This window comes from Molossus molossus, unplaced genomic scaffold (genome assembly GCF_014108415.1).
Source record: "Molossus molossus isolate mMolMol1 unplaced genomic scaffold, mMolMol1.p scaffold_m16_p_2, whole genome shotgun sequence".
Taxonomy (NCBI): Eukaryota; Metazoa; Chordata; class Mammalia; order Chiroptera; family Molossidae; genus Molossus; species Molossus molossus.
The window spans coordinates 108,651,443-108,795,621 of NW_023425355.1; the positions used below are offsets into that span (position 1 = coordinate 108,651,443).

Here is a 144,179-nt window from a genome sequence, read left to right on the forward strand (position 1 = left end):
GACAAGCCAAGCAGAGAGGGACAAATATCACATGATCTCACTTATTTGTGTAATATAATGACATAAACAACCTGATGAATAAAACTGACCCAGACAAATAGAGATGGTGTACAGACTGACAAGCCTCAGAGGAGGGGTTTTGGGGGAAAGAGATAAATCGCAGATCTTATATGTATGCATATATGACCAATGGACATAGACAACAAAGCTGGGGATGGTGCAGGGGCGATGGGGAATAGAGTGTCAATGGGGGGGAGAAGAAACATCTGTAACAAAAACAAATTAATTTAAAAAATTTTTAATTAAAAAAATGCAACACTACCCACTTAAAACTCAAAAAAATGGATCATAGACTTAAATGTAAAATATAAAACTCTGAAATGTTTACAGCATAAGGAACCATAGGAGAAAGTTTTTGGGACTTAGAGTTATGCAGAATTCTTACACTTGATACTAAAAGCATAATCCATAAAAGGAAAAATTGACAAATTGGACTTCATCAACATAAAAACTTTTACTCCGAGACACGGACATTAGGCTGGAGAAGGCAGAAGTAGGGTAAAGATGAGAAGGAGAGGTCAATGGGGAAAAAGGGGGAGACATCTATAATATTTTCAATAATAACAAATAAATAAATAAAATAAGAAAAGAAAAAACTTATACTCTGAGAAAGATCCTGTCAAGGAGATGAAAGACAAGTTACCACCTGGAAGAAAATATTTGCAAGCCAGATATACAACAAAGGACTAGTATCTAAAAATGTACAAAGAATTCTCACAATCCAACAATAAAAAACAAACACCACCAGACATTTGACTGAGGAAGATACACAATTGGCTAATAAGAACAAACTTAACCATCAGAGAACTACCGTTACCCTGCTCTTCCCACTAATCTTTAGTAAAACTCCCAAGTTCTCCTGAAGCCATCCTTGGCCCCTTCTTACCTCCCTTTTTCCTTCTCCCAGCCTAAACCTGCCTTCCCTGATTTGGTCCTCATAGGCTCTCTCAATTCATAAATTAGCATTCCTGTCTATTCCATGATGTGGACCTTATCTTGGTGTCAAGAGGAAGGCAATTTTGGGACAGTTAAATCTCACCAAATCAAGTCAGCCACTGAGAAGTGAGACATGGTGGTAAAGAGACTTTCAGGCATGTGGGGGAGTACAGGGCTGAAATATGGTCAAAGTGGAAGAGAAATGTGGTTAAGGAGCAGGCCAAATTATCCACTGCACAGTGGGGGAAAATTGGTGTGTGTGTGTGCGTGTGTGTGTGTGTGTGTGTGCGCGCGTGTGTGTGTGTGTGTGTGTGTGTGATCTACAGGAACACATAGACCTAGAATTAAAACAGTAGAGGGTGGAGGCCCTCAGGATCCTTTGAAACTCCCAGGTGGAACCCAGGTCGGATGCACATCCTGCATGGACCTTTTCTGCCCAGCCAGGATATCCTGTGTTTGTCAAAGGGACTGCAACAGGGAAGCCCTGACCATTGTCCTTCCCAAAATCTGTCAGTCAGCCCCTCCCAGCCTGTGGCAGCTACCACAGGGAGAGGAAGAGTAACTCTGGAAACGGTGTTATCAGCATCCTCCATGGACTTCCTCACCTCCTCCCCAGCCTCATTAGCCCCAAGCTCCTTAGCATCCTCAAACAGAAATCTGGGAGCTGGGATGGGGTCAACGTCCTGAAGCCAGCCCCCTTTCTTTTGCCAAGACCTGCTTCTGCACAGCCCTGAGTGGACAGCTGGAGGCTGCAGCTGGAGTCAGTGGCCCCGATGGAGCCCCAGCTAGGGCCTGAGGCTATTGCCCTCCGCCTGGGCTGGCCAGCCCTGTTTCTTTGGGTCTCAGCCCTGAGCTGTTCTGTCTCCTTGCCAGCTCCTCCTTCACCTTCTCTGGTGCCCCGAGTCAGAACCAGCTACAATTTTGGAAGAACTTTCCTCGGTCTTGATAAATGCAATGCCTGCATTGGAACATCTATTTGCAAGAAGTTTTTTAAAGAAGAAATAAGGTCAGAATCTTAATCAGATAATTCTGAGGGGCAAAATTATGTTCCCATGATGTAAAGATGTCCGGGTGTTTGTTAAAAATGAGCCAGGATGTAGTTTATGGGTGGGAGCTGAAGCAAAGCCATTTAATCATAGTAGTGATGGGTTGAAGTTGGGGTGGAGAGGGCGGGAGAAGGTGTGAAGACAAATTTTAGTCCTAAATGTTAAATCCAAAGTGTCCTTTTGAAGTGAGAGCTTAAAGTTTTCTTTTCTATGAGTGAAGTAGTCTTGGACTACCGTATTAATCAAGTTCATTTCTCATAGAAGGAGGAAAGTAAAATTTATAGAAAACCTACTAAGTGATAGACATTTTTAAGCTAGTTTTATTTATTCTTCACAACCATCCTGGGAGTTACTTTTTCACTCATTATTCAAATAGTAAATCTATACATACCAAGATTAAATGATTTGCCAAAAGTCACCACCTAATAAGTGGCAGATCTGGAATTCAAGCCAGGGTAGTTTGCTCCAAAGTTTCTGAGCCAGTTTTCTGTTGTGAGATGTTGCCTTGATCAGAGGAAAACCCAAGTTTAGTTAATTATAATGAACATGGCTCTCACAAAGAGTGGCATCACACTCTGGAATTCAAGCCTGTCAATGAGCCTTTACCACGGCCAAGACTCAGCAGTTGTTATAGTAACATGGCTATAACTCTGGTCATTGCCCTCCAGGAGTTTAGGAGGAGGGAGCCATGTTACAAATAACAATAAGAAGGCCTGGTCTGATGCAGGCCAGAAGTGAAGTATAAAGGACTTCTAGAAGCTCAAGGAAGGGGATATTATTTACAATCGAGACTGGGAAAAGGCTCCTCCAGGGAAAGGCATTCTGAGCAAGGCCTTAAAGGATGAGCTGAAATTTAGTGGGAAGGGAAGGTCTTAAGGTAGAAGTATCGGCTTAAGCAAAGACCCAGAGATGTGGGAAGAAGTGAAAAGAACTTAGTGACAGGAGCATGGGGTGTATGTGGAGGTGTGGCAGAAGGATGAGGTCTGGAAGGGTCAGATGGCCCAGGGAGCCTTGAATGCTGTGCCCAGGAATTGGGACCTTAACCTGTAGACCAGTGGTTCCCAGCCTTTCAATCCCAAAGACCCTTTGTAACAGGCCCTTTCTCCTCTGCCCAACCCTGAGGACCTACATCAGGTGTGAAAAATTTGGTAACTATACAAAAGGCATTAATTTATAATACTTTTATTTCCAATCAATATTAACCAAAAGAATATTTGATTATTCAACTAAATTACTAAACAAAAATAACAAATAGAAAATATCCATTAAAATTGAACTTCTTTTGCAAGATAGTAAATATTGTATGGAGCCAATGTGCACTTTCCCTATTAGGCCTTTATTTTATTTTTATTGTTAAAAGTATTTTTAGGAGTTACCCTTTTTTCATCATTGATCTCCTTCTTCTCACTACCACTTCACTCCTGCCTTCCCCAGACTAGTGTCCATGTCCATTGGTTGTGCATATATGCAAAAAAATTCTTTGGTTTATCTCTTCTCACACCCCACACCTCCCCCATCCCTCTGAGGTTTGTCAATCTGTTCCCTACTTCCATGATTCTGGATCTCTTTTGGTTGACAGCTTATTTTGTTCATTATGGTCCACAAATATGTGAGATCATGTGGTACTTGTCCTCCTCTGACTGGCTTATTTCGCTTAGCATAATAATCTCCAGGTTCCTCCATGTCATCTCAAAGGGTAAGAGATCTCTCTTTCTTACTGCTGCATAGAATTCCATTGTGTAAATGTACCACAGCTCTTCTAACCACTCATCTACTGATGGGCACATGGGCTGTTTCCAGATCTTAGCAATTGTATATAGTGCTGCTATGAACATAGAGGTGCATATATTCTTCCTGATTGGTGTTTCAGGCATCTTAAGATATATTCCAAGAAGTAGGATCCCTGGGTCTAATGGCAGTTCCATTTTAATTTTTTTAGGAAACACCAAATTGTTTTCCATAGTGGCTGCACCAGTCTGAATTACCACCATCAATGTCCTAGAGTCCCCTTTTCTCCACACCCTTGCCAGCACTTGTTGTTTGATGGTTTGTTGGTGGCAGCCATCCTGGCAGGTGTGAGGTGATACTTCATAGTCATTTTAATTTGCATCTCCCTTATGATTAGAGATCATGAGCAGTTTTTCATATATCTCTTGGCCATTTGTATGTCTTGTGTGGAGAAGTATCTATTCAGGTCCTCAGCCCATTTTTTTTAAAATTGCATTGTTTGTCTTCCTTTTGTTGAGTTGTATGAGTACTCTATATGTTTTGGATATTAACCCCTTATCTGATGTATTGTTGGCAAATATGTTCTCCAAGAGAATGGGTTCTCTTTTGATTTTGATGCTTGTTTCTTTTGCCCTGCAGAAGCTTTTAAGTTTGATGTAGTCCCATTTATTAATTTTTGCCTTTGTTCCTCTTGCCTTAGGCGATGTATCAGTGAAAATTCCACTATGTATGATGTCTGAGATTTTTCTGCCTACACTGTATTCCAGTATTTTTATGGTTTCACAAGTTACATTTAAGTCCTTTATCCATTTTGAGTTTATGCTTGTGTATGGTATAACTTGGTGGTCTAGTTTCATTATTATTATTATTTTTTTGTATATAGCTGTCCAATTTTCCAGCACTATTTATTGAAGAGACTTTCCTTTCTCCATTGTATGCTCTTGCCTGCTTTGTTGAATATTAATTGTGCATACTGTCTTGGGTCGATATCTGGGTTCGCTATTCTGTTCCATTGATCTATATGTCTGTTCTTCTGCTAGTACCAGGTTGTTTTTATTACAATGGCTTTGTAGTATAACCTGATATCTGGTATTGTGATCTCTCCCACTTTGTTCTTCTTTTTCAAAATTTCTGTGCCTATTCGGGGTCTTTTATAGTTCCATATAAACTTTTGGTGTATTTGTTCTAGATCTGTGAAATATGCCACTGGTACTTTAATAGGGATTACATTGATCTGTAGATTGCTAATGATAGTATGGAGATTTTAATTGATGGAATTATTATACACCAATAATGAACACTCAGAAAAGAAAAAAAAAAAAAAACAATCCCATTTACCATTGCAACAAAAATTAAAATAAGCCCTGGCCGGTTTGGCTCAGCGGTTAGAGCGTCGGCCTGCGGTCCGGAGAGACCCGGGTTCAGTTCCCGCTAAGGGCATGTACCTTGGTTGCAGTTTGTCCCCGGCCCTGGTTGGGTCGTGTGGGTGGCAACCACTCGATGTGTCACTTTCACGTTGATGTTTCTCTCTCTCTTTCTCCCTCTCCCTCTATCTGAACAAAATATCGAAAAATGTCCTTGGGTGAGGATAAAAAAAAAAAAAAAAATTAAAATAAAATACCTGGGAATAAACTTAACCAAGGAGGTAAATGACCTGTTCTCAGAAAACTACAGGACATTAAAAAAAGAAATAGAGGAAGATATAAAAAAAAAGTGGAAACATATACCATGTTCATGGATCAGAAAAATCAACATCATTTTTAAAAAAGACCTTTTTTAAAGGCATTTTGAAGGTTGAACCCACCCATCCAACCACACACACACACACACACACACACATTTAAGGAAGCTCTATTGCAGGCAGTGGTGATTGAGTTAAGTGGGGGTAGGGACAAGATGACACTGTGTTTTAAAAAGATCTTATGGAAGGAACAATGCTGGGTAGACCAGTGATGCTGGCAGGGGCTGGAAGGTCAGTTCTCTTAGTCCAGAAGAGAGGTCATGGTAACAAAGCAGGACAGAAAGTAAGATAATAGGTTCAGCTAGAGAGTCATTTTGTTGACAAACTGTATCAATGTGAGAGGTATCAATGTGGAGTTGCCAAAAGTGGTCAATATTTCCCACCTAAAAAATGGAATGGAGCCAGTCAAGATGGCGGCATAAGTAAATAAGGAATTGCCTCCTCCTACAACCACATCAAGATTACAACTAAACTACAGAACAAACACCCTTCAAAACAGCCTTAAATCAAGCTGAATGGAAGTCCTAGACTATGAAATTAAAGAAGCAGCCACATTGAGAGTGGTAGGAGGGACAGAGGTGTGGAAAGGCTTGTCCCACATAAGTGTAGTGGATAAAAATCAGGAAGTACACCTCAGCTGTGAAGGTCCTCCATGAGGAGTGAGGAGTCCCCATCCCACACCAGACATCCCAGCTCAGGTTTCCAGTGCTAGGAATAGAAGTCTTCATAACTTCTGGCCGTAAAAACCAGCAGGAATTGAGGCTGAGGGAGGCTGAGGCTTCTGGAGTCCCAGGCAGTTCCTCTTAAAGGGACCATGCACAGACTTACTCAGACCCCTTCCTCTATGTTCCAGCATGGAGTAGAAGCAGCTTGAAAAGCACCAGAGACATATGGGGAAGAACTGAGCTATTTGGCATCTGGGTGAGGGCTGGAGAGGCAGCTTTCTCCCGAACGGATGTGTTGACCAAGGCAATTGTTCCTTTGGTGAGCCCTTCTCCCATGAGGCCAGCAGACGGGCACTATACCTCCGACTCCAGCAACCTAGCTCATACTGTTTACCATAATGCTAACCCAGCAGATTCGCTTAAGCCCTGCCCCACCCAACTTTAGGCCAACCCAAGCTGTTACCAGTGGCTTTACCATAGGATTGGCCTGTTTTTGCTCCTGCCTCAGATTTCCCTAAATTTTATCAAACAAGACACATCTGGCCACAGTGAGCCTCATATATCTCACTAAGTGGCCCCAGGCCTGGCACTAGAAGCAGCCAGCATTGGTTCACAGCTTGGCTTTGCCTGGGCACCTCCAAGCCCAGCACAAGAAACAGCTATCTGCAAACCACTTTGTAGCTTTTTCCCAATTGCCCCAGGTAGAACACAAGCAGTGACTAACCTTGCCCCAGAGCCAGCAAACCCAGTGGACAACTTCAGACCATGTCTAAGAACTACCACCCAACCACCTCCACAAGCAACACACTCAGGGAAAGAATTCAGTGGATATCAGAGCCCTGCTGAAGTAAGTCTTGCTCTGGGTGGTGAGCCCCTGCATAGTTGACCATCCAAGGTAGTCAGAGGTTCGTGGTTAGTGGGCACAGCCAGTCCTTGCAGCTGATCAGCCTGAGTAAAACCCTCCCATTGACATGCCAACAGCAATCAAGATTCAATTACAACAGAAGGGTATAAAGTCCACATGAGGGTTGTACCTTGAAAGCCCAGCTGGGTGGCCAGGGAGGCTGTGCCGCTGGAACCTACAGGATACTTACAATAGGCCACCCTTCGAAGCCTAGGAGACATAGCAACTCTGCCTAGTACATAGAAACAAACACAGGAAGGCAGCCAAAATGAGAAGAAAAAGAAACATGTTCCAAATGAAAGAACAGAACAAAACTCCAGGAAAAGAACTTTATGAAATGGAGATAAGCAATCTAACAGATGCAGAGTTAAAAACACTGCTTATTAGGATGTTCAATAAACTTAGTGAGAATTTCAAGGAACTTCATGAGAACATCAAGGAACATAGTGAGGACCTCAAGAGCATAATAAAGGACTAATCAGAAATGAAGGATGCACTAATTCAGAAGAGGGGGTGGTGGGGGTGGGAAGAGATAAATCACAGAACTTATATGCATGTATGCATAACCAATGGACATGGACAACAAAGCCGGGGACGGGGCGGGGGGATGGAGAGGAGGATGCCAATGGGGTAAAAAAGGAGAAACATCTGTAACAAAAATTAAATTAAAAAAAAAAAAGGAATCATTTACAGAGAATCAGTAGTAGAGTAGGTGAAGCCAAGAATCAAACCATCGATTTGGACTATAAGGAAGCAAAAAACACCCAATCAGAACAGAAAAAAAAAAAAAAATGAGGATACTATAAGGAACCTGTGAGGCAACTTTAAATGTACCAACATTAAAATAATGGGAGTGCCAGAAAGAGAGAAGAGAGGGCAAGGAATTGAAAACCTATTTTAAAAAAATAATGACAGAAAATTTTTCTAACTTGGTGAAAAGAACAGACATACAATTCCAGGAAGCACAGCGAGTCCCAGACAAGATGAACCTAAAGAGGCCTACACCAAGACATACCATCATCGAAATGCAAAAGATTCAAGACAAAGAGTGAAATCTTAAAAGCAGCAAGAGAAAAGCAGTTATTTACCTACAACAGAGCTCGCATGAGGCTGTCAGATTATTTCTCAAAAGAAACTTTGCAAGTCCGAAGGGAGTAGCAGGAAATATTCAAAGTGATGGAAAGCAAGGACTTACAACCAAAATTACTCCATCCTGCAAAGGTATAATTTAGAATCAATGGCCATATAAAGAGTTCTGAAGAAAAAGAAGAAGAAGAAGAAGAAGAAGAAGAAGAAGAAGAAGAAGAAGAAGAAGAAGAAGAAGAAGAAGGAGAAGAAGGAGAAGAAGGAGAAGAAGGAGAAGGAGGAGGAGGGGGAGGGGGAGGGGGAGGGGAGGAGGAGGAGGAGGAGAAAGGGGGGGAGGAGGGAGGGGAGGGGAGGGGAGGGGAGGGGGAGGAAGAAAAGAAAAAGAGAGAGAGAGAAAGAAAGAAAGAAAGAAAGAAAGAGATGAAAGAAAGAAAGAAAGAAAGAAAGAAAGAAAGAAAGAAAGAAAGAAGAGAGAAAGAAAAGAGAAGAAGAAGAAAATATGAACAATAAAATGGCAATAAATACATATCTATCAACAATTGAATCTACAAACAAAATAATTCAGCAGAACAAAAACAGACTCATAGATACAGAGAACTTTTTGTTGGTTGCCAGAAAGGAAGGGGTTGGGGTGAAGGAATTAAGAAGTAAAGATTGGTTGTTAGACTGAGGAACCTCAAAGGGAAGGGGAGACTGGGGCGGGAAGAGAGAAACCAAAGAACTTATATGCATATATGCATAACCAATAGACAATAGTGTGGGAAAGTCAGGAGAGTCGTGGGTGTGGGGAGGAGGGGGGGGGGAAAGGAGGGACATCTGTAATACACTCAACAGTAAAGATAAGGTTGAAAAGAAAAAAATCTTTTTCTTGTACAAAAATAAATAAATAGATAAATAATATATGAAAAATTTAAAAATAAATTAAAAATAGAATGGAGAGGATCATGAACACAGGTAAAGTGGGACTGATTTCTTGGAGAAAGGAGGCATTGAAAATATGGATACATTTTTTTGTTTGTTTGTTTTATCCTCACTCAAGGACATTGTTCCATTTTTTGTTCAGATAGAGTGGGAGGGAGAGAGAGGAAGAGAGAGAGAGAGAAACATCAACATGAAAGGGACACATCGAGTGGCCGCCTCTCGCACGACCTAACCAGGACCAGGAACAAACTGCAACCAAGGTACGTGCCCCTAGTGGGAACTGAACCTGGGTCTTTCTAGACCACAGGCTGATGCTCTAACCGCTGAGCCAAACCAGCCAGGACTATGGACACATTTTAATTAGTAGGGAAGGAAATGAGGATTCAACTAAAGAAGAGCTCTAGGTTCACATCTTCCTCCAAATAAGTAAACAAAGAGTATATGAATCTTGTAGTTGACTCTTCACCAAGTGATAATAAAGCTTTTCTCACCAGGCACATATTGGCCAAATTCAGGAAACATTTCCCCAAATAGGTTTGTGGGCCATTCAAGTTCAAGATATTACTTAAGCTCCCTCAGAATTCATGTTCCATGTGTGCTAAAAGGGAGGTGTGCAGATGCAAGCAGGAAACCACCAGGTGGGGCAGGTTGGGGTTTAGAGCTCTGCCGGTTGAGAATGCACATTCCTCATTGCAGTAAAAACAGAGAGACAATTGTGGGTCTGGGAATGTGGATTGTTTATAGTCCTTTCCTCTACATTGTAAATGACTTTTTTCTTATTTTGAAAGTAATATCTGTTCTTTTACAAATTTTTAGGAAATGTTAATTAAAGAAAACACAAAATAAAAAATTGTATATAATTCCTCCACCAAGCCCAGCCAGTGTGGCTCAGTAGTTGAGCATTGACCCATGCATCAAGAGGTCACCGATTCGATTCCCAGTCAGGACACATGCCCAGGTTGTGAGCCAAATCCCCAGTGTGGGCATGCAGGAGGCGGTCAATTGATGTTCTCTCTCATCTGTTTCTATATCTCTCTCTCTCTCCCTTTCTCTCTCTCTAAAAATCAATACAGAAAATAAATTGTTTTTTAATTCCTCCACCAAAATATCACCCATTGGTTAACGTTTTTGTATATACCCTTGTCACCTTTTTTCTAAGTATGGATTAAATGATTTTCAACAACATGTGATCACATTATGCATATTCTTTTGTAAACTTTTATTTAACATTTAGAGACAACACCTTTCCTCATTATTAACTATTCTTCTCCACAATTTGATTTTTAATGAATTCATGGTATTCAGTTGTATCAATCAACCAAAATTTATTTAACAAATACACCACTGTGAAGCAAGTAGGTTTTTTTCACTTTTCAGTATTATAAACAGTGCTGTTTATTATCCCTGTGGCTAGACTTTTGTACATATTAGTGATTAATTTCTATGACAAACTCCTAAAAGTGGAATTTCTGGGTCAAAAAATACAAGTATTTTTGGCTTTATAAATATGTATAAAAATTATATATATGTGTGTGTGTGTGTATTGATGTTTCTATCTCTCTCCCTATAAAATCAATAAAAACATATATATAATTTTCATACACACACACACACATATATACACACACATATATATATACACATATATATGATACAGACCTCACATCTTGCACACTCAAAAATAATTAATATTACTACTATTTTACTCTGTATTTTTTATGAGTTGAGTTCTTTTTTTTTTTTCAGGCTTATTGGTCATTTATATTTCTTCTTTGCTAAATTGTCTACAAGTTTTCACCCTTTGCCTCTCCTTCCTTTCGTTTAAATTATCTTTATTGTTGAAGTTACTACAGATATATTCCCTTTTTTCCCCATTGACTTTTCCCCAACTCCCGTCCTCCACTGCCTCCACCACACTGTTGCCTGTGTCGATTGGTTATGCACATATGCATATAATTCTTTGGTTTATAGCTTTCCGTCCTCCCACACTCCTTCCTTCTGAGATTTGTCAGTCTGTTCCCTGCATTTGGATCTGTTTTGTTCGACAGCTTTTTTTTTTTTTTTTTCATTTATAAATTTACAGTATTTATTTTTTATTTTTGTTAATCCTCACCTGAGATATGTTTTGTTTGTTTTTAGGTTTTTTTCTTTGTTATTAATTAATTTTTGTTACAGATGTTTCTCCTTTTCCCCCCACTGATGCCCCCACCCTCTCCCTCTCCCTCCCTGCCCTGTCCCCAGTTTGTTATCCATGTCCACTGTTCATGCATACATGCATATAAGTTCTGTGGTTTATCTGTCCCCCACCACCACCTCTTCTGGGGATTGTCAATCTGTACCCCACTTCCACGTCTCTGGGACTACCCCGTTCCTCAGACTGTTATGTTCATTATATTCCACAAATAAGTCAGATCATATGATACATGACTTTCTCTGTTTGGCTTGTTTCACTTAGGATGATACTTTCCAGGTCCCTCCATGTAGTCTCAAAGGATAAGAGATCTTTCTTTCTTACAGCTGCATAGTACTCCATTGTGTATATGTACCACTGATTTTTTATCCATTCGTCTACTGATGGACACTTGGGCTGTTTCCAGACTTTAGCTATTGTAAATAGTGCTGCTACAAAGATGGGGGTACATATATTCTTTCTGATTGGTGTTTCAGGCTTCTTAGGGTATATTTCTAGAAGTGGGATCACTGGCTCAAATAGAACTTCAATTTTTAATTTTCTGAGTTAACACCATATTGTTTTCCATAGTGGCTGCACCAGTGTGCATTCCCACCAGCAGTGTGCTAGAGTCCCCTTCTCTCCACACCCTCCCAACACTTGTTGTTTGATGATTTGTTGATGGCGGCCATTCTGAGAGGTGTAAGGTGATACCTCATTCTTGTTTTAATTTGCATCTCTCTGATGATTAGTGATGTTGAGCATGTCTTCATATGTCTCTTAGCCATTTGTATGTCCTGTTTGGGGAGGTGTCTATTTAGTTCCTCTCCCATTTTTTAATTGGGTTCTTTGTCTTCATTTTGTGGAGTTGTATGAGCACTCTATATATATTGAAAATTAACCCCTTATCTGATATACCATTGGCAGTTATGCTCTCCCATAGAGTGGGTAGCCTTTCCGTTGTGATGATTGTATCTTTCGCTGTGCAGAAGCTTTTGAGTATGATGTAGTCCCATGTGTTCATTTTCTCCTTTGTTTCTATTTCCTTAGGTGATGTATCAGTGAAAATTCTGCTGCGGATGATGTCTGAAATTTTGTTGCTTACAGTTTCTGCTAGGATTTTTATGGATTCATGAGTCACATTTAAGTCTTTTATCCATTTTGAGTTTATTCTTGTGTAGGGTGAAAGTTGACAGTCTAGTTTTATTTTTCTGCATGTAGCTGTCCAATTTTCCCAGCACCATTTATTAAAGAGGCTATCCTTACTCCACTGTATGCTCTTGCCACCTTTGTCAAATATTAATTGAGGATATTGCCTGGGGTCCATTTCTGGTCGATATGCCTGTTCTTGTGCCAGTACCAGGCTGTTTTGATTACAGTGGCTTTGTAGTATAACCTAAATCTGGTAATGTGATCCCTCCAACTTTGTTTTTCATTTTCAAGATTGCGGTGGCTATTCGAGGTCTTTTTTGATTCCATATGAACTTTTGAAGTACTTGTTCTAATTCTGTGAAGTATGCCGTTGGTATTTTGATGGGGATTGCATTCAATTTATAGATTGCTTTGGGTAGTATGGACATTTTAATGATGTCAATTCCCCCAATCCATGAACAGGGTATGTGCTTGCACTTTTTTATATCTTCCTCTATTTCTTTTTTCAATGACCTCTAGTTTTTGGCGACTAGGTCCTTTATTTCTTTGGTTAAGTTTACTCCTAGGTATCTTAATTTTTTTGCCGCAATGGTAAATGGGATTGTTTTCTTAGTTTCTCTTTCTGGGAGTTCACCATTGGTGTATAAGAATGCCATCGATTTCTTGACGTTAATTTTGTATCCTGCTACCTTGCCAAATTCATTTATTAAGTCAAGTAAATTTTTGATGGAGTCTTTGGGGTTTTCTACATATAGTATCATGTCATCTGCGAGTAATGACAGTTTCACTTCCTCCTTTCCAATTTGGATCCCTTTTATTTTTTCTTCCTGTCTGATTGCTGTGGCTAAGACTTCCAGTACTATGTTAAATAAGAAGGGCGAAAGTGGGCATCCTTGCCTTGTTCCTGTTCTTAAAGGAAATATTAGTCTTTGCACATTGAGTATGATGTTGGCTGTAGGTCTTTCATATATGGCCTTTATTATGTCTAGATATAATCCCTCTATTCCCACATTGCTGAGCGTTTTTATCAGAAACGGATGCTGGATTTTCTTGAAGGCTTTTTGGCATCTGTTGATATGATCATGTGGTTTTTATTCTTCACTTTATTTATGTGGTGTATCATGTTTACTGATTTGTGAATATTGTACCAGCCTTGCATCCCTGGGATGAATCCCACTTGGTCATGATGGATAAATTTTTGGTGTATTTCTGGATCTGATTTGCTAGTATTTTGTTCAGGATTTTGGAATCTATGTTCATCCAGGATATTGGCCTGTAGTTTTCTTTCTTTGTAGTGTCCTTTTCTGGTTTTTGAATTAGAATTATGCTGGCTTCATAAAACAAGTTTGAAAGTCTTTCTTCTTCTTAAAGTTTTTGAAATAGTTTGAGGAGAATGGGTGTTGGTTCTTCTTTGAATGTTCAGTAAAACTCCCCCGTGAAGCCACCCGGGCCTGGGCTTTTGTTTGCTGGGAGAGTCTTGATTACATCTTCAATTTCTACTGTTGATATTGGTCTGATCAAGTTTTCTATCTCTTCCTGGTCCATTTTTGGGAGACTATGCGTTTCTAGAAATTTGTCCGTTATGCTTAGCTTGTCGAATTTGTTGCCATATAATTGTTCACAGTAGTTGTTAACGATCTTTTCTATTTCTGTGGTGTCAGTTGTTACTTCTCCTCTTTCATTTGTGATTTTGTGTATTTGGGTTCTCTCTCTTTGTTTCTTGGTGAGTCTAGCTAAGGGTCCATCAATCTTGTTTATCTTTTTGAAAAACCAGCTCTTTGTTTTATTGATCCTTTGAATGGCTTTTTTGGTCTCTATGTCATTTATTTCTGCTCTGATCTTTACTATTTCCTTCCTTCTACTTGCTCTGGGGTTTTCTTTTTGTTTGCTCTGTAGTTCTTTAAGTTGTGAGGTTTGATAGTCTATTAGAGATTTTTGTTGTTTTTGAGGGAGGCCTGTAGTGCTATAAACTTCCCTCTCAGAACTGCTTTTGCTGCATCCCATAGATTTTGTGTTGTTGTGTCTTCATTTTCACTGCTTTCCATGAAGTTTTTGATTTCTTCCTTGATCTTCTCGGTGACCCTATCATTGTTTAATAACATGTTATTTAGCTTCCATGTGTTCAAATGTCTTTGTATGTTCTTCTTGCAATTGATTTCTAGTTCCATGCCATTATGATCTGAGAAGTTGCTTGATATGATTTCAGTCTTCTTGAACGTGTAGAGACTGAGTTTGTGCCCTAACATGTGGTCTATCGTTGAGAATGTCCCATGTGCACTTGAGAAGAATGTGAACTCTCTAGTTTGTGGTTTAATTCTCTGTAGATATCTATTAAATCCATTTGGTCTAGTGCTTCATTTAGAGTCTCTGTTTCTTTGCTAATTTTTTGTCTAGAAGATCTATCCAGTGATGTCAGTGGGGTGTTGAAGTCCCCTGCTATGATTATATTGCTATCGATTTCTCCTTTGACGTCCTCCGGAAGATTTTTAACATATTTTGGTGCTTCTATATTGGGTACATATATTTTTATCAAGGTTATGTCTTCCTGTTGGATAGATCTTTTCAATATTATGTAATGGCCTTTTTGTTTCTAGTGATGGCCATAATTTTGAAGTCTATTTTATCACATATGAGTATTGCTACACCAGATTTTTTTTCTTTTTTGTTTGCTTAGAAGATTTTTTTCCATCCCTTCACTTTCAACCTATGTGAGTCTTTTGCTGTGAGGTGGGTCTCTTGTAAACAACATACAGATGAGTCATGCTTTCTTATCCAATCAGCTACTCTGTGTCTTTTTATGGGAGCATTCAATCCATTTACATATAAGGTGATTATTGATATGTACTTATTTATTGCCATTTTTGTTTAGTGTGGTTCTATTTTTCTTACCATTTCTGCTGCTAATTACAGCAGTCCTTTTAACATTTCTTGCAGTGCTGGTTTGGTGCTAACGTATTCCCTTAGCCTTTTTTTTTGTCTGGGAAGCTCTTTATTTGACCTTCCATTTTGAATGATAGCCTTGCTGGGTAGAGTAGTCTTGGACTCAGATCCTTGTTTTTCATGACCTTGATTATTTCATGCCGTTCCCTTCTGGCCTGTAGTGTTTCTTGTGAGAAGTCAGCTGAGAGCCTTATGGGATTTCCTTTGTAGGTAACCTTTTGCTTATCTCTTGCTGCTTTTAGGATTCTCTCTTTGTCTTTAATTTTTGGCAGTTTGATTACTATGTGTCTTGGTGTGGGCCTGTTTCGGTTCTTCTTACTTGGGGCTCTGTGCTTCTTGAACTTGAATGCCTTCTTCCTTAACCAAATTTTGAAAGTTTTCTGTCACTATTTCTTTGAATATATTCTCTAACACTTGCTCATTTTTTTCTTCTTCGGGGACTCCTATGATGGAAATATTATTCTGTTTCCAGTTGTCCCACATTTCTCTTAAGCTATCTTCCTGTTTTTAATAGTTTTTTCCTTTTGTTTTTGTGATTGGTTGATTTTTTTCTACCCTGTGTTCTAATTCACAGATCCGGTCCTCAGCTTCCTCTACTCTGCTTTTTAGACCTTCCAATGTGTTTTTCATTTCTGATATGTCGTTTTTAATTTCCAACTGGTTGATTTTCAACACTTCTATGTCTTTACTCATGGTGATCATGTCCTTACACATGCTGTTGAACTTCCTCAACATCATGGCTCTGAATTCTAGTTCTGTTAACTTGCTTAATCGCACCTCATTTATCTCATCTTTGGTAGAGGTCTCTTGTTCTTTCATTTGGCTTTTGTTTCTGTTTCTCACCATTTTGGCTATCACAGTGAGCTTTGGAGTCTGCCAAATTTTCCCTGTGGGTGTTGGTGTTCTGCTGTTTGTGGCTCCCTCTCCTGGGTTTGGATGAGGCAGGGAGGACCCACTTTAACCACCACTGTCAAGTGTTAAGTTTTCTCTAGCTTTATTTTGCCTGGTGGCTATTATTAGAGGTCACCTGAAGAACCGAGGTTTCTGAGTTGCCTGAAAAACTCCCTCAGGTGCTCAGTGTAAGAGAATTTCCCGAGGGTGGGGCAGATGCTGGTTGTTAATGGGCCTCAATTAGCATTTCAATGGCCGCCAGGTGGGGTTGAATCTACAAGGGAGGGGCAGCCGCCTCTCCCCAAGACCCTGGGAAGGAGTAACATGACCACAGTCCTGCGTGGCTGCACTCAGCAAAAGCTCTAAACACCCTCCAAATCCCAAGTGTCCCCACACAGTTCCAGTCCAGTCTGCCTTCCCTCTGCCGGAGCCCAAGTTGAGTGGCTGCTGCCAATTTAGCCTCTGTCCAGACTCTGCATCATGGAGCCACCTGGGACTTTTAACCCTCGGGCACTGCTCCCAGCTAAGGGTGTCCGAGTCTGTGGCACCAGCCGAGGGCCTAGCACTCAGCCAAGTTCACAGGACTCAGCCCAGGCTGCTGTAGACCGTGGGCTCCCGGCCCCCTCTCGTGTCCTCACAAGCCTACCAGGATTGAGTCAGTGTCCCTGGTTATGTGGTCCTCCAGGCTGCCTTTCGGTTGCCCCTTCCTGATGATTTTCTTTATTTTCATTTTAAATCCAGTTTGGTCCTGGGAGATGGTCTGTGTAGCTCCATTCACTCCGCTACCATTTTTTGTTCTTGTTTTTTGTTTTTTTAACTTATCTTTATTGTTGAATGTATTACAATGTTCCTCATTTTTTCCCCATTGACCCCCCTCCTCCCCACGCCCTCCTTACTCCCGCTCCCCTCCTGCCTTTTCACACACTGTTGTCTGTCCATTTGTTTTATATATACATACACACACACACACACACACACACACACACTATATATATATATATATATATATATATATATATATATATATATTCTTTGGTTTATTTCCCCACCCCCACCCCCCAACCACCTTCTGTTTGAGGTTTGTCAGTCTAACAACCAATTTGTACTTCTTTTTTTCCCCCTCACCCTAGGACATTTTTGGATATTTTGTTCAGATAGAGTGGGAGGGAGAGAGAGAGAGAGAAACATCAATGTGAAAGGGACACATTGAGTAGTTGCTACCTGCACAACCCAACCAGGGCCGGGGACAAACTGCAACTGATGTATGTGCTTTTAGCGGGAACCAAACCCGGGTCTCTCAGGACTGCAGGCTGAAGCTCTAACCGCTGAGCCAAACCCGCCAGGGCCCAATTTGTACTTCTTAATCCCTTCACCTTTTTCACCCATTCCCCCAACACCCCTCCCATCTGACAACCATCAAAATGTTCTCTGTATCTATGAGAATATTTCTGTTCTGCTTCTTCATTTTGTTTGTAGATTCAATTGTCGATAGATATGTATTTATTGCCATTTTGTTCGTTCATATATTTAATCTTTTTCTTCAAGAACACCCTTCAACATTTCATATAATAATGGTTTGGTGGTGATGAACTCCTTTAGCTTTTCCTTGTCTAAAAAACTCTATATGGCCAACGATTCTAAATGACAGCTTTGCAGAATAGAGTAATCTTGGTTGTAGGTTCTTGCTCTTCATCACTCTGAATATTTTTTGCCACTCCCTTCTGGCCTGCAATGTTTCTTTTGAGAAATCAGCTGACAATCTTATGGGAACTACCTTGTGGGTAAATAACTGCTTTTATTTTGCTGCTTTTAAGATTTTCTCTTTGTCTTGAACCTTTTGCATTTTGATGATAATGTGTGTTGGTGTGGGCTTCTTGGGGTTCATTTTGTTTGGGACTCTCTTTGCTTTCTGGACTTGTATGTCTGTTTCCTTCACCAAGTTAGGGAAGTTTTCTGCCATTACTGTTTCAAATAGGTTTTTAATTTCTTGTTCTCTCTCTTCTCCTTCTGGCACCCCCAAGATGTGAATGTTGGCATGCTTGAAGTTGTCCCAGAGGCTCCTTACACTATCCTGATTTTTTTTTCTTTTTCTTTTTTTCTGTTCTGATTGCGTGTTTTCTGTTTCCTTATATTCCAAATCGATGGTTTGCTTCTTGGCTTTACCTACTCTACTATTAAATCTGTGTAAATCATTTTTTATTTCAGTTAGTGCCTCCTTCATTTCTGACTGGGCCTTTTTTATGCTCTTGAGGCCCTCACTAAGTTCATTGAAGTTCTCACTAAGTTCATTGAGCATCCTTATGAGCAGTGTTTTGATCTCAGCATCTTTTAAGTTGCTTATCTCCATTTCACTTAGTTCTTTTCTTGGAGTTTTGTTCCATTTTCATTTGGGACCTGTTTCTTTGTCTCCTCATTTTGGCTGCCTCCCCCAAAGATTCCATCAAAAATTTGCTAGACTTAATAAATAAATTTTGCAAAGTAGCAGAATACAAAATTAACATCAAGAAATCGAAGTCATTCTCATACAATAATGATGAACTCACAGAAAGAGAGACTAAAAAAAAATCCCATTTACCATCACAGCAAAAAAAATAAGATATCTAGGAATGACTTTAATCAAATAAATAAAGGACCTATTCGCAGAAAACTACAGGTCATTGAAAAAAGAAATAGAGTAAGATATAAAAAAAGTGGAAGCACATACCTTGTTCATGGATTGGAAGAATTAACATCATTAAAATGTCCATACTATTGTAACCCAGGAGAGTCATCCTCACTCAGACATCAAGTAACTTTGAATATTAGGAGCTTTATTACCTGTGCAGGGACTGCAGCCAACCTACACAGAGGAGAACTGCAGCCCTGAGCTCAGGGAGAGAGTTGCTTATATAGGACAGGGGTTACTCAAGAGTTTAGCAGAGCAAGCAAGCTACATGTACAGAAGCAGATATCAGCAGTTAGTAGCTGTACAAGTTGTTTATTTTATATTTCTTAACATTTATTAGACCCCAGCCTTGAATGCCTCATTGTCCCATCTGGCATCTCCTGATTAGTTAAGCTCATGGTCATGGCTGATGCATACCTTCCTCTTCAAGAATTTTTGCAAAAACAACTCGGGTTCAAGGAACCCAGGAAATGTTCCTTCTTCTAGCAGATGGAGAATTACTGGATTATAACATTCCCCACTGGTTTTATGTACAGATCAAATCTTTGATCTAATGGCAACCTTTGGTAATGAGAGCCCAGGACTAATAATTTGACAGATTGGACCCTCTCTCTTATGAAAGCTATTAATTTGTTTATCATTATAGGTCCACAGAAATAGTCCTAGAAATAGGAGTATGAGGGGGCCTGCTAGAGCAGAGAGAAGAGTAGTGAGCTAGGGGGACCAGTTACAAAGGCCTTCGAACTAGCTACTAGTGGCCTCTTCGCTTCTGGCCTGTTCTGCGAGGCGCTTCCTAAGAACCTGAATACTCCCTCTGATGACTCCTATCTATTGGCATAAAAGCAGCAAGCTTCCCTTAGTGCTCTAAATGCTGTAAGGTGTCAGCGAGATAACTAGAGAAGCACAGCCGAATTGTAAAGGAGCACTTTATTACATGGGCGGGATGCAGGGGCATTCCTTAAATCCTCAGCAACCTGCCTTCTTTATTGCCTGCTTTTAAAGGCACAAACTACAGAAAAAAACTACATTCTCTTGGCACCGCTTTTGGCACCGTTAAGGGGGGGGGGGCTGATACAGAGAAGGGGGAGAGAGGAGTTTGTTTTGTCAGGGCAGTTATTAATCTCTTTTTTCTCATGGTTCCTCTGAGTTCCCCAAGGCTATTATTAACCCCTTATCTTTATATTTTTCTTTGGGTTTCTCAAGGCCCTTATGTTTACAAAGAAAGTCTGCTAGGGTGTGTACGTGTAGTAACTGAGGATCAGAATGGAGTTATTGCATCCCCTTTGTGGTGACATTTTTAAGATTTCTTCAATATCCTATTTCTAAGTTCCCAGTTCTATTGGGGTCTAGATCTATAAAGATTCCCCTGTACAGTTATAATCAGAAAAATTAGAGTCCTGATAAATGCAAGAGTCTCATTTTTAAGGGATCTGGAGAGGCCTGCACTGTCCATTCCGCTTTTTCTGCCTTCAGCCAGGAATGGTGCAGCTAGACTAGGATGTCGTTGACCTTGACAACCATTGGTGCAGGCAGGATGACAGTGTATGCTCCCTTCCAGGCCGGAGTTAGTCCCTGGGTGGTGAATTTCTTTACTTATATTGAGTCCCCAGGCTGGAAAGGGTGCACAGGGCTCGAGGTGGGCACAGGCAGGGCATCGCAGATGTGTTTATGGATGGCCTTCTGGGCAGACTGCAGGGCCTGTAAGAACTGTACGAGGGTGAGGGGGAGCAGAGTGGTCCAGTTTTCACCGGTTTCTAAAGTAAATTTGGTTAAGGTTTCCTTTAAGGTAACTCTGTGGGTGGTAAGCACAATGGAGTTTCTAATTTATATTTAATCCCTTAGAGATATCCTGTGATATTTTTGCTATCAAGGCAGAGCCGTTGTCTGATCTAAGGGTCAGGAGTAGCCTAAACCTGTTATTCCCTTTAATATATCTTAGACTGTTATTCTATTATTAGGGGCAAGCTCTCCCCTCTCAGTGTCCTGTCTTCTTCCCTTCTTGAGTATTCCTCCAATGTCCTGTCTTCCTGTAATATGTATGTCCCTTTCTTTTATCCTTCCTTATCTTTTTATTTCCTCTGCATAATCCTTTTCTTTTTATTTTTTTCCCTGTCTATAATCCTTCTTCAGCTTGCTGATAGACCCTCTACGACTTACACAATCCTTCTTCAACTTACACAGACCCTCTGCGACTTTCTCCGTACCGCAGGCTGACGCTCTAACCGCTGAGCCAAACCGGCCAGGGCTCTGCGACTTTCTTAGTCCCTCCCCTGATGTGAACCTGAGAGCTTGCTCAATCTATCTACTATCTGCACATCCCCTAACTTTTTGTCTCCTCCTCCTTACTTAGATCTACATATCCCTGCTTTCTTCTACCTTCTCCTATTCCCTGTGACCTTACTGGACATTGCTTGCCTCTCAGGAGTTCAGTAAGCTTGGTGTAACCTAACTGGGTAGTCTGGTGCAGCTGGTTGACTAAAGTCCGACCTAGAGCCTCTGGGACTGACAATCTCCCATCCGACAGTATCTACCATCCGTTGCTTTCCTTCGTGGCTTGTTTCTCCTTTTCTAAGTCATTTTCTGACCCAGTGTAAGTAGGAGTCAGAGGCAAACTTGGGTTTGGCATGGTGACTGATATCTAGATAGGTCCCCACTGGTCTTAGGGCCATCTGTCGAGCTTCTTTATTTGCACCACGGTTTCCCTTTGCCCCATCAGAGGGCCTAGATTAGGGCTATGAGTTCAGCCCATTGGGCTGAAGTTCCTCTGTTTAATGACTGAGACTAAATGATACGGTCTAGAGTTATATTGCTGTCCCAGCATACCTGATTTCTTCCTGGACATAGCTGCTCCCGTCCATGAACAATACCTCATCTGATGATGGCAGTGGGTCATCCCTGAGGTCTGGGCGGCCGTCTGCAGTGTTGATTGCCTTCAGGCAGTCCTGCAGAGGTTTCTCCGGGTCATCATCTGGAGGCAGGCTAGCAGGATTGATGGCAATATCCTGGGAAACTTGATGCAAGGGCTGGCCTGGAGTGGCAATGACCAGCAAATGAATGATCTCTGGAGGAGATCACGTCCGAGTAGTGGGTATGGGCATTCTGGCAGGAACAGAAACAAATGAGTCACAGTATTTTTCCCAAGGTCTATAGTCCTCTTTGAAGTCTAGAGGTAGGTTAGGGTCCCATTGGTTTGGTCAGGACTGAGTCTGCTGCACCAGTATCTACTAGGAAACTAACTAGTTTGTCCTCTATTGTCTTGTATTATTCTGGGCTCCAGAGGTCTCAGCTGGAAGGAGCCCTAACCCTGTCATTTTCCTAAATTAAGGATGGCTTTTCATTTTGTTCCTCTACACCTGACTTTGCCCTTGTCTCTTTTATCCTTAATTGGGACCTAGACCTGTTGTCCTGACCCTTCCTCATGTTTCCCTTTCTAGGGTGACCTTATTCCATGTGCCCTGCTTCCCTTAAGTCTGCTACTACTACCTTTGCTAATTCAGCCAATTGGGCCAATAGGCCTAACAGGAGAACACGATGAAAAGTGTCTAAGGAAGCCCTTCCCCCAACAGTATTTGGGTCCTACCACAGTCAGAGGAATGGGAACATTTCCCCTGACCCCAGGTTTACAAAAGGATGCAGGAAAGGGGAGCAACATCCTAACACATATGTTTATGCCGGGCAGAGAGTTTTTTAACTCTCCAAGAGTACTTTGTACCCGTGCCTGGGATCCCTATATTCAATTCCCTAAAGTTCAGAGAACCCTTTTGGAAACTAGCTGCCACCAAACCCACTGCAGAGGAGCAGCCCAGGCTGGCATGGAAAGAATATGCCCCTTTCTGCAGCTGGACCGGGCTGGTACTTCAATGGTTAAACACTTTGCCTGTGAGAATGTTAATAAGCCTTGCAGAGAGGCATTGAGACCTCACTACAAAGAAGCCAGTACATCTGAATATATCCATATCTATTCAGATATTGGGTTAGATCATTAACAGATCCAAATTCATCTTCTTGCTTTTCTGTAATAAGAACCCAAAGTAGGCAAACTCAGGTTAATTACCATTTTAGTATATCCTCAAGAGGGGTCCTGAAGGACAAGATAGAATTTCCTCAGGGGCTGGGAGGAGTTAACTGTCCTTCAGGGCAGGGTGAGGCATTGTTAACAAAACTGTTTTTCCCTTCATTTGAACCTCTGGACACTGACATTTCTTACTATAATTGGGTTTGTCAGTAGTTATATCAATTCAAATATCAATATATGGCATTTGATCCAGGTGACCAGGGCTCCTGTATATTTTCTGATGGACCATAAACGCCAATTGCAAATTGAAACTACCTTTGGGTGGCCAATTAACCCCTTAAGCAGGCTATTCAAGTTCACAGAGTGTTCTCAGGAAACCAGGATCACAGGCTCTTTCATAGTCACAGGAGCGCTTAAAGCAATCAGAAAAGTTAGCAAGCACACATTCCAGGGGAGTCTGGGGGAAGAATTTCCTTGTCCCATCCTACTGAAAGCAAAACAGTTAGAGCAGCAGAGAACATGGAACACAAATAGACAGACAACCGTGGTCAAGACACAAAATACCAATTTCAGAACAGATGCACCCGAAAGTACCAGATTGAAACCGACTGGTACCAATTTCAGAATAGACGCACCCGAAAGTGCCAGATGAAAACCGACTGGTTTCCCAGGTCAGGAGTTGGCGTCCCGACCCTGAGGGGGAAGTGCGGTTAAGTGGCGTTCCGCCCGTAACAATCCCAGATCGCTCCGGACCTACCGAAACAGGCGGAAAGGGAAATCCCTTACCCAGATCCTCGAGGCCGAAGTCCTAGTCTGAATTAGCTGAATCGAAAGCCAGAACGAATGTAGGTGCAGAGGGCGAGGAGGCAGCCCTCCGCGTAATCTGAGGAGGTCGACCCCACAGAAAACGGGGACCTCGTGGTTGATCTCGCTGGGGCCTCCAAATGTTGTAACCCAGGAGAGTCATCCTCACTCAGACATCAAGTAACTTTGAATATTAGGAGCTTTATTACCTGCGCAGGGACTGCAGCCAACCTACACAGAGGAGAACTGCAGCCCTGACCTCAGGGGGAGGGTTGCTTATATAGGACAGGGGTTACTCAAGAGTTTAGCAGAGCAAGCAAGCTGCATGTACAGAAGCAGAGATCAGCAGTTAGTAGCTGTACAAGTTGTTTATTTTATATTTCTTAACATTTATTAGACCCCAGCCTTGAATGCCTCATTGTCCCATCTGGCATCTCCTGATTAGTTAAGCTCATGGTCATGGCTGATGCATACCTTCCTCTTCAAGAATTTTTGCAAAAACAACTCGGGTTCAAGGAACCCAGGAAATGTTCCTTCTTCTAGCAGATGGAGAATTACTGGATTATAACAATACTACCCAAAGCAATCTATAGATTCAATGCAATCCCCATCAAAATACCAACAACATATTTCACAGAACTAGAACAAATACTTCAAAAGTTCATATGGAAGCAAGAAAGACCTCAAATAGCCACAGCAATCTTGAAAAAGAAGAACAAAGTTGGAGGGGTCACATTACCAAATTTCAGGTTATACTACATAGCTACTGTAATCAAAACAGCCTGGTACTGGCACAAGATCAGGCAAATAGATCAATAGAACAGAATAGAGAACCCAGAAATGGACCCAAGACAATATGTTCAATTAATATTTGACAAAGATGGCAAGAGCATACAGTGGAGTGAAGACAGCCTCTTTAATAAATGGTGTTAGAAAAATTGGACAGCTATATGCAAAAAAATATTTCTATGTATTACCTAACTAGATGTATGGAGCTAGCTGAGACCAGATGCTGCTTGTTTGAAAGAATTTAGGAAAACCTGAAGCAGGATCCAAGACAAGCCAATCCTATGGTTAAGCAAGTGGCAACAGCTTGGTTGGGCCTGAAATTTGGGTGGGGCAGGCCCTCAGGGAATTACCAGGGCGGAGCAAACAGTGTGAGCCAGGTTGCTGGAGTCCCAGATATGGCGGCGTCTGCCACCCTGGGCAAGGCCTCACCAAAGAAACAATGGCCTCCCACAGCACGTCTGTTCAGGAGAAAGCTGCCTCTCCAGCCCTCGCTCCAATGCCAAACAACTCAGTTCTTTCCCCTATGTCTCTGGAGCCTTTTAAGCTGCCTCCTTACTCTGGAGCCTGGAGAGTGTGAGTCCAAGTAAGTCCATGTGCAGGCCCTTTAAGAGGAGCTGCCTGGGGCTCCAGAAGCCTCAGCCTCTCTCAGCAGTTCCTGATGGTTTTTCCAGCCAGAAGTTATGGGAACTTCTATTCCTGGCACTGGAACCCTGAGCTGGTGTGAGACAGGGACCCCTCAGTCCTCAGGGATGACCTTCCCAGCCAAGGTATTGTCCTAATTTTTATCAGCCACACATGGGTGTGGGACCAGCCCATTGCACCTTCACCCTCGAACAAGTCTTGATGCGGCCGCTTCTTTAATTTTGTAGTTGTAGGACTTCCATTCAGCTTGATTTCAGCCAGTTTGAAATTATGGTTGTTCTGTAGTTTAGTTGTAACTTTGATGTGGTTGTGGGAGGACATGATACCACCTTTACCTATGCCGCCATCTTGACCAGAAGTCCTCAACAGCTTATTTTATTCATTATATTTCACAAATAAATAAAATTATGTGATACTTGTCTTTCTCTGAATGGCTTATTTTGCTTAGCATAATGCTTCCCAGGTCCCCCCAGGCCTTCTCAAAGGGTAATAGATCTTTCTTGTTTACAGCTGAATAATATTCCATTGTGTAAATATACTATAGGGGCTGCACCAGTCTGCATTCTCACCAGCAGTGTACTAAAGTACCCTTTTCTTCAAATTTTCACCAACACTTGTTTAATGATTTGTTGATGGTAGCCATTCTGACAGGTGTGAAGTGATATCTCATAGTCATTTTAATTTACATCTCTCTGATGATTAGTAATATTGAACATTTTTTCATATGTCTCTTGGCCATTTGCATGTCCTCTTTGGAGAAGTGTCTATTCGGGTCCTCTGCTCATTTTTTAACTGGATTGTTTGTCTTCCTTTTGTTCAGTTCTTTTGTGTGTGTGTGTGTGTGTGTGTGTGTGTGTGTGTGTGTGTGTTTAAATTTTTTTTTTTTTAATGAATTTTTATTTATTTTTTTGTTACAGATATTTTACCTTTTTACCCCATTGGCACCCCCCACCCAACCCCACCTCCGCCCCGTCCCCGGCTTAGTTGTCCATGTCCATTGGTCATGCATACATGCATATAAATTCTGTGGTTTATCTCTTCCCACCCACCCCCACCCCCCATCCCCTCTTCTGAGGGATGTCAGTCTGTGCCCTACTTCCATGTGTCTGGGTCTACTGTATTCCTCAGACTGTTATGTTAATTATATTCTGTATATAAGTGAGATCATGGGGTATTTGTCTTTTTCTGCTTGGCTTCTTTCACTTAGGATAATACTTTCCAGGTCCCTCCATGTCGTCTCAAAGGATAAGAGATCTTTCTTTCTTACCGCTGCATAGTACTCCATTGTGTATATGTACCACCGCTTTTTGATCCATTCGTCTACTGGTGGACACTTGGGCTGTTTCCAGATCTTAGCTATTGTAAATAGTGCTGCTATGAACATGGGGGTACATATATTCTTCCTGATTGGTGTTTCAGTCTTCTTAGGGTATATTCCCAGCAGTGGGACCACTGGGTCAAATGGGAGTTCAATTTTTAATTTTTTGAGGTAGCACCATATTGTTTTCCATAGCGGCTGCACCAGTCTGCATTCCCACCAGCAGTGTACTAGAGTCCCCTTTTCTCCACACCCTTGCCAACACTTGTTGTTTGATGATTTGTTGATGGCGGCCATTCTGACAGGTGTGAGGTGATACCTCATTGTTGTTTTAATTTGCATCTCTCTGATGATTAGTGATGTTGAGCATTTCTTCATATGTCTCTTGGCCATTTGTATGTCTTGTTTGGAGAGGTGTCTATTCAGCTCCTCTGCCCATTTTTTAATTGGGTTCTTTGTCTTCCTTTTGTGGAGTTGTATGAGCACTCTATATATATTGGAAATTAACCCCTTGTCTGATACATCATTGGCAATGATGTTCTCCCATACAGTGGGTTGCCTTTCCATTTTGATGATTGTTTCTTTTGCTGTGCAGAAGCTTTTTAGTTTGATGTAGTCCCATGTGTTCATTTTTTCCTTTATTTCTGTTGCCTTAGATGATGTATCAGTGAAAATTCTGCTCCGTATGATGTCCGAAATTTTGTTGCCTACATTTTCTTCTAGAATTTTTATGGATTCACGGGTCACATTTAAGTCTTTTATCCATTTTGAGTTTATTTTTGTGTATGGTGTAAGTTGATGGTCTAGTTTCATTTTTTTGCATGTAGCTGTCCAATTTTCCCAACACCATTTATTAAAGAGGCTGTCTTTACTCCACTGTATGCTCTTGCCACCTTTGTCAAATATTAATTGAGCGTATTGCCTTGGGTCCATTTCTGGGTTTTCAGTTCTGTTCCACTGGTCTATATGCCTGTTCTTGTGCCAGTACCAGGCTGTTTTGGTTACAGTCGCTTTGTAGTATAACCTGATAACTGGTATTGTGATCCCACCTACTTTGTTCTTCTTTTTCAAGATTGCTGTGGCTATTCGGGGTCTTTTTTGGTTCCATATGAACTTTTGAAGTATTTGTTCTAGTTCTATGAAATATGTCGTTGGTATTTTGATGGGGATTGCATTGAATCTATAGATTGCTTTGGGTAGTATGGACATTTTAATGATGTTAATTCTTCCAATCCATGAACAGGGTATGTGCTTCCACTTTTTTATATCTTTTTCTATTTCTTTTTTCAATGACCTGTAGTTTTCTGCAAATAGGTCCTTTACTTCTTTGGTTAAGTTTATTCCTAGGTATCGTAATTTTTTTGGAGTGATGGTAAATGGGATTTTCAGTTTCTCTTTCTGTGAGTTCATCATTGATGTACAAGAATGCCGTCGATTTCTTGACATTAATTTTGTATCCTGCTAATTTGCCAAAGTCATTTATTAAGTCTAATAGATTTTTGATGGAGTCTTTGGGGTTTTCTATGTACAATATCATGTCATCTGCAAATAATGACAGTTTCACTTCCTCCTTTCCAATTTGGATCCCTTTTATTTTTTCTTCCTGTCTGATTGCTGTGGCTAAGACTTCCAGTACAATGTTAAATAAGAGTGGCGAAAGTGGACATCCCTGTCTTGTTCCTGTTCTTAATGGAAATGTTTTTAGTTTCTGTCCATTGAGTATGATGTTGGCTGTAGGTCTTTCATATATGACCTTTATTATGTCGAGATATGATCCCTCTATTCCTACATTGCTGAGCATTTTTATCAGAAATGGATGCTGGATTTTGTCGAATGCTTTTTCAGCATCTATTGATATGATCATGTGGTTTTTATTCTTCATTTTGTTTATGTGGTGTATCACGTTTATTGATTTGCGAATATTGTACCTGCCTTGCATCCCTGGAATGAATGCCACTTGGTCATGGTGAATAATTTTTTTGATGTATTTCTGGATCCGATTTGCTAATATTTTGTTCAGGATTTTGGCGTCTATGTTCATCAGGGATATTGGCCTGTAGTTTTCTTTCTTCGTAGTGTCTTTTTCTGGTTTTGGAATTAGAATTATGCTGGCTTCATAGAACGCCTTTTGTTCAGTTCTATGAGTACTTTCTATTTTTTTTAAAATAACCCTTGATCCTATATATCTTTGGCAAATGTGTTCCCCCATACAGTGGGTTTGCTTTTCATTCTGATGCTGGTTGGTTTTGCTATGCAGAAACTTTTTAGTTTGATGTAGTCCCATTTATTAATTTTTCCCTTTGTTTCTCTTGCCCTTGGTGATGTATTGGTGAAAATTCTACTATGTATGATGTCTGAGATTTTTCTGCCTACATTTTCTTCTATGATTTTTATGGTTTCATAAGTTAAACTTAAGTCTTTTATCCATTTTGAGTTTATTTCTTGTGTATGGTGTAAGTTGGTGGTCTAGTTTCATTTTTTTCATATACCTGTCCAATTTTTCCAACACCATTTATTGAAGAGACTGTCTTTACTTCATGGTATGCTCTTGCCTCTTTTGTCAAATATTAATTGAGTATAACATCTTGGGTCAATTTCTAGGTTCTCTCTTCTGTTCTTGTGCCAGTAACAGTCTGTTTTGGTAACAATGGCTTTGTAGTGTTACCTGATATTTGGTAATGTGATCCCTTTATCTTTGTTCTTTTTCAAGATTACTGTGGTCATTCAGGGTCTTTTTGGGTTCCATATATATTTTTGAGGTATTTGTCCTAGACCTGTGAAATATGCTGCTAGTATTTTTAGGGATTGCATTGAATCTATAGATTGCTTTGGGTAGAATGGCCATTTTAATTATGTTGATTCTTCCAATCCATGAACATGGTACATGCTTCCACTTTTTTATATCTTCCTGTATTTCTCTTTCCAACGTCCTGTACTTTTCTGAGAATAGGTCTTTTACCTCCTTGGTTAAGTTTACTCCTAGATGTCTTAGTTTTTTGTTTGTTTGTTTGTTTTGTTTTTTTAGTTTATCTTTCTGGGTATTCATTATTGGTGTATAAAAATGTCATCAATTTCTGGATGTTAATTTTGTATCCTGCTACTTTTTTTGAATTCATTTATTAAATCTAGTATTTTTTGTGAAGTTTGTAGGGTTTTCTATTATACTATCATGAAATCTGTAAATAATGAAAGTTTCACTTCCTTCTTTCCAATTTAGATGCTTTTTATTTTTTCTTCTTGTCTGATTGCTATGGCTAAGACTTCCAGTACTATGTTGAATAAGAGTGGTGATAAGAGACATCCTGGTATTCTTGTTTTTATGGGAAATGCTTTTAGTTTTGTCCATTGAGTATGATGTTGGCTGTAGGTTTGTCATATATGGCCTGTATTATATTGAGGTATGATCCTTCTATTCATATTTTGCTGAGAATTTTTATCAAAAATGACTGCAGGATTTTGTCAAATGCTTTTTCAGCATCTACTGATATAATCATATGATTTTTATTTTTCATTTTTTATGTGGTGTATTACATGTATTGATTTGCAAATATTGTACCAGTCTTGCATCCCTGGAATAAATCCCACTTGCTTGTGGTGGGTGAATATTTTCTTTGATGTATTGTTGAATCCGATTTGCTAATATTTTGTTGAGAATTTTGGCATCTATGTTCATCAGGGATATTGGCCTGTAATTTTCTTTCATTGTAGTGTATTTATCTGGTTTTGGAATAGAACTCTGTTGGCCTCATAAAAAGAGCTTGAAAGTCTTTCTTCCTCTTGGATTTTTTTGTATAGTTTGAAGAGAATAGGCATTAATTCTTCTTTGAATGGTTGTGAAACCTCCTTTGTGAAGTTGCCAAGACCAGGATTTTTGTTTGCTGGCAGGTTGATTACTGTTTCAATTTCCTTAGTTGTTATTGGTCTGTTTGGGTTTTCTGACTCTTCCTGGTTGAGTTTTGGAAGATTGTATGATTCTAGGAATTTGTCTATTTTACCTAGGTTGTCAAATTTGTTGGCATATAATTGTTCATAGTATTTTCTTACAATCATTTGTATTTCTGTGGTGTCAGATGTTACTTCACCTCTTTTGTTTCTGACTTTATTTAATTGAGTTCTTTCTCTGTTTCTTGGTTCACCTGGCTAAAGGTTCATCAATCTTGTTTGTCTTTTCAAAGAACCAGCTCTTGGATTCATTGATCATTTTTAAATTTTTTGTCTCTGTGTCATTTATTTCTGCAGTGATCTTTATTCTTTCCTTCCTTCTACTTACCCTGGGTTTTTCTTTTGGTTCTCATTCTAATTCTTTAAGTTATTTAATTAGATAGCTTATCAGAAATTTTTTTTTCTTGCAGTAAGCATGTAATATTGTGAACTTACCTCTCAGAACTGTTTTGCTGTGTTCCACATATTTTGTGTTGTTGTGTGTTTATTTTCATTAGTTTCCAGGAAGTCTTCCTAGATTTCATTGCTAACCTATTCATTGTTTAATAACATACTATTCAGCCTCCATGTGTTTAAATGTGTTTGAGTGTTTTTATTGTAATTGGTTTCTAGTTTCATGTCATTTTGCTCCAAGAAGATGCTCCATATCATTTCAATCTTCTTGAAATTGTAGAGACTTAGTTTGTGTCCTAACATGCATTCTATCTTTGAGAACTTGAGAAGAATGTATATTCTGAAACTTTGGGGTAAAATGTTCTGTAAATATTAATGAAATTTATCTGATCTAATGTATCATTTAGGTTCTCTGTTTTCTTGTTGATTCTTTGTCTAGAAGACCTATTCAGTGATGTCAGTGGAATGTTAAAGTCCCCTACTATGAATGTGTCACTGTCAATCTCTCCCTTAAAATGCTCTGGAAATTTTAAAATAATTTTGGTGTTCTTATATTGGGTTCATATTTATATTTACCAGGGTTTTATCCTCTTGGTGGATCAATCCCTTTTATTATGTAGTGACATTCTTTGTTTATTGTTATAACCTTCTTTTTCAAGTCTATTTAATCATATATGAGTATTGCTACCCTAGCTCTTTTTTGTTTCCATTTGCATGGAAATTTTTTTTTCATCCCTTCATTTTCATCCTGTGTGAGTCTTGTTGCAATGTGCATCTCTTGTAGCCAGCATGTATATAGGTCATTTTTTAACCAATTAGCTACCCTATGTCTAATTATTAGAGCATTTAAGCCATTTACATTTAAGGTTATTACTGATGGATAATTATTTGTTGCCATTTTTATTCTTTATGCCTGTGTTCCTCTCTCTTTCTCTCTCTATATCTTCTTATTATTAAAACAATTACTTTAGGCCTAGCCAGTGTGGCTCAGTGGATTAAGAGTCATCCCATTTACTTATAGTTCTCCGTTCAATTCCTGGTCAGGGTACATGCTTGTGTTGCAGGCTTGATACCCATTGGGGGGCACTTAGGGGCAACCAATCAATGTTTCTCTCTCACATCGATTCTTCTATCTGACTCTTTGTCTCTCTCTCTCTCCCTCTCTAAAAAAATCAATAAAAGTATAGTTTTTAAAACAGTCCTCTTAGCATTTCTTGCAATGCTGGTTTGATGCTAATAAACTCCTTTAGCCTTTTTTTATTCCTCTGGGAAGCTCTTAATTTCACCTTTAGTTTTGAATGATAGTCTTGCTGAATAGAGTTGTCTTAGATTCAGTACCTTGCTTTTCATGACTTTGTATTCTTTATGACACTCCCTTCTGGGCTGCAGTGTTTCTATTGAGAAATCAGCTGATAGCTTGTAGGTAATTTTCTGTCTCTCTCTTTCTGCCTTTTAGGTTCTTTCATTGTCTTTAACATTTGCCATTTGAATTATGATGTGTTTAGGTTAGGTCTTTGGGATTTCATCTTGCTTGGGACTCTCTGTGTTTCCTGTACTTGTATGAAGTTTTCCTTCACCAGGTTAGGGAAGTTTTCTGTCATTATTTCTTCAAACAGGTTCTCTATTCCTTTCTCTGATTCTTCTCCTTCTAGTATCCCTATGATGTGAATGTTGTTACATTTCATATTGTCCCAAAGCTCCCTTAAACTCTCCTCCTGCTTTTTTTTTTCCCCCATTTGCTGCTCTAATTGGTGGGTTTTTTTCTCCCTTGTCTTCTAACTCACTGATTCAATTCTCAGCTTCTTCTAATCTGCTACTGAATCTTTCAGGGGAATTTTTTATTTCAGCTATGTCATTCTTCATTTCCACTTGATTCTTATTCATAGCTTCTACCTGTTTTTTCATGTTGATTAGTTCCAACTAAGTTCTTTATAATTCTCATTGAGTTGCTTCTAATTCTCACTAAGGTGTTTGAGCACCCTTACAATTATTACTTTGACATTTTTATCTGATACATTGCTTGCCTTCACTTGACTTAGATCCTTTATCTGACTATTCCTCCTTTTCTTTCATTTTAGGGTTGATTCTTTGTCTCAGTGTTTTATCAGTCCAGTGGTTTGGGGCAAGGTAAGGTAGGCTGGATCACAGGATCATTTCCATGTATCCAGGGGCAACAGGTTGCAGCAGGTCATGCACACCAGATCTTGGATCTGGTCCATTTATCCAGGGCACTTAGCAACTCTCGATGATAGCAGTGGTGTGGACGTTGGATCATGGCAAGTCCAACTGCCACTGTGGCGGGTTTGGCAGTTATTATTTGGCGGGGGGATCTACCATTTGTTTATTTTAATTTTTTTAAATTTATTTTTGTTACAGATGTTTCTCCTTTCTGCCCCACTGATACACCCCTCACCCACATTCCCTGCCCTGTCCCCAGCTTTGTTGTCCATGTCCACTGTTCATGCATACATGCATATAAGTTCTGTGGTTTATTTCTCCCCTACACCCTCTTTTCTGGGAATTGTCAGTCTGTACCCCACTTCCACGTCACTGGGATTACCACATTCCTCAGACTGTTATGTACATTATATTCCACAAGTAAGTGAGATCATGTGATATTTGTCTTTCTCTGCTTGGCTTGTTTTGCTTGGGATAATGCTCCCCAGGTCCCTCCATGTCATCTCAAAGGATAAGAGATCTTTCTTTCTTACAGCTGCCTAGTAATCCATTGTGTATATGTACCACAGCTTTTTTATCCATTCATCTACTGATGGACATTTGGGCTGTTTCCAGATATTAGCTATTGTAAATAGTGCTGCTACGAACATAGGGGTACATATATTCTTGCTGATTGGTGTTTCAGGCTTCGTAGGGTATATTCCTAGAAGTGAAATGACTGGGTCAAATGGCAGGTCAATTTTTAATTTTTTGAGGTCACACCATATTGTTTTCCATAGTGGCTGCACCAGTCTGCATTCCCACCAGCAGTGTACTAGAGTCCCCTTTTCTCCACACCCTTGCCAACACTTGTTGTTTGATGATTTGTTGATGGCAGCCATTCTGACAGGTGTGAGGTGATACCTCATTGTTGTTTTAATTTGCATCTCTCTGATGATTAGTGATGTTGAGCATTGCTTCATATGTCTCTTAGCCATTTGTATTTCTTGTATGGAGAGGTGTCTAGTTCTTCTGCCCATTTTTTAATTGGGTTCTTTGTCTTCCTTTTGTTGAGTTGTATGAGCACTTTATATTTATTGAAAATTAACCTCTTATCTGATATATCATTGGCAATTATGCTCTTCCATACAGTGGGTTACCTTTCCATTTTGATGATTGTATCTTTTGCTGTGCAGAAGCTTTTGAGTTTGATGTAGTCCCATGCGTTCATTTTCTTCTTTGTTTCTGTTGCCTTAGGTTATGTATCAGTGGGAATTCTGTTTTGTATGATGTCTGAAATTTTGTTGCCTACAGTTTTTTCTAGGATTTTTGTTCCTGTTCTTAAGGGAAATGGTTTTAATTTTTGCCCATTGAGTATGATGTTGGCTCTAGGTCTTTCATATATGGCCTTTATTATGTCGAGATATGATCCCTCTATTTCCAGATTGCTGAGCATTTTTATCAGAAATGGGTGCTGGATTTTGTTGAATGTTTTTCCAGCATTTATTGACATGATCACATGATTTTTTATCTTTCATTCTGTTTATGTGGTGTATCACATTTATTAATTTGCAAATTTTGTACAAGCCTTGCATCCCTGGGATAAACCCCAGTTGGTCATGGTGAATAATTTTTTTGATGTACTACTGGATCTAAATTGCTAGTATTTTGTTCAGGATCTTGGCATCTATGATCATCAGGGATATTGGCCTGCAGTTTTCTTTTTTGTAGTGTTTTGGGTTTTTTTCCTGGTTTTAGACTTAGAATTATGCTGGCCTCATATAACGAGTTTTGAAGTCTTTCTTCTTAAATATTTTGAAATAGTTTGAGGAGAATGGGTATCAGTTCTTCTTTGGATGTTTGGTTAACATTCCCCCATGAAGCCATCCAGGCCTGTTCTTTTGTTTGCTGGGAAGGTCTTGATTATATCTTCAATTTTCTTAGTTGTTATTGGTCTGTTCAAGTTTTCTATCTCTTTCCGGTCCAGTTTTGGGAGACTATATGTTTCTAGAAATTTGTCCTTTTTGCTTAGATTGTCAAATTTGTTGCTGTATAATTGTTCATAATATCTGATAACAATCCTTTGTATTTCTGTGGTGTCAGTTATGATTTCTCCTCTTTCATTTCTGATTTTGTGTATTTGGGTTCTCTCTCTTTGTTTCTTGGTGAATCTAGCTAAGGGTCCATCAATCTTATTTATCTTTTCAAAGAATGATGTCTCTGTTTCATTAATCCTTTGAATTGTTTCTGTGGTCTCTATGTCATTTATTTCTGCTCTGATTTTTACTATTTCCTTTCTTCTACTTGCTTCAAGGTTTTCTTTATGTTTGCTTTCCAGTTCTTTAAGTTGTGAGGTTAGATAGTCTATTAGAAATTTTTCTTGATTTTTGAGGTAGGCTTGTAGTGCTATGAACTTCCCTCTCAGAACTGCTTTCGCTGCAACCCATAGATTGTGTGTTGTTATGTGTTCATTTTCATTGTTTCTAGGAAGTTTTTAATTTCTTCCTTGATATCCATGGTAACCCATACATTGTTCAATATCATGCCACTTAGCCTCCATGTTTTCAAATGTCTTTGCATGTTCTTGTTGCAATTGATTTCTAGTTTCATGCCATTGTGATCTGAGAAGATGCTTGACATTATTTCAATCTTCTCAAACTTATAGGGACTTAGTTTGTGCCCTAACATTTGGTCTATCTTTGAGAATGTCCCATGTGCACTTGAGAAGACTGTGAATTCTGCAGTTTTGAGGTGTAATTCTCTGTAGATATTTATTAAATCCATTTGATCTAGCGCTTCATTTAGAGTCTGTTTCCATGTGAATTTTTTGTCTAGAAGACCTATCCAGTGATTTCAGCGGGGTATTGAAGTCCCCTGCTATGATTGTATTTCTGTTGATTTCTCCTTTGAAGTCCTCCAAAAGATTTGTAATATATGTTGGTGCTCCTATATTGGGTGCATATATATATTTACCAAGGTATGTCTTCCTGTTGGATAGATCTTTTCAATATTATGTAGTGGCCTTCTTTGTCTCTAGTTATGGCCTTTACTTTGAAATCTACTTTATCAGATGTGAGTATTGCTACCCCAGCTTATTTTGCTTTCCATTTGCTTGAAAGATTTCTTTCCATCCCTTCACTTTCAACCTATGTGAGTCTTTTGTTGTAAGGTGGGTCTCTTATAAACAACATATATGTGAGCCATGCTTTCTTATCCAGTCAGCTACTGTGTGTTTTTTAATCCGAGCATTCAAACCATTCACATTTAAGGTGATAATTGATATGTACTTATTTATTGCCATTTGCGTTTAGTGTGGTTATATATTTATTTCCTATTTCTTCTACTAATTGCAGCGGTCCTTTTAGCATATCTTGCAGTGCTGGTTTGGTGTTAATATATTCCCTTAGCCTTTTTTGTCTGGAAAGCTCTTTATTTGACCTTCTATGTTGAATAATAGCCTTAATACATAGAGTAGTCTTGGATTCAGATCCTTGTTTTTCATGACCTTGATTACTTCATGCCACTTCCTTCTGGCCTGTGGTGTTTCTGTTGCAAAGTCAGCTGAGAGCCTTATGGGACTTCCTTTGTAGGTATCCTATTGCTTATCTCAAGCTGCCTTTAAGATTCTCTCTTTGTCTTTAATTTTTGGCATTTTAATTACTATGTGTCTTGATGTGTGCCTGTTTGGATTCTTTTTACTTGGGGCTCTCTGTGCTTCTTGAACTTGAATGCCTCTTCCTTCACCAAGTTTGGAAGGTTTCCTGTCACTATTTCTTCAAATATATTCTCTAACCCTTGCCCATTTTTTTCCTCTTCGGGGACTCCTATGATACAAATGTTATTACATTCCAGTTGTCCCACAGTTTTCTTAAGCTGTCTTCCTGTGTTTTAATTGTTTTTTTTTTCCTTTTGGTTTGCTGATTGATTGATTTTTTTTACCGTTTTCTAATTCACTGATCCTGTCCTCAGCTTCCTCTACTCTATTGGTTAGTCCTTCCAATGTGTTCTTAATTTCTGCTATGTCATTCTTTATTTCCACTTGGTTGGTTTTTAATGTTTCTATATCTTTACTCATGGTGTTGTTGGCCTTACTCATGCTGTTGAGCTTTCTCAAGATCATGCCTTTTAACTCAACTTCTGATAATTTGCTTAGCTGCATTTCATTGATCTTATTTTCAATACAGTTATCTTGTTCTTTTGTTTGGGATTTGTTTCTTTGTTTCACCGTTTTGGCTATTTCAGTGGTGTTTGGGAGCCTGCCAAATTTTCCCTGTGGGTGTTGGTGTTCTGCTGTTTGTGGATCCCTCTACTGGGTTTGGATGAGCCTGGGTGGGCCCACATTAAACTCCACTATCAAATCTTACTTTCATGGGTAGATTTGCAAGCCCAGGTAAGGTTCAGTTATCCTCTAGCTTTTTTGCCTGGAGGCTAGTAGTCTCAGTTACTCAGGGCCTTGGAATGTAGCCCTGGTGTCCTGTGTAAGAAGATTTCCAGAGTGGGGACCGATGCTGGTTGTTAATGAGCCTCAATTTGCATTTCTTTGCCTCACCTGGGAAAGGCTTTTTCTCCAAGGGAGGGGCTGCTGCTTTTCCCCAAAACTCTGGGAAGGAGCACACCGGCTACCATCTTTTGTGGCTGCAACTCAGCAAAAATTCTGAGTGCCATTCAAATCCCTGGTATCCCCAGTGTTCCAGCTCAGTCTTCCCTCCCTCTGCCAGAGCTCCAGGTGAGTGGCTGTGGCTATTTAGCACTTTGTCCTGGCTCTCTGTGCTGTGGAGTGGGCTTGGTCTTTATTCCCCAAGGGGCTGCTCATAGCTAAGACTGCTGCTGTTCGTGGGCTCCCTGCTCACTACCTTGTCATGCCTCCGCAGATCCTACCAATGTTTCTGGTTATATGGTCCTGTCCTGCTGCTTTTATGTTGCTTTTATCCCAAAGATTTGTTTTTATTTTAGTTGTAATTTCCATTTGGCCCTGGGAGATCATATGTGTAGCTTCCACTATCTCCGCCACCATTTTCACATCTTCTACACCTATCTTGTGTGCAGCTGGGTTTCACAGGTCTCTCTGGTGCCCTCACACCCTGCAGGTCCCGTGGGTAACTGGATCGCACAGTCCCTTTGGAGACCAGGCTCTATGCCTATCTTATGGGCTGCTGGGTCTCACAGGTCTCTCTGGTGGTTCAGCACCCCACAGGTCCTGCGGGTAACTGGATCGCACAGTCCCTGCTGGGTCCCAGAGGTCTTTCTGGTGCCCTCGCACCCTGCACATCCTGCCAGCAGGAAGCTGGATTGCACCAGTCCCTCTCGAGTTCTGGCTTCCCACCACTCTTGCGGGCTGCTGGGTCACAGAGGCCTCTCTGGTTCCCCCGTACCCTACAGGTCCCACAGGTGGGCAGCTATATTACACCAGTCCCTCTCGGGCTCCGGCTTCCCACTGCTCTTGTGGGCTGGTGGTCTGCACAGGCCTCTGTGGAGCCCCAAGTCCTGCTGCTGGCGGCTGGGGAGTGCTGGTGCCCCGTGAGGCTCAACTCCTGCTCAGCTTTTGCTGTAGTGTTTGGGGATGGGTCTCAGCTGCTGGTCTGTGTTTCTGTTGCCTGGGGATGGATGTCTTCTCCCCAGCCTCTGGGGGTATATCTGGACTTTGATTGGGCTGCTACTGTGGGGGATGATTCTGGGCTCCCGGCTGTCATTGGCTTCTGTGACCGGCACTTTGGCAGCTCCACTACTTTGCACTTGTCTTTGTTGGCACAGAGTGTCCACTGGTCTGATGGTGCCAGGTGCACTGGTGGCCTCAGGTTGCTGGGCCCTAGCCGCCCTCAGGTTGCTGGGCCCTAGCCGCTCCGACTACTTCCTCCCAGGGAAGACCCAGGATCTTCCAAAATGGTTTCGTCAGCTATTATTAATGGTAGTGGTGGCAGAGGGTCTGGTGGCTCTTAGCCACATTAGATTTCTGCTACATGGGGGCCTGTGGTGCTAGCAGCTCACTGATGCAATGGGGCTTGCTGCTCTCTGCTATTGTGGGTCTCATGGTGCCAGTGGCCCTCTGCTGCTGGTGGGTCCTAAAGGGGCAATGGCACTCTACTGCTGTTAGATCCATAGAAGCAGTGGCCCTGTATTGCTAGCAGGTCCTGAAGGATCGAAGCCCTCTGCTGCTGGCAGGTCTCATGGGAGTGGCAGCCCTCTGCTGCTGATAAATCCCACAGGAGCAGTGGCTTTCTACTGATGGTGGGTCTAGTAAGAACAGGCCCTCTCTCTTCTCTTTCTAATGGTGTATTTGTTCATCTTGTTCTTGTTTATCTCCAAACTTTTCTCTACTTTTAAAACTGATTATGTTGATACCATAATAGAAAGCCTATCCCAAATTCTCAGACATTGGCTGAAATTCTATAGTCAGATAAGCATTAGTACCCCATGCCTTAGTACCTCACTAAAGATTAAACAATGCTTGTTGTTCAGCAATAAATGAAGAATGAGTTTCCCAGGGTGGCTGGGTAGGTTAAAAACACATGATTAGTAGATTAATGTTTGCTTTCCTTCTTCCCCTTATGTTTCCTTTGGCTAGAATATTATAATGAATCTGATGCTTCCCATACTCAACCACTGACCTTTGAACATTTTCATGTTTTCAGCATTAATTTTCCCATGCATTAGATGTTGACTTTCAAATTCTGAATTAAAAAGTTAAGGGAAGTTAGAAAAATGAGTAAGTCTGATGGATAGATTGTTCCTACTGAAAATATACCTATATGTGAAATCCTAAGTGATCATACCAACTGGCAAGATCTACCGGGATCTTAATGATCACTATTTATGTGTGTGCAGGTAAAAGAAGGGAAGGGGAGGGGAGGAGTACTTAGTGGCAGTATTTCTGATCAGAATCACCCCTAGGGATTCCTAGGCTCTTACTGGGATGAATGCCTCACCTCACCTTCCTTATTATATCCTCTTGGCATTGCATCCCCACCTCCACTCCAAAATACTTAAAGAATATCTAAATACTTCTTAGTGGTAGAGGGCTCACATTAAAATAAGTAAATTGTTAGTCTTGATTTTGCCTTCCCTTCTCCCTTGCCTTTGTCTATCTCCTTCACCTCAGAAGATGATAGTAATTATTGTTCTAGCTCATGTCCTTAAGTCAATTCAAGGTGTTGGGAGCTGCAGGGCCCAGAGTTTATGGCAAAAGGATTCATCTACACATTCAATCATACATACATGTACCCATCCATCCAACCACTCACTCATCTAGGCATCCTTTCATGCACTCTTTCACCCAAGCATCTTATCCACCTTGCCCTCCATGTATTCTTCTACTCATTTACCCATCTATACATCCAAATACCCATTCATCCACCCATCCGTCAACCCAACTAAAATGTATTTGGCACTAACTTGGTTCCAAGCACTTTACTAGGTACTGAGGAGATTACTTTCTATTGAAAAAAACAGAGACATAAACCAATGGTTAGAGCAGAGTGTGAGGACTATGGAAAATACAGAGAATGTCATGAGAGCATGTGAGAGGAAAATTTTGGCTCAACCAGATGAATGAATGATAATCAGAAGAGATGACGATACCTGTCTAGTTTTTAAAGGGTTGGTTAGGAATTATCCAGGCAAGAAAGTATCTTAGACAAAGGGGGTCAGTACATGACAAGGTGAGTGGAGGCTCAGATGCCCAAAATTATGTGGCTTGGCCAAGATGGTCAGTGGTTTGGTGAGACCAAAACAAGCTTGTTAGGGGAGTAGCAAGAGATGGGCCTAGAATGAGCACTATGAACTGCTCTAAGACATATAAACTGTGTCCTGAGAGATTTGGGAAAATGCTGGATGTTTTAAGGGTTTTGTGCAGGGCTGAAAGGTGGGTAAGAGGGAAGAGAGGCAAGAAAAATTTAGAAAGGCATGTCTACAGACTTAGTCTTCGACTGGATGCGAGCATGAAAACTATACAAGAGAAGAGGGTATTTTATTCTCATTTAGTGCTGTCGCTCTCCCCCATGCTCCCACTCTGCCCTCCATATTAAGGAGCACGAATGAGTGGTAGGGTTGGACCATACAACCTTTATGCTTCCTTCTAGCTCTGGGAAACTATGATCCTGCTTGTCAATATTTCAACCCAATTAGGACTTGGCCAGCGTCACTTCAAACATGCCCATGGTCTCAGTTCAGATGAAAGATTTGAATGTTGCCTCTGTTTTGTGGTTTTCCAAATTCCAGGATATTAACATATCCTGGAATGAAATAAAAATAAACAAAATGTTCATAAAGGAATAAAAATGAACATAGTTCAGTAAATAAAAAGCAGGGTTTGTTTTCCCATTGAAATTCTTTTATTCAGTAAAGTAGGTAATCTTTATATTCTTAACACTTTATTTTTCCCACTTAAGGCCATAAACTTATTACCATTTTGAATGAGGGAGAAATGTGGCTTCTAAACCTGTTTGTTCTCAATTGGTTCTTGTGGGACACCTTGAGCCACCACTAAACATGCACCAGGCATCCATTACAGGTCACCTACCAAGTCAGGGATGTCCTCTCAGCAGAGTCTCCACAGGAGGTGGGGACAGAAAAAAAGGACAATTTTCTTGTCCCACAGAGCAGGAAGTCTCTCCTCACACCACCCTTACCAACTGAAAGACAAGGAGCCCTAAGATCTGGCCCTTTCTGCCACTAATTTTCTGTGACTTTTCAGACAAGTAGCCTTCAATTTTTCCATCCTCAAAATATGGTGGGGGAATTTGAAATGACAAAATAATATTTAAATATCTGCTGGCTATAATCCCTAATAATGTCACCAATCTGTTTCCAAGAGCTAATTTATAAAATGTATGATAGAGGACGAAGCAATGGCAAAATGGTTATGATGGCAAGCTCTAAAGCCCTGAATGTTGCTTCTTCCAATTCCTGGTTGTGTGACTTTGGGCAAATTACTTAACTTCTATGTGCCTCAGTTTTCTCACCTGTATGGTTAATAATAGTCGTAACCTCATAGGTTTGTTGAAATTTTTAATTTATGTAATTAATACATATAAAGCATTTAGCAAAATGATTGGCACATGTGTTTCACAAATGTGTGTTACTATAATCATTACCTAAGAAAGCCACCTAGTTCTAAATCCTCAGTCACAAGTTCTTTATGTGGGGAGTGGGGGGGGGTTGAACCTCCATGAGCAGGAAAAGCTGCAGGAAACAGGCAGAGAGGCCTACCTTGGAGACATAGGTCCTTCCTCACCCTCCCAGAAGAAAGAATTACTTCCCATGGTTGCCTTGAAAATTCCAGTAAAATTGACTTATTGCAAGTTGCAGTATTTTGTCTTTTTTTAAATATGTTTTTATTGATTTTTTAGATAGAGAAAGGGAGAGAGATAGAAACATCGATGTGAGAGAGATACATCAATCGGCTGCCTCCTGCATGCCCCCTACTAGATATCAAGCCCGCAACCCCGGCATGTGCCCTCACAGGTAATTGAACCGGGAACTCTCAGTCCATGGGACAATGCTCAATCCACTGAGCCACACCAGCCAGGCTATTTTGTCTTTTTAACTAGATTTGTGGCAATGTTCTTGAACAGAATTCTTTGTGCCTACTTCCATGGCAATTTGAATGGTCCTGAATCACAGAAGGCACTTATCGACTGTTTCCACTACAGCACCTTCGTTGAAAAGCTTGCAGTCTCTTAGGATAAAGCTGTATCATATAAGTGAGGAAACAATACAATCTGGGTTTAGGGCTAATTAAAGTGCTAATTCTTCCAAAATGTATTACCATTAGGTTGTCCAATAATTCCCAATAATAATAATTTTAAATGCTTATTTAAATTAAATATATAATGTATCTTATAAGCCTAATTTTCATTATGACCCTCAATTATTAATAATAATGAAAGTAAGTGTTACCTTAGTACTTTTCCATGCATAAATCAAAAGAAGATTTTACATTTTTCCCTAATGGAAATGCACACAGTTGGAGCAATGAGTAGAGAAAGGGTCAAGATGGGATTTAGGATGGTAATATGCCAGTGCCTCTCCTCTAGGGAGTATTAAAGACTGACCAGACCATTGTGTGGATCCCAAATAGCTTTAAATTTGGTGACCATTTAGCAGCCACTGTTCCCTGTGACGTGGTTGGTACAGGTGACTTTAAGTCACCAGTCTTGGAACTGAAAAAGCAAAATTGATGGGGTTTTTAGGGGTTGAATATGGAGAGTCAGTGGTCTCTCCAATGTAGACCTCTTTAATAACTATAGTTCTAAGACCCAGTTATCAGTCAGAGAGTGTGCTGTTTCTGCAACCAATGTAAAAAAGGGGAAAGATCGTGGGTTTTGCTGATAGAGGACCCTGCATTTGCACCCCTGTTTGACAACATATTCTCTTATCTTGGGCAAGGTACTTAACCTCTATAAGCCTCAGTTTCCACATCTGTAAAGTGGGGATAGGGTATTAGAAGAATCAAAGGTACCAGCACGTGTAAAGCTGTTGTCTTTACATGAAAAAGGAGTTAAGAGAGCCATGGCTAGTCCTTCTGTGCTAGTTGCATGAAGAGAATAAAGTTTGTGTCTGGCATGCACCTCCTTCACTTATTCTGACACCATGTATACATTTCCCTAAGTTTGAGAAAACAAAAGTAGTCCTCTCATAGAAAGAGTTTGGAGCACTCCATTCTAAAAATGAGAAATGGATCAGACCAGATGTTGTCCCTTGTCTCCATGTTCGCCTGGGGCTTTGCTGGCTTCTGGCTCTGGCAGTGTTGTGAACAGTCCCTGCTTGGCCCCTGCTTCATCTCCCAGGTGGATCCTAAAGGGGCTTTTCTTCCAGGTTTGACAACTGGCTGGCGTCCCACTTCGAATTGCCTCTGGACTACTTGCGGTCTTACCCTGCAAATTACTCAGATGATTCCAAAACCTGGCGCCCTGTGGAGATCGCAAGGCTCCTCAGCAAACACCAGAATGAAATCTCAGACAGGAGAATCTGTGCCTCTGCAGCAGCTCCAAAGACATGCAGCATTGAGCGTGTCCTGAGGAAAACAGGAAGGTTCCAGAAATGGCTGCAGGCCAAGCGCCTCACACCAGACCTGGTGCAGGTAAGTGTGCTGATCATGTAGCTGGAGACAAGAGGGTGAGATTGGGGAGGTATCTATTCCCATATTGCATTTCAGTCTGAGGAAAAAGAGTTGTGGTCTGTCTAAAGTGGGACAAAACAATGTCATGAAACAGAGTGGCTTGTGACAAGAAAGAAACTAAACAAGATTTAGTAGGGCCCCTTCCCATTTTCATCCTCCAATCTCTCTGATGTGACCCTCAGCAACTATTTGGGGAAAAGTTCCTAGCTTCCACCTCTAGCCTGAAGATCTGACAGGATGACTCTCACCAGCCATCTTCCCTGACAGGGCTTAGCTCACCTACAACTTTCTCAGGGGGCCTTTGCCAACCCCAGACAATGCCCTCTCTTGGAAGCGCCCATGTACATCTTGTTTTACCATCTAGAGAGCCCACTTTGAAATTCAGGTTCCTCATTGATCTCTCACCATAATAAAAAATCAAGCCTTAGTTATTACAGAAGCAGACTCTGATAATACAGCTCCTTCTTCCCACCTGAGAGCCCCAACCCACACCCATGAGTAGATTGCCCTCAAAACTTCAGCACATTGCTGTTGTCATTATATATTGCATTGGTCTCCTCCTACACTATCATCTCCAATGTCATCCTTCTTCATACAGACCAGTATAGCCTTATATATTCACACACACCTCACTATGCCTCCTAGGGCAGTAGATACCACCTCAGAAGACTAAGGAGACTCGCCTTCAGCAAAGATGGGAAGGAAGAGACTTATCCAACCACCCTGCCATGATGAGGCTAGGGGACTTGAACTGGCCCTCTCAGGGGCATGCCAAGGCTGCTTATTACACTCCCCATGCCACTAGCCCCTTCACATGGGCACCTAAGGCTGCCTGGGTGACATTTGAGCATTCAGACCTTCCCTTAGCCTCTGAGATGAAGGACATAAAGCAAAGAACCACTGATGCCTGCATATTTCATTGAGGTAACAAGATCTCTGGCTTTGCTCTTAGGTTGTGTGGAAATTGCTTTTAAAGCAGGAGGAGTAGAGTTGCTGGTAACATGGCCATCATCTGACATTGAGCTTTTCAATGTAGTTCTTTTGCACTCTGTACTCTGTGAATCTCACTGGCATGGAACGGGGGGAAAATGAGCCAGAAAAAGCCAAGTTATTCCCAGATTACAGATGTGGCAGGATCCAGCATAGGGTCCTATAGTTGGTGTGGGAGACAGGAAGTGGAAGCTCAAGTGGCAAGGACTCCCTGGGGGGCTGCTCAACATGGGCAGAACCAGAGGACAGACATGGGAGTCTAAACCATGATTCACACCTTAGGTATAATCCCCGCATGCCTCTTTCTGCTCCTATAGACATACCCTCCATGTGCTGGCCTGGGTACCCACCATCTGTCATTTACAGGCTGGCCACACTATTATGGAAGCATAAGAACTAATATGGGACCTCCTCTGCTTTGCTTCAAATATGTGTTCAGGAACAAATGGAAATCCCTGGGGAGAGCAAAACAAGATACACAAAAAATTATTTCAGAACCCCTTGAAGATCCCATCACATCCTTCTGTTCCCATTGTTGTCAGGTCCTAATGCTGAAGGGCACGGTTCTCCCAGGCACTGGTTCCAAAACACCTCCACCTGGAGCATGGACAACATATCAAAACACAGAACTTCCAGTGTGCAAGATAAACTTTAAATTCCACAGAAAATGAGTAGACTGGCCTTAGGCTTTAAACTAGGGAAAACTACCTCTTTCTCTTACCTTCTAGACACTTCTATAATAGTATAGTGGAGATTATCCCAGGGTCCTGGAAAGTCCAAAGCAACCTGCCAGAGATGTCTAGTGTCACCTACCTTGATGAGTGCAGACTTTGTGGTACAGGCAAAAGATCCCTGAGGCCTAGAAACTATGATTGAGTCCTGGCCCTGCCATCAAAAACTGTGGCAGCAGAACGGGATGGAATGGAGACTCAGGAAGAGCAGAGATTTTTCAGATCCAGTTCATCTTTTCAACAAGTTTCAACCACTGTGCTATATTCTACAAGATGAATCAGACACAAGCTCAACCCCTACGAACATACAGTCCAGTGGTGAGGACAGACAAGAACACAAACCAACAGAAAGCAATGTAGTAAATATTATGATGGCATGCTGTATGGAGATAAAGGACAAACTGTTGACTTGGGTTCTTCACCCACTGACTGGCCAGTTGACTTTGTATTTAAGCTCAGGACTTCCCTACTCTGTCCTGACATCCCTCCAAGAATGGATTGCAAGGAGGGCTTCTGGATGCTCTCCCAGCTCTGATGTTCTTTGACTTAATATTACTGTGCTTCATTTGTTTAACAAATCCTGACTGGATTCCTACTATCACCAGGCTCAATGCTGGGTGCCTGGATCTCCTGTTTCTCAAATGGAAGTGAATAGTGCCTGCTCTACCTGGTTCATTCATCCTAATGAGTTTATAGATTTGAAAATGCTTTACAAAAAGTCCATCACTATAGAAATGCACGGCACAGCGTTAATGTAATAAAGAGGCTCCTTTCTTGTGCTAAAACTCACTCTATCAATTTTGTCATCTTGTGTTAATAGCAGCTTAACAAGCGTTCTTTGTTTCTGCCAAAAATGCATGCATTTACACCTCATTTAAACACAGTCAAAGCCATACCATTTTCACTTTTCTTTGGCCCTCTCTTAACCCATCTTTTCATCCCCACCAGAGATTTTTTCTTTTTTTAATAAAAACAGAAATATATCAACAGCCATTTTAAAAATTCTGGACAAACCCCATTCCTATTCCATCCACCAGGCTCAAGGTCATTGTCATCTCATTTAGGCACCATCTCCTCCTTCTCCTGTCCTCCTTTCCAGAGTCCCTTGGCCCTTAGGATTTCACAGCATGATCAAGATGCTCTGCACCCTTTCCCTCCTAGGCCTCATCCAGGCACCATCCAAACTCCTGCTCTTTCCTTCTTAACAAAAGTCATGTATCAGACAGTTTCAAATAGATCCATTATTAACAAAGGTGGGGGGGTGGAACTCACTTATCTACCTAAGAAAGTTGAAAGCAGATGTTCAAGCAAATATTTGTACATGAATGTTTATACCAACACTGTTCACAATAGCCAAAAAGTGAAAACAACCCAAATGTCCATCAACCAATGAATGGATAAACAAAATATGTTATATTCATACAATGGAATACTATCCAATCATAGAAAGAAATAAAGTACTGATACATGCCTCGACATGGATGAACCTTGAAAAAATCAGGCTAATAAAAGAAGCCAGACACAAAAGGACAAATACTGTACAATTCCATTTTAAGGAAATATCCAAAATAGGTAAAACCATAGAGATAAAAACTAGGTTAGTGGCTGCCAGGGGCTGAGGAAAAGAAAGACGTAGGAGTGACTGCATAATGGGTACAATGTTTCTTTTTGGAATGATGAGAAAATTCTGAGGTTAAAGAATGGTGATAGTTGCACAGCTCTGTGTGTGTACTGAAAGCCACTGAATGGTACACTTTAAAATAGTTAATATGGTGAATTTTATACTATGTAAATTGTACCTCAATTTATAAAAAGGAAGAATAAAGCATTTCAAAACTCATCAATCCTGTGATTCTATTCTCTTAGAGCCCTGAGAGGTGATGGGCAGCTAATCTAATCATTTAATTTATGTCAGGATATTAACAGCTAATAGCATTCACTGTTAATCCTCCAAGAAACCATTGCCTATAAAGCTAATATTGTAATGTTCCCACTATCCTATTTCCATTGACCTTCTTAATACATCCTGGCATTCTTCCTCCCACTAAATCCAGATGTGGTCCCATAATTCTTCTTAATATTGTTCCAGCCCTGGGTGGTTTGGCTTAGCAGTTAGAGCATTGGCCCATGGACCAAAGAGTCGCGTATTTAGTTCTGGACAAGGGCATGTACCTCTGTTGTGGTCTGGTCCCCAGCCCTGATCAGGGTTGTGTGTGAGGTGACCAATCAATGTCTCTTTCTCGCATTGATGTCTCTCTCTCTCTCTCTCTCTCTCTCTCTCTCTCTCTCTCCCTCCCTCTCTCTCTCTCTCTCCACCTCTCCCTCCTCCCTCCTTCCCTCCCACTCTATCTGAACATAAATGAAAAAATATCCTCAGATAAGGATTAATAATAATAATAATAATAATAATAATAATGTTCCAAACATGCAGCTTATGCCATGATCTCAGGTAAAATATGAGTCAAAATCTATCTTTAAGTTATCATTCATTTCAGATTTGGCTAAACATGAATCCTAATTTCTGGTTTGAAAATGATGACATTCCTCTATGTATATGGGAGTTTCAGGAGCCAACTGCAGAGATATTGTAGAATGGACATTAAATAGGGAGACTTGCTTCATCTTTCAACTCATACCAAATAGTTCAGTGCCTATTGGTCTTGCCAGCCCCAGGGACTCTCTCAGCACATGACTTAAGTAGGTTTTTCTTGATTTCCTCAAAAGCCACTCTACAATAGGGATCTAGGCCAGAGCCCTCAAGTATGCATACCTGCATGTGTGTTGGTATGTGATTGGGTGAAGAAACTAACAGGTTTTTCTCAGAAAAGTACAAAGGGAGAAAAAGAGGGGAAAAATGAAAGAAAATTGAAGGCAGGATGGATCTGTCTGGTGCAGGACCCTCAGAACTTTGACTGTCAGTTCTGTTTATAAATAGTCAACTTAGTTAAAAATCCCCAGTTGTCACCATCAGAGGCTGAGGCAGAGAGTCTGTGGTTCCCCTCCTGCAGGGCCAAGTGCAGCTTTGTATTAAGGACACTCTTGAGCTTCAGGCAGTACACTGCAGCAAGGGGCTGCCAAGGAATCACGACCAGAAATCAGCAATAGGGTGAAACAACACAATATGTGTGTGTGTGTGTGTGTGTGTGTGTGTGTGTGTGTGTGTGTGTAACATTTATGCTAATAAAATTGTGACTTTTATTCTTTAAAAGCTGCATTGTTCAGATGGGAATATTTCATGGTCTAAATTACTAGTCCACAAACAGAACCACAGCCAAGAACACCACCCAGTTTATCATGATGTTGTTGTTCAAAACACTACCAAAAAAAAGGCTTCCTCTGCTATTATGCCAAGTACATAGGCAACTACCCTTAGCAGCACGTGGCTAATCTGAGAAAAACACATATCCTCCATTGTGTCCCCCACCCATCCCCTCGACTACCAGCCACTTCCGACATTGTTCTAAACATAAACCCTGTTTTTTCCTCAAGTGGAAATGGACTTAATTGACATAGAGTCTTTACTCCCACTAGATGGTGGTATAGAGTGTTCAGGCAGCTTGTTTAAACAGGAATGACTGACAACTTTACTTCCTTGATCTCAACTATTTATTTAAATAGAATAAGGGAAATAAGCAAATAAACCTATTTGATTTCAAAATATTTAAGGGGTGTCTACAGGCCCCAGGAGGGTATAAGAGTGTCAAGACAAGGTCCTTGCTCCCTGGGAGATGATACCCTAATGAGAGAGACAGGCCATATTCAGCTCATTCTGATATAAGACAGGTTATGATAAAGTGTTCAAATAACAGTGGAAATTTTATATTGGAGTCACAGTTAGTTTTCAGACTATAAATATTTTCATCTCTCACAGGCTACAAGTCAAGGACTAAAAGTTGCATTTCTTTAAATATAACATGGCTATATTGATGCAGAAAAAGAAAAACAGTTAGCTAGTTGCTGTACCATTTTCATGCTGATCTAACATGGAAGTTAAAAATGAAATGACTATTAATGGAAAAGGAAGTTTAAGTAAGTAAAAAGGCCTTGCTTCTCTAACATAAAGCAATATGCCTAGGCCATCAACACACACCCTCTGGTTGAATGGTCTTTTGGAAAACAGAGCCATTTCAGAGATACACTGTGACCATGAGATCATAAGAGATTACTCCCTCTGACCCTTGGGAAGCAGTCATGGTGCTTCATTTGCTGCCAAATGGAGAAAGATTATGGCATGGATGCCAGCTCCCCACAGCCTACTTCCAATCATAGAATTGTAGAGAGTTGAAACAGCTAAGCTTTGAATCATGGAATTTGTTTAGGGTTAAACCACTGAGACTTTGTCACCTCAACATTTGTGGTAATTTGGAATGGGACAGAGACTAACCTACTAATTTCGGCCTTCATTGTAGCATAGGGTCATAGAAAAGGGACTAATAGATCACATAGCCTGTCCACTAAAATGACTCAAATTATTCTTGAAAATTCTCATGAGTGAAAAAGAGACAGTGAAAGTTTCCCCAGCCTTGACACAGGTGAGTTGGGAAAGAAAAAAAGAAGCAAGAAAAGACAATGGAAGGTAGACATGTAATGAGTCAGTCACTAGTGGTTCCTTCCCAAAGAGTCTCAAATGCAGAATAGTGGCAGGCCCCAGCAAAATATAACTGAAGCCAGGAAAATCACTAAGACAAACCATCTAAACCAGACTTTGCCCTCACAGGGCTCTCAGTTTTCCCTGAACTTACATGTTAGCCAACCAAGCCCCTTCCTAAATAAATCAAGCAATCCTTTGTTCTTGCTATGATTTCTTCTTTTGCTGTCTTACTATCCATTTTTTGATGTACACTGGAATAAACACTTTGCTGTAGCCTGACCTGGCTCAGAGACCTGTGGACTGGCTGTGCCTCTATGTATGCCTACATAATTTAAAGTGAATAGAGGCTAAAGTATATAGTATATAATACATATCTATAAAGACATTTACTTAAAAGAATTAATGATAAATGTGTTTTTCAGTTATACTTTCAATGTGGCTTTTTCTTTATATCTTTAGTTCACTTTCAATAAATTTTTAAATGTAGAAGTACCAAAGACCATTTCCTCTGAGTAAGAGGTAATAACATCGGACATTTACAATAATAAAAAGGAAAAAACAAAAACCCACCAAACCTGGAATTTAAAAACATTATCTTTTGTACCACTGAGCAAATAACAAATTGTAATCATATCAAGAAAATAACAATGATAAAAACTCTATATATCCCCAATGTAAAATTTAACTTTTGTCAAACAACTGCTCAGAGTAAAGTTGGAAATTAATATAGTGTTGTATTCGGCATCTGACAATACAAATATGGTCATTAATGTAGAGGAATAATACAAAAAGATACAAAAATGTGGAATTGCATGTCAACCTGGTCCTGACTCAGGGCCACTTATAACAATTAGAATTTTCCCAGTTTTTTTAGCCATTTCCTCTAAGGATTACCAACAGTTCTATGAAATATTTAATTTCTAAATCTTTTTGGTGGAGTAAGTAAGAAATAAGTATATTGATCACTAGTTTATATAGAAGAGAACAGATCTCAGAGCAATATATCAATTTGTTAAATATCAAAATGGATTTCTACCCATTCAACTATACATACATGGTAGCCTATTGGAGTTGAAAGAAACTTGAAAATTGTCCAATTCAAACTCTCAAAATATTTACATTCTTTGGACTACTATATAATAACAGGAAACATCCTACCTTCAGAAACAGCCTATCTCTTCTTTGAACAGAGCAGATCATTAGAAAGTTCATCTCAAATCTGTCTTCTTAGAGCTTTTACTCATTTAAAATTTTAAATTATTTCTACTTCTTGGAGTTACACATGACATTATCCCCTCACATATATTCACCTCCTAAATCCTGGCTTCCAGCTCTAGACATTCCCCATTCACTCTCACATCTTGGTCATTGCCCTCATATTGTGGCATATTAAACATTGTGTCAACTAAAACCCCTTCTGCAGCTAGATTTTCATTTTCAAGAACATAGCCTTTTATTTATCCTTGTGAGTTCCAGTTTGTGCTTGTGGGTTCAATCTTGCCCTTGACCTTTCCCTGCTTTGTATCTTTCTTCCCTTCCCTACTGTCTGCCCATGGACTCTAATCTCCAGCATCAGATGGGAAGACACCAGCCTTGCTGATACTGCTTAATCTGCTCCTACAATTATGTAAGGTCAAATCCTTATTTTTAAAAATCTAGTGGTTCTGCTTCTCTGATTGAACCCTGACTGATGCAAGTGGAACAACCTCAACAGAGGGCCTGGGGAAAAGAAGAAGCCTGGCAGCTGCTCTCCTCAGGAAAATGCAAGGCTGGTTGGAAGGTTTTCCTGAGAATTAGAATTCTGTCTGAACTTCCTGTACCACAGTACCTTTGCACAGCAGAAGCCACTGAGTTCCTATGGAAGTTTCTACAAGTTTACATGCACAGATGAGTTATCAGAAGCATTTGGCTTTCTATATTTTGGGAAGGAAGGAAGGAAGGAAGGAAGGAAGGAAGGAAGGAAGGAAGGAAGGAAGGAAGGAAGGAAGGAAGGAAGGAAGGAAGGAAGGAGAGCAGTCCATAAAATGAAATGGCCCAATGAAGAATTATGAACAGCCTTGGCATAACTGAATCAAAATGACAGACCATGAAATAATGTGTTTTACTCTGTGTTAGCTGTTTTGCCAGTCCCAACTATTGGCTGAATTGCCTGCCACACCAATTATTTCACCTGCCACAGTAAAAATCTTTGAGCAGCCCACAAATTCTCCAGCATCAAAGCCTTGAGAGACCTGAAATGGATGGAAATGGTGGGATGAGGTAAGGAGAAAGAAAAAGAGAGACTCTAATAGAAGGGGAAAGCTAGCCATCACTTCCACCAGCAGGGCCATCTAAGATGTTGACTACTGCATGGAAGAGGGGATGATGATTGCCACAAAAGGGCACAGATAAGCAAGGGGAGGTAGCCCTGACCAGGGTTTCTGCTACATAAACACCATGAAGACACTGGGAAATTCACCTAAGATGGTCACCTACCTAACCACAATGGTGAATGTCTCGAAAAGGTAATAACTGCTTGTATCTTAATCAGGGATCAGTAGTTTCAAGGATTAGAAACTTCAGAGCAATTGAAATTAAAAGGGGCTTTATTGTGTTGGAAATACATCCATCCAGGCCTCTCAGAAACTTGGAAATGGTATTGCACCTATTCAGCCCATCTCTGCCAACAGAACAGCAAGACCCCTCATCTCTGCTCCTCTGCATGTCCACTCCATTACCTTATTAGCATACTGGATCTCTCTGTGTGGTAATGCCCCCTGATCCTCCCCCATATGACATGACATTACAGTTCCTGGCCGGAGTACAAGCTGCCTGACTCAGCCTTTCAGGAATCATGGGGTCAGGGCAAACATCTAAGTCAGTGTGCTGTGACATATCAACCTGTCTGGGATCTAGTATTTGCTTGTTAAGGACCTCCTAGGTACCCACCCCTGAGTAGGAGCTGAGAAGGTTACAGAAATGTGATTACTCAACGTTCCTGTCCACAGGCACTGAAGAGCTAAGGAGAAAATGGACACACAGAGCACGAAGCATGTGTAACAAACTCCAGGAGAGGGAAGAAAATGAGGGCCGGAGGGTGGAGGGTCAGGTAAGCTGCTTGGAAGAAGTGTGAACTGAACTGGGAGAGGAAGAACTGGCTAGGGAAAATGGCACTGGCAGGTTTTCCAGAGAATAAAAGAAGAGCATGTGGAGCAAAGAATAAAGAAGTAAGCCCTGGCCGGTTTGGCTCAGCGGTTAGAGCATCGGCCTGCGGTCCTGAGAGACCCGGGTTCGGTTCCTACTAAGGGCACGTACCTCGGTTGCAGTTTGTCCCCGGCCCTGGTCGGTTGTGCGGGTGGCAGCCACTCGATGTGTTCCTTTCACGTCGATGTTTCTCTCTCTCTCTCTCTTCCTCTCTCTCCCTCCCACTCTACCTGAACAAAAAAAAAAATGGAAAAATGTCTTCAGCTGAGGATAAAAAAAAAATAAAAATAAAAATAAAAAAAAGAATAAAGAAGTAAGAATAAGGTGTGATTGTGGGAAGTAGCAAGCATCATTATCCATGATTACAGTATCTGTTGAGAGCAGTGGGTAAACATTGCCATGGCAGCACTGGGAGGGGGTGGGGGCTAAATTTCATTCTATAAGATAGTGTTCTCAAACTTGAGCGGGCATCAGAATCCCCTGGAGGGCTTGTTAACATGCACATCACTGGGCCCCAGCCCCAGATGTTCTGATACATCAGGTCAGGGCAGGGTTTGAGAATTTGCATTTCTCAAGAGAAGTGACTTGAGACAGTGGACCTTTCCACAAACTGGCCTAGAAGTGGTAGACAGGATCAATGGACAAGGGAGTGGGGTCAGAGTGGCTGTGTGGCAAAAGTAAGACAAGACTGCATACACACAGCAGCTAGCAAAGAAAGTAGGGAAGGGAGGGCACATCAATGAGGCATGGCATCTGCCATAGTCCTGGCTGTGCTCAGGGCTCCGGATAAATGAGGACACACAGGATCCAGGCCCAGACTACCTGGCAGTACCAGAGACAGAAAACCTAACAAGGAGGCTGCAGGTTCAATGCAAGAAGGCAATATGACCTGGCCTGGGTTTGAAGTCTGGCTCCACCACTTAGTAGGAAACCCTGAGTATGTTCCTAAACATCCTGGCACACAGAATCCTCATTGTGGGCTGTCACAGTGCCTACCCTCCATGGAAGTGTGTCTGAAAAAGAACAAGCACTTGATAATGTTAGCTATGTTTTTTCTTGTCATCACTGTCAAAGATCATAATATATAGCAATGCATAGACGTGTCACCAGAAAAGCCACCGTTTTTGAAGCTTCCCAAAGGACCTCATAGGCTGGCATTTGCCATGGTAAATTCACCGCAGTCCAGGGCTGGGTCTTCAATAATTTCTCCACTGCTTTAACAACTATGTGTTGAGTGTGAACTTTCTACTATTTACTAGGGACACAGTGGTTAACAAAACAAAGTCCCTACTCCCTTGGAGCTGCCATGTGATGGTCTTGCCAGCATACCCACAAAAGAGCCAACTAATACTGACCAACTAAATCACAGAGCCAGCGAGTTAAATGGCTACTAAAAAAACATAACTGTCACCCAAAGTGGAATGCACCTCTCCCTGCAGTTGAAGACAAGTGCAGTAGAAGACAACTCATAGTCAGTGTTTATCCAAGAGAGGATTCAGCTGGTCTATCCTCATTGACCTGGCCACCTGCCCGTGGGCTATGGTTCTGGAGGCCATGGGCTGGGCATCCTCTTCCCCAGACTCCAAAGTCAACTTCTGATGCTTAAGTTTTCCTGAGTGCTCAATCTGACCAATCCCTATGTCCACTTGGCTTTTCCAAATGAGCCATAAGGAAATAACATTCACTCCCCAATATTTCTCCCTGAAATTACTTCCAGAACTCCCGGAGTAGGGTTTCCAGCGGTTCCCAGCTGTTTTTTTCCATATTTAAAGACAGTCCTAGGTGAATGATAGTCACACTGTGGAGGTCATTTGTTTGACCTACTCAGAGATTCAATTTATTGTGAAATTTGGGGAGGGGGCATATTGAGCCCACTGACCCCTCACACTAACAACAGCACTTTTTATTTACAAAGTACTCCATAGTCTGTAAAGCACAGTGACATGTTTATCATGTATTCATGAAAGCCATATCAGGTGCCTACAATGTCCAGAGACCCAGCTAGAGCCAGGCAATGGAGTGATGTCCCTGGTGTAAGCCAAGCATCTACCATCAGACCCACCTAAGAGATGAAGAAATAGGTTCAGAAAAGGAAAGAGACTTACTTAAAGGTGCACCCCTTGGCCAGCTAAACCCAGAGTGAGCACAAGCTGGGGAAGAGGTGATTAAGATCACAAATTGACACAACAGAATGCATGCTACAGGTCACAATGATGACATCAAAAATTGATGTGGAAGTCGAAGATGGGAGAGATCAGCTATTAAGATAGGAAAGTAAAAAATAAGTCCAGATATTCTAATCTGGAAGACTGGGAGAATGGTAGGACCACTTACAGAAATGAAAAAACTGGGACAGGTGCTGTCTTTGGGGTAAATAATAGCAAACATTTATAGAGTCCTTCCCATGTACCAGACACTTTTTCTATAGATGTGACCCTCCCAACCCCCTGATGAGATGGTTAACATAATTATTAAGGTAACTATACTTTCTAGTTTGCCTGAGACATTCCCGGCATATGCCTATTGTCTTGATTTAATTATTAATATCATCCTTTCACTCTTTTTTTTAATCCTCACCTGAGGATATTTTCCCATTTATCTTCAAATAGAGTGGGAAGTGGGGGGGAGAGAGAGAGAGAGAGAGAGAGAGAGAGAGAGAGAGAGAGGAGAAACATTGAAGTGACAGAGACACATCAACTGGTCATCTCCCACATGACCCCAACCAGGGCCAGGGACAAACTGCAACTGAAGTATGTGCCCTTGACTGGACTTGAACCCTAGACTCTTTGGTCTGGAGGCCAATGCTCTAACCACTGAGCAAAACCAGCCAGGGCATCCCTTTCACTCTTAAAAATATCCAGGTTTAGAAGATAAGTCATATAGTCCCTTTAATTATTATCCTTCTGTTACACATGAGGAAACTGAGCCACAGATAAATTGAAGATTTGCTCCAAGTCATGCAGTTGTTAAGTGCCAGAGCTGGGATTTGAACCCAGGCAGCTCGCCACTAAAGAGCATGCTTGTAACTACTTCATCATACTGACTCTGAAAGGTGGTATTGAATCTAGTTTTTCACCTTTGCAGTTTGTGGTGAAGACTGTCTATCCATCCAGGTAGAGACCCAGTCCCCAGGCTGATGGAAGCCAAGATAAAATGGAAGGAAGCAGGCAGTGGACTAGAGAGGTCAGACATGGAGAAGATCCACCAGGAGGCGCTGGTAGAGGCAGGAGAAAGGCTGAAACCACAACCTCCACCCATTCAGAGTGGCTGTTCAGTACTCCTCTCCTGGGAACCCTTTCCATCAAATTAAACAGAACTTTTTGAACAATCAATCAGGGCTCAACCCAGAAACTTTTTGGAGTGCCAACAATCTAAACAGAAGTCATGCCCAAGGAAAGGATGTCAACCAGAGTTTGAGACCCTGTTTTATGTGGAAACTGGAGCTCTGCAAGAAATGGGCCTTCCAGTGCAAGGGAAATATTGTATATCCCTCATCCCACCCCACCAAGTTTTTTTGTTGTTGTTTTTAATCTAATATTGTTTTAACATTTGTTCAACCCTCCTGGAATGTTATCCACTCTGAGATGATTCAAGGCAAACTCCAAATTCTGGACCCACTACTGGGTGACTTCCTGTCTCTGCTTCTACCCTTTGACTTTCCATCAGTGATTGAGTTACAGAGAACCTGAATTGATCAGCCTAGGCAAATGGTAGCAAAGAAAAACGTCCTATTGGGGAAGGGGCCTATCATAAATCTACAATATCATATTGATTTTAAAGCAAAATTGAAATGATTTGGGGACCATCTACTGTACAAAATTTCCTTCCTCCTCTAATACCAGTAACAGTGACTGAGAAGAAGAGCTGTGTTATAAAGTAACACGACTGAGTGTTATGAGGACATTTTTGATATCTAAACTTTTAAAAGCATCTAAATTGTTTCTCCCAAATAATCACTGTGGTGACAGGCACTTGTAGAAAGAAAAGTTAACAAACCAAGAAGCCTCATATCGTGTCTGGGTTTCAGAAGAAAATTAATCAGAAGGAACTTTAATAAAAGGGAAAATCAAATTACTGGAGCAGGAAAAAAAACTGTAAGCTGTTTCTCTCAGTAAAATAAACCAAATGGGAGTTTTCCTGGTTTTGAATACAATGCAGCCTAAAGAATGTATATGCATATATACATAGCCCATGGACCCAAACATAAGTGTGGTGAATGCCTGGCCAGGGGCAGGGGCTGAGTGGAGGAGGTCAACAGGGGTGATTAATGGGGGACATCTGTAATACTGTAAACAATAAATAAATAAAAATAATTAATTAATTAATTAATCAAACAAAATATTCAGTAACGTTTGGCTTAATTAACCACAAGAACTGGTACAGCTGTTGACTCATCATTATTTTATTTATTTATTTATTTATTTATTTACTTTTGTTACAGATGTTTCTATTTTTTCCCCCGTCCACAGTGTTGTTGGCTATGTCCATTGGTTATGTATACATGCATATAAGTTTTATGGTTTACATCCCCCCCCCCACCACCAAACTCCTCTTCCGAGGTTTGTTCTACATCTCTGGGACTATTTTGTTCATCAGTTTTGTTTGTTATGATCCACAAATAAGTGAGATCATATGATGTTTGTCTTTCTCTGATTGACTTGTTTCGCTTAGAATAATATTCTCCAGGTCCCTCCAGGTCCTCTCAAAGGATAAGAGGTCTTTCCTTCTTACAGCTGAATAGTATTCCATTATGTATATGTACAACAGCTTTTTAATCCACTCGTCTATTGATGGACACTTGGGATGTTTCCAGATGTTAGCAATTGTAAATAGTGCTGTTATGAACATAGGGGTACTATATACTTTCATATTGGTGGTTCAGGCATCTTAGGGTATATTCCTAGAAGTGGGAATACTGGGTCAAATGGCAGTTCAATTTTTAACTTTATGAGGTAACACCATAGTGTTCTCCATAGTGGCTGCACCAGTCTGCATTCCCACCAGTAGTGTACTAGAGTCCCCTTTTTTGCACATCCTCACCAGCACTTGTTGTTTGATGATTTGTTGATGGTGGCCATTCTTGCAGGTGTGAGGTGATACCTCATAGTTGTTTTAATTTGCATCTCTCTGATGATTAGTGATGTTGAGCATTTTTTTATATGTCTCTTGGCCCTTCGATTGTCCTGTTTGGAGAGTCATCTCTTTAGTTCCTCTACCCATTTTTTAATTGGGTTCTTTGTCTTTCTTTTGTTGAGTTGTATGAGTACTGTTATATTTTGGAAAGTAACCCCTAATTTGATGTATCGTTGGCAGTTATACTCTCCCATAGAGTGGGTTCCTTTTCCATTTTGATGTGTTGTTTTGTTTGTTTGTTTGTTTGTTTGTTTTTTGCTGTGCAGAAGCTTTTTAGTTTGATGTAATTTCATGTATTTATTTTTTCCCTTTATTTCTCTTGCCTTAAGTGTTGTATAAGTGAAAATTCTGCTGCATATGATGTCCAAAATTTTGTTGCCTACATTTTCTTCTAGAATTTTTAAGGATTCACGAGTCACATTTACGTCTTATACATTTTGTCTTTATTCTTGTGTATGGTGTAAGTTGGTGGTCTAGCTTGATTTTTTTGCATGTAGTTGTCTAATTTTCCCAACATCATTTATTGAAGATGCTGCCTTGACTCCACTGTATGCTCTTGCAAACTTTGTCAAATATTAATTGAGCATATTGTCTTGGGTCAATTTCCGGGTTCTCCATTCTGTTCCACTGGTCTATCTATATGCCTGTTCTTGTGCCAGTACCAGGCTGTTTTGATTACAATGGCTTTATAGTATAACCTGATATCTGGTATTGTGATCCCTCCTACTTAGTTCTTTTTTTTTTTTTCAAGATTGCTGTGGCTATTCGGGATCTTTTTTGGTTCCATATAAACTTTTGGAGTATTAGTTCTAGTTCCATGAAATATGTCATTGGTATTTTGATGGGGATTGCATTGAATCTATAGATTGCTTTGGGTAGTATGGACATTTTAATGATGTTGGTTCTTCTGATCTATAAACAAGGTATGTGCTTCCACTTTTTTACATCTTCCTCTATTTCATTTTTCAATGACCTTTAGTTTTCTGCAAATAGGTTTTTTACTTCTTAGGTTAAGTTTATTTCTAGGTATCTTTATTTTCTTTTGTAGCAATGATAAATGGGTTTTGTTTTTGTTTTGTTTTTTTTAGTTTCTTTTTCTCTAAGTTCATTGTTGGTATATGAGAATGCTGTCGATTTTTTTACCTTAATTTTGTATCCTGCTACTTTGCCAAATTCATTTATTAAATCTAGTAGATTTTTGATGGAGTCTTTAGGGTTTTCTATGTACAATATCCTGTCATCTGCAAATAATGACAGTTTCAATTCTTCCTTTTCAATTTGGATCCCTTTCATTTTTTCTTCATGTCTAGTTACTGTGACTAAGACTTCTAGCACTATGTTAAATAAGAGTAGCAAAAATGGTCATCCCTGTCTTGTTCCTGTTCTTAAGAGAAATGCTTTTAGTTTTTGCCATTGAGTCTGATGTTGGCTGTAAGTCTTTCATATATGGCCTTTATTATGTCAAGATATGATCCCTCTATTCCCACATTGCTGACTGTTTTTATCAGAAATGGGTGCTGGATTTTGTCAAATGCTTTTTCAGCATCTATTGATAAGATCATATTGGTTTTATCTTTCATTTTGTTTATGTGATGTATCACATTTATTGATTTGATAATAGTGTACCAGACTTGCATCCCTGGAATGAATAACATTTGGCCATGATGAATAATTTTTTTGATGTATTGCTGGATCCGATTTACTAATATTTTCTTCAGGATTTTGGCATCTGTGTTCATCAGGGATATTGGCCTGTAGCTTTCCTTTTTGCAGTGTTTTTATCCAGTTTTAGAATTAGGATTATACTGGCCTCAAAAAATGAGCTTGGAAGTCTTCCATCTTCTTGGATTTTTTGGAATCATTTGAGGAGAATGGATGTTAGATCTTCTTTGAATGTTTGGTATAACGCCCCGTGAAGCTGTCCGGCCCTGGGCTTTTGTTTGGTGGGAGTTTCTTGATTACATCTCCAATTTCCTTAGCTGTTATTGGTCTGTTCAAGTTTTCTATCTCTTCTCAGTTCAGTTTTGGGAGACTGCGTGTTTTTAGAAATTTGTCCATTTTGCCTAGATTGTCCAATTTGTTGGCGTTTAATTGTTCATAGTATTTGTTAATGATCCTTTGTATTTCTGTGGTATCAGTTGTTACTTCTCCTCTTTTGTTTCTGATTTTTTTTTTTTTTTCATTATATAGATCCTCTACTTTTGTTTTCTGGTGTGTCTGGCTACAGGTCCATCAATCTTTTTTTTTTTTTTCATATCTTTATTGTTGGATGTAAAATGTATTACAGATGTTCCACATTTTTCCCCCACTGACCCCCTCCTCGCCACGCCCGCCCCCCTCCCACCTTTTCCCACACTATTGTCTGTGTCCATTGGTTATGTATATAAGTTCTTTGGTTTATTTTTCCCCACCCCCCCCAACCCCTTTCCATTTGAGGTTTGTCAGTCTAGCAATGAATTTGTGCTTCTTAATCCCTTCACCTTTTTCACCCATTCCCCCAACCCCCCTCCCAACTGGCAACCAACAGAATGTTCTCTGTATCTATGAGAATGTTTCTGTTCTACCTGTTCATTTTGTTTTTGGATTCCATTGTTGATAGATATGTATTCATTGCCATTTTGTTTGTTCATACATTTTATCTTTTTCTTCAAAAAGACCCTTCATCATTTCATATAATAACGGTTTGGTAGTGATGAACTCCTTTAACTTTTTCATGTCTGGGAAAGTTTTTATATGTCCATCGATTCTAAATGACAGCTTTGCAGGATAGAGTAATTTTGGTTGTAGGTTCTTGCTTTTCATCACTCTGAATATTTCTTCCCACTCCCTTCTGGCCTGCAAAGTTTCTTTTGAGAAATCAGCTGACAGCCTAATGGGAACTCCCTTGTAGGTAACTAGCTGCCTTTCTCTTGCTGCTTTTAAGATTCTCTCTTTGTTTTGAACCTTTAGCATTTTGATGATGATGTGTCTTGGTGTGGGCCTCTTGGGGTTCATCTTGTTTGGGACTCTCTGTGCTTCCTGGACTTGTATGTCTGTTTCCTTCACCAAGTTAGGAAAGTTTTCTGCCATTATTGTTTCAAACAGGTTTTCTACTTCTTGTTCTCACTCTTCTCCTTCTGACACCCCCAAGATGCGAATGTTGTCACACTTGAAGTTGTCCCAGAGGCTCCTTACACAATACTCATTTTTTTTATTCTTTTTTCTTTTTGCTGTTCTTATTGGGCGTTTTTTGCTTCCTTATATTCCAAATCGATGGTTTGCTCCTTGGATTTATGTACTCTATTATTGAAGCTGTGTAAATTATTCATTATTTCAGTTAATGCCTCCTTCGATTCTAACTGTGTATCCATGATTTCTAACTGGTGCTTTTTTATGCTCTTGAGGCCCTCCCTAAGTTCACTGACGATCTCACTAAGTTCATTGAGCATCCTTATAAGCAGTATTTTGAACTTAGTATCTGTTAGGTTGCTTATCTCCATTTCGCTTAGTTCTTTTATTGGGGTTTTGTTCTGTTCTTTTATTTGGGACCTGTTTCTTTGTCTCCGCATTTTGGCTGCCTCCCTGTGTTTGTTTCAGTGTATTACTTAATGAGAGGTATAGGGCTCGCTGAGAACAGATGCTGCTCGTTTGAAAGAATTTAGGAAAAACCTGAAGCAGGATCCAAGACAGGCCAATCTATGGTTAAGCAAGTGGCAACAGCTTGGGTGGGCTTAAAAGTTGGGTGGGGTGGAGCGGGGCCTCAGGGAGTCAGCAGGGTGAGGCTACCAGTGTGAACCAGGTTGCTGGAGTCCCAGATATGGCAGCTGTCTGCCGCCCCCAGGACGGGCTCACCAAAGGAACAAAGGGAGGAGAAAAATGGTGGCAGAGTGAACGGAAGCTACACAGACCGTCTCCCAGACCAAACTGGAATTACAACTATAACACAGACAAATTGACGGGAAAAAGCAACAGAAAAGCACCTTGCGAGGACCATATAACAACGGACACTGACTCCATCCCGGTAGGCTTGCGAAGGCGCGAGATGGGGTCTGGGAGCCCACAGTCGGCAGCTCGGCAGTGGCCTTAGCTGGGAGCGGCGCCCTCGGGTTCCACTCCCTGGCGGCTCCACAGCGCAGAGCCGGGACAGAGGCTAAAACAGCCACAGCCACACACTTTGGGCTCCAGCAGAGGGAAGGCAGACTGGACTGGAACTGTGTTGGGACACTCGGGATTTGGAGGGCGCTCAGAGCTTTTTCTGAGTGCAGCCACGCAGGACGGTGGCCGTATAGCTCCTTCCCAGGGCTCTAAGGAGAGGCAGCAGCCCCTCCCTCGGAGATCCAACCCCACCCTGTGGGCCATTGAAGTGCTAATTGAGGCTTATTAACAACCAGCATCTGCCCTACCCTCATGAAAGCCCCTTGTGCTGAGCCCCTGAGGGAGTTTTTCCATCAACTGACAACCCAAAACTCATCAAGTAACCTCGACTGCTAGCCTCCAGGCAAAAAGCTACAGGATAACAGTACCTTTCCTGAGCTGGCAACTTTAACCAGGAAAGTAAGACTTGACAGTGGTGTTTAACGTGGGTCCTCCCTCGCTCATCTAAACACAGGAGAGGGAGCCACAAACAGCAGAACACCAACACCCAAGGGAAAACTTGACAGGCTCCCAAAGCCCACAGTGATAGCCAAAATGGTGAAACACAGAAACAGAAGCCAAATGAAAGAGCAAGAGACCTCCACCGAAGATGAGATCAATGTGGAGCAATTAGACATGTTAACAGAGCTAGAATTCAGAGCCATGATCTTGAGGAAGCTGAACAGCATGAGTAAGGACATAGAGACACTGAAAATAAGCCAATTGGAAATTAAAAACAAACAAGAAGAGATAAAAAATGACATATCAGAAATGAAAAACACATTGGAAGGTTTAAAAAGCAGAGTGGAGGAAGCTGAGGACCGGATCAGTGAATTAGAAAACAGGGTAGAAAAAATCAAACAATCAGAAAAACAAAAGGAAAAAACTATTAAAAAACAAGAAGAGAGCTTAAGAGAACTGTGGGACAACTGGAAACATAATAATATTCGCATCATAGGAGTCCCCGAAGAAGAAGAAAATGAGCAAGGGATAGAGAATATATTCAAAAAAATAGTGACAGAAAACTTTCCTAATTTGGTGAAGGAAGAAGGCATTCAAGTTCAAGAAGCACAGAGAGTCCCAAGTAAGAAGAACCAAAACAGGCCCACACCAAGACACATAGTAATTAAAATGCCACAAATTAAGACAAGAGAGAATCCTAAAAGCAGCAAGAGATAAGCAACAGGTTACCTACAAAGGAAACCCCATAAGGCTCTCAGCTGACTTCTCACAAAAACACTACAAGCCAGAAGGGAATGGCATGAAGTAATCAAAGTCATGAAAAACAAGAATCTGAATCGAAGACTACTCTACCCAGCTAGGCTATCATTCAAAATAGAAGGTCAAATAAAGAGCTTTTCAGACAAAAAAAAAAGGCTAAGGGAATACATTAGCACCAAACCAGCACTGCAAGAAATGTTAAAAGGACTGCTGTAATTAGCAGTAGAAATGGGAAGAAAAATAAAACCACACTAAACAAAAATGGCAATAAATAAGTACATATCAATAATCACCTTAAATGTAAGTGGATTGAATGCTCCCATAAAAAGACACAGACTAGCTGATTGGATAAGAAAGCATGACTCATCTATATCTTGTTTACAAGAGACCCACCTCACACAAAAAAAGACTCACATAGGTTGAAAGTGAAGGGATGGAAAAAAATTTTCCAAGCAAATGGAAAGCAAAAAAAAGCTGGGGTAGCAATTCTCATATCTGATAAAATAGATTTCAAAATAAAGACCATAACTAGAGACAAAGAAGGTCGCTACATGATATTGAAAGGATCTATCCAACAGGAAGATATAACCTTGATAAACATATATGCACCCAATATAGGAGCACCAAAATATATTAAAAATCTTCTGGAGGACTTCCAAGGAGAAATCGACAACAATACAATCATAGAAGGGGACTTCAACACCCCGTTGACAGCACTGGATAGATCCTTTAGGCAAAAAATTAGCAAGGAAACAGAGTCTCTAAATGAAGCACTAGACCAAATGGATTTAATAGATATCTACAGAGAATTACACGCCAAAACTACAGAATACACATTCTTGTCAAGTGCACATGGGACATTCTCAAAGATAGACCACATAATAGGACACAAACTAAATCTCTACAAGTTCAAGAAGATTGAAATCATATCAAGCATCTTCTCAGATCACAATGGCATGAAACTAGAAATCAATTGAAACAAGAACATGCAAAGACATTTCAACACATGGAGGCTAAATAGCATGTTATTAAACAATAAATAGGTCACCGAGGAGATCAAGGAAGAAATTAAAAACTTCCTGGAAACCAATGAAAATGAACACACAACAACACAAAATCTATGAGATGCAGCGAAAGCAGTTCTGAGAGGGAAGTTCATAGCACTACAGGCCTACCTCAAAAAACAAGAAAAATTTCTAATTGATTGTCTAACCTCACAACTTAAAGAATTAGAAAGCAAACAAAACAAAACAAAACAAAACCCAGAGCAAGTAGAAGGAAGGAAATAGTAAAGATCAGAGCAGAAATAAATGACATAGAGACCAAAAAAAACAATTCAAAGGATCAATGAAACAAAGAGCTGGTTTATCGAAAAGATAAACAAGACTGATGGTCCCTTAGCTAGAATCACCAAGAAATAAAGAAAGAACCCAAATACACAAAATCAGAAATGAAAGAGGAGAAGTAACAACCAACACCACGAAAATACAAAAGATTGTTAACAACTACTATGAACAACTATATAGCAACAAATTCGACAATCTAAGCGAAATGGACAAATTTCTAGAAACACACTGTCTCCCAAAACTGGACCGGGAAGAGATAGAAAACTTGAACAGACCAATAACAACTAAGAAAATTGAAGAGGTAATCAAGACTCTCTCGCCCTGGCCAGTTTGGCTCAGCGGTTAGAGCGTCGGCCTGCGGTACAGAGAGACCCAGGTTCGGTTCCCGCTAAGGGCACGTACCTTGGTTGCAGTTTGTCCCCGGCCCTGGTTGGTCGTGCGGGTGGCAGCCACTCGATGTGTCCCTTTCACGTCGATGTTTCTCTCTCTCTCTCTCTCTCTCTCTCTCTTCCTCTCTCTCCCTCCCACTCTATCTGAACAAAAAATGAAAAACTGTCCTCGGGTGAGGATAAAAAAAAAAAAAAAAAAGTAATAAAAAAAAAAAAAAAGACTCTCAGCAAACAAAAGCCCAGGCCCATATGGCTTTACGGGGGAGTTTTACCAAACATTCAAAAAAGAACTAACACCCATTCTCCTCAAACTATTTCAAAAAATTCAAGAAGAAGGAAGACTTCCAAACACGTTCTATGAGGCCAGCATAATTCTAACTCCAAAACCTAAAAATCACACTACGAAGAAAGAAAACTACAGGCCAATATCCCTGATGAACATAGACGCCAAAATCCTGAACATAATATTAGCAAATCGGATCCAGAAATACATCAAAAAAATTATTCACCATGACCAAGTGGCATTCATTCCAGGGATGCAAGGCTGGTACAATATTCACAAATCAATAAATGTGATACACCACATAAATAAGATAAAGAATAAAAACCACATGATCATATCAATAGATGCTGAAAAAGCATTTGACAAAATCCAGCATCCATTTCTGATAAAAACGCTCAGCAATGTGGGAATAGAGGGATCATATCTCGACATAATAAAGGCCATATATGAAAGACCTACAGCCTACATCATACTCGATGAACAGAAACTAAAAACATTTCCATTAAGAACAGGAACAAGACAGGGATGTCCAGTTTCGCCACTCTTATTTAACATTGTACTGGAAGTCTTAGCCACAGCAATCAGACAGGAAGAAAAAATAAAAGGGATCCAAATTGGAAAGGAGGAAGTGAAACTGTCATTATTTGCAGATGACATGATATTATACATAGAAAACCCTAAAGACTCCATCAAAAATCTACTAGACTTAATAAGTGAATTTGGCACAGTAGCAGGATACAAAATTAACATCAAGAAATCGACGGCATTCTTGTACACCAATGATGAACTCACAGAAAGAGAAACTGAACAAACAATCCCATTTACCATCGCGCCAAAAAAATTACGATACCTAGGAATAAACTTAACCAAAGAAGTAAAGGACCTATTTGCAGAAAACTACAGGTCATTGAAAAAAGAAATAGAGGAAGATATAAAAAAGTGGAAGCACATACCCTGTTCATGGATTGGAAGAATTAACATCATTAAAATGTCCATACTACCCAAAGCAATCTATAGATTCAATGCAATCTCCATCAAAATACCAACGACATATTTCATAGAACTAGAACAAATACTTCAAAAGTTCATATGGAACCAAAAAAGACCCCGAATAACCACAGCAGTCTTGAAAAAGAAGGACAAAGTAGGTGGGATCACAATACCAGATATCAGGTTATACTACAAAGCAACTGTAACCAAAACAGCCCGGTACTGGCACAAGAACAGGCATATAGACCAGTGGAACAGAACTGAAAACCCAGAAATGGACCCAAGGCAATACGCTCAATTAATATTTGACAAAGGTGGCAAGAGCATACAGAGGAGTAAAGACAGCCTCTTTAATAAATGGTGTTGGGAAAATTGGACAGCTACATGCAAAAAAATGAAACTAGACCATCAATTTACACCATACACAAAAATAAACTCAAAGTGGATAAAAGACTTAAATGTGACCCATGAATCCATAAAAATTCTAGAAGAAAATGTAGGCAACAAAATTTTGGACATCATACGGAGTAGAATTTTCACTGATACATCACCTAAGGCAACAGAAACAAAGGAAAAAATGAACACATGGGACTACATCAAACTAAAAAGCTTCTGCACAGCAAAAGAAACAATCATCAAAATGGAAAGGCAACCCACTGTATGGGAGAACATCATTGCCAATGATGTATCAGATAAGGGGTTAATTTCCAATATATATAGAGTGCACATACAACTCAACAAAAGGAAGACAAAGAACCCAATTAAAAAATGGGCAGAGGAACTGAATAGACACCTCTCCAAACAGGACATAGAAATGGCCAAGAGACATATGAAGAAATGCTCAACATCACTAATCATCAGAGAGATGCAAATTAAAACAACAATGAGGTATCACCTCACACCTGTCAGAATGGCCGCCATCAAAAATTCATCAAACAACAAGTGTTGGCGAGGGTGTGGAGAAAAGGGGACTCTAATACACTGCTGGTGGGAATGCAGAGTGGTGCAGCCACTATGGAAAACAATATGGTGTTACCTCAAAAAATTAAAAATGGAACTTCCATATGACCCAGTGATCCCACTTCTAGGAATATACCCTAAGAAGCCTGAAACACCAATCAGAAAGAATATATATACCCCCATGTTCATAGCAGCACTATTTACAATAGCTAAGATCTAGAAACAGCCCAAGTGTCCATCAGTAGACGAATGGATAAAAAAGCTGTGGTACATATACACAATGGAGTACTATGCAGCGGTAAGAAAGAAAAATCTCTTATCCTTTGAGACTACATGGAGGGACCTGGAAAGTATTATCCTAAGTGAAATAAGCCAAGCAGAAAAAGACAAATACCACATGATCTCACTTATATACGAAATATAATGAACATAACAATCTGAGGAATACGGTAGACACAGAAACATGGAAGTAGGGCACAGACTGACATCCCTCAGAAGAGGGTGTGGAGGTGGTGGGAAGAGATAAACCACAGACCTTATATGCATGTATGCATGACCAATGGACCTGGACAACTGAGCCGGGGATGGGGTGGGAGTGGGGTGGGGAGTGGGGTGCCAATGGGGCAAAAAAGATGAAATATCTGTAACAAAATAATAAATAAAAAATTAAAAAAAAAAAAAAGGAACAAAGGCCTCTTACAGCACGTTTGTCCCCGAGAAAGCCCCCTCTCCAGCCCTCGCTCCAGTGCCAAACAGCTCAGTTCGTCCCTGGATGTCTCTGGCACCCCTCAAGCTGCCTCCCCTCCAAGCTTAGAGGGAGAGAGTCCGATAAGTCCGTGCACGGGCCCTTTAGGGAGCTGCCTGGGGCTCCAGCCGCTTCAGCTTCCCTGAGCCTCAGTTCCCGCTGGTTTTTCCAGCCAGAAGTTATGGGGACTTCTCTTCCTGTCACTGGAACCCTGAGCGCGGCACCTGGTGTGGGACAGGGACCCCTCAGTCCTCAGGAAGGACCTTCCCAGGCGCGGGAGCCTCCTGATTTTTATCCGCCACACTTAGGTGTGGGACCAGCCCATCGAGCCACTGCCGCCGCCGCCCCTCGCGCCGCCGCCCCTCCTTCCAGTCTGGATGTGGCTGCTGCTTTAATTTCGTAGTTGTAGGACTTCCATTCAGCTTGATTTCAGGTGGTTTTGAATGATGGTTGTTCTGTAGTTTAGTTGTAACTTTGATGTGGTTGTGGGAGGACGCGATACCGCGTTTACCTACGTCGCCATCTTGACCGGAAGTCTAGGTCCATCAATCTTGTTTATCTTTTTGAAAAACCAATTATTTGTTCCTTTTAACTTTTGAATTGTTTTTTTAGTCTCTATGTCATTTATTTCTGCTCTGACTTTTACTATTACTTTCCTTCTACTTGCTCAGGGTTTTTCTTTTTGTTTATTTTCTAGTTCTTTAAGTTGTAGGGTTAGAAAGTCAATTAGGAATTTTTCTTGTTTCTTGAGGTAGGCCTGTAGTGCTGTAACCTTCCCTCTCAGGACTACTTTCACTGCGTGCCATAAATTTTGTGTTGTTGTGTGTTCGTTTTCATTGGTTTCCAGGAAGTTTTTAATTTCTTCCTTGATCTCCATGGTAACCCATTCATTGTTCAATAACATGCTATTTAGCCTCCAAGTGTTTGAATATTTTTGGTGTGATTAAGTTCCAGTTTCATGCCATTGTGATCTGAGAAGATGCTTGATATGATTTCAATCTTCATGAATTTGTAGAGATGTACTTTGTGTCCTAACATGTGGTCTACCTTCGAGAATGTCCTGTGTGCACTTGAGAAGAATGTATATTCTGCAGCTTTGGTGTGAAATCTTCTGTAAATATCAATTAAGTCCAACTGATCTAGTTTGTCATTTAAGGAGTCTTTCCTTGTTAATTTTTTTCCTAGAAGATCTATCCAGTGGTGTCAGTGGGGTGTTAAAGCCACCCAGTATAATTGTATTGCTATTGGTTTCTCCCATGAAGTCCTCCAGAAGTTTTTTAATATATATGTTTACTAGGATTATATCCTCTTGTTGGATTGATCCTTTTAATATTATGTAGTGAACTTCTTTGTCTCTTATGATGGCTCTCATTTTGAAGTCTATCTTATCAGGTATGAGTACTGCTACACCAGCTTTTTTTTTTTTTCATTTCCATTTGCTTTGACCATTTTTTTCCATCCCTTCACTTTTATCCTGTGTGAGTCTTTTGTTGTGAGGTGGGTCTCTTGTAGCAGCATATATATGGATCATGTTTTCTTATCCAATCAGCTACCCTATGTCTTTTGATTGAAGGATTGAAGCATTTAAGCCATTTACATTTAAGGTAATTATTGATAGATAGTTATTAGTTGCCATTTTAATTTTATGCCTGTGCTTCTCTCTCTCTCTCTCTCTCTCTCTCTCTCTCTCTCTCTCTCCCTCCCTCTCTCTCCCCCCTTTCTTCTTCTTCTTCTTCTTCTTCTTCTTCTTCTTCTTCTTCTTCTTCTTCTTCTTCTTCTTCTTCTTCTTCCAGTTCCTTCAGCATTTCTTGCAGTGCTGGTTTGGTGGTGGTAAATTCTTTTAGCTTATTTTTGTCTGTGAAGCTCTTTATTTCTCCTTCAGGTTTGAATGATAGCCTTGCTAGATAAAGTAGTCTTGAATTCAGACCCTTGCCTTTCATTACTTTGCATACTTCCTGCCACTCCCTTCTGGCCTGCAGTGTTTCTATTGAGAAATCAGCTGACAGTCTAATGGGAGCTCCCTGGTAGGTAACTTTCTGCTCTCTCTTGCTGCTTTTAAGATTCTTTCTTTGTCTTTAATGTTTGCCATTTTAATTATGATGTGTCCGGGTGTCGGTTGTTTAGGGTTAATTTTGCTTGCGACTCTCTATGTTTCCTGGACTTGTGTGACTTTTCCTTCACCAGTTTAATGATGTTTTCTGTCATCATTTCTTTGAATAAGTTCTCTATTCCTTTCTCTGATTTTTCTCCTTCCAGCACCCCTATAATGTGAATGTTGTTACATTTTGTAGTGTCCAAAAGCTCCCTTAAACTCTCCTCCTCCTTTCTAATTTTTTTGCATTTGCTTCTTCTTTTGGGTGTTTTTTTCTACCTTGTCTTCTAAGTCGCTGATTTGGTCTTCAGCTTCTTCTAATCTACTATTGAGTCCTTCTAATGTATTTTTCATAACAGTTATGTCATTCTTTATTTTCTCTTGATTTTCATTCATAGCTTCTACCTTATTTTTCACACTGATATAGTTCCCACTAAGCTCTTCACAATTCTTATTAAGTTGCTTGTAGTTTTCACTAAATTGTTTGAGCACCCTTAAAATCATTGTTTTGAATTCTTTATCTGACAAATTGCTTTCTTCCATTTCCTGCAGTTCCTTTCCTGATGATTCCTCCTTTTCTTTCATTTGGTGTTGTTTCTTTGTCTCACCATTTTATCAATGTGGTAGTTCTAGGCCCGGTGAGGGATGTTAGTATGTGTAGGCAGGTCGGTGTTTAACAAATAAGGCTGCTGTGCCTCCCAGACTGTTTTGGTGTATGGCGCCTCTTGCCTGCTGTGGGTCCTGGATGATTGACAGCTGGCATCTTGTATTGGTCTGTCATGCAGGTCGCACCCTGAGTCTTGCTGCTGCTTGGGTTGGGGCACCACTCCTGATCAGCCTCTGCTGATGACACTGGGGATGGGTCTCAGCTGCCAATCTGTGGTGCTACTCCCTGGGGTAAGAGGGTCCTGCTGTAATCTGCTGAGGTGCAGGGGTTCAGCAGGTGCTCTGCTGGGGTGCGTGGGTCCTGCTTGTGTGCTGCTGGGGTATGCTGCTGCCTGGTGGGGCTCAGCTCCTGATCAGTTGCAGCTTGTGGCAAGTGTCAGCTCCTGATTTGCACTACTACTGTTCCTGCTGTTGCCAGAGGGTGCTCTCAACTCTCAATCCTCTGCTGTTGTTGGGGGCTGAAGATGATCTTCTCCTGGGACTTGCTGCTGCTGGGGGTATGAGTTCCACTCCAAATCCACTGTTGCAGTTGTCAGGGGAAGGTCTCAGCTGCCTGAGTCTTGCTGCTCCTTGGGCTGGGGCACTGCTCCAGATCAGCCTTTGCTGATGCCACTGGGGATGGGTCTCAGCTGCTGTTCTGTGCTGCTGCTGCTGCCTGGGGATGGATGTCCCCTCCCAAGCCTCTGCTGCTGGGGGTGTGTTTCAGCTCCTGAGTCTCAGCTGCTGTTGGGGGTAGGGCTCCACTCCCTCACAGTCACTGCTGCTGTGGGGGAAGGTGCAGGGCCGCCAAGCTGGCACTAGTGCTTCTGGGGGTGTGTCTCATCTCCTGAGTCTCAGCTGCTGTTGGGGGTAGGGCTCCACTCCTGCCCAGTCACTGCTGCTATGGGGGATGGTGCTTAGTTCCTGGCTTGTTGCAGCTACTGCAGCAGGCACCTCAATAGTGCTGCTATTGTGCACTGGTCTACATTGACACAGCGGGGTCCACTGGTCCCATAGTGCAAGGTGCTCTGGTGAACTCAGGTGGCTCCGCCCTAGCCACTCCCTGCTGCCTCCTCTCAGGGAAGAACAGGGATCTTCCAAAATGGTGGAGCCTCCTGGCTGCACAGGAAGAAGCTCGCTGACGAGCCACTTACCGCAGTAGCCAGCTGCTTTCTGTCCACAGCACAGGAACCTTCTGCCCCATGATTCTGCACTGCTCAAGGTGGTCTTCCACATTCATGTTCACTCACACTCTCTCTCACACTCGCTCACACTCTCACACACTCACCCTTGCTCCGGTCCTGCCTGCTGCCATCTTCTCTCCGACTCATCATTGTTTTAATTATGACACATTGATTAACTATGATACTTAACTAAACTAAACCCTGCTTCACAAGCATATTTAACAACTAAATCATGTAGAAGGTATTTAGGTGTGTAACCAGAAAGTCAACTCACAGGTTTGTAAGCACTAGAACTTTCGCTTCTTCTCCCTGACTGCTAGGAGAGCTTGATAATAGTAAATTCACTAAAAGTAAAAACTCATTTGTTTGAGTTTCCTCAGCATTCCCAAACAAGCTGACCAAGGCAGCTTCCTTACTGGAAAAACTGACTTTTGAGATTTTAATTTTTTCTGGTATCTCTACATGTGTGTATCTCCACATATAATAATGGCAGCCTCTGAGGGCAATAACATATTTTTTTCACTTTTGCACTGTACATTTTCATATTGTTTCAATGTCTCACAATGAACATGCACAGAATAGCCAACTTTGAAAACATTTTTCTTCCCAATGCATGGGAAAAAATGCGCTGGCAAATCCTTCTATATTGACAGCATGTGCACTATCTGTGGCATGATCCATTGATAAAGACGGTGGTGGCCTTGAAAAGGGTAAGGAGGGGAATAAAGTGACTGGAGTTAGCATATCTGCTGTCTTTAGCATGTGTTCTAGTATTTGTAAACATGAAATAATTTGCCTTATTTTTATGTTCTAAAACCTTAGAACAAAAAAGCAGATTCTGTCTGAGAAATAAAAACTAATTTTCATTTCAACATAAAGTTCTTTGTTGGTCAGTCAGATATGTCCTTGGAAAGAAAGGCCAGAGTCTTGAATTAGACTGTGCCTTCAGCTAGCATTGTGACCTCAAACTGCTGACTTCTGATCTTAAAGGGAAAGCCACACTTCTTGTCTTAGATTTTCTTCCTAAGAGCAGTTAGTGTTCTTTCTTCTACACGTTTCTTTCCACTGGAGAAAGTATTTAAATATGTTCAATGATGGTAAATCTTTGTCTTGTGAGTAAAACTTGCTTTGGGGAAACAGCCAAAACTTATCCAGAACCAAGTGGTATGATTAATATGCGAAATGAGTTTGAGAATACTATGCCTATACAGGGGCCCGGGACATTGGGTACTTCAAAAAGATTCACATCTATTATCTTCCTGAGTCCTCCTGCCATTCCATCATTCCCTCTTGTAGAGGCAGAACTGAGTCTTATTTGGGCCAAGATTCCAATCCTAACTCACTGCCCTTCCCTAGAGCATCAATTAAGCTACCTTTCTCTGTGTTGATGGGCTTATTAGCTGTCCTTGGAGCAAGGAGCAAAGATTCAGTGAACCCACTCTCTGGCCAAAGGGTTTGTGGTAAGGTTATCCCCAGCCCAGAACTGGGCCTGGAAGCTTCCAGGACCTGAGGCAGCTCTGAAGTCCAGCAACCATGCATCTAGTGTTTCTCATGGGCTCCCAGTCACTCTGGTTCATGGCATCTCTACCTCTTTCCACAGCTCCATCCTGTCTCCATTTTCTCAGAGGTATTCCAAGTCTAAATCCCAAAAGAGAGACACAATTATTTACTTAATCTTCACCAACACCCCATTAGGCAGAGCTTTTCACACCAGGCACCTCCAACCCATCAAAAATGGCCTCGCCCTCTGCCCAGATGGTGTGGCTCAGTGGTTGAGCATCAGCCCATGCACCAAGAGGTTGCTGGTTCAATTCCTGGTCAGGGCACATGTCCAGGTTGTGGGCAAAATCCCCAGTAGGGGCCATGCAGGAGGCGGCTAATTGATGTTCTCTTTCATCGATGTTTCTATCTCTCTCCTTCTCCCTTCCTTTCTCTCTAAAATCAATAAAGGGAAAAAAATTTTAATGGCCTAGCTCTCTTCTAGCTTCAACTAGAAGGGGACATAAGGCATGGAAAGTACCACCACTGGTTAGAAGGTGTGTCTATAATGTGGTAGTGATGGTGTTAGTCCTGATCCTGATAACAATAATAGTGATAATAATGTGTTGCATTTACTGAGTGCATAACACATGCCTCTCACCATGACCAGCCTTTAGCATGCAGGTTCTTTGGCCTTGTGTTCAATTCCCAAAAAGTTAGCAATACAGAATTTGAACAACTTCTCTAATCCTTCCACCATGCGAAAGTGGACCATTTGGCAGCATGACTTCTGGCACCTTTTCCTGGCCAAAATGACCAAAGAGACAATCCTAGTATCTTCACTCATCCCTGACCCAATATAGGAAGTATAAAATGGAGGCATCTAGTTCAGCTCTCCTTTTGTTCATATCACCCTGAGATGCTGTGTGAGGTTAATGGCCAATCTGAGACAGTATGTGGACCTTGGACAACCAATGTCTTTTCAGCTTCAACTTGGCCCTCTAGATTCCTCCTTCAGCTTGAGTTCTCCTCACTCTGTGGAGGAGAGGGTCAAACCTTCCAAGAAGGCATAGCAGGCTCTGTGATGGGATTGGAAGAGTCAGAAATTCATCTCTTCTCCAAACATCTGTGATTCCCTTCTGAGAGATTCATTTGGTTGAGTTTTGAAGGTTGTCTGGGCTTCAGGAGCACACTTATTACAGTATGCATAGCCCCCTTTAAAGGGTAATGCTTTGGGCTTTTAGCAACCAAAACCTTCTGGAGGGAAATGCCAGCTGAAAAATGACAGAGAAGTGCTTCTCCCCCAGATGTCCACACTCTGCTATCAAGAATACATTTGTATTTCTGTCCAAAATAAAGGAAAAAGTCTGCCCAGGACTTTTCCAAAGCTCCTAAATAAGAATGCTGAATCAAATATCACCCACTCCTCTTCCATGATCCCCACCAGCATTTCCAAGACTTGCCTAATAAAAAGTGATGCAAGACACCTGTTAAAAATGCAGAGTCCTAGGCCCTCACTGGACAAACCTATTCAGAATTTCTAGATGAAGCTTAGGGATCTGTACTTTTATGGCATTCTAAAGGCTTTGATTGTCAGTCAAATTTGGGACACAGTATTCTAAAATCACCAATTTCTTTTTCCTCCTCTTTCCCCATTAAATTATTTGTAATGCCCTACTGAGACTCGGGCATAGAAGTATACTTGGATGCCAACAAGTAGCATAATATTTTTCTTTTTCTTTTTCTTTAATCCTCACCTGAGCACATTTTTCCATTTTTGTTCAGATACAGCATGAGGAAGAAAGAGGAAGAGAGAGAGAGAAAGAGAGAGAGAGAGAGAAACATCAACGTGAGAGGGACACATTGAGTGATTGCCTCCCGCACAACACCAATCAGGGCCAGAGACAAATCACAACCGAAGTATGTGCCCTTGACCAGAATTGAACCCAAGACTCATTGGTCCGCAGGCCAATGCTCTAACCACTGAGCAAAACCGGCCAAGGCACAGCATGATCCTTAGCAAGCCATTTCCCTTTCCTGGTCCTTACCTTAGTATTCTCATCTGGAAAACGGAACCACTTTACTGGATCACTTGATAATGAAGTCTACCATTTGCATTTGCCAGCATGGGCTGTGAAAATTAATATTTTCACATGTTTTGAAAGCTTTTTTTAATTAATCGTTTTAATTTTCCAGGAGAGTAACCAGTACAATAGAAAACTAAAGGCTCAAAGTCCCTGTGTGTGGGGAGATAATGTCTGTGAAAAGACTTGCCATTGGGCCTGACACTTAGAACTTCTAGGAAGTGTGAGCCTCTTTTCCCCAGCTGTGTCTTGCCTACCATTTTTTCAAATAGTGATCATCACAGAAGCTTCTGCATCAGCCCTCCACATACATCTCCCATGACACCGTCGCCCCCAGAATTTATCAACACAAGGGACCACCGGAGATAGGTAATGTGTGCACAGTATTGTCCGACAGCATGTGGTCAGCTTCAAAGCCCAGACCCTTTACAGCACACTATGTGGCCCCCTAGACAGGGCCATTACTCAGCCAGTCCCAACTGAGATGTGGTTCCCCTGTTGCCATTTTCCATTTCTGATGGGACCTTCAGATTGGGCAGATCTCATTCATGGAATGGAACTTGAGAAGAAGCTAGGACAATTCTGGCAAGATTACTGACAATCCACCTAATTTTGAAGTTGTCTGCTAGGAGGAAAACCCCTTTTCTGCTTGACAATTGGATAAGCTTCTTAACGCTAGCTTCTAGAAAGGAACAATAAGCACACCTCTTTTATTTTCTAAGGACCTCCATCAGAGTCACAAAATTATTTGTTTAAACAATTCAACTTTTACGCTTCTGTTCTGGGCAGAACCCTTTAAATAAGGATGTTGCTTATTGCTGGTGGTGTAATTTGAGCAAGCACATGCAATAATGTGGATAAAAGCTAGATAAAAGCTAACTGACGGTCAAACAACTCATTGAGGAAGTTATGTCTTGTGTTACTTAGATTTCACTAGAAGCTTCAAAAGTGAAAGCATATCTAGATTTCAGTCTCAATTGTTGTCATTTCTACAATGAATAAGTGCTTTACCCTTAACCAGTGTATAATGTGTGTATATTATATAGAGAGATACTGTATATAACAGATAATTATAAGATATAAGTGTAAAACATTAATTACTAATTCATGTGATTGATTATGTTGATTAATATAATTAATTAATACACAATTTTAATTAATACAAAATATTATATAATATATAATTTTATGTATATGTAAAACAGGTTTATTTCAAGAAATTAGCTTATGTAATTGTGGGGGCTGGCAAGTCCAAAATCCAGTGGGCTGGAGACCCTTGGGCAGAAGCTGACACTACAGTTCACAGGTGGAATTTCTTCCTCTTCAGAGAAACTTTAGTTTTACTCTTAAGGCCTTTCAACTAACTGGGACAGGCACACATATTATCAAAGAGCATCTCCTTTAAAGTCAACTGACTAGAGATGTTATCCATATCTACAAAATATCTTCACAACAACACCTAGATCAGTGTTTTATTTAACTGAGCACTATAGCCTAACCAAGTTGACACATAAAACTGACCATAAGAAATAGAGGAAGATATAAAAATGTGGAAGCATATACCTTGTTCATGAATTAGAAGACTTAACATCATTAAAATGTCCATACTACCCAAAACAATCTATAGATTCAATGCAATCCCCATTAAAATACCAACAACAAATGTCACAGAACTAGAACAAATACTCCAAATGTTTATAAGAAACCAAAAAAGACCCCAAGTAGACACAGGAGACTTGAAAAAGAATAAAGTAGGAGAGATCATAATACTGGATATCAGGTTAGACTACAAAGCCACTGTAATCAAAACAGCTTGGTACTGGCACAAGAACAGTCATATAGATCTATGTAACAGAACAAAGAACCCAGAAATTGACCAAAGACATTGTGCTCAAATATTTGACAAAGGAGGCAAGAGCATACAATGGAGTAAAGACAGTCTCTTTAATAAATGGTGTTGGGAAAATTGGACAACTACATTAAAAAAAAAAATGAAACTAGACCACCAACTTATACCACACACAAGAATAAACTCAAAATGGATAAAAGACTTAAATATGACTTGTAAATCCATAAAAATCCTAGAAGAAAATATAGGCAGCAAAATCTCAGACATCACACGCAGCAGATTTTTCACTGATATAACACCTATGGCAAGAGAAACAAAGAAAAAATTAATAAATGTGACTACATCAAACTAAAAAGCTGCACAGCAAAAGAAACAAGCATCAAAATGGAAAGAGAACCCACTGTATATAAGAATATAATTACCAACAATACATCAGATAAGAGGTTAATTTCCAAAACATATAGAGTACTCATACAAATCAACAAAAAAAGACAAAGAACACAGAGGACCTAAATAGACACCTCTCCAAATTGGACATACAAATGTCCAAGAGACATGAAAAAATGCTCAGTGTCACTAATCATCAGAGAGATGCAAATTAAAACAACAATGAGGTATCACCTCACACCTGTCAGAATGGCCGCCATCAACAATTCATCAAACAACAAGTGCTGGTGAGGGTGTGGAGTAAAGGGGTCTCTAGCACACTGCTGGTGGGAATGCAGACTGGTGCAACCACTATGGAAAACAATATGGTGTTACCTCAAAAAGTTAAAAATTGAACTGTCATTTGACCCAGTGATCACACTTCCAGGAATATATCCTAAGAAGCCTGAAACACCAATCAGAAAGAATATATGCACTCTTATGATCATAGCAGTACTATTTACAATTGCTAAGATCTGGAAACAGCCCAAGTGTCCATCAATAGATGAGTGGATAAAAAAGCTGTGGTAAATATGCACAATAGAATACTATGCAGCTGTAAGAAAGGTCTTTTATCCTTTGAGATGACATGGAGGGACCTGGAGAGTATCATCCTAAGCGAAACAAGCCAAGCAGAGAAAGACAAGTATCACATGATATCACTTATTTGAAGAACATAATGAACAAAATAAGCTGGCGAACAAAACAGACCTAGAGACATAGAAATAGGGATCAGACTGACAAACCTCAGAGGAGGGGGGGCAGGAAGAGATAAACCAGATAAATCAAAGAACTTATATGCATATTTGCATAACCAATGAACATAGACAACATTACTGTTAAGTGGTGGGGGGTGGAAAGATCAGGGAGGAAGGTGTCAATGGGGGAGAAAAAAGAAACATCTGTAACAAAAATAAATTAATTTTAAAAATATAAAAATAAAATTTAAAAAGACCTGAAAAAAAAGTGACTATATAGTGATATATCCACTAATTTGTATTGACTGTTTTACAGACTGTTAGGGGTTGTGGTGAAGAAGTTTGACAATCACTTTCAGTACCATCCTGCACAGAAGGCCCCTGTTAAGTACCCAGGTTGTGGTAGATCAGCAAGCATCCATATTGGCCTCTGCCAGTTTATTCTGGTTCTCATCTGGAGGCAGAAGCATATGCTTACCAAGGCCATGGTACAGCTGTGGCCCTGTAGTAGTGTGACCAAACATTTTGGTTTCCCAGGTTTAGCACTGAAAACTCAGTATCTCGGGAAACCTTCAGTCCCAAGCAAAAGGGATAATTGGGCAACCTACCTTGTTGGCTTCTCCAGGTCTTCTCCAAACTCCAAGCTCCAACCTCAGGCCCCCAGAAGTCTTTCCACCCTTCTGAATTCCTACTTGGTAGATGAAGGGCTCTAGGTTGCTATCCCTGACCCATGTTGGGGTGCTCAGGGTTCACTCAGCCAGAGCCTCCCTTAGGCAGGCAACCAGCAAACACTGTCTACAGACAGCTGTGAACACATATTCTACCCTGGGACTTTCAGGCTTAGTTTGTGATCTACAAAGCCAGGCTCTTAGAACTTGAAAATCCAGTTCTTACAAGTCTTACTTTTGCTGTCTTTGCTATCATTGGCTATTGCCACAATTCTCTATGCTTGGAGTTTAAACTTTTTAATTTAGTAAGATCAGATAGCATTTATTAAATGCTTACTGCTCACCAGACACTGTTTCAATATTTTATGTCTATTAATTTATTTGATACTCATGACTTCTTAGGGTGTTATTACTGGCATCCTCACTTTATTTATTTTTTTATAGTTTCATGTGTTCACTGAGAACTGAGTTCTATTAATTAATTTTATTTTGTTACAAATATTTCTCCTTTTTCTGCCATTGATATCCTCTTCCTGATTCCTCCCCCCACAGCATTGTTGTCTATGTCCATTGGTTATGCATATAAGTTCATTGGTTTATCTTTTCTCTCCTCCCTGTCCCCTTCCTCTGAGGTCTGATTCCTATTTCTATGTCTCTAGGTCTGTTTTGTTTGCCAGCTTATTTTGTTCATTATGTTCTTCAAATAAGTGATATCATGTGATATTTGTCTTTCTCTGTTTGGCTTGTTTCGCTTAGGATGGTACTCTCCAGGACCCTCCATGTCGTCTCAAAGGATAAGAGAGCTTTCTTTCTTAAAGCTGCATAGTATTCCATTGTGTATTCATACCACAGCTTTTTTTATCCATTCATCTACTGATGGACACTTGGGCTGTTCCCAGATCGTAGCAATTGTAAATAGTGCTGCTATGAGCATAGGGACACATATATTCTTTCTGATTGGTGTTTCAGGCTTCTTAGGATATATTCCTGTAAGTGGGATCACTAAGTCAAATGGCAGTTCCATTTTTATTTTTTTGAAGAAACACCATATTGTTTTCCATAGTGGCTGCACCAGTCTGCATTCCCACCAGCAGCGTACTAGAATCCCCTTTTCTCCACACCCTCGCCAACACTTGTTGTTTGATAAATTGTTGATGGCAGTCATTCTTGCAGGTGTGAGGTGATATCTCATAGTTGTTTTAATTTGCATCTCACTGATGATTAGTGACACTGAGCATTTTTTCATATGTCTCTTAGATATTTGTATGTCCTGTTTGGAGAGGTGTCAATTTAGGTCCTTTGCCCATTTTTTAATTGGGTTCTTTGTCTTCCCTTTATTGAGTTGTATGAGCACTCTATATATTTTGGAAATTAATCCCTTATATGATGTATCATTGGCAATTATACTCTTCCATATAGTGGATTCCCCTTCCATTTTGATGCTTGTTCTTTTGCTATGCAGAAACTTTTTAGTTTGATGTATTCCCATATATTTATTTTTTTCCTTTTCTCTTGCCTTATGCATTGGATCAGTGAAAATTCTGCTGTGTGTGATGTCTGAAATTTTGTTGCCTACATTCTTTTTTATATATATATTTTTTATTGATTTTAGAAAGAGAAGAAGGGAGAGGGAGAGAGAGATGGAAACATCAATGAGAGAGAACATCAATTGGCCTCCTCCTGCATTCCCCCCATTGAGGATTGGGCCCACAACCTGCGCATGTGCCCTGAGCAGGAATCAAAGCAGCGAGCTCTTAGTGCATGAGGCAATGCTCAACCACTGAGCCACAACAGCTGGGCATTGCCAACATTTTCTTCTAGAATTTTTTATGGATTCACGAGTCACATTTAAGTCTTTTATTTGTTTTGAGTTTATTCTTGTGTATGGTGTAAGTTGGTGCTCTAGTTTCATTTTTTTGCATGTAGCTGTCCAATTTTCCCAACACCATTTATTAAAGAGGCTGTCTTTACTCCATTGTATGCTCTTGGCATCCTCACTTTAAAATAGAACCAAAAGTACAGAAAGACTAAGTAACTTGTCCAAGGTCACATAGCCAGCTGCTACATGGGAAGCTTGGGTTAAATTCTAGCAGACTACCCTGGCCAGCTGGGCTCAATTAGATCACCGTCCTGAGGACCGAAGGGTCATGGGTTCGATTCCTGGTCAAGGGCATGTACTTAGGTTGCAGGTCCAATCTCCAGCTGGGGTTGGGATTGTGCAGGAGGCAACAAATCGTGGCTGTGCATGTGCCTGTCTCTCTCCCCCTCCTTTTCTTCCACTCTATCTAAAAATCAATGGAAAAATAGCCTGGGGTGAGGATTAACAAAAAATAAAATAAAATTCTGGCACACTGGGCCCCAGGGTCTTTTTCTTAAATATGTTTCTTTGCTTTTATTAGTACATCATGTTTGTTCAGCCTGAGGAGAAAGGTGTAGGAGAGGGTTAGAAGGTCATAGAAAATAAGCCTAGGTCTATCTCTCAATTTTATCCCAAGACGAACAAAGCGGCACACATAACATGCTAGTGTGTACCATCATAACTGTGGTGACATCCTAGTGAAATAGTAGAGGGAATTTAAAAGGCTAATCACAGAGGGCCAATTCAGTTAATTCAGCCTGAGCTCAAGTATGCCTGGAAGGGCAAGGTGGTGTGCCACTGTGGATAGAGATGCAGACAGGAGCTCCAGGGCTCTGACTACCAGCTGACTGTCTGCTGGGGCTGCCCCACTTACTCAGTGCCCTCCTCCTCTGCCCCCAGGACATCTCTGGCCCTTCTCCGAGGCTCCCAGGGCCTCCCCCCCATACCCCTTCCGTGTAGCCTGCTCAGTTCCCTCTTGCCCTACCCCTAAGTGTACTCTGTCCCCCCACCACTAAGGGGGTCTTCTTCCTCCCCTTCCTGCCCCACCCCGAGTAGCGCTCAGTCACTCCTCGATCCCTGACCCTCTCCCCCTTCCTGGGGTCTGTCCCCTCCCAGGGCTCACTTGGCCCCCTAACCCCAGGTTGTCCCCCACCAGCAGGGCCTGCCAGTGCCCCGACTGACCAGGGTCCCACGAGTGTTTAGCACCCTTCAGAATCTCTCTCACCCACCTCTCTGCAGGGCCTGCCTAGCCCCCTCCTGCGATGCCCATCACAGCGACTCCTGGACCGAGTGGTTCGGCGCTATGCCGAGGTGGCTGACGCTGGCAGCATTTTCATGGACCATTTCACCGATCGCGACAAGTTACGCCTGCTCTACACGTTGGCTGTCAACACGCATCCCATCCTTCTACAGGTATGCAGTGACCCGGGAAGCTGCTCCAGGAAAAGGGTTCATGTCAGACTCCGAGGAGGACAACATTGGGATAAGCTTTCAACCCCTTTACTGCATGCTTTGGGGTAACCAACCCATGTTAGTACTTTTGTGGCATTCAGTAAATACCCATTGGCTTCTGCAGAGGGAAAGTGCTATGGTTGCTGTAAAGAAAAGAGGTGTGGGAGCTCGGGTGGGTCGTGGGACAGCAGCCACCTTCACTGCCTGAGTTAGCCCCCAAGGGCTCTGTGAAGGGGCCGGGGACAAACTGCAACTCTGACCAGTGCTTCAAAAATCAGTAATATTTGAGCAAGCCCAGGAGATGGGAAAATAGCCAAAGAATGACCCCCAGAAGTTCCCTGCAGCTACAGTTGGAAAAGAGAAAAAAAATGGGAGTAATTTAAAGGTCGCTTAATAGGGGAATGGTGAAATAAATAAGGAGCACTAGAGCCTGGGGATGCGCTGGTCAACAAGACAGGGGAGTGGAGGGAAAGGAGAGACTCTGGGCCAGTGCAGTGGTTCCCAAAACCTGTGTCACCCAAGGAGATCCTTCATGATTTTTGGCCTATTACAGAACCTGGTGCCTGCATTATTATTTTCTTAAATATTTTTCTTGCCCGGCCTGTGTGGCTCAGTGGATTGAGCGTTGTTTCATGGACTGAGAGGTCCCGATTCAATTCTGGTCAGAGCACATGCCCCGGGTTGCAGGCTTGATCACCTGTAGGAGGTATGCAGAGGAAGCCAATCAATGTTTCTCTCTCACATCCATGTTTCTCTCTCTCTCCCTTCCTCTCTCTCTAAAAATCAATAAAAACATACTTTTAAAAATAAAAATATTGCCCTGGCTGATTTGGCTCAGCGGTTGGAGCATCAGCCCGCGGACCAGAGAGCCCCGGGTTCGGTTCCCGCTAGGCGCACGTATCTCGGTTGCAGTTGGTCCCCGGCCCCAGTTGGGGTCATGTGGGTGGCAGCCAGTTGATGTGTCTCTCTCACATTGATGTTTCCTCTTTCTCTTCCTTCCTCTCTTGCTCCCTATCTGAAGATGAATGCAAAAATGTCCTTGAGTGGGGATAAAAAACAAATAAATAAATAAATAAATAAATAAATAAATAAATAAATATTTTTCTTTAAATCATCCTAAAGTTGACCCTCTTTTTTCCCCCATGGTCTCTTCCTAAGCAATGATATCTGTGAAATATCAAAAAGCGTCATATTTGTTTCAACTATACAATTCTTAAAAAACATTCCTCTGAATCTAAATACCATCTCAAATCCTGGCAAGAGCCTTATTATTCTCATACCTCACTTGGGGACACTGTTAAAATGCAATCCACTGAATGGAAATAAGAGCTTCCTTTTCCAAATCTATTCATCTAAAACAAGAACAAAAAAGAGAGGATGGATGGGGTGGGAATGGTGCCTTGTTTCAAGAGACTGTGAGGCAGAGAGAGAGAGAGAGAGAGAGAGAGAGAGAGAGAGAGAGAATGCTCTCTATGTGAATTTTTTCTCTCCAATCCTCTCTAATGCTTCCTCCTCTTGATTTGGCAGATATTCCCTGGAGCCGAGGGATGGCCACTGCCCAAGTACCTGGGCTCCTGTGGCCGATTCCTTGTTAGCACCAGCACCAGCCTACTGCAGGAATTCTATGGTGCACCCCCAGACCAGGCTGCTGACCTGGCCTACCAGCTCCTCAGGATACTGGAGTCTCTACGGAACAATGATTTGAACTACTTCCTCTATTTCACCCACGTGGATGCTGCCATGTTTGGCATATTTAACAACGGGCATCTGTTCATCCGGGATGCCAGTGCCCTGGGTGTCATCGACAAGCAGGAAGGTACTCAGCATGGGCCTGGCTGAGCAGCTGTCAGAGAGGAAGTCAGAGTGACAGGAGCTTGGAGGGGTGCCTGGGGGTAGGGCCATTGGGCCTTTCTAGTCTCCGTATGTCATAGTGAGAGTAGCCCAAGTTCATGTTAGGTATCCCTCTTCTCCTTTAGAGTCCCTGCTCCAACTCCAACTCCAAAGGGCTTTCTTGTCCATTTTGCATCATGGCATGGCCCCAAAGGCAATGCTGTTGTCCAATTCAGTCTGTGTGGTCCGAGGACCTGCCCTGCCCTTTGTAATGTACACAGCACTCCTCAATCCATCTCCCTCTTAGTGCCTTTCTCATCAGATGCTTTCAGCCTTTATCTAAATCTTAATTATCTGGCTGATTCACTTGTATATTTTGTAATCCATTTTGGCACCTTTGCTTTTTATAAAGTTTCCTATTAAAAAGCATGGCACCACATGAGGTATATGAGTGAATCATGTTTTTCACTATGTGCACAGACTTATCAGGGGTTCCGGAGCACTTTGAGCATCCCAATCTCTAAAGGTAATCAAATGTTGTGAGTCCAATGACAGGACAGAGGATTTTTTTTATGACAAGGTCTACAAAAGTAGACCAATTAAACCACACTACCTCATTCCCTGGTTTACTTTCATTAGAAGAAATGAGGCTGATCCCAGAATATTCAAGATACGTAAACCACTGAGTGTCAGTCCCACTACAACACATTGAATGCATATTCTGGATTACCTATTCTTTCTCCTGATTTTGTATTTGAAAATGGCAAATAAAACAGTTCTAGTAATTTCCTGAATTCCATAATTTGGTAGTAAGAATGGGAGAATCGCAATATGGAGGTGATCCCTACAGTTATAAACCCAACTTCTGGTAGGGATATATGTGTTTTTCATGCCTTGGCCTCAATCTATTGTAGCAGAGAGAGTTCCTCCCATGTTGTTCTCAGCTGGGTCCATTGTGTTCCTGAGCCCTAAATCTTCTGGTGACAGGAGATGCTAGGAGACTAAACCACTTACCCGGCAATTCTAATTAGTGGCATCTCCCCAAAGGAGAACCCGTTGTAGGATGTGTAACATTTTGTGTTTCTCTTCTAGGCAGCCAAGCAGCCGCCAGGGCAAGAGAGAATAAAGACATCTTTAGCTGCCTGGTTACTGGCTGCCAGGCCGAGCTGCCCTCCTGTGACACCATCCCTGAGAAGCAGAGCCTGGTGCTGGTGTGTCAGCAGGTGCTGCCTCAACTTCTCCAGGGGAAGTTCCCCTCTCCAGTACAGCAGCAGATAGATGTCCTCCTGGCTAAGTGTGGGGAGGGTGCCCGCCCAGACCCTGAAGTCTTTGGGGTGGCCAGCCAGCTGAAGGACATCTTGAGACCCCTGAGAACCTGTGACCCCAGATTTGCCTACCGCTACCCAGACTGCAAGTATAATGATAAGTTCTGAGGGGCTGGAGCTTGGCTGGCCTCTAGGGACAACATCTTTGGCTCTCCATTTCCCAGTTGGGTTGTTGCAAATTTGAAAAAAGTAACTATATTAGACATTAGGAGAAATGTACATTCATTTCCCAAGGACTAAGGTATATTCCAATGACCAGAGGGCAGTTGTGCAAAACGGTGTCATTGCCCTTGCTGGCTGTAACATCACAAAAGATCCAGGAGTGGGCATCAGAAAGTCCAGGTGTGGACACTTATTCAACCTCTGAGCCTCTGTTTCCCCTGTTCTCCACCAGACATTCAAGTTAGTAAAAGAAGACAGAGATGTGAAGAGCCAGGGAAATATGATTCCTGCCCTCATATCAGGTGGCTATAAAGTGTGTTCAGAGTGTACACAGGCAGGGTGAATGAGACAGAACAGTGGAGTCAAGAGGCTGACTTGAAGAATGAGGCCTCTGGCCAGTAGCGTGTTAGGTTAGGCTCAGACAAAAGGCTGCCCCTGCCTGCTGCCTGTGTCCCTGAACCAGCCCTCCTGTCACACTCCCCACACCACCCCAGGGTAAGAAGACTTCAAGCCAAGGGCACACATGGACAAGATAAGGCCCTGGGTACCTGGGGCCCCATACAGGTGTGAGTGAAGCACTTCATGGTGTGGAAAGAAGCTAGCAATAAAAAGTGGAGGGTGGGCTGAACGCCAATGTGTTCATCCAGATCCTCTGAGAAACAATTGTCAAGACAGTATGAAACAGTCAAGGATCATATTGAGAAAGATGCTTGTGTGGGAAGAAAGAAGGAGGGAACCAGAGTCAGCTGGGAGAGCCAGCAGGCAGGGCTGCAAGTCTAATCCCAAAGGTTGGGTGGGAGTATCCTAGACTATCTTTTACACAATGGAAAGATGCTTCAGCAAAATTGTCCTTGAACCAAAGCTAGCCATCAGATGAACCCCAAATCTATAAGAATAGGTGGCCCTTATACCCCTGTTTGCAGGGAACAGACCACAGGAGGCATGGCCTCGGCCCAACCACAAAGATGGATTTTAAAGCTCAAAGCAGAGCACCTAGCCAGTTCTACTCCCTGGAACAAGAAGTCTGTGAGTAGAACATTCTCACTATAGCCACAGCTGGACCCGGGTCAGCTCTCTCCACACTGTGGCCTCCAATGTAGGAGTCTAATTTCCATTCAAACTTGACCTAAATATTTTTTTCAAGGTCAGCCAACAAAACATATTTTATCGAATGTTTGTTAGTTTGTTTTATACATTTTAAATATTTATCTACATGGTATGTGGGCCCCTATGTATATTCTTGCTCTGGCCCCTCAAACATTAGTTGAGAACCCTTTGGACCTTTGCCCAGCCTCCCTGCCAGCCCTCTACCCCCAGGGACCTCTCAGTTAGCCTCTCTTTTCTACCACTGAATCACCACCTTTAGGTTAGAATGCCTGGCTTAACAGGCTTCACAGTGCAGACAGAGAAACTGAGGCCTAGGGAGGAAGAGTAATTTTCTGGGATAATTCTAGAACCCCTACTACCAGTCCATGCTCTTCTTACATTTCCCTGCAGCCTCTGACTCTTACCCTGGCCTACCCAACTCTGGTCCTTTCATTCACATTTAAAGCTGGGCCAAGAAAAGTCCTATTTTATGGCACCCTAAGCCGCCTGTGGTGTTTGTTTTTTGCCTGCTCCAGATACTATCCCCAGGGCAGCCATGACAGTAAAGATGACAGGCTTAGCTTTTGGAAGGGCAGGCTCAGGTTGCCTGAGAGTCTAAGATAGTTGCTTTCTGGCCTTGTCTGGAGGATGAGGATTGACCACCCTTCTCAACACTTTGCTTTCAGCCCAGTGAAACTGATCTTAGACTTCTGGCCTTTGAAACTGTGAGAGGATAAATGCTTATTGCTTCAGGCCACCCATTTTGTAGTAATTTGTTATAGCAGCCTCAGGAAATGAACAAACACCATGAACTCCATCTTAGTGTCTGCTTCCAGAGTACCCAACCTACAGTAACCATCAACTCCAGTCTGTTGTGATGAATTAAAAAGCTAGACCCAACATGAGGGACTATGTTAGTATCTATACCCAGGACTGAGGCTTGGATGGTTCCATTCTCTCTCTGCATCATTTAAGACTGTCTGAGGTCCTGCCTTGACCAGAAGCATTTCCTGACAGTGCAAGCTCCCGCAAGACCTTTCTGAATACCATTTTTGTACCCCTGGGTCCCATTTGAGCCTAATTTCAAAGGGTATTCCAGAGAGATCTGTGTCCCACCTTCCCAATGAGCTGGGAGTTCCCTGAGTTTGGCAGTGGCATGGAGGGTGCCTCTGAGTTTCCATAGCAACCAGCACCAGGCTGACCACAGAAGAGGTGCTGGGAAACTGTTCTTACTGAGGACAATATCTGCCTCCTTCAGACGTTTTTGCTTGCTGTTTTTCACACACCATGTGCTATAGACTGAATGTTTATGTCTCCCCAAAATTTATATATTGAAATACTAACCCATAAGGTGAAGGTATTAGGAGGTGGAGCTTTTGGGAGGTTATTATCCTGAGAGTGAGCTCTCATGAATGGGACTCAAGCCCTTATAAAAGAAACCCCATAAAGTTCCCTGTCTCCTTCTTCCCTGTGAAGACACATTGAGAAGGTACCAGCTATGAACCAGGAAGTGGGTCATCACAAGGCTCTGAATCTGCCACTGCCTTGATCTTGATCTTGGAGTTTCAGCCTCCAGAACTGTGAGAAATAAATGTGTGTTGCTTATAAGCCACCCAGTCTATGGTATTTTGTTATAGCAGCCCCAACAGACTAAGACACCATGCTGACCATACACAGGATGGGGCAAAAGTAGGTTTACAGGTGTGAGTACATGAAACAGAGTTTATTCTTATATTATTATTTATTAATTATTGTATTATTTTCCATATGAACAACCGTAAACCTACTTTTGCCCTACATGTACAGGACACAGCCACTTTCTCAAGAACTGTTCTTTCCTTTCAACTGTCAGGAGACAGGTAAGTCAACATTCAAGGGACTTCAGCCAAAACACAATTACCATGGTATATTCTTAGTCCTCTGAAATCTGATTGGACGCACAGTGGTTCTCAACCATGCCATAACTTTTAATACAGTTCCTCATGTTGCAGTGACTCCCAACCATAAAATCATTTTTGTTGCTACTTCATAACTGTAATTTTACTACTATTATGTCTTAGGTGACCGCTGTGAAAGGGTTGTTTGACCCCCAAAGGGGTCGCAAACCACAGGTTGAGAACCGCTGCATTAGAGTATTTTTCTGAGTTTTGTCAGCCACTGCTTTTTTGCTCTCTGGACTAGCTGCATGTTTTGTGGAGTCCAATGCAATATGCAAATGTGGGGCCTCCTGTTATTAAGAATTGCAAGACGGGGACAGCAGAGCATTAAACTAAGTACAGGCCCTGTAGGATTGCATGTGTTGCATGGCCACGAAACTGGCCCTGGGTGCCCGGGAATACTAGTTCTCCTTAACCTCAGCGTAGAGTGTTCTTGGGGTTACTGAGATCTCACTTGACGTCCACAATCAAGGGGAGTGGGTGTGGGACCAGAAGTGATATATAACATATTTAACAACTGCCATGGCAAAGGAACTGATTTTTGAGAGCAGACCCTTTCAGCTGTAGCTGCCAGGTGGCATAACCATAGCTCTACAGGTAAGTCCTTTTCAAATGAGGAAACTGGTTCAAGTGACTTGCTCAAAGCAACAATTTTTAGGTCTTCTGCTTTCCCAGTCTTCCCCTATAGCATCTTATTTTTGCCTCTAAGTGATTCCATGCGCCTGAACATTTCCCGTAAAGTTAAGATAAATAGTTTATTGGATTTGTGGGAGTGCTTTGGGAAAGATCTAGTGCCCTGGAAGCAGATAGGCCTGGTTTCAAACCATGATTCTGCTGGTTACTGTGTAACCTTGGGCAAGTTGCTTAACCTCTTTGAGTCTCACATTTTTAAAACTCATTTTTACTGTTGAGAGTATTACAGATGTCCCTAATTTTTCCCCCTTTGCCCCCCTCCATATGGCTCCCATCCTACTCCAAGCTTTCACCTCACTATTGTCTGTGTCCATGGGCTATGCATATATAAATATAAATTCTTGGGTCAGCCTCACTTTTTTATCTATAAAATGAGGAGAAAATGTTTCACACTCTCAGAGTTATTGTCCTGTTTAAATAATACAATGTCTCTCAAAGCCTGGAGCATATGTGTGTTCTGTATTTAAAGGCAAATACAGAGAAAGAGCAGAGGGTCTCCCAGCAGAAAAGCCTCCTCACACAGACAAGGTAAGTGCTGTGGCCTCTTGGAAGAGACCCTGATCCCTGCCCCAAGGCACTACTATCCCAGCCCAGAGGAACCCTCAAGATGCTGCAGGGTGCTAGACAGCCTTAATGGGCTGTTTCTTCCTGATATCTTGACTCTAGGCTGATCATGAATGGCAGCTGGACAGTCACTACATTTGCCTCCCCAACCTGATTCTCCACCAGGCTCAGAAGGGAATCCTTCTCAAGCAGGTAATGTTGGGGGCCTTGGGAAGGCCATCTGCACTGAGAATTGGAGAGAAATGGGGAAGCTACATTTACACATTGAAAGCTCACTGTCTATTGGTGGTGATGTGGCTTTTCTGCCCACTTTGGGCCTGTTGCCCACATATATTAGCACACCTGAGCTTACGTGCACACGAGCATACTCTAGTCTGCCTACAGGTCTTTATGGTATTGTTTGAAAACCATTTCACTTGTGGGTTGTGTAGGAGGGTCAACTCCGAGGCAGGGGGGGTCCTTAATTTGAAGATATAATGACCCTCCAAGAAGATAATTTAGAGGAATTTGTCAGCAAGAGGCAACTGGACAACTAGTTCAAGTAGCCCACCCACTGGAGCTCTTTGTAGAAGTAGACAAGGGTGACCAGGAAATAGTCTCAGGCCTGGGTTGTGACTGTAGAGGCAGGGTGGCAGTGCAGAGAGAGCAGCAGTTCTGGAAGCAGGTACATCTGCTTTCAGATCCTGTGCTAGCCCCTCTTGCAAAAGTCAGTGAATCAAAGTTAGTTCATCATAGCATTGTTTGCAATTGTGAATACTGGAAACAACCAAAATGCCCTTACATGGAGAGTGGCTGAATAAACTGCAGTACATTCACACAGGGGAGTGCTATGCAATTGCTACACTTTTATAATAAAGAAGGCAATATAAGAAAACATTTATGGCCCGGCCAGTGTGGCTAAGTGGATTCAGCATCATCCCTTGAACTGAGAGGTCCAGGTCAATTCCTGGTCAGGGGGCACGCAGGAGGCAGCCAATTGATGTTTCTCTCTCGTAGATGTTTCCATCTCTCCCCTCCTCTCTCTCTCTCTCTCTAAAAAAAAGAAAATGTTTATGTATCTGCTCACTTTATATATGTGTGTGTATATATATGTGTGTCTATATATATATGTATGTATGTGTATATATATATATAGAGAGAGAGACAGAGAGACAGAGAGAGCGAGACAGAGAGAGAGACAGAGAGAATAAACCAGAAGCTAATGAGATTGGTTACCTATAGGGGATGGGTAAGAATGGATGAAAAGAAGGGAGGAATAGGAATAGGGTAGTACGGATGAGGAGTGACACTTGCCTGAGTATACATTATAGTATATATCTTACTCTTAAAACAATGGGAATGTCTCACAGAGCCACAAATAAATAATTAAGATCAACCAGGATATGGGTCAAACTAAAATGAAATATAAACAATAACAAATGGATCTAACAGGACTACAAATAAATAAGATAACTACACTGAAGAACTAACTAAAGTAACTTGGAAAATGAAACATTTTGACTATATAGTATAATAAGGTTAAAGACAAAAAGAACTGTATACACACTTTAAAATGGATAATGTTATGTTAATGAGTATTACCTCAATTTAAAAAGAGCCATCAACAAAAATTGTGCTCTAGTGTTTTACCCATGAGGACCAGGGTTAGCAATTTCAAAACTATTTTAAGTGTTGAGCAATAAATGTATTGTGTATAATTAGAGATGGGCTCCTCACTTTTGGAGAAAAGAGTTACAAGCAAAGAAAGAGAGAAGGGGACTTCCGGTCAAGATGGCAGTGTAGGTAAATGCAGTATCCCGTCCTCCCACAATCACATCAAAGTTACAACTAAACTACAGAACAGCCATCACTCAAAACCACCTGAAATCAAGCTGAATGGAAGTCCTACAACTATGAAATCCAAGAAGCAGCAGCATCCAGGCTGGTAGGAGAGGCGGAGGTGTGACAGGCTGGCCCCACACCCACGTGTGGCGGATAAAAATCAGGAGGGTACCTTGACTGGGAGGTCCTCCCTGAGGACTGAGGGGTCTCCATCCCACACCAGGCGCCCTGCTCAGGGTTCCAGTGCCAGGAAGAGAAGTCCCTACAACTCTGGCTGGAAAAAAACAGCGGAAACCGAGGCTCAGGGAGGCTGAGGCGGCCAGAGCCCCAGGCAGCTCCTCTTAAATGGCCCGGGCACGGACTTATCGGACTCACTCCCTCTAAGCTTGGAGGAGAGGCAGCTCAAGGGGCACCAGATACATACAGGGAAGAACTCAGCTGTTTGGCATTGGAACAAGGGCTGGAGAGGGGGCTTTCTCCAGGACAAACATGCTGTCAGAGGCCTTTGTTCCTTTGGTGAGCCCTACCTTCACGAGGCTGGCAGACACCCACCATATCTGGGATTCCAGCAACCTGGCTCACACTGTTTACCTTGCCCTGGTAATTCCCTGAGGCCCCGACCCACCCAACTTTCAGGCCCACCCAAGCTGCTGCCAGTTGCTTAACCATAAAATTGGCCTGTCTTGGATCCTGCTTCAGGTTTTCCTAAATTCTTTCAAACAAGCAGCATCTGGTTTCAGCTAGCCCCATACCTCTCGTTAAGCAATACACAGAAACAAGCACAGGGAGGCAGCCAAAGTGAGGAGACAAAGAAACAGGTCCCAAATGAAAGAACAGAACAAAACCCCAGGAAAAGAACTAAGCAAAATGGAGATAAGCAACCTAACAGATGCTGAGTTCAAAATACTGCTTATAAGGAAACTCAATGAATTTAGTGAGAACCTCAGCGAACTTAGTGAAGGTCTCAAGAGCATAAAAAAGGACCAATCAGATATGAAGGATTCACAGTCAGCAATGAATGAGGCACTAACCTAAATAAACAATAATTTACACAGATTCAATAGTAGAGTAGGTAAAGCCAAGAAGCAAACCATCGATTTGGAATATAAGGAAGCAAAAAAGACCCAATCAGAACAGAAAAATAAAAAATAATCCAAAAAAATGAGGATAGTGTAAGGAGCCTCTGGGACAACTTCAAGCATGCCAACATTCGCATCTTGGGGGTGCCAGAAGGAGAAGAGAAAGAACAAGAAATTGAAAACCTATTCGAAACAATAATGACAGAAAACTTTCCTAACTTGGTGAAGGAAACAGACATACAAGTCCAGGAAGCACAGAGAGTCCCAAACAAGATGAACCCAAAAGGCCCACACCATCACACCTCATCATCAAAATGCAAAAGATTCAAGACAAAGAGGGAATCTTAAGAGCAGCAAGAGAAAAGCAGTTAGTTACTTACAAGGGAGTTCCCATAAGACTGTCAGCTGATTTCTCAAAAGAAACTTTGCAGGCCAGAAGGGAGTGGCAAGAAATATTCAGAGTGATGAAAAGTAAGAACCTACAACCAAGATTGCTCTATCCTGCAAAGCTGTCAGTTAGAATCGATGGCCATAGCAAGAGTTTCCCAGACAAGAAAAAGCTAAAGGAGTTCATCACCACCAAACCATTATTATATGAAATGTTGAAGAAAAAGATAAAATATATGAACAAACAAAATGGCAATGAATACATATCTATCAACAGTTGAATCTACAAACAAAATGAACAAGCAGAACAGAAACATTCTCATAGATATAGAGAACATTTTGTTGCTTGCCAGATGGGAGGGGGGTTGGGAGAATGGATGAAAAAGGTGAAGGGATTAAGAAGTACAAATTGGTTGCTAGACTGACAAACTCCAAAGGGAAGGGGGTTTGGAGGTGGGAAGAAATAAAACAAAAAACTTATATGCATATATGCATAACCAATGGACACAGACAACAGTGTGGGAAAAGGCAGGAGGGGGTGGGAGTGGGGAGGAGGGAGTCAATGGGAGAAAAATGAGGAACACCTGTAATACAGTCAACAATAAAGATAAAATAAAATAAAATAAAATAAAATAAAATAAAATAAAATAAAATCAGAAAAAAAGAAAGAAAGAGAGAAGGCAAAATTGAACCCTTAATTGTAGATATCACTCTGCACTCGGGATTTTAGATAGATGATGATAGATGATAGATAGATAGATAGATAGATAGATAGATAGATAGATAGATAATAGATAGATATGAGTGTATACAAATGTATTTCCTAGCTCTGGCTCTGAGGGGGCCTGCAAGCAGTGATACCTCAGTACCTAGTGCCCAGGTCTTTTGTCAGAGAAACCAGAACTCTTTGGGAAAATAGCTGATTCCAAGACTAGGACAAAGAAAGTACAATATAAGCCTGAAATAATCTTTTGTTGCAAGAAGAGGAAGTATTCAAAAAACTTTGGAAGCATGTCAAAAGGACATGGGAGCCAACTTGAAGGTCTCCTAAAAGCCAAATTTGAGACAATTTGAGCTACAAAAGAAATAATGATAGTAATTTATTATAACTCATAGAATAAAATAAATTCCTATGAGATCATATTGACATAAATAAATAACTGAATAAGTAAATAAATGGGGAAGGCAATAGCTCTTTCATACAGTAGAATTCCAATTAATAAATGTAGGTGGAATGATGAAAGTGAAAAATCTCCACTTGACAAACACCACAGTAATAATTGTTGCAGGCAAGAATCATCAATGGGGGCTAAAACTAGAAGATGAAAGTATGAGAAACAGGATGTTTGCATAGTCTCAAAGTTATCTTGCCACACATACTTATTAATCACAAAGGGAAAAATAGTGACTTTATGGTGAAGAAGCCTGGCAGACATGACCTTAACCAAGTGATCAAGGTCTACATCACCAGTGATAAGTCATATAGACATTGTGTACCCCCTCATATGATGCACTGAGAAGGGCACAGCATCTTCTGTGTTCTTCTTTTAGGGTTTTTTTGTGTTTGTTTGTTTTTTGTTAACCTCACCCGAGGATATTTTTTAATTGCTTTTTTGGACAGAGTGGAAGGGAATGAGGGAGAGAGAAAGAGAGAGAGAAACATTGATGTGAAAGAAACACATCGATTGGTTGCCTCCCACACAACCCCGACGTGGGCCAGGGATCAAACCTGCAACCCAAGTACGTGCCCTTGACTGGGAATTGATTCCCCGACCCTTCCATCCACAGGCCTACGCTCTAACCACTGAGCCAAACCGGCCAGGGCTCATCTGTGTTATTTTTGCTAAAAATGTAGAACTTCAAATGAATCATGAGGTAACATCAGACAGATTGAGGAACATCCTACAACTGGCCATGAAGGACAAAGAAAGACTAAGAAATTCTCAACAATTAAAGAGAACTAAGGAGACAAGAGAGCTACATGCAATGTGGGGTCCTCAAGTGGATCCTGGACCAGAAAAAGGACATTAGTGATGTCGGTACCCACCAGCAAAGACCACCAGGAACATACCTATAGTTGAACAAGTTGAGATTATCAGCTCATCGCAAGAAGGAATAAAGCACACCATGGAGCAACATGAGGGGTCTCAGTAAAAGGGCTTAGACAGGACTTCTTAGAGGAATGGGGCACATTAGGTGATTTGGGGAAGAATTTAAGGAAGTAAGACTTTGCTCTCAATTAGGTGTTGTTAGGAAGTGGTCGTAAATCTATGATTGCACTCAATGAGTCTTACCTACAGGACAAGAGTGATAAAGCAGGCTAGCACTGTAGTCATAAAGCAGCAGTCACTCATATTAGCCACTATAGGGGGATGTTTGATCATTTTTGTTTAAACCATGTTCAGATTGTTATTGTATTCAGACATGAATTTGAGTGGCCTTTATTTGTCTTGATTCACCATGGTCATGTGTGGCCTTCTTTGATGTTAGTGATCTGACAAATTGTTTCTGTTCAAGGAGAACATGAAGGCCCAGCTATGAGGATCAGGCCAGATCTGAGCAACAGCAATGTGGGGCCAGTTCTCAGCTACCATGGACAGCTTTTCTCTTTCTCAGTGTGACAACTGGTGAAACTCCAATAAGGTCTATTAGATTAGTACATAGTATTTTATCAATGCTAATTTCTTAATTTCAATAACTGTTTATGCAAGATGTTAACATTAGAGGAAGTTGGATGAAGAACTCTGTTTTCTATTTTGGAACTTTTTTGTAAGTCTGAAATTATTCCAAAATAAAAAGTTAATTCAGTGCATGAAGCAGAAATTGGTTCAGCTTACATGTTGGGGCTTTGCTATATATATATAAAAAAGACATATCCTAAAACATGAGAGCATTCCTTGTGTAACAAGATGGTTCCCACTATAAGAAACATGTGGAAACTGAATTAGATTAAAAGGAAGATATAGGTCTCTCATTTGGGCTTTACTCTAGAGCAGTGGTTCTCAACCTGTAGGTCGCGACGCATTTGGGGGGTTGAATGACACTTTCACAGGGGTCACCTAAGACATAACAGTAGCAAAATTACAGTTATGAAGTAGCAACAAAAATAATTTTATGGTTGGGGGTCACCACAACAGGAGGAACTGTATTAAAGGGTCGCGGCATTAGGAAGGTTAAGAACCACTGCTCTAGAGTGATGGTCATTGAGTAGAAGCACCACTGTACCAGTAATCTTGATGATTACTGCTCTTTTTTCTCTTTCTATCTGATTCAATTTGTCCAAGTGAATGAACTAACCAGTACTAGAACCAGGGAAGTTCTTACCATATTGAAAAGCAGTAGAGAACAAAGGCTCACACTCACTTCTGATTTCTTCCTTTCTACACACAAACAATAGTGCCTTTTGTAGAAAGGGCACCTAGCATGAGTTGAAAACCCCTTTACACTCACCCACCTCCAGCTGAATCCACCTTTCTGCCTCATGCCCTTACCTGGAGCTTCTCTCTGAAAAATTATTCTTTAGGGGGAATTGCTCCAAAAGTAAGTTAATATTTCCCCTTGTAAAAATAACACATATTTTAGTATTTTATTTTTTTAATGATCCTACCCAAGGCAGGTAAAAAAAAAAAATGGGGGGGGGGGGTGGAGAGGGGAAAATTATGGAAACTTGGTAAGAATATAATCCTATTGAAAAAATTGGCAAAGTTTATCAAGAGCCTCAAAGAGGATTGCACAGTCTACCCAATAATTTCACTTCTGGGACACTATCCAAAGGAAGTAATCAAGAATGCAGAGAGATTTATTCACAGACTGTTAAAAACCACAGATTGAACACTTATAATGAATCCTTTTTTTGTCAAAAAATACAACTGTATTTATGTCCAGTCAGAGACCTAGAAGCAGAAACAAGGACAGCAACAAAACACAACCCAAAAGTCAGAAAATTCTTCACGGTATGTGTAGGAAAAAGTCTCATTTGTACAGTTTTTCAACCTCCACTTGCCACTTAAGAATGGGCTATAATACTTCCTGAGCAAGAGATAAAAAGCACACACAGCCTGTGCTGGGCTTATTGCCTTGTGTGAGAATATCTTTCCCCTGTTCCATGCTCAGTGTGTACTCTTTTGTTCTGCTTAAGTATGTCAATAGCCCTCAAGCACAACCCCAGATTTTAGCATTTCAGACTCCATGAGGAAGGGATCGTGGTCCTTATGCTGTGGCATAAGAGGAGTGCATGCAGGCCAATTGCATTCACTGGCCATGGGGGACAGATGTTCACTATTGGAGTTGAACTTGCTCTGTCTCTTTTCTATGTGAATAAAAGCATTCATTGTTCTATCCAGTGCTTGACTGTGTTGTGTTTTCTTTGGTGACTTTGATACCAAGATGCAGTTGAAAGATGTCTTTGGATTTTTATTCCTCCTGATTGGCATTGTTTATGGTCTTTATCCTCTGTGTAGTTGGAGTTCTCCCCTGGCATTAGTAACCAGTGCATGGTGTTCTGCTCAACAAAATGCATTGACTCAGAGCATTTCAAGGGACAAAGTGGATATTCCAGAGCAAAAATATGAGGTGAAGGGGGAGAGAACTTAAAGTTGAATAGGATGAAGAATACAGATTGGTTTCTGGCAGATCCCTTGGATGATGGGCACCTTGGATAGGGTGGGGAGGGTCTTCTTGACTAGTGAGTCTCTTATCTCAGGTGGCTTTGGGATGGTAAGTTGTCTCCCCCTGTGTGACTCCAGTTCACTCTGAGTCTCCATCACTTGTCTGCAGCCCAGGGTGAGTGGCCATGAAAGAGATTTTGTGTGCTGGCCCTTTAAGAGGGAGCCTGGGTTTCTAGCAGTTTCTGGCAGACAGAATCACCACTAATTTTCACAGCCAGATGTTATACAGGCTCCTCTTCCCTGCTCTGGTTCTCTGGTCTTGGGATCCCAGGATGGGGATGAGACCTCATAATCCTCAAGGGAAACCTTTGCAGCTGAGATATCACTCCAGAACCTCAGCCACCACCCATGGGAGTGGGGCCAGCCCTTTCGCATCTCTGCCCTTCCTACCAGTCTCAAGGTGGCTTCTTCCATAAATCCTTGGTTATAAGACTTCTCTTTGGCAAGTCTTCAGTTGGTTGTTCAGTTTGATGTTCTATAATTAGTTCTAATTTTGATTTGGTCCTAGGAGGATGTGAGTGGAACTTCCATCTACTCTGTGGCCATCTTGGCTCTTTCCTGTTCCCTGTGCTTTTGATGTCATATCTAATAATCCACTGCCAAATCTAAAGTCATAAAGATTTACCACTATGCCTTCTTTTAAAAGTTTTAGCTCTTCCATTTGGATTTTTGTCCATTTTGAGTTAATTTTTGTATAGGGTATGAGACAAGGGTACAAATTAATTCCTTTGCATGTGGTTATCCTAGCACCATTTGTTGACAAGACTATTTGTTTCCCATCGAATGAACTTGGCACCCTGTCAAAACAAATGGATGATAGATGCATGGGTTTATTTTTATTTAAATTCTATTACGATGATCTATGTCTAACCTTACACCAGTGTTATACACTTCGTGTTTACTACAGTGTTTTTCTTTTTTTTTTTTATCCTTACCCGAGGACATTTTTCCATTTTTTGTTCAGATAGAGTGGAATGGAGAGACAGGAAGAGAGAGAGAGAGAAACATCGACGTGAAGGGACACATCGAGTGGCTGCCACCCACACGACCAACCAGGGCTGGGGACAAACTGCAACCGAGGTACGTGCCCTTAGCGGGAACCAAACCCGGGTCTCTCTGTACCGCAGGCCGACACTCCAACCGCTGAGCCAAACCGGCCAGGGCTACAGTGTTTTTCTTTTAATAAATTTGAGAGAGAGAGAAAGGGAGAGAGAAAAACAACAGTCGGTTGCCTCCCATATGCACCCTATCTGGGGATCGAACCCAAAATCTGTGTCTATGTCCTGACCAGGAATCGATCCCATGACCTTTTGGTGTACAGGACAATGTTCCAACCAACTAAGCCACGCCTGCCAGGGCAATTACTGTAGTTTTCATCAAAGTTCTGAAATTGGGAAGTGGGAGTCCTCCAAACTTGTTTTTCTTTTTCAAGATTCTTTTTGTTGTTGTTGTTGTTACAAATGTTTCTCCTTTTTCCCCTGTTGACACCCTCCTCCCTCTCCCTCCCCACTTTTCAAGATTCTTTTTGGTTATTCTGTGTCCTTTGCAATTCCACATGAATTTTAGAATTAGTTTGTCCATTTCTGCAAAATATGTGGTTGAAATTTTGATAGTGATTGCATTGAATCTGTAGATCAATTTAGAGAACATTACCACCTGAGAAATATTGTCTTCAAATTGGTAAATACAAGATATCTCAATTTATATAGGTCTTTTTAAATTTCTTTAAGAGATATTTTATAGTTTATAGTGTGCAAGTCTTTCACCCTGATTAAATTTGTTTCCAAGTATTTTTTTATGTCCTTGCAAATGGAATTGTCTGCTTAATTTTATTTTCAAATTGTTCATTGCTAATTTATTGAAATACAATTGATGGTTATATGTTGATCTTGTATCCGGCAACTCTGCTGAAATAATATATTGGTAAACTTTTTTGTGGATTCTTTAGGATTTTCTATGCCTAACATCATGTTGTCTATGAACAGAGATAATTCTAATTCCTCTTTTCCAATTTGGATGGCTTTTGTTTTCCTTACGAAATTTTCCTGGCTATAAAATTTAGTACAGTGTTGAATATAAGTGGTAAGAAAAAAATAAATAAATAATTTTTAAAATTCTCAACAAAATACTAACAAACCAAATTAAGCAGCATGTTAGAAGAATTATACACCTTTAGCAAGTTGGATTTATTCAGGAATGCAAGGTGGTTTAACATAAAAACAGTGAATGATTTTGCCCAGCCAATGTGGCTCAATGGATTGAGCATCGTCCCATGAACTGAGAGGTCCTGGTTTGATTCCTGGTCAGAGCACATGCCTAGGTTGCAGGCTCAATCCCCAATGGGGGTTGTGCAGGAGGCAGCCAATGGATGTTTCTCTCTCTCCCTTCCTCTCCCTCTAAAAAAATCAATAAAATATATTTTTTTAAATCAATGAATGTAATATATTAAGTAAATAGAATAAAGAGGGGAAAGCATGATTATCTCAATTGATAAACAGTGTTTGACAAAATCCAACACCACTTCATGATAAAAATAAATACTCTCAGAAAACTAGAAATAGAAGGAAATTAGCTCAACCTGATAAAGGACATCTATGAAAAACTCCACAGCTAACATCATATTTAATGTTAAAACACTTGATGCTTTACCCCCTTAAGAACAGGAACAAGACACGGATGTTTGCTCACACTACTTCTATTTAAGGATGAATCTTTCTAAAAATGTGATAGCTCTTTTATTTTATTTAATTAATTAATTTATTTTTGTTACAGATGTTTCTCCTTTTTCCCCCACTGACACCCCCCTCCCCTACCCTCCCCGCCCTGTTCTCAGCTTTGTTGTCCATGTCCATTGTTCATGCATACATGCATATAAGTTCTGTGGTTTATCTCTCCCCCATTCCCTCTTCTGGGGATTGTCAGTCTGTACCCCACTTCCACGTCTCTGGGACTACCCCATTCCTCAGACTGCCATGTCCATTATATTCAACAAATAAGTGAGATTATGTGATATTTGTCTTTCTCTGCTTGGCTAGTTTTGCTTAGGATAATACTCTCTAGGTCCCTCTATCTTGTCTCAAAGGATAAGAGATCTTTCTTTCTTACAGCTGCATAGTACTCCATTGTGTATATGTACCGCAGCTTTTTTATTCATTTGTCTACTGATGGACATTTGGGATAGCTGTTTATTGTCAAGATAAAATCATCTCCCCAAAAACTAAAAACTTATTCCTGAAAATTTTAGCCTACAGTGATGTATTCTTATAGAGAGACATCTATTTGGAAGATTATTACAAACATTTATAAATTTATAGCAGGGTTTTTTTTTTTTCGTAACAAAAATCTTTAAAGTTTTACTCTATCTACCAGAGTGATTGTGTTATTAGTCATACAACTCTTCCTTAAGTACCTACATAGTGCACATACATAAAGGATGAGTCTTAAAAGGTCCTTTTAAGAATGAGACTACATCAAATTAAAAAGCTTCTGTACAGCAAAATAAACCCGCATCAAAATAAAAAGGGAACACACTATATGCAAGAACACATTTTCCAATGATACATCTGATAAGGGTTTAATTTTCAAAATATAAAAAATACTCATACAACTCAGCAAAAGGAAGATAAAAATCCAATTAAAAATGGGCAGAGTACCTGAATAAACACTTCTCCAAGCAGGACATACAAATGGCCAAGAGACATATGAAAATGCTCAACATCACTAATCATCAGAGAAATACAAATTAAAATGACAATAAGGTACCACCTCACACCTGCCAGAATGCCTGCCATCAACAAATCATCAAACAACTAGTGTTGGCAAGGGTGTGGAGAAAAGGGGACTCTAGTACACTGCTGGTGGGAATGCAGACTGGTGCAGCCACTATGGGAAACAATATTGAATTTTCTCAAAAAATTAAAAATGGAACTGCCATTTGATCCAGTGATCCCACTTCTAGAAATATATTCTAAGAAGTCTGAAACACCAATCAGAAATATTTTTGCACCCCTTTGTTCATAGCAGCGCTACTCACAATTAGGTAATATCTGGAAACAACCCAAGTTTCCATCAGTGGATGAGTGGAAAAAAATCTGTGGTAGATTTACACAATGAAATACTATGCAGCTGTGAAATAAAAGGCTCTATTGCCCAGCCGGTGTGGTTCAGTGGATTGAGTGTAGGGAGCTAATTGGTGTCTCTCTCTCACATTGATGTTTCTATTTCTCTCTTCCTCCCTCTCTCTCTAAAACATCTTCTTTTTATAAAAAAAAAAAAAAAGAAGAAGAAGAAGGTTCTCCTACCCTTTGACACAACATGGAGGAACCGGGAGATTATTATGCTAAGCGAAATAAGCCAGCCAGAGAAAGACAAGTATCACATGATCTCATTTACATGTGGAATTTAATGAACAAAATAAACTGAAGGATAAAATAGAACCAGAGGCATAAAAACATGGAACAGACTGACAATCTCAGAGGGAAGATGGGAGGGGGACAGGAAGAGATTAACCAAAGAATTTATATGCATATACGCATTACCCATGGACACAGACAGTAGAGTGATGAAGGCCTGGGGTGGGGCAGGAACTGGGTGGAGGTGGGCAATGGGGAAATAGGGGGGACATCTGTAATGCTCTCAACAATAAAGATTATAAATAGAAGCAATTGGATCCAGATGTCCTCCTCCCCCCTCCACAGCCAGGTAATGGCCAGGTGATGGCACTTTAAGACTCAAAAAATTGGAGGCTCCTGAGAGAGTCAAAGGGTCTTCAGAAACAGCACAAAGATTGGGACAGCAGATCACACCAAAAACTAAAGAATAAAGGGCATGTGTGCACAGTGGCTGTCACTCCCTACTCTCTCCTGCACTGTTACCCTGGCCCTTCTCCAATAGAATTGTTCAGTGAGCTCCAGGAAAGAGACAGAGAGATCCTGACACCAGAAGCCCCTCAACCATCTCAGCCAGTCAGGTCTGTACAGTGAAAGTCAGAGCTGGCAAACCCCAATGGTTGTCCCCAGTCATCTTTTTAATTTCCCACTCTTTTTCTTTTGTTTCTAATAATATTTTGAAACATTTTCATACTTTCAGAAAAGTTGGAAGAAAATACAAATAACTTCCATAAACCTTGTATACGTATTCATAATTGTTTACTTTTGCCACATGTTTGCTTTATATTCTCCCTTTTCATCTGTCTCTCTCCTTCCCTGTCTCTTCTTCTTTTTCTCTTTCTCCCCCCACCCCATTTTTCTGAGCCATTTTAGAGTTAAGTTGCAGATGTGCCCCCAAGTACTTTAGTGTTCATTTCCTTAAAAAAAAATAAATAAATAAAGGCTTACATAACCACAATACAATTCTCAAAATCAGGAGGCTAACATTGACATAACACTACTATCTAACTACAGCACTTATTCAAATTTTGCTAATTTCTCCAATAAGGTCCTTCATGGGAAAAATTTCTGGCCCAAGATCCAATCAATTCAAGATTATATAGTGCATGTCTCTCTAGTCTCCTTTAATCTGGAGCAGTTTCTCAGTGTGTGTGTGTGTGTGTGTGTGTGTGTGTGTGTGTGTGTGTGTTTCAGTACCTTGGAGGAAGGCTGGTTATTTTGTAGAATTTTCCTCAGTTTGAATTTGTTATTCCCTTATGATTAAGTTTAGATTTTTCATTTCTGGTAGCACTGTCTGCAAAGTGATGCTGTGCTCCCTTCATTGCATCCTACAGAAGACACACAAGGTTAGTTTATCCCATTACTAGTGATGTTCATTTGATTTCTCCACTGTAAATTTGATATGTGATTTGAGAGAAAATACTTTTTAGACAGCAAAGCAAATAAGGTCCCCCCACCCCTGCCTGACACAGCCAATCCCCTTATCTCTCAGTGCAACCCCCCCCCCCAGGTTTTGTGAGAAGGAAAGCCAGGTGCAGCCCCTTAGGCAGTGCAGCGACCCCACCCTTGGCTTTTGTAATGTAATACCTATACATCAGGCCAATGCCTAAACTACAGTGGAACTGGAAGGCCCTCAAATGCCTGGAGGCTTATCATGTATAAAAGGCAGTTGGAACCCAGGCTCAGGGCTCAGCCTTTGGAGGTGACTCCCCTGGGACAGCACCAGTGCACATTAAATAGTCCTTTTCTAATCCTCTGAGTGCTTGCAGTCTGTCTCTTCCTGCCGACTGAATTTCTGCCACAACACTTTGAGACTATGTAAATATCCTGTATTTATCAAACTTTATCCACTTGTTTTAGCATCCATTGATGATTCTTGCCTGAATCAATTATTACTATGAATGTTGCCAGAAGGTAGTCTTTTAAATTCTATTATTCTTTAACATTTATCAGTTGGCATTCTGTTGTAAAAAAAAAGAAGTTTTGTCTCCACTTACTTAATAATACATTTATATAAATATGAGCTCATGGATTCTTATTTTATTCAGTGGATTATAATTTATTATCATTTATTTTGATGCTCTAAATTTTCCCAGGTTTGGCCAGTAGAAAAACTCCCAGGAGATAGAGCAAAAATTTGGACTAAAAATTTAATTTATAGAATTAATCCAGGAGTTTTAATGCTCAATAATAGGAGTTCCAAAGAAAACAGACACACAGATGTAAACACATATGTAAACACAGGTACCACAGAGTGACATAGGCATACCCACAAACACATACAGACACACAGACACACTTACCCAAACACAGATACAGACACAGACATGGAGACACACATGTTCATAGTCACACAGAGATACAGAAACACACACAAACAGACACACACAGGAGGAAATCATCAACAAGAAAATTACATTCCCAGAATGAAAGGCCATTAATGTCTACATTGAAAAGACTTTTGCAGTGCCCATTACAATGAATGAATATTCAAAGCCCTAGGGAGAAAGGAATGACTGTACAAGTTACTGGAGGCTGGAGGGTGGGGCAGATATCTGGTCACATATAAAAAGTCAGGAGTCAGAACAGCTTCATACTTAACAGCACTAGAAGCCAGATGACAATGACTTCAAAATTCAGAAAGAAAATAATTTCCCACTTTCAATTCTCTACTTCTCTACTCAAATAGACTATCAATTTGTTACGGAAAAGACTCAGACAGAACACCGGAGGAAGCGAAGAGGTTCCTTTATTCATGCATGCGGATCCAGAGGAGGCAGTCACCAAATCCTGGGCCCCGAGTTGTAGGGCATGCCTAGCTTTATAGCAGGCTGGGTGAACATTCTTTAGATGCAAGAGCAGTAAGCAGTTTACAGAAGCAGGAAGCAAAAAGGTCTGGTTATCTCTAGGAGGCAAAAGGGTCTAGTTATCTCCTGGGAAGCAAAAGGGTCTGGTTATCTCCTGGGTACTTGCTTTTTCTAAAATGCCAGTTTACTTCTTTTATCATTGCCCCCTTTTGATGCTATTATCTGCTATTGCTGCCTATTACATCATGATACAGATCTCTATAATCTGGGTCTTCAGACCTTTGTAGGAGTTGATATCTGTACTGATACTGTTGGAGGGCCAATATTTTGGCCGTGGCCCACCTTGTTACAGTGGACTCTAAAGTTTGGACTATGGTCTCTATTATGCATGGTCCAAGGCTTACTCCTAAGAGAATGATGGCTAACGGTCCAATTAGTGGAAGTAGCCATCAGAGCCAGCCCTGTGAGTCTATTCCCCAATCCCAATTTTCTAATTCTTTGGCTCTGTGTTTTATGTTTTCTCTGAGTTCTTTGACCTTTTGTGTTATAATTCCAGACTAGTTTACAAAGTAGCAGCATTCTTCCCCTAAGAACACACAAGTTTCTCCTTTTTCTGCTGTTAGCAAGTCTAGAGCCTGGCAGTTCTGTAATGTTACTTCTGCTAGTAAATTAATCTGTTGTTGGATGGTGGTCAAGGAGTCTGCTACTGTAGTCATGTCTGCATTAAGTTGGGCAGACAACTTATAGTAGGTAGAGGTAGAGAACCCTAGGCCCCCTACTTCTGTCCCTATCTCAACTGCAATGCCAATGCCGGCTTCAACTGCTATGCCTACCCCCCTTTTGATTCAGATAGGTCCTTTTTGGCTTAGAGTAGGAGTAGGTTTGATATTTCCTGGGGGGTTCGGATGCTGAGGTTAGGGGTAAAGAAGACCTCTAGACATCTCCCAGTCTAGTTGGCGGGGAGGCATCTATAGGCCTCCCGTCCACATAGGAGGAATAATCCTCCTGTTTATATTACTGTTGTTATGTTATGTTATGTTATGTTATGTTATGTTATGTTATGTTATGTTATGTTATGTTATATGTTATGTTATGTTACTGTTACTGGCTCAGTACATAAACTGCTGTTATTGGGGATACTGAGGTTATTGATATAGAGCTCTGGGTTAAGGGACACTACTGGGTTTCCTTCTGGGGAGAACTTTTCCAGCTCTAGGCAGGTTAAATTTGATTCTCTAGTATCTAGGAATACATTGGTTATTATGAACCCTTGGGCTAGGGTCTGACTGGGACCAGGAGATGCCTTAGTATAACTCCAGGTACATGGAACAGGTATTCCTAAAAGTCCTTTCTCCTGGAACGGTAGGCAAACCTAACATTCCCGAGTGGAGTTGCTAATATTCTGGTATGCTGAGTACATGGTTTGTACTAGTTCCTGAACCTGTACTCTGAGGCTGATTTTCTGTAGTGCCTCCTGGAATGTAGTAAGGTTGGCACCCTTATATATTATCTTTTCCTCCTGTTTCCGCAGCCATCCAGCTATTTCTCTGCTTCTTTCTGGACCATCGCAAATTCTTCCTGGGTTAAATCACTTAATTGGCGGTAGATACTCCAACAAACCTGTCTACCTGGGGGCCCGTATGCCTGACACTTTTGATTCTGGTATCCAATTATTCCTCCCAATTTCCCCATCATGTATAATTTATTCTCCCAGACATATGTGGGGGGCCCAGCCTGGTCGCTACCTGGGAGATAGCATTGTAGGCATTCTGTGGGCATAGCAGTGGCATATGTGAAGGGTGATGCAGGGAATTTATAGCTTGCTACTCCTCCTGCAAGTCATATCCTTTCTGCAGTCTTGCTACATTGACATACAGGGGCTTGAATTGAGGCAGGGTCTGCTAAGCAGAGCATACTAAGTATCCAAAAGCACAGACAAGCCCAAGATATGTTCCCTCTAGAGCGAGTTGCTCCCAGGTGTTCCATTCTGTTGGTACTACAGTCATCAGTCCAATTCCTAAGATTATAGCAAAACTTCCCACTGCCGTCAGGTACCATCTGGGCAATTGTCCATTTCTCTGAGCCTCCATCAATGCCTGGTTTCCTTTTCAGCTTCAGGGTCAGCAACCATGGCAGCTGGTCCTCTGGGTCCCCTTCCATCCTCCTGGAATCTGCTGGGTCTGTTGCTCTCTTGGCTCAGCTGTGATGAATCCAGGAAGTGATTCCTTCAACCTTAAGTGTGGTAGGGGTTGTTAGTATGACAAGGTGGGGCCTAGTCCATGTGGGTTCGAGGAGTTCTTTTTTCCAGTCTTTAATCCATACATAGTCCCTTGGTTTATGTGAGTGAGCTGTCCCCCCTCATGGTAAGGGTTCTTAGCCTAATTTGTCATGATGTATCTGGCTAAGTGTTTCCCCTAGCTTCTGGAGGTACTTAGCCTGCCCTGCTTCCCTTATAATCTGAAGCTCTCCTCTAGGTAGTGGTAGTATGGTTGGTGGCCTCTCATAAACTAACTCAAATGGTGTATACCCTGTAGCATTAGGGGCATTTCATAACCTGAATAATGCTAAGGGTAACAGGTCTGGCCAGGACAGGTCAGTCTCCTGATGGAATATGCAAGGGGTTCTTTTAGAGTCCAGTTCATGTGTTCTACCTTTCCTGAGCTCTGAGGGCAATAGGCAGTGTGTAGCTTCCAAGTAATTTTTAATTGTGCTGCTAGTTCCTGAAGCACTTTTGCAAAAAAATGCTGGCCCATTGTCGCTGCCAGTGGTTATAGGCAACCTAAAGCAGGGGATAATTTCCCTGAGGAGGGTCTTGACTACCTCTCTGCCTTTTTCTGTCCTGGTGGGGAATGCTTCTACCCATCCAGAGAAAGTACAGACTAATATGAGTAAGTATCTGTATCCCTGGTTTGGCCTGATCTCAGTAAAATCAATCTATATGTCCTCAAAAGGCTGTTGCCCCCTGTGTTGTATTCCAGGAAGCCTTTTCAGGTGACCTGCTGCATTGTTCTTGGCACAGGCCAGGCATTGAGCCGCTGCCACTGCACATAGTCCAGACATGTTAGAGAAGTAGTAATACCTCCCGAGTAAGGCATCTAGAGATGTTTTCCCTAGGTGTGTGAGGGCATTGCATTGCCTGATGAGATTGCTGGCCTGGCCTTGGAGCAATTCATCCGGCAGTTTCCATATGCCAGTGGGCGTTCGAAGGCAGTTTTCTTGTATGGCCCATTTCTGTTCCTCTGGGGTGTAGTCTGGCTGATTGAGGTTCAGTCCTAATAGGGTACCTTCTAAGGCTGGGGTATTTGTCGGGACCTCCCTTTCTGTAGCTGCTGCCTTTGCTGCCTGATCTGCCCTTCTGTTCCCTTGGGCTACTTCTGTCTCTTCCTTCTGGTGGCCCCTGCAATGCATTACTGCTGCTCCCTGAGGGGCCCAGACTGCTTCTAGCAGTAGAAGTATTTCTGCCTTGTTTTTAATTTCTTTCCCCTCAGCTGTTAAGAGTCTTCTCTCGGTAGATTGCCCCATGAATGTATATGGTGGTGAAAGCATATCGAGAGTCTGTGTAAATATTGACCCTTTTTTCTTCTGCTATTTGGAGCACCCCAATTAATGCCCAGAATTCTGCCCTTTGGGCAGACCCGCTTGCCGGCAGGGGCTTTGCTTCAATTATTTTCATGTTGTCCATGACAGCATACCCTGCCATTTGTTTCCCCTTAGTCATGTAACTGCTCCCATCCATGTATAGCATTAAGTCTGGCTTGTCTAGAGGCTGGTCCCACAGGTCTGGTCGGCTGGCAGGCACCTCTTCAGTTGTCTTGAGGCAGTCATGGTCTGGTTCTCCCAGCTCAGCAGGCAGGAACATAGCCAGGTTTATTCACCGGACAGTGCTGACTTTCACTCAGACATTCTCATGGAGAAGTCCCTGGGACTGTGTCAGTCTCGGGTTGGAGAGCGATTTGTGTTCCTGTTGAGTCAGAAGGCTAGATACTGCATGGGGAACAAATATGTTGATCTCTTGCCCAAGTGTTAGTCTGTCTGCCTCCTGTGAGAGAATGACAGCTGCAGCTATGGCCCTCAGGCAGGGCGGCCAGCCTGCTGCTACATTGTCCAGTTGCTTAGACTGGTATGCAACTGGCTTTTGCCATGGTCCCATTGGTTGTGTAAGGCACTCTTAATGCTATTTTCTCCTTTCTGTGCATGTAGAGGTTGAAAGGCTGACTGGGGTCTGGCAGCCCCACAGCCGGCGCACACCCAAGATGTTCTTTTATAGCCTGGAAGGCTTTCTTCTGTTCAGATTCCCATAGAGGGGTGTTGTGTCTGGGCCTTTTAGCACTTGGTAAAGTGGTTTGGCTAATGCTGCATATCCCAGTATCCAGATTCGGCAGAACCCGGCCACCCCTATGAACTCTCGAAGTTCCCTCTGTGTGGCTGGAGTTGGTAGGGCCATTAGGCCTGCTTCTTTTCCTGGCCCAGGACCTGTTTCCCTTGGGAAATGAGGAATCCCAGATATTTTAACTGGGCCTGGCATATCTGTGCTTTCTTCCATGAGGCCCAGTACCCTGCCTTTGTTAACAGTTCCAGGAGCTGGAAGGTACCCTCCCAGCACCGGTTCAATGTGGGGGCGGCTAGTAGGAGATCATCTACATATTGTAGCAGCACTAGGTCCATTTCTGTATTAGTAAACAGTTTTAAATCTCTGGCCAGGACCTTTTTGAAGAGAATGGGCAAATTTTTAAATCCTTGTGGCAATCTGGTCCAGGTCAGTTGGGTCTTTGCCACAGTGTGGGGGTCTTCCCATTCAAAAGCAAAGAGTGGTTGGCTTGCCTTCGCAAGTTAGAGGCAGAAAAAGGAGTCCTTCAAGTCCAAACAGGTAAACCAGGCTGCCTCCGGTGGGAGCTGGCTAAGGAGCGTGTATGGGTTCAGTACCACGGGGTGCAGTGTGATCGTTGCCTCGTTCACTGCTTGCAGGTCCTGTACTGGCCTGTATCTTCTCCCATCTGGCTTCTTCACTGGCAGCAAGGGAGTGTTCCAGGGTAACTGGCATGAGACAAGTATACCTTCCCTCAGATGCTTCTGGATTACCTCTGTGATGCCTAGCCTGGCATTCCTGGGGATGGGATACTGGTGGATCTGTTTCGGTCTGGCTCCCAGCTTCAGTTCTATAATAATAGGCAGATGGTTCCCTGCCAATCCTGGTGTGTTGTCTTCTGCCCAGACCTTTGGGTATCTCTTTTGAAGGTCAATCCCCCTTCCCTTTATGGGCTCCCATTGGCCTTCCTCCGCTTCCTTATATAGTCAATATTCTTTCCAGGGAACTAAGACTGCTATGAGGTATAGGGTGTCAACTTGTAAGTGAGCCTCTCCTGATGGGTGAAAGGAGATCTGGACTCCTAGCTTTAAAAGCAGATTGTGTCCCAGGAGCAAAACTGGGCACTCCTGCATGTACAGGAATTTGTGTTTTACCTGATGGCCCCTGAGTTCTACAGTTTGGGCTTGACAAAACTGTTTGGAGCCATTAGGCTGTCAATAATAGAGATCTCGCACCCTGAGGGAGGTGTAATCATGGTCATTACTACTGAATGTTCTGCCCCAGTATCTACCAAAAAGGGGATGGTTTGGCCTCCTATTGTCATTTGGACCATGGGCTCATGGGGGCCGAGGTGTAGTGATCCCAGTCTCCCCTGGCCGGAGTCTAGACCTACCAGACTGAGGATGGTAGGTGCTTGGGTCTCAGGTCCCGATTGCCTATCAGCCTGCCTTTTCTTCTTTTGGTTAGGACATTCTCTTTTCCAGTGTCCCCTTTCTTTGCAGTATGCACATTGGTCTGATTCCACACTCCAGTGTGCAGGCTTATTTTTTTCCTTCTGGCCGCTGGCCTTTCCTGGGTGGCAAAGGCTTTCCTAGTGCGGCTGCTAGAAGGGCTGCCTTTTTCTCCATTCTTTTTCGAGACTCCCGCTTGGCCACATCCTCTCTGTTATTGTTGTACACCTTGTGGGCAATCTCTATTAGTTGGCTTATGTTCATTCCGGCAAAGCCCTTGAGTTTCTGAAGCTTCTTCTTGATGTCCAAGGCTGATTGGGAGATGAATGCCGTGTTGACTATTCTCTGGTTGTCTGGCCCTTCAGGATTGAATGGGGTGTATATCCAAAAGGCCTCACAATGACATTTGTAAATATCCACAGGGCATTCATCAGGCCACTGAGTCACATTAGCTACTTTTGACATGTTAGTTGGCCATTGGGCCCCCACCCAGATTCCACAGAGAAGGGCATCCTTGTATCTCTGAAGTGCAATCCTTCCTTCTTCTGAGTGGTGGTCCCAGTCAGGTTGGGCCTCAGGTGTTGCTACTCTTGCCCATTGGACTGGGTCTAAAGTGCCCATGGGCGCTGTGGTCTCTAGATATTGATAGGTTTCCTGAAGAAAGTGCCTTTACTCCTCTGTGTTGAATAGTATGAGGAGTAGCTGTCGGCAATCATACCAGGTGGGACAATGTGTCTGCATGATGGATTCCATAAGGTCAGTCAGGGCCTGGGGTTTCTCCGAGTAGGACGCCATATGGTGCTTCCAGTTTAAGAGGTCAGTGGTGGTGAATGGTTGGTAATAAACAATGGTCCGTTCTGGATGCTCGGTACCATCTGGCCCAATTTTTGGCAGAGCCTGGGTTTCCCTGAGAGGCTTCTAAAGTGGCTGCTGTTGCTGGTGCCTGGTCAAGACCGGGGAGGCCAGGGGCACTTCTGGGGCTGGTGCTGGCGAGACAGATGGTGGTGGAGTTTCAATTTTGGGGGCCCGGGGGACCATCTCAGGTGCACATGAGGGAGGGATAAATAGACAGGCAGTTCTTCCTCTGGGTTGCCTTTGAGAATGGGGGGTCCACATGCTTCCTTAGATTGAGCCACAAGGACGTGGGCAGGGACTGCCCACATTTGGCAAGGTGAGGTCTTTTTCTTTGTTCCAGTTACACCTGCCAATTTCGGCTTCTGCCCAGCACAGTGTTGGAGCCACTTTGGCATGTCCTGAGCTAGTTCCTGCCATCTATGTAATGTACTGGTCTGGGTGTCCTGGCCTCCCTGTTACTATCAGATATATTGCCCATATGATTCCTAGGTTGAGAGTTCCCTCAGGGGGCCAGCCTACCCCAAAACTAGGCCATTTGGCAGAACAGAAGGTTTCCAATTGGCTCAGGGTCATGCTCAGATCCTGACCCAGGAACTGATCAAAATTTTGTAACATACAGTCAAGTATTATTAATGGACCTCCTCCCATGGTTTCTCCTCCCATAAAGGTGCAGACATACAAAAGGTGGGGAATTTCAGTTCGCCCACCTGTCCGCTTGCCTCATGGGGATTTTGGTGCCTCTTAGATTTGGCAGGTCAGTACAAACCCCTGACTCAAATCAACTTCGCAGGGAGGGACTGTGTCCCCCAGAACCTGATACTGCCCTGAGCCGCATGAAGTCACCATGGTACCGCAGGTTGGGGCCCACTCAGACTTTGTAAGTTTGCACTGGTGGAACCACACAGACATTCACACTCATTCACACACTGATATTCAAACAAGTTTAAACATTCCCTCCCATTAGGGCTTGCCCTACCTGGTGGCTGGAAGGCCTGACAGGTGATCAGTCTCTCCTTCCACCTCAAGGGTGGGTCTGTACTCAGGCTCCTGGTCCCCGGGGTACTCATCAGTCTTGAAGCTGTGTAATCCCTGAAGCTGAACCCATTCGTTTCCCCCAGCAGCCTGGGTGGGGCGTGAAACTCACCAACAGCTGGCCATGGAGCCTGAAACAGGCAGGGACCCAAAATGACCAAAGCGCGTGCTTCCCTTCGTCACAGGGCTCCACGAAGTGCCTGCGGAGCCACGTCACTGGTGGCAATCACCTGCTCATGTTAGTTTATTCCCGGTCAGGGAACCAAATGTTATGGAAAAGACTTAGACAGAACACCAGAGGAAGAAAAGAGGTTCCTTTATTCATGCATGTGGACCCATAGGAGGCAGGCTCCAAATTCTGGGCCCTGAGTTGTAGGGTGCACCTAGCTTTATAGTGGGCTGGGAAGACATTCTTTAGATGCTAGAGCAGTAAGCAGCTTACAGAAGCAGGAAGCAAAAAGGTCTGGTTATCTCTAGGAAGCCAAAGGGTCTAGTTATCTCCTGGGAAGAAAAAGGGTCTGGTTATCTCCTGGGTACTTGCTTTTTTTAAAATGGTGGTTTACTTCTCCTATCAAATCAATCTTATATTTATTCAAACTATAGCCATTTTAGACACCCAAGTTCTCAAAAGTTTTTATTTTTAAGAGGCCTATCTTAAGAAGATATTGAAGGGAATATTTTACCAAAAGGATGCAGTAAAGCAAGATAAAGAAAATCTGAACTATAGGAACAATGAGTCCAGCATAAAAGAAAGATGGAAGGAGTCCCTGGGTGATAGCAAAGTGTGGTCCCAGGAGACAGCTGTGTACCAGGTATGGAACCTCCCAGTCCACAGGGGAGCAGGTCAGAAGGCTACAAGAACCTTTTCTTCAGAAAGATGCAACTTATACAAACCTGATGCATTTGATATTTTGAGAGAAAATTTAGACCACTGGTGAAGAATTTGTATTTGAATTAACAATAAATACATAGAAAACCAAGCAAAGGAATTAACAACAAAATTCAGAACTTCTGAGAAAACAAAAAGTTATGCAGGAAAATAAATGGACATTGTATACTATGTGGCTTAGCTTTAAATGGCATTTACATAAACACAATGATCAAAACTGTTAAAGAAACCAGATTAGGCCCAAGATGGAGTTCCTCATGCTAAGCCCCATGTGAGCAAACCAAAACTTAACTAAATTTCTTTCTGTGCTTGGCTCCCCCAGAAAAGGAAGGCCTAAGAAAGCCAATCAGTAATTGTCTACTCAGCACAAGGTACCAGACCCTGTTCCAAGACTTCCCTTTGTGTCATATAACCAAACAGGAAATTCCTAGTATAACTTTTTTGTTCCTGCTCATTCCTGTTTATAAAAATCTCTCATCTTGTACAGCAATTTGGAGCCCCTTTTTATCTGCTAGATTGAATGCCACCTAATTCATGAATTACTGATCAAAGCCCACTAGGTCAGTAAATTGTCTATGGAAATTTTTCTTTTAACCATGCTAAATATTGATTTAACTGGAATGATGATATATCTATATTGGGAGTATGGGAAGACTGTACATGGGAGAAGGGGGCCAGGGAGAAGTAAAATAAAACAAAACAAATCTACATCTTCCATAGTGAAGATTCAATAGATAATGCCTACAACAGAAAAATCAAGAAGACTCCATTCAAACCTATGATTTAGCAAAGTGGTAGTAAGTAGACAAAATAATTAGCTAAAAGATGTTGTTGGCCATGTAGCAAGGCAAATGCAGGGGGAAAGGTGGGGGGCAGCTGGGTTTTGTAACCCAGTAGCATTATATGATTTTCCAAACTATATATATATAAATTTTATATATATATATAAAGCTTTACCAAAAACAATTTTAATGCAACACTAAAAAATTTTAAATAAAAGAATCAGAAGATTTATTCATTGAAATTATAATCACACCATTATTTTGAATAGCAGAGCATTGTATATCATTTAAATTCCCTAGAGTGGAGAAATGGCTAAGTAATTTGGTTTACACCCACACAATTATAAGTGGAACTAAATTAAAATACTATTTAGAGAGAAGATATAATGCCATGAGAAAATGCCTATTGAACCGATGCTAAGTGTCACAAAATGTTCTATACGTGTTAAGCTTTTTCTGTTTTTGGTTTATTTGGTTGTGTTTCTTGTTTGTTTGTTTTTTAATGAATAAAGTTTTACATAGAAATAAGACTGGAAATAAAGATAAGAAATACTAACAGTGGTTGGATTTAGCTAAGGGATTTTAGATTCTTTAAAAATCATTTCTACTTTTCTGTATTTAACAAATATTTGAGGGGAACTTGTAAAAACATTTTAATAATAATATTAAATATGTGTTTGTTAGAAATAAAATTAAAATATTAACAGGAAACAAGAATAAAATAGAAGCCATCAAAATATATTGTTCTCATTATGAAAAAATGCAGACACAGTTAAAGAGCAAAGATTTCTCCCTTGTGTGTGCCCAAAGGTCTAAGAACAGCCACTCCTACAATGGTCTTCCTGACTGAGATTTGACCAAAGCTTCTGGGTCTTGGCCTTGACTTTGAGACAGACTTTATCTGAGTTACCAAGATTGCTATTTTTTTAACTGAAATAAAACCATATTTTTAAAAATCAGAACCAGTTTTGATGTTTATTTTCAAGTTATGTGCCAGTACTTAAAAACAAACCAATAGAGTTTCAGAAACTGGGTGACTAACAATTAAAGTTAGAATAAATAATTTTCAAATTTATTATTTCTTTTGTTTTATTTGCTTCAGTCCTAGATCTGCAGCCTGCTTTCTCTCAATTTCCATTTGAGTTGGGTGCTGCTTTAGAGCCATGAGTTGTGTGGGAATTATAGTTTATATTACCTTCATATATTTACAGAAAAGAAGAATAACACTTATACATAAATAATATTATGTTATATTAAGACTTGTCTATCCAAGTGTCCATAATAGAACTTTTCATGAATAGATGCATGAAAATCATATGTTGAATGCACAAAATAAGAAAGAGGGAAAGATGGGAGAGAGAAATGCAATGTGCTATCGCAGTTAGGACCTACAGAAGGAAAGAAACAAAAGCAGGGGTGACTCTAGACTGAGTGGAAGAGGACAACCAGCCTCTGCTCGTTGAGAATGCAGTTTAGTCAGTGTAGGTGAAACAAGCATGTGGCACAATAGTGTTGGTGGGAGCTAGGAATGTGGAGGCATAGAGGCAGGGGAAGGGGAGAAAGATTGGAAGCTATATTTACCATCATTTCTTCCTTATTTACAGTATAAAAATTCAGAAGAGCCCTGGCTGGTTTTTCTCAGTGGTTAGAGCATTGGCACATGGACCAGAGAGTCCTGGGTTTGGTTCTTGCTAAGGGCATGTATCTCGGTTGCAGTTCAGCCCTGGCCCCAGTTGGGGTCATGTGGGTGGCAACCAGTCGATGTGTCTCTCTCACATCGATGTTTCTCTCTCTCTTCCTCCCTCTCTCCCTCCCGCTCTATCTGAAGATAAATGCAAAAATGTCCTCGAGCGAGGATAAAAAAATAAAGCAAAAAAAATTTCAGAAGAGCCAGCCCTGTGAGAAGAGGAAACTGTGTTCTGCACAGAACCTGGCTGTGACATTAGAAGGCACTCTGGTCCTTTCAGTCAAGCGTCTTGGCCACCAGCTACTATTCCTTTGCCATTTAAAAAGTTGCCATTTTTCTTTCTGTTTGGCAGCAAATCTGTGGATTAATGCCCAGTTTATCACACTCTGGAAACTGTCTCAATTGGCTCTGTGATGCTTCTAAAGCAGCTGCCTAAAGGTTAAGAGGCTGAATGGAATTGGCAAAAGCTCCTTCAATTTTTACAAACTTATGTCTTCTCCAAGAGACTGAGCCGTAACCATTTCTAGAAGCTGAGGATTCCTTGGTTAGGTACAGCTGATCCCTGTCCCAAGATCAAGTCAAGCCTCCCCCTGGGTCAATTCTGAAGAGGCTCCCCTGAGAAGTGGTCCAGAACACTGGCTCCTTTTAAGACCACAGCTGTCACAGCTGCCTGCCTTCTCTCTGCTGAGGACATGCCTACATGGTATTGCCTGTCAGCCTCCTTTTGTACTTTGCCTGGGTTTATTGATGACTTTGTTTCCTGCTTCCCACCCCCATTCTTTCTCTTCTTCTTCTTCTTCTTCTTCTTCTTCTTCTTCTTCTTCTTCTTCTTCTTCTTCTTCTTCTTCTTCTTCAATTTATCTTTATTGTTGAAATCTTCTTCTTTTAATTGAGATATAACTTAGACACGCATATCTTCAGTTTGATCAGTTTTTAGATATATACACCCATGTGAGTACCATCAAGGAATAGAAGGTTTTATTCCCCAAGAAACGTCCTCCATGCAATTTCCAAATCACTATTGTGCCCCTCCCACTGGCAACAACAAGAACCATAATTCTGGATTCTTTCACTATAGATTTGTTTTGCTTGTTCTTGAACTTCACAAAATCACACAGTATATATACTCTCTTGCATCTGGCTTCTTTCACTCAGCGTGTTTTTGAGCTTTATCCATGTCATGTATATCTGTACATCCTTCCATTCCACTGATGAGTAAAATTCCATCATGTGGACATACGTTTTTTATACACTCATCCATTGAGGAGCATTGGATTGGTGCCAGTTTGGAGTTATTATACATAAAGCTGCTATAAATGTTCTTGTATATGGCTTTGTATGATGTATGTACACTCCTGTTTTCCTGAAGAATCCATTTCCTCTGAGGAAGACTAAGGAAGTCTGGATCTAAAGCCTTCATTGAGAGCAACATGACATTAGAGCAATGGTCTCATCTCCAGAGGCCCAGTTCACTGATAAATTTAGAGCATCAAAGGAGTTACCCCAATTTTACCCAAAGAGGCTGTTCAATGCTTCTAACAGTCTGAAGGCAACTGTGTCTGATGGCAATGAAATATAATAGAAATGGGAGCTGTGACTGGGATCAAGTTTCTATTAACTCATTAATTAATTAATTAATTTTAACTTAATTCGACTTTTTTAATTAATTTTATTTCATTTCAGATGTTTCTCCTTTTTCCCCCATTGACACCCTCCTCCCATCCTACCCCCCCACCGTAACAGCAATGTTATCTATGTCCATTTGTTATGCATATATGCATATACGTTCTTTGATTTATCTCTTCCCCCACCCCACTCCTCTGAGGTTTGTCAGTCTGAATCCTACTTCTATGTCTCTGGGTCTATTTTGTTCATCAGCTTATTTTGTTTATTATAATATGTCAGCAGGATAATCAGAGATGCACAGCCAAATTGTAAATGAAAGGAGCGTTTTGTTCACTGGCAGGCTGTGGGGGACATAGTCTCCCCAAATCACAGCAGCAAACATTCTTGCAGCCCACTTTTAAAGGCAAAAATTACACTCTCTTGGTGCTGCTTTTGGCACTGTTAATGGGGGTAACTGATACAAAAGGGGGTGAGAGGAGCTGTTACAGATGTCAGCGCAATCATTAATCTCTTTCTCTTTATGGTTCCAATGAGTTTCCCAAGGCTATCATTAACCCCCTTATCCTTATGGTTTTCTCTGGCTTTTCCAAGGCCCTCATGTTTACGAAAAACCACCAGGGTGTGTACGTGCCACAATTGAGGGTCAGAATGGAGTTACTTAAATTAAGTAGCCTAACTCATTCCCCACTGGTTTATGTATAAGTCAAATTGTTGACTCTTCTTCCTCCTCTGGGACAGGCCTATATTGTCCCTTAACTACAAGGAGTTTTACAGAATTTATTCTCTTCTGTATAGTATTAATGAGGTTGTTTATTATACATGGCCCAAAGGTTAAGAGTAAGCATAATATGGCCAGAGGACTGGCGATGGCTGATAATAAAGTTGTTAGCCATGAAAACCAGTTAAACATTTGTTAGAACCAATTCTCAGATCCCCATCTCCTTCTTTCTTGTTCCTCAATATTTCTTCTAACTAAAGATAAGCTTTCTTGTGTAACCCCTGAATTGTTAGCATAGAAACAACAGGCTTCTCATAATGCAATGCATAATCCTTTCTCCTTGAGAAACAGCAGGTCTAATTCCCTTATATTTTGTAAGAACATTTCCACTAAGGAGTCTACTTGGCTCTCTAATTGGGTAATAGAGTTTTCTAGATGACTTAGGTCAGTATCTATCTGGAGACTGAGATCTTTTAAATTCTGGTCATTTTGTTATGAGAGCACTGGTCCCTATTGCTGTGGATCCTGCTATTTCTAGTCCAATAAGGAGGGGAGTGAGAATTGGTGCTCTTTTTTTGGATTCTAGCTGGGGAAACAGGTGAGAATAAATGAGTGTGTCCCTCATCCCTGTTATATAGAGATACCTGAGGTAGGATATAGACTAGAATACAGAGTAGCAGGTCCTGGTCAAATTTGTCAGAAGAAATGAATTTTGATAATCCATTTGAGTATGCAAACCAGGTTTGTTCAGGGGCCTGGAGGAACACTGGGGAGCTCTTAGTAATTATTCTAGTTTGGTTGCATGTTGGAAAGAAGGGGGAGTGTTGGAGGTTATAGTCAGAAGAGTGCAGACATGAATCTAATCCCTGGATGTCTCCTAATATGATTCTTGGCCTATCCCAGGTACAGTTATCTTCATTCATAGCTTGTATAGAATTATCTGAAATTCTGACACCCATGTAATAAACTGGCTTAGTATTTAGACATAACCAACAGTCAGCCCCCAGTGCTGGTTGTGATAGATTTAGATATTTATGCATCAATTTTAACATAGTAAGAAGAGATAAGTCTGAAGGAGTTTACTTAGGTGAATTAATTTGTTCATCTGAGGAAGAGGTCCCTATAGAAAAGTGTTCGGGTCTTAGTGTGGGTTTGGATGGGACCCAGACCTGTATAGGGAAAGTTAACGCTGCTAATGGGCCAATGGGGGTTATTTGTTTTCCTGAAACCTTCTTCTGAATGGTGAATAGAATTCCAGGGTCTTTACCAGATACATATAACCTCAGTCCCCATGTCCTTCCTGTGGACCAATAAAGGTTTGGCTGACTAATCACATCAATCTAGATGGGGTGAGAGTTCACTATAGGGAAACCTTTGGGCTTCGTTAACCTTCTAAAATCTGTATGAGGTTCCCTGCGTCTTATATAACCCTTAATAGTAAATATAGTTACACAACCCCAAGATGGACAAAAGTATTCATTTGCATTCAAACAACTTGTGGTGACTGTACCGCTCCCTGGGCATACATAGATTCCCATTCCTTGTAGTCCTCATTCCCCCATAGACATCCCACAACCCCAGCATAGGGGTCCTTCTCTATCTTCTGTATTATCTTCAGTAACACCATTTTTGCCTATGGTGCCTCTCATGAGGTCACATAGGTCAAGATTAAAAACAAGTGTTTTTTTGTTTTGTTTTGTTTTTTATATCCCCATGATTTTTTTTATTAATTTTTGTTACAAATGTTTCTCCTTTTTCCCCCACTGATTCCCCCTCCCCCCTCCCTGCCCTGTCCCCAGCTTTGTTATCCATGTCCATTGTTCATGCATACATGTATATAAGTTCTGTGGTTCATTGATTTGCGAATATTGTACCAGGCTTGCATCCCTGAGATAAATTCCACTTGGTCAAGGTGGATAACTTTTTTGGTGTATTCCTGGATCCTATTTGCTAGTGTTTTGTTCGGGATTTTGGCGTCTATGTTCATCAGGGATATTGGCCTGTAGTTTTCTTTCTTTGTAGTGTCTTTTTCTGGTTTGGGAATTAGAATTATGCTGGCTTCATAAAATGAGTTTGGAAGTCTTCCTATTTCTTGAACTTTTTGAAATAGTTTGAGGAGAATGGGTGTTAGTTCTCCTTTGAATGTTCGGTAAAACTCCCCCGTGAAGCCATCTGGGCCTGGGCTTTTGTTTGCTGGGAGAGTCTTGATTACATCTTCGATTTCTTCTGTTGATATTGGTCTGTTCAAGTATTCTACCTCTTCCTGGTCCAGTTTTGGGAGACTATGTGTTTCTAGATATTTGTCCATTTCGCTAAGATTGTCAAATTTGTTCCCATATAATTGTTCATAGTAGTTATTAACGATCTTTTGTATTTCTGTGGTGTCAGTGGTTACCTCTCCTCTTTCATTTCTGATTTTGTGTATTTGGGTTCTCTCTCTTTGTTTCTTGGTGAGTCTACCTAAGGGTCCATCAATCTTGTTTATCTTTTTGAAAAACCAGCTCTTTGTTTCATTGATCCTTTGAATTGTTTTTTTGGACACTATGTCATTTATTTCTGCTCTGATCTTTACTATTTCCTTCCTTCTACTTGCTCTGGGGTTTTCTTTTTGTTTGCTCTCTAGTTCTTTAAATTGTGAGGTTAGATAGTCTATTAGAGATTTTTCTTCTTTTTTGAGGTAGGCCTGTAGTGCTATGAACTTCCCTCTCAGAACTGCTTTTGCTGCATCCCATAGATTTTGTGTTATTGTGTCTTCGTTTTCATTGGTTTCCAGGAAGTTTTTTAATTTCTTCCTTGATCTCCTCAGTAACCCATTCACTGTTTAATAACATGCTATTTGGCTTCCATGTGTTCAAATGTCTTTGTATGTTCTTCTTGCAATTGATTTCTAGTTTCATGCCATTGTGGTCTGAAAAGATGCTTGATATGATTTCAGTCTTCTTGAACTTGTAGAGACTTAGTTTGTGTCCTAACATGTGGTCTATAATTGAGAATGTCCCATGTGCACTTGAGAAGAATGTGAATTCTGTAGTTTTGGGTTGTAATTCTCTGTAGATATCTATTAAATCCATTTGATCTAGTGCTTAATTTAGAGTCTCTGTTTCCTTGCTAATTTTTTGTCTAGAGGATCTATCAAGTGATGTCAGTGGGATGTTGAAGTCCCCTGCTATGATTGTATTGCTATCGATTTCTCCTTTGAAGTCTTCCAGAAGATTTTTAATATATTTTGGTGCTCCTATATTGGGTGCATATATGTTTATCAAGGTTATATCTTCCTGTTGAATAGTTCCTTGCAATATTATGCAGTGGCCTTCTTTGTCTCTAGTTAAGGCCCTCATTTTAAAATCTATTTTATCAGATATGAGTATTGCTACCCCAGCTTTTTTTTTTGGCTTTCTGATTGCTTGGAAGATTTTTTTCCCATCTCTTCACTTTCAACCTATGTGATTCTTTTGTTGTGAGGCAGGTCTCTTGTAAACAACATATAGGTGAGTCATGCTTTTGTATCCAATCAGCTACTCTGTGTCATTTTATGGGAGCATTCAATCCATTTACATTTAAGGTGATTATTTTTTTTTTTTTAATTTTCATTTATTTTTTGTTACAGATATTTTACCTTTTTTACCCCATTGGCACCCCCCTCCCCACTCCACCCCCGCCCCGTCCCCGGCTTAGTTGTCCAAGTCCATTGATCATGCATACATGCATATAAGTTCTGTGGTTTATCTCTTCCCACCCCCCCACCCCCTCTTCTGAGGGATGTCAGTCTGTGCCCTACTTCCATGTTTCTGGGTCTACTGTATTCCTCAGACTGTTATGTTCATTATATTCCATATATAAGTGAGATCATGTGGTATTTGTCTTTTTCTGCTTGGCTTCTTTCACTTAGGATAATACTTTCCAGGACATTTTTCCATTTTTTGTTCAGGTAGAGTGGGAAGGAGAGAGAGGAACAGAGAGAGAGAGAGAGAAACATCGATGTGAAAGGAACACATCGAGTGGCTGCCACCCGCACAACCGACCAGGGCCGGGGACAAACTGCAACCGAGGTACGCGCCCTTAGCGGGAAACAAACCCGGGTCTCTCAGGACGGCAGGTCGACGCTCTAACCGCTGAACCAAACCGGCGAGGGCTAAGAGATCTTTTTTTCTTACCACTGCATAGTACTCCATTGTGTATATGTACCACAACTTTTTTATCCATTCATCTACTGATGGACACTTGGGCTGTTTCCAGATCGTAGCTATTGTAAATAGTGCTGCTATGAACATAGGGGTACATATATTCTTCCTGATTGGTGTTTCAGGTTTCTTAGGGTATATTCCTAGAAGTGGGATCACTGGGTCAAATGGAAGTTGAATTTTTAATTTTTTGAGATACCACCATATTGTTTTCCACAGTGGCTGCACCAGTCTGCATTCCCACCTGCAGTGCACTAGAGTCCCCTTTTCTCCACACCCTCGCCAACACTTCTTGTTTGATGATTTGTTGATGGCGACCATTCTGACAGGTGTGAGGTGATACCTCATTGTTGTTTTACTTTGCATCTCTCTGATGATTAGTGATGTTGAGCATTTCTTCATATGTCTCTTGGCCATTTGTATGTCCTGTTTGGAGAGGTGTCTATTCAGCTCCTCTGCCCATTTTTTAATTGGGTTCTTTGTCTTCCTTTTGTGGAGTTGTATGAGCACTCTATATATATTGGAAATTAACCCCTTATCTGATACATCATTGGCAATGATGTTCTCCCATACAGTGTGTTGACTTTCCATTTTGATAATTGTTTCTTTTGCTGTGCAGAAGCATTTTAGTTTGATGTAGTCCCATGTGTTCATTTTTTCCTTTGTTTCTGTTGCCTTAGGTGATGTATCAGTGAAAATTCTGCTTCGTATGATGTCCGAAATTTTGTTGCCTACATTTTCTTCTAGAATTTTTATGGAATCACGGGTCACATTTAAGTCTTTTATCCATTTCGAGTTTATTTTTGTGTATGGTGTAAGTTGATGGTCTAGTTTTATATTTTTGCATGTAGCTGTACAATTTTCCCAACACCATTTATTAAAGAGGCTGTCTTTACTCCACTGTATGCTCTTGCCACCTTTGTCAAATATTAATTGAGCGTATTGCTTTGGGTCCATTTCTGGGTTTTCAGTTCTGTTCCACTGGTCTATATGCCTGTTCTTGTGCCAGTACCAGGTTGTTTTGGTTACAGTCGCTTTGTAGTATAACCTGATATCTGGTATTGTGATCCTACCTACTTTGTTCTTCCTTTTCAAGATTGCTGTGGCTATTCGGGGTCTTTTTTGGTTCCATATGAACTTTTGAAGTATTTTTTCTAGTTCTATGAAATATGTCGTTGGTATTTTGATGGGGATTGCATTGAATCTATAGATTGCTTTGGGTAGTATGGACATTTTAATGATGTTAATTCTTCCAATCCATGAACTGGGTATGTGCTTCCACTTTTCTATATCTTCCTCTATTTCTTTTTTCAATGACCTCTAGTTTTCTGCAAATAGGTCCTTTACTTCTTTGGTTAAGTTTATTCCTAGGTATCTTAATATTTTTGGTAAATGGGATTGTTTTTTCAGTTTCTCTTTCTGTGAGTTCATCATTGGTGTACAAGAATGCCGTTGATTTCTTGACGTTAATTTTGTACCCTGCTACTTTGCCAAATTCGTTTATTAAGTCTAGTAGATTTTTGATGGAGTCTTTAGGGTTTTCTATGTATAATATCATGTCATCTGCAAATAATGACAGTTTCACTTCCTCCTTTCCAATTTGGATCCCTTTTATTTTTTCTTCATGTCTGATTGCTGTGGCTAAGACTTCCAGTACAATGTTAAATAAGAGTGGCGAAAGTGGACATCCCTGTCTTGTTCCTGTTCTTAATGGAAATGTTTTTAGTTTCAGTCCATTGAGTATGATGTTGGCTGTAGGTCTTTCATATATGGCCTTTATTATGTTGAGATATGATCCCTGTATTCCCACATTGCTGAGCGTTTATATCAGAAATGGATGCTGGATTTTGTCGAATGCTTTTTCAGCATCTATTGATATGATCATTTGGTTTTTATTCTTCATTTTGTTTATGTGGTGTATCACATTTATTGATTTGTGAATATTGTACCAGCCTTGCATCCCTGAGATAAATTCCACTTGGTCATGGTGAATAATTTTTTTGATGTATTTCTGGATGCTATTTGCTAATGTTTTGTTCAGGATTTTGGCGTCTATGTTCATCAGGGATATTGGCCTGTAATTTTTTTTCTTCGTAGTGTCTTTTTCTGGTTTTGGAATTAGAATTATGCTGGCCTCATAGAACGTGTTTGGAAGTCTTCCTCCTTCTTGAATTTTTTGAAATAGTTTGAGGAGAATGGTTGTTAGTTCTTTTTTGAATGTTCGGTAAAATTCCCCCGTGAAGCCATCTGGGCCTGGGCTTTTGTTTGCTGGGAGAGTCTTGATTACCTCTTCAATTTCCTTAGTTGTTATTGGTTTGTTCAAGTTTTCTATCTCTTCCAGGAATAGTTTTGGGAGACTGTGTGTTTCTAGAAATTTGTCCATTTCGCTTAGATTGTCGAATTTGTTGCCATAGTTGTTCATAGTAGTTGTTAATGATCTTTTGTATTTCCGTGGTGTTGGTTTTTACTTCTCCTCTTTCATTTCTGATTTTGTGTATTTAGATTCTATCTCTTTGTTTCTTGGTGAGTCTAGCTAAGGGTCCATCAATCTTGTTTATCTTTTCGAAAAACCAGCTCTTTGTTTCATTGATCCTTTGAATTGTTTTTTTGGTCTCTATGTCATTTATTTCTGCTCTGATCTTTACTATTTCCTTCCTTCTACTTGCTCTGGGGTTTTCTTTTTGTTTGCTTTCTAATTCTTTAAGTTGTGAGGTTAGACAGTCAATTAGAAATTTTTCATGTTTTTTGAGGTAGGCCTGTAGTGCTATGAACTTCCCTCTCAGAACTGCTTTCGCTGCATCCCATAGATTTTGTGTTGTTGTGTGTTCATTTTCATTGGTTTCCAGGAAGTTTTTAATTTCTTCCTTGATCTCTTCGGTGACCCATTCATTTTTTAATAACATGCTATTTAGCCTCCATGTGTTGAAATGTCTTTGCATGTTCTTCTTGCAATTGATTTCTAGTTTCATGCCATTGTGGTCTGAGAAGATGCTTGATATAATTTCAATCTTCTTAGAGATTTAATTTGTGCCCTAACACGTGGTCTGTCTTTGATAATGTTCCATGTGCACTTGAGAAGAATGTGAATTCTGTACTTTTGGGGTGTAGTTCTCTGTAGATATCTATTAAATCCATTTGGTCTAGTGCTTCATTTAGAGTCTCTGTTCCCTTGCTAATTTTTTGTCTAGAGGATCTATCCAGTGATGTGAGCGGGGTGTGGAAGTCCCCTGCTATGATTGTATTGCTATCGATTTCTCCTTTGAAGTCCTCCAATAGTTTTTTAATATATTTTGGTGCTCCTATATTGGGTGCATATATGTTTATCAAGGTTATATCTTCGTGTTGGATACATCCTTTCAACATTACGTAGCGGCCTTCTTTGTCTCTAGTTATGGCCTTCATTCTGAAGTCTATTTCATCAGATATAAGTATTGCTACCCCAGCTTTTTTTTTCTTTTCCGTTTGCTTGAAAGATTTTTTTCCATCCCTTCACTTTTAATCTATGTGAGCCTTTTGTTGTGAGGTGGGTCTCTTGTAAACAACATATAGGTGAGTCATGCTTTCTTATCCAATCAGCTACTCTGTGTCTTTTTATGGGAGCATTCAGTCCATTTACATTTAAGGTGATTATTGATATGTACTTATTTATTGCCATTTTTTTTTAGTGTGGTTCTATTTTTCTTCACATTTCTCCTGGTAATTACAGCAGTCCTTTTAACATTTCTTGCAGGGCTGGTTTGGTGCTAATGTATTCCCTTAGCCTTTTTTTGTCTGAAAAGCTCTTTATTTGACCTTCTATTTTGAATGATAGCCTTGCTGGGTAGAGTAGTCTTGGATTCAGATCCTTGTTTTTCATTACCTTGATTACTTCATGCCATTCCCTTCTAGCCTGTAGTGTTTCTTGTGAAAAGTCAGCTGAGAGCCTTATGGGGTTTCCTTTGTAGGTAACCTGTTGCTTATCTCTTGCTGCTTTTAGGATTCTCTCTTTGTCCTTAATTTTTGGCAGTTTGATTACTATGTGTCTTGGTGTGGGCCTATTTGGGTTCTTCTTACTTGGGGCTCTCTGAGCTTCTTGAACTTGAATGCCTTCTTCCTTCACCAAATTAGGGAAGTTTTCTGTCACTATTTCTTTGAATATATTCTCTAGCCCTCACTTACTTTCTTCTTCTTCAGGGACTCCTATGATGTGAATATCATTCCTTTTCCAGTTGTCCCACAGTTCTCTTAAGCTGTCTTCCTGTTTTTTAATCGTTTTTTCCTTTTTGTTTTCTGATTGGTTGATTTCTTCTAGCCTGTCTTCTAATTCACTGATCCGGTCCTCAGCTTCCCCTACTCTGCTTTTTAGACCTTCCAATGTGTTTTTCATTTCTGATATGTCATTCTTCATTTCTTCCTGTTGTTTTTTCATTTCCAACTGGTTTATTTTCAACACTTCTATGTCTTTACTCATGGTGCTCATGTCTTTACACATGCTGTTGAGCTTCCGCAACATCATGGCTCTAAATTGTAGTTCTGTTAACTTGCTTAACTGCACCTCATTTATTTCATCTTCCGTAGAGGTCTCTTGTTCTTTCATTTGGTTTTGTTTCTGTTTCTCACCATTTTGGCTATCACAGTGGGCTTTGGAGGCTGCCAAATTTTCCCTGTGGGTGTTGGTGTTCTGCTATTTGTGGCTCCCTCTCCTGGGTTTGGATGTGCCAGGGAGGACCCACTTTAAACACCACTGTCAAGTCTTAGCTTTTCTGGTTAGTGTTGCACGCCCAGGGAATGGTAGTTATCCTCTAGCTTTTTTTTGCCTGGAGGCTATTAGTAGAGGTCACCTGCAGACCCTTGGTTTCTGAGTTGCCTGAAAAACTCCCTCAGGTGCTCAGTGTAGGAGGATTTCCTGAGAGTGAGGCGAGTGTTCCTTGTTAATGGGCCTCAATTAGCATTTCAATGGCCACCAGGTGGGGTTGAATCTCTGAGGGAGGGGTTACCGCCTCTCCCCAGGGCCCTGAGAATAAGTGAAATGACAATAGTCCTGCGCGGCTGCACTCAGCAAAAGCTCTTAGCACCCTCCAAAACCCGAGGCTCCCCACACAGTTCCAGTCCAGTCTGCCTTCTGTCTGCCGGAGCCCAAGGTGAGTGGCTGCTGCCAATTTAGCCTCTGTCTGGACTCTGCGTCCTGGAGCCGCCTGGGACTTTTACCCAGAGGGCACTGCTTCCAGCCAATGGTGGCTGCGGCTGTGGCACCAGCTGAGGGGCTGCACTCAGTAGAAGCCCCAGGACTGAGCCGCGGTATCGGGACACCGCAGAGGTGGCAGTAGGGTCCAGCACAGTCCCCTGGTCACCGCGAGTCTGCACGGTGCCCGCCGAGGGCTTAGCATGCAGAGTTCGCGGGACTCAGCCTTGGTAGCAGCGTCCCACTGAGTCCCCTGGTGGCCGCGAGTCTGTGCAGCTCCAGCCAAGAGCTTAGCAGGCTACAGAGTTCCCAGGGCCCATTCAGGGTGGCAAGGGAGGTGGTAGCAGTAACTTCCCACCGAGTTCTCTGGTCCCACTGAGTCCCCTGGTCCCACCGAGTCCCCTGGTGCCCGCGAGTTTGTGCGGCTCCAGCCGAGAGCTTAGCAGGCTACAGAGTTCCCAGGGCCCATGCAGAGTGGCAAGGGAGGTGGTAGCAGTAACTTCCCGCCGAGTTCCCTGGCCCCTGCCCAGGCCGCTGCCGACCGTGGGCTCCTGGCCCCCTCTCGCGTCCTCGCAATCCTACCAGGATTGAGTGGGTGTTTCTGGTTATGTGGTCCTCCAAGGTGTCTTTCGGCTGCCCTTTCCTGACGATTTGCCTTTATTTTTGTTGTAAATCCAGTTTGGTCTTGGGAGATGGTCTGTGTCGCTCCATTCACTTCGCCGCCATTTTCTATCTCTCCTTTAGATATTTTTATGCCCTAGTCAGAACCTTCCTCAAATCTTTCTCTAAAAATGTTTTAACATGCAACCCAATGGGGTCTTCTGAGCACTAGGGCTGCCACCTACGATTAGACTAAAGTAATAAAGTTCAGGGAGACACAGTAGGAGGGGGACGAGGACAAAAACAAGGGAGGACACATGAGACAGAAACTTTCACTTTGTCTGCCTGGCCACTCTCCTGGTGGGGATTTAGGCTTCTCTTGACATTGGCAGACTGGTATAAACCCTCATCGTGGATCAGGTTCCCTGGTGGAGACACCAGATTCTCCCCCAAGAACCTGATACTGCCCTTAGCCATATAAGATAGCCACAGAACCGCAAGTAAGGACTCAAACAGGCTCTGTAACTGGTGTTGTGGAGCACAGTCATTCACACACACAATCACACAATTCAAACTTCCATCCAGAAATTCCCTATCCCGCGCAGTGTCTATGCTGCTGGGGAAGTGATCAGACTTTCCTTCCACCTCAGAGGTAGATCTGAGGGAACAGAATTTGCCAGTTTTAACCATGTAACATCTTAGGGGGATCCCCAAAGAGAACAGGCTGTGCCGTGTTTGGCCCTCTCATTCTCTCCCAGAAAGATTGTTCACCCAGACAGATGTTGCCTCCAGAGGCTTTCTTATCAGGTCTCCTAAAATCTTTTGGGGGTGTCTTGGTGTCTCCCAGCTGCTCGTCAGAAACCTAAGTGGGATCTTCAGGGCCTTGGAATGTCTCAGGAAGCACCTCCCCTAAAGACCTCTAGATGTCTGGTGGCCAGACCAGGAGAGGCCACCTGTCCTAGGCATCTAGCTTATGCTGTCACAAAACACCAGGGATTTTGCTAGGGCCTCCAAATGTTATAAACTATCAGCAAGATAATCAGAGATGCACAGCCACATTGTAAATGAAAGGAGTACTTTATTCACCTGCGGGCTGCAGGGGGCATAGTCTCCCCAAATCACAGCAGCAAACATTTTTGCAGCCCACTTTTAAAGGCAAAAACTGTATTCTCTTGGCGCCACTTTTGGCAGCATTAAAAGGGGGTGAGAGGAGCTGTTACAGAGATCAGGGCAATCATTAATCTCTTTCTCTCCATGGTTCCTCTGAGTTTCCCAAGGCCATCATTAACCCCCTTATCTTTATGGTTTTCTCTGGGTTTTTCAAGGCCCTCATGTTTACAAAAACCACCAGGGTGTGTACGTGGTGCAATTGAGTGTCAGAATGAAGTTACTTAAATTAAGTAGCCTAGCTCAGTTTATTACATTCCACAAATAAGTGAGATCATGTGGTATTTGTCTTTCTCTGATTGACTTATTTCACTTAGTATAATATTCTCCATGTCCCTCCATGTCATCTCAAAAAATAAGAGATATTTCTTTCTTACAGCTTCATAGTATTCTATTGTGTATATGTACCACAGCTTTTTTATTCGCTCATCTATTGATGGACACTTGGGCTGCTTCCAGATCTTAACAATTGTAAATACTGCTGCTATGAACAGAGTGGTACATATATACTTTCTGATTGGTGTTTCAGGTTTCTTAGGATATATTCCTAAAAGAGAAATCATTGGGTCAAATGCCTGTTTAATTTTTAATTTTCTGAGGAAACATCATATTGTTTTCCATAGTGGCTGCACCTGTCTGCATTCCCACCAACAGTGTACTAGAGTCCTTTTTTCTCTACACTCTGGCCAACACTTGTTGTTAAATGATTTGTTGATGGCAGCCTTTCTGGTAAGTGTGAGGTGATACCACATATTTGTTTCAATTTGCATCTCTATGATGATTAGTGTCGTTGACCATTTTTCATATGTGTCTTGGTCATTAGTATGTTCTGCTTGGAGAGGTGTCTATTTAGGTCCTCTGCCCGTTTTTTAATTGGATTCTTTGTTTTCCTTTGTTGACTTGTGTGAATACTCTATGTATTTTGAAAATGAACCCCTTATCTGATGTATTATTGGCAATTATGCTCTCCCATATAGTGGATTCCCTTTCCATTTTGATGGTTGTTTCTTTTGCTGTGCAGAAGCTTTTTAGTTTGACATAGTCCCATGCATTAATTTATTCCTTTGTTTCTCCTGCCTTAGGCATTGTATCAGTGAAAATTTTGCTGAGTGTGAAGTATAAAATTTTGTTTCCTACATATTCTTGTAAAATTTTTATGGATTCACGGGTCACATTTAAGTCTTTTCCCATCTTGTGTGTGGTGTCAGTTGGTGGTATGGTTTTATTTTTTTGCATGTAGCTGTCCAATTTTCCCAACACCATTTATTAAAGAGACTGTCTTTACTTCATTGTATTCTCTTGCTGTCTTTGTCAGATATTAATTGATCATAATGTCTTGGGTCAATTTCTGCATTCTCTGTGCTGTTTCATTGATCCATGTGCCTGTTCTTGTGCCAGTAGCAGGCTGTTTTGATTACAGTGGCTTTGCAGTATAACTTGATATTTGGTATTGTGATATCTCCTACTTTGCTTTTCTTTTTTAAGATTGCTGTAACTATTTGGGGTCTTTTGGGGTTCTATATAAAGTTTGGAGTATTAGTTCTAGTTCTATGAAATATGTCTTTGGTATTTTAATGGGATTGCACTGAATCTACAGATTGCTTTGGGTAGTATGGACATTTTAATGATGTTAATTCTCCCAATCCATGAACAAGGTATATGCTTCCACTTTTTTATATCTTCCTCTATTTCTTTTTTCAATGTTCTGTAGTTTAAAAACAGGTCTCTTATGTCTTTGCTTAAGTTTATTCCTAGGTGTCTTTATTTTTTTTCTTGCTGCAATGGTAAATGGGATTATTTTTAGTTTCTCTTTCTGTGAGCTAATTACTGGTGTATAAGAATGCTGTCGACTCCCTGATGTTACCTTTGTATCCTGCTACTTTTAAAAATTCATTTATTAGCTCTAGTAGATCTTTGATGGAGTCTTCAGGGTTTTCTATGTACAATATCATGTCATCTGCAAATAATCGCAGTTTCATATCCTCCTTTCCAATTTGGATGAATTTATTTTTCTTCTTGTCTAATTGCTGTAGCTAATACTTTCAGTACTATGTTAAATAAGAGTGGCAAAAGTGAGCACTTCTGTCTTGTTCCTGTTAAGGAAAATGCTTTCATTTTTTCCCACTGAGTGTGTAGGCTTTTCATATATGGCCTTTATTATGTTTAAATGTTATCCCTCTATTCCCACATTGCCGAGCATTTTTATCAGAAATGGGTGATGGGCCCTGGCCGGTCAGCAATTAGAGCGTCGGCCTGCGGTCCGGAGAGACCCGGGTTCGGTTCCCGCTAAGGGCATGTACCTCGGTTGCAGTTTGTCCCTGGCCCTTGTTGGTCGTGCGGGTGGCAGCCACTCGATGTGTTCCTTTCACATCGATGTTTCTCTCTCTCTCTCCCTCCTGCTCTATCTGAACAAAGAATGAAAAAAGTGTCCTCGGGTGAGGATAAAAAAAAAAAGAAATGGGTGATGGATTTTGTCAAATGCCTTTTCAGCATCTATTGATAAGGTCATATGATTTTTATCTTTCATTTTGTTTATGTGGTGTATCACATTTATTGATTTCCAGATATTGTACCATACTTGCATTCCTGGCAGAAATCCCACTAGGTCACAGTGAATAATTTTTTAATGTATTGCTGGATTTGATTTGCTCATATTTTTATAAAGATTTTGGCGTCTATGTTCATCAGGAATATTGGCCTGTAATTTTCTTAGTTGTGTCTTTATGCTGGCCTCATAAAATGAGTTGGAAGTTTTCCTTTTCTTGAGTTTTTTGGAATAGTTTGAGGAGAATGGGTGTTAGTTCTTCTTTGAATATTCAGTAAAACTTCCCCATGAAGCTGTCTGACTCAGGCTTTTATTTGCTGGGAGTTCTTGATTACATCTTCAATTTCCTTAGTTGTTATTGGTCTGTTCAAGTTTTCTATCTCTTCCTGGTTCAGTTTTTGGAGACTGTGTTTCTAGTTCAGTTGGGTGACCCTATAAATGTGTTCAGTTTGTCTAGATTGTCCAATTTGTTGGCATATAATTGTTCATTGCATTTTTTAATAATCTTTTGTATTTTTGTGAGGTCAGTTGTTATTTATACTCTTCATTTCTGATTTTGCTTATTTAGGTTCTCTCTCTTTGTTTTATGGTGAGTTTCACTAAGGGTTCATCAATCTTGTTTATCTTTTCAAAGAACCAGCTCTTTGTTTCATTGATCTTTTGAATTTTTTTTTAGTCTCTATCTCATTTATTTCTTCTCTGAGTTTTACTACTTCTTTCCTTCTACTTACTCTGGATTTTTCTCATTGTTTACTTTCTAGTTCTTTAGGTTGTAGGGTTAGTATTCAATTAGAAATTTTTCTTGTTTCTTGAGGTAGGCCTGTAGTGCTATGAACTTCCCTCTCAGAACTGCTTTCACTGCATCTCATAGATTTTGTGTTGTTGTGTGTTTACTTTTATTGGTTTCCAGGAAGTTTTTAATTTCTTCCTTGATCTTCTTGCTTACCCAGTCATTGTTTAACAACATACTATTTAGCCTTCATGTGTTTGAATGTTTTTACTGCAATTGATTTTGAGTTTCATACCATTGTGATCTGAGAAGATGCTTGATATGATTTTAATCTTCTTGAATTTATAGAGACTTACTCTGTGTCCTAACATGTAGTCTATCTTCGAGAATGTCCCATGTGCACTTAAGAAGAATACGAATTCTGGAGTAGCAGGGTATAATTCTCTGTAGACATCTATTAAATCCATTTGATATAGTGCATCATTTAGAATCTCTCTTTCCTTAATTTTTTGTGTTGAGGATCTATCCAGTGATGTCAGTGGGGTGTTGAAGTTCCCTGCTATGATTGTATTGCTGTCTATTTCTCCTTTGAAGTCCTCCAAACGTTATTTAATATATTTTGGTGCTCCTATATTGGGTGCATATATATTTACCAAGGTTATATGCTCCTGTTGCATAGATCCTTTCAAAATTATGTAATGGCCTTCTTTTTCTCTAGCCATGGCCTTTGTTTTGACGTCTGTGTTATCGGATATGAGTATTACTACCCCAGCTTTTGTTTCCTTTCTGTTTGCTTGGAAGATTTTTTTTCCCATCCCATCATTTTCAACCTGTGTGAGCCTTTTGCTGTGAGGTAGGTCTCTTGTGAACAACATATATATGAGTCATGTTTTCTTATCCATTCAACTACTCTGTGTCTTTTGATCAGGGTGTTCAGTCCATTTACATTTAAGGTTATCATTGATATGTACTTATTTATTGCCATTTTTTGTTTATTCTGGGTATGTTTCTCTTTCTATTTCTTCTGCTTATTGCAGCAGTCCTTTTAACATTCCTTTCAGTGCTGGTTTGGGGCTAATATATTCTCTTAGACTTTTTTTTTTTTTTTCCATCGGGGAAGCTCTTTTTTCACCTTCTATTTTGAATGATAGCCTTTCTGGATAGAATAGCCTTGGATTCAGATCCTTGTTTTTCATTACCTTGATTATTTCATGCCAGTTTCTTCTGGCCTGTAGTGTTTCTGTTGAGAAGTCAGCTGATAGCATTATGGGGGTTTCTTTGTAGGTAACCTGTTGCTTATCTCTTGCTGCCTTTAGGATTCTTTGTCTTTAATTTTTGGCATTTTAATTATTATGTGTCTTGGTGTGTGCCTTTTTGCATTCTTCTTACTTGGGGCCCTCTGTGCTTCTTGAACATAAATGCCTTTTTTCTTCACCAAATTAGGGAAATTTTCTGTCATTTTTTCTTTAAATATATTCTGCAACCCTTGCTCATTTTCTTCTTCTGGAACTCCTATGATGCAGATGTTGTTATGTTTTGCTGTCTCACAGTTCTCTAAAGTTGTCTTCCTGTTTTTTAATTGTTTTTTTTTTTTTTTTTCTTTTTGGTTCTTTGATTGGGTGATTTTTTTCTACCTTGTCTTATAATTTACTGATATGATCATGGCTTCCTCTACTCTGCTGGTTATTTCTTCCAATTTGTTCTTTATTTCTGCTCTGTCATTCTTCATTTCCTCTTGATGTTTTTTCATTTCCAATTGATTGATTTTCAATGTTTCTATATGTTTACTCATGCTGTTGAGCTCTTTACTCATGCTGCTGCACTTTCTCACAATCATTACTCTGAACTCTACCTCTGATAACTTGCTTAATTGCATTTCATTTATATCTTCTGTAGAATTTCTTGTTCTTTCCTTTGAAATTTGTTTATTTGTTTCACCATTTTGGCTGGCTCAGTGAGTTTTAGAGCCTGCCAAATGTTCCCTATGGGTATTGGTGTTTCACTGGTTGTGTCTCCCTCTACTTGATTTGGATGAGAGTGCAAGGACCCATGTTAAATACCACTATCAAGTCTTACTTTCCTAGGTTCATTTTGTATGTTGCATTTAAATTTTTTTTTTATTTAAAGACATTTGAAGGTTATTTCAATGAGGTTAGTTAACCCTTATTTAAAGTTTAAAAGGTAAAACTTAAAAAACATGCAGCATGCTAAAACTAACTGTACAATGCTGGAGTGGCTCCATTAATAGCAAAATAGATTTTTGAGCAAATAACATTACCAGCGATAAAGAAGGTCATCTCATAATAATAAAGGGTTCTGCTCATCAAGAGAACATAATTCTAAATGCTTTTGCAACTAAATAATTAAACTTCAAGATACATGAAGTAAAATCTTACAGAAGTTCATGGGAAAATATAGAAATTTACAAATCTCTCAAAAATTGATAGGAAAATAAACAGTAAATCAGTATAGAAATAGACTTGAATGACATGGTCAATGAACTTGCCTTAACTGTCACAGAAAATTCCATCCAACAGCAGAATACAGATTCTTTTCAAGTTCACATGGAACATTTACCAAGGGCCATATTTCAGGCCATAAAATAGTTTCAATATATTTAAAAGGATTAAAGACATACAAAATATATTCTCTGACTACAATGGAATTAAATGAAAAACCAACAAGAAAAATATCCTGAAAATCCCGAAACAGTTGAAAGCTAAATAACACATATTATCTAAATCCATGTGTAAAAGAATAAAAGGGGAAATCATAAAGTATTTTGAAACAAATGAAGATGAAAATACATTATATCCAAGTCTGTGGAAGGCACTTGTGCAGGAAAAGATTAACACACTTGGCCTAGGCTGCTCAAATCCTATACATTCCTAACAAAAATTCTTGGGCAGCTCCTGGAAACTAAACACTGAGATCTTGGAATGCTGTCTTTGTTAAAAGTATTTTTGTATGTCTGAGGTCTTGAGCCATGCTGTACCAGTTTAAACAGACAGTTTATGCTGCTAATGTGATTTATAGTGAACACTTGCATTTGTTCTGTGGGTCTGGGGCCTGAGTAGCTAAGGTCAGTCATGCAGGTGCTCACCCCTAATAATAATCCTGGCACTTCCCTGGGTGGTAACACTTCACATGTTGTCACATGTTGTTGCTGGAGGATTTAAGCACATCTATTGAGCACCTCTAATGGGAGGGGACATCTGGACACCTGTGCCTTGTTTCCCTCATGCTTCTCCCCATGTGCCTTTTCTCTTTGCTGATTTTATTATGCATCTTTCACTATAACCATGTATAAAACAGCTTCTGAGTCCTATGACTCCATAGCAAGTCAGCAAGCCTGAAATTAGACTTGGGGGATCTTGACATAAACTAAAGCATTAATAGATGGAAATTTATAGGACTGAATAACAATACGGTTGACCCTCAAACAACATGGATTTGAATTTTGTGGTTCTGCTTATACATGGATTTTTTTCAGTTGACCTGCACAGTTCAAACCCATATTTTTCAAGGTCAACTCTGCCATTGAGAATTTGTATATGTGGATTGCCAACTGTAGTTATATGAGTATTTTCAACTGCACAGGAGATCAGTTTCCCCTAAACTGCTCATTGTTCAAGAGTCAATAGTACCATAAAATGTCTTAAATTAATGACCTCAGTTTCCACCTAAAGAAACCAGAATAAGAGCAACTAAAGAAACTTGAAGTAAACAGAAGAAAGAAAAATAAAGATGAGACAGAAAATTAATGACAAAGAAAACTGAAATACAATAAGGGGGAGGGGGATCAATGAAGTTAAAACTTGATTCTTTGAGAAGATCAAGAAAATTTGTTAGCCTCTTGCCAGACTGATCAGGGGAAAAAAGACACAATTTTCTAATTTCAGGAATGACAGAGAACTATAAATTTCACAAATGTTAAAAGGGATAAATTACTTAAAAGACACAGCTAGTAAAGCTCACTCCAGAAGAAATAGATTTTGAATAGCCTACATATATTGAAGAAATTGGTTTTGTAGTTAAAAGTCTTTTTCACAAATTCCAGGCCCCGGTGACTTACTGATGAATTCTATCAAACATTTTAAGAAGAAATAATGAAACTTCTATACAAACTCTTCAAGAAAACTGATGAGAGAATACTTCCCAATTCATTCTCTGAAGCCAATTAATCTCTGATAACAAAACCAGACCAAAACATATCCAGAAAATAAAACTATTGACCAATATCCATCACAAACACAGATGCAAACATTCTCAACAAAATTTTGGCAACAATATATAAATAAAAAGATATCATGAGCAAGTGGGCTTTATACCAGGAGTATATGATTAGTTTAACATTTAAAAAATCAATCAATGTAATTTACTGTATTAACAAACTAAAAAAAGAAAAACCATATAATTGTCTCAGTCAATGCAGAAAAATAAAAACAAACAAACAAAAAACCTTGGCAAACTAGCAATAGAAGAGGTACGTCTTCAATCAGACAGAGGGCATCAGTGAAAAACCTTCAGTTAACATCATACTTGCTTTTCCCTAAAACTGGCAACAGGTAAGGATGCCTGTTTTGACCACTTCAATTCAACATTGTACTGAAGTTTCAAGCCAGTGCAAAGAAGCAAGAAAAAGAAATAAAAAGCATCCAGACTGGAAAGAAAGCAGTAAAATTGTCTTTATTCAGAGATAACAATTATTTATATAGAAAGTCATAAGAAATCTACAGAGAATCTACTACAACAAACAAATGAGCTTATCAAAGTTGCAGGACACAAGGTCAATATTCAATATTTAATAATCAATTGTAGTTCTATAAACTAGCAACAAACAAATGTAAATTAAAAATTTTAAATCATACAATAGCATAAAAAATATCAAATACTTAAGGATATGAAGACCTGCTTACTGAAAACTAAAAAACACTGCTGAGGGAAATTACAAAAGTTCTAAATCAATCGAGAAATATGCCTTTTTTATGGGTAATAAAATTCAATACTTTTAAGATGTTAAATTGGCAAGCTAATTTTAAAATTCATCTAGAAATGAAAAGAACCTAGAATAGTCAAAACAACTTTGATAAAGAAAAACAAAGTTGTAAAACTTATACTACCTGATTGAAAGACTTCATAGAATATAAAAACTAAATTGAGATGACTTACAGACCTAAATGTAAAACTTTAATCCTTCTAGTAGAAAACATAGGATATCTTTGATACCAATATTTCCTAGACAGAATACACACACACAAAAATGAAACGTAAAAAAAAAATTGGTAAGCTAGACTTTACAAAAATTAAGAACTTCTGCTAATGAAGACACTATTAAGATGTCAGATGGGAAGAGACTTATTGATGTGATCATTTTGTAAGTTATATAAATGTCTAATCACTCTGTTGTACACCTGAAACTAATATAATATTGTATGTCAACTGTAATTGAAAAATAAAAGAATTTAAAGACACCATTAAGAAAATGTAATGGGAGTTCTATTAAGACTGCCCAGTCAAGATGGCGGCGTAGGTAAATGCGATCTCACCTCTTCCCACAACCACATCAAAATTACAACTAAACTACAGCACAACCATCATTCAAAACCACCTGAAATCGAGCTGAAGGGAAGTCCAACAACTACAAAATTAAAGAAGAAGCCACACCGAGACTGGTAGGAGGAGCAGAGGCGTGAATGGGCTGATCCCACACACACGTGTGGTGGATAAAAATCAGGAGGATACCTTGGCTGTGAAGGTCCTCCCTGAGGACTGAGGGGTCCCTGACCCACACCAGGTGCCCAGCTCAAGATTCCAGTGCCAGGTAGAGAAGTCCCCATCACTTCTGGCTGTAAAACCAGCGGGAACTGAGGCTGAGGGAGGCTGAGGCTTCTGGAGCCTCAGGCAGCTCCTCTTAAAGGGCCAGTGCACGGACTTACTTGAATTTGCTCCCTCTAAGATTGGAGGGGATACAGCTTGAAAGGCACCAGAGACATACAGGAAAGAACTGAACTGTTTGGCCTTGAGACACTGAGGCTGCTGGAGCCCCAGGCAGCTCCTCTTAAAAGGCCAGTGCACGGCCTTACTTGAACTTGCTCCAAGCTTGGAGGGGATGCAGCTTGAAAAGCACCAGAGACATAAAGAAAAGAACTAAACTGTTTGGCCTTGGAATGAGAGCTGGAGAAGCTTTCTCTCAGACAGACGTGCTGGTGGAGGCCTTAGTTCCATTGGTGAGCCCCTACCCAGGGTGGCAGACAGTGCTATATCTGGGACTCCACCAACCTGTCTCACACTGTTTGCCCCGCCCTGGTGATTCCCTGAGGCCCTGCCCCTCCCAACTTTCAGGCCCACCCAAGCTGTTTCCAAAGGCTTTACCATAGGACTGGCCTGTCTTGGATCCTGCTTCAGAGTTTCCTAAAATTTATCAAACAAGTACCATCTAGCCTCAGCGAGCCCCATACCTCTCACTAAGTGGCCCCAGCCTGGGTTCACAACTTGGCTTTCCTGGGCACCTCCAAGCTCAACACAGGAAGCAACCATTGGCAGATCACTTTGTAGCTTATGCCAGGTGGCCCTTGGTAGAACATAGGCAGTGGCTGACCTTGCCCCAGAGCCAGTACCCCCAGTGGACAGCTTCAAACGATGTCAAAGCACCATCACCCAACCACCTCCACAAGTAACACACTCAGTGAGTAGACTCAGTGGGTATCAGAGCCCTACAGAAGAAAGTCTTGCTCTGTGTAGTGAGCCCTGTACAGCTGATCCTCCAAGGTAGTCAGAAATCAGTGGTCAGAGGGCACAGCCAGTCCTGGCAGCTGATCAACCAGAGTAAATCCTTCCCAGTGATGTGCCAACAGCAATCAAGACTCAATTATAACAGAAGGGTGTACAGTCCTCATGAGGGTTGCATCTCGAGGGCCCTGCTGGGATTATTAGGGAGGTTGTACCACTGAACCCTACTGGACACCTACAATAGGCCACTCTATGAAGCCTAGGAGACATAGCAACTTTACCTAATACATAGAAACAATCACAGGGAAGCAGCCAAAATGAGGAGACAAAGAAACATATCCCAAATAAAAGAAAAGAACAAAACTCCAGGAAAAGAACTAAACAAAATGGAGATAAGCAATCAATCACATGTAGAGTTCAAAACACTGTTATAAGGTTGATCAAGAAACTTGGTAAGACATTCAAGGAACTTAGTGAAACCTCCAAGGAACTTAGTGAGAACATGAACAACATAAAAAAAAAAAAAGACCAGTCAGAAATGAAGGATGCACTAACTGAAATAAAGAATAATTTGCAGGGAAACAATTGTTCAGTAGGTAAAGCCAAGAAGCAAACCATAAATTTGGAATGTAAGAAAGCAATAAATACCCAAGTAGATCAGCAAAAAGGGACACATCGCGTGGCTGCCACCCGCACGACCAACCAGGGCCGGGGACAAACTGCAACCGAGCTACGCGCCCTTAGCGGGAACCGATCCCAGGTCTCTCCGGACCGCAGGCGGCCGCTCTAACCGCTGAGCCAAACCGGCCAGGGCAGATCAGCAAAAAGAAAAAAGAATAAAAAACAATGAGGATAGTGTAAGGAGCCTCTGGGACAACTTCAAGTGTGCCAACATTCACATCATAGGGGTGCCAGAAAGGGAAGAGAGAGAGCAAGAAATTGAAAACCTATTTGAAACAATAAGGACAGAAAAATTCCCTAACTTGGTGAAGGAAATAGACATACAAGTCCAGGAAGCACAGAGTCTCAAATAAGATAAACCAAAGAGGTCCACACCAAGACACATCATCATCAAAATGCCAAAGGTTCAAGACAAAGAGAGAATCTTAAAAGCAGTGAGAGAAAAGCAGTTTGTTACCTACAAAGAAGCATCCATAAGACTGTCAGCTGATTTCTCAAAAGAAACTTTGCAGGCCAGAAATGAGTGGCAAGAGATATTCAAGGTGATGAAAAACAATGACCTGCAACCAAGATTACTCTATACTGCAAAGCTATCATTTAGAATAGATAGCCATATCAAGAGTTTCCCAGACAAGAAAAACTAAAGGAGTTCATCACCACCAAACCGATATTATATAAAATGTTGAAGGGTCTTCTTGAAGGAGAAAAACAAAAATATGAACAATAAAATGGCAATTAATACATATCTATCAACAATTATATCTACAAACAGAATGAGCAAGAAGAACAGAAAGAGACTCATAGATACAGAGAACTTTTGGTTGCTTGCCAGATGGGTGGGGGCTGGTGGGATGGGTGAAAAATATGAAGGAATTAAGAAGTACAAATTTGTTGTTAGATTGATGAACCTCAAAGGAAAGGGGGGAGGGTGAGTGGGATGAGATAAACTGAAGAACTATGCATATATGCATAACCAATGGACACTGACAATAGTGTGGGGAAGGCAGGAGGGGGGCGGGATTGGGGAAGAGGGGGTCAATGGGAAAAAAAGGGGGGAAAATCTGTAGTACATTCAACAATAAAGATGAGTTTAAAAAAATAAAACATAAAGAAAAAAATGTAATGGCAAGGCAAATCACAGACTGGGAAAAATATTTGTAATACAAATATATGATAAATGACCTATAGCCAGATTATACAAAGAGCCTTCTACAAATTAATAACAAAAAGATAACCCAATTTAAAATGGGCAAAAGGTTTGCACACATTATAAAAGAAGATATGTGAATGGTTAATATGCACATGCAAGGCTATTCCACATTGGTCATCACAAAAATGTAAATTATAACCCACAAAGAGATATCACACTTCTGTGGTATCTTCTGGCTAATCATCTGAAAACTAACAACACAAAATATCTGTGATAATGCAGAGCAATTGGAGCTCTTACATATTGCTGGTGAAAGTATAACTGTTAGAATCACTGTAGAAAATGTTTAACAATTTCTTATAATATATACCTACCTTATAATCCAGCCATGTTTATTCTTAGTAGCAAAAATAGAAAACAACCCAAATATCAATTAGCAGGAGAACGGACAAATATACCGTACTATATTTACACAATGAAATACTACTCAGCAGTAAAGAAAGGAACTACTCATACACAGCAACATACATGAATTTCAAAAACATTATTCTCATGAAAGTTGAACACACAAAAAAGTACATTTTTCATGCTTCCACTTTTATGAAGGTAAGGATAACAAAATTAATCTATGGAAAAAGAAATCAGAAATGCAGTTGCCCGAGGAGGCAGCAAGGGAGGTAGTGGATAGAATAAGAGAAGGGAATGTTCTATCGTGAGGGCAATGCATTTTTCTTGATTGAGGTATAGTGTACACATTGGTCAAAACTCATCAAACTGTACACTTAAGATTTGTTCTGCTTATTATATGTAACGAGATCTCAAAAAAAGTTTAAGTTTGAAAAACAGGCAAATAATCATTAAATATATGAAAAATCACTTAAGCTTACTTATAAAAGAAATGCAAATTAAAACTATTCTAACACTTCCAGTCAAGCTGGTAGCATAGGTAAACGCGGTACTCTCCTCCCACAACCACATCAAGATTACAAGGAAACTACAGAACAATCATCATTCAGAATCACCTGAAATAGAGCTGAATGGAAGTTCTACAATAAGGAATATTAAGGAAGCCACATGGAGACTCGAAGGATGGGCAGAGGCACAGACAGGCAGGTCCCTCACCCATGTGTGGCAGATAAAAATCAGGAGGGATATCTGGCCTGTGAAGGTCCTTTCTGAGGAGTAAGGGGTCCCTGTCCCACAACAGGTCCCCCCGGATCTGAGTTCCAGTGCCAGGAAGAGAAGTCCCCATCACTTATGGCTGTAAAAACCAGCGGGAACTGAGTCTGAGGGAGGTTGAGGCTGCTGAAGTTCCAGGCAGTTCCTCTTTAAGGGTCTGCACTCAGACTTTCTAAGACTTGCTCCCTCCAGGCTCCAGCATGGGAGAGGCAGCTTGAAAGGCACCAGAGACATATGGGGAAGAACTGAGTTGTTTGGCATCAGGGCGAGGGCTGGAGAGGCAGCTTTCCCCCAGACAGACTTGATGGTGGAGGCCATTGTTCCTTTGGTGAGCCCTTCTGCCATGAGTCAGGCAGACAGCTGCCATATCTGGGACTCCAGCAACCTGGCTCACATTATGTGCTCTGTCCTGGTGATTCCCTGAGGCCATGCCCCTCCAAACTTTCAGGCCCACCCAAGCTGTCTCAAGTGGCTTTACCACAGGCTTGGCTTGTCTTGGCTTCTACTTCAGATTTTTCTAAATTCTCTCAAAAAAGCAGTATCAGACCCAAATGAGCACCATACCTCTAAGTGGCTCCAGATCTGGCACTAGCAGCAGCCAGCCTTGGTTCAAAGCTTGGCTTAGCCCGGGCACCTCCAAAAGCAGCACAAGCAGCAGCCATCTGTAAATCACTTTGTAGCTTATGCCTTGTGGCCCTGGGTAGAACACAGGCAGTGGCTGACCTTGCCCTAGAACCAGCACCCCCAGTGAACAGTTTCAGACCACGTCA

The 144,179-nt window shown here is 41.0% G+C and overlaps 1 protein-coding gene across 1 annotated transcript; it reads left to right on the forward strand.

Annotated features, from left to right (window-relative positions):
* The first annotated feature begins 1,747 nt into the window (after positions 1-1,747).
* DIPK2B (divergent protein kinase domain 2B) lies at positions 1,748-86,932 on the forward strand. Its single transcript, XM_036271364.1, has 5 exons — positions 1,748-2,002; positions 43,778-44,042; positions 82,979-83,152; positions 84,719-85,007; positions 86,114-86,932. The coding sequence occupies exons 1-5, from the start codon at positions 1,770-1,772 to the stop codon at positions 86,452-86,454; spliced, it is 1,302 nt and encodes a 433-aa protein (XP_036127257.1). The 5' UTR covers positions 1,748-1,769; the 3' UTR covers positions 86,455-86,932.
* Positions 86,933-144,179: the final 57,247 nt, after the last annotated feature.

Coding starts and splice junctions, on each gene's coding strand:
- DIPK2B (XM_036271364.1), top strand. CDS start 1,770: ATGGAGCCCCAGCTAGGGCCTGAGGCTATTGCCCTCCGCCTGGGCTGG. Junction 2,003..43,777: donor TTTTTTAAAGAAGAAATAAG/GTCAGAATCTTA, acceptor CTTTTCTTCCAG/GTTTGACAACTGGCTGGCGT. Junction 85,008..86,113: donor TGTCATCGACAAGCAGGAAG/GTACTCAGCATG, acceptor TTTCTCTTCTAG/GCAGCCAAGCAGCCGCCAGG.